General features: G+C 38.8%; 2 protein-coding genes and 1 pseudogene across 12 annotated transcripts; 2 read left to right on the top strand and 1 right to left on the bottom strand.

Moving 5' to 3' along the window:
* Nucleotides 1–10,671: 10,671 nt before the first annotated feature.
* On the bottom strand, nucleotides 10,672–64,337 carry BRD9 (bromodomain containing 9). 11 transcript variants are annotated; one of them, XM_036763058.1, is made up of 18 exons: nucleotides 64,031–64,190; nucleotides 59,660–59,880; nucleotides 58,562–58,694; nucleotides 52,712–52,772; nucleotides 51,078–51,222; nucleotides 48,898–49,008; nucleotides 47,999–48,174; nucleotides 45,617–45,754; nucleotides 44,803–44,935; nucleotides 44,019–44,094; nucleotides 42,447–42,542; nucleotides 39,507–39,639; nucleotides 38,532–38,643; nucleotides 29,808–29,846; nucleotides 29,332–29,400; nucleotides 20,308–20,413; nucleotides 13,152–13,319; nucleotides 10,672–11,616 (listed from the first exon to the last, which is right to left on the bottom strand). In XM_036763058.1, exons 1-18 carry the CDS (start codon nucleotides 64,080–64,082, stop codon nucleotides 11,516–11,518), a joined length of 2,070 nt encoding a protein of 689 aa, XP_036618953.1. In that variant the 5' UTR covers nucleotides 64,083–64,190; the 3' UTR covers nucleotides 10,672–11,515. The 11 variants fall into 11 exon arrangements, with proteins under 11 accessions (XP_036618953.1, XP_036618962.1, XP_036619005.1 ...); XM_036763067.1 differs by having other exon boundaries at nucleotides 10,712–11,616; nucleotides 20,308–20,410; nucleotides 64,031–64,337; XM_036763076.1 differs by having other exon boundaries at nucleotides 11,105–11,616; nucleotides 47,999–48,114.
* A 295-nt stretch (nucleotides 64,338–64,632) lies between these two features.
* TRIP13 (thyroid hormone receptor interactor 13) lies at nucleotides 64,633–95,657 on the top strand. The gene is made up of 13 exons (XM_036768253.1): nucleotides 64,633–64,724; nucleotides 70,795–70,960; nucleotides 71,653–71,782; nucleotides 74,397–74,452; nucleotides 75,226–75,316; nucleotides 77,425–77,497; nucleotides 79,782–79,845; nucleotides 80,871–80,957; nucleotides 81,155–81,261; nucleotides 85,874–86,027; nucleotides 87,837–87,949; nucleotides 91,472–91,541; nucleotides 95,280–95,657. The coding sequence occupies exons 1-13, from the start codon at nucleotides 64,633–64,635 to the stop codon at nucleotides 95,376–95,378; spliced, it is 1,302 nt and encodes a 433-aa protein (XP_036624148.1). The 3' UTR covers nucleotides 95,379–95,657.
* LOC118856717 lies at nucleotides 89,582–90,449 on the top strand (annotated as a pseudogene).
* Nucleotides 95,658–124,111: the final 28,454 nt, after the last annotated feature.

Genomic DNA, 124,111 nt, shown 5'->3' with positions numbered 1-124,111 from the left:
TAAGAATTAATAAAAGTTTATTTATTGATGAGACTGACTAGCTCAAACTCCGGGGCAGCTAGGTGGCACAGTGGATATAGAGTGCTGGTCCCAGAGTCAGGAAGATTCATCTTCCTGAGTTCAAATCCAGCCTCAGACACTTACAAGCTGTGTGACCCTGGGCGAGTCACTTAACCCTATTTGCCTCAATTCTCCATCTGTAAAATGAGCTGGAGAAGGAAATTGCAAAGCACTCCAGTATCTTTGCCAAGAAAATCCCAGATGGGGTCACAAAGAGTCAGACATGACTGAAAATGACTGACCAGCAGCAGATCAAACACTACTTCTCTCAATAAGGCACTCCATCTTCCCTTAGGGTTATAAATTCAGTCTAGTCAGTTTCCCCGCATTATATTATAATCTTCTTGAGGGCAGGGTCTGTCTTTTGCCTCTTTTTGTATCCCTAGCACTTAGTGTAGTATCTGGCACATGGTAGGTGCATTATGAATGTTTAGTGATTCTACTTTTGACACTCCTTTGGGAGCTTATATAGATGAATGGCTAGAAACAAAGGTATGAATGAAGTCTGTGCCCTGAAATTAAGTTCATTGTCCACACTTGCCTCTTTATATGTAACTGAGCTAATCAAGCCTCAGATTTTTTCTAACAAGAATGTCTATTTTGCATCTGAATATCTTCCACTTTGTATTTTGATACAAGCTCTGTCTTTTTAGCTTTAGCTTAAATCACACATGGGACTCCCTCTTACATGTGTAATTATATGGGATTTTAACTTTTATCACAAAATTTCAGAGTTGGAAAGGACCCCAGAGGATAGTAAACCCATCTCATATCTGAAAAAAAATGCCCACTTATAGTATGCATAATAAATGGTCACTCAGCCTTTATTTGAAGGTCTCTGGGTCGGGGGACATCTTTAGGAGGATGTATGATGCAATGGAAAGATGTCAAAGGACTTCAATTCAAAATAGTATCACTTAAGTGAGTTTAAGCAAGTCACTTAGCCTTGTGGGGCTTCAGTTATGAGACAGACCAGATGGCCTCTATAGTCTCTTTTAGCTCTATGATCCTATATCCTCCCAGTCTACCTCTTACTACAGGTGTGACCTTGGGCAAGTCTTTTGATCTCTCAGTCAGTTTCCTTACCTATAAAAATGAAAGGGCTGCACTAGATGGCCCCTAAAATCCCTTCTGACACTACAACTATGATCCTATGTAGGCAGATGAATGAGTATAATTTGAAGGAGTAAGCACCAATGTTTTAGGAAAGGTTTTCTGTGGAAAGTGGCACTTGAGGTAAGCCTTGAGCAAAGCTAGGGATTAAGAGGTGTGATAGAATACTGCTGTGCTCTAAGAAATTATGAGCTCGATGGGCTCAGAAAAACATGGAAAGCCTTGCATGAAATAAATAATGAAGAGTGAAATGAGCAGAACCAAGAGAACACTATAATAATTATTACCTCTTGCCCTGCTTCTTTTCTGAAACTTGCAATTGTGTATCACCTATGCCTAAAATCTTCCAATCTAGAAATTCCCTGTTACTTAGCTAACAACTTCCTGGCTGTGACTTCAGGGATAGGAAACCATACACTATCCCTCCTTGTAGAACACATAGGCTATCCTGATCCTGAACTGCCATTATACATAAAGTAAACACAGACTCACAAGTCCAAGTGAAAACTTAGAGTAGTCCTGTACCAAGTCTTAAGGGCTGCCTTTGGTAAGACCATTATGGGTTGCTCTCTTATTATGACTTGAAGACTCCCATGCCTGAGACTCCCTGGGACATTCCTGGTTTCATATTTTTCCTGCTCTTTCCAGTCACCCTTTGGAGGTGTTAGTCTTAGCTCTAAAGTTAACAGGTTCAGTGTCCATATTCTTTTCAAAATGAAATCCTTTTTTTCCTGTTCTGTTTTGTTTTCCAAAACATTGGTGAAAAAGGACATTCTTCCTCCTGCTTCTACTCTGCACAAAGAACTGGGCAAGGAATCATTCTGGTCCAAGCCCAGCTACCAGGGGCATCTGCAACATTCTCCTCCTGGCTGGGGGGAAGAAGAGAGGTCATTAGGCTGCCCTAGTTTCAAGCTATCAGTCCTGGCCCCAGTGTTGAGGACCGTGGACTGTCCTAGTTTCAGAGTTGTCAGTTGTTGCCCCAGTTTTGGGGTAGATATTGCCTCAGTACCCATCCCTTGTTGTCCCTACCTTCCCTTGGGTGTCTGCAATTAAATCATGACCTTCCCTCAGACACAACAAATAAAAAGTGCCTACTGATTTTAGCGTTGGCCAATTTATGTAATTCTTCTGTGGAGTTCAGTAGAGTCTGAGCAATGGTCTCAAACAGGGCAGTAATAGGAAAAATATTTGGAAAAGGTAGATGGGAGCCACATTGGAGGGAGCTTCAAATGCCAAACTCAGGAGTTTGTATTTTATCCTAGAAGTAATAAGGGGCCACTAACGATTTTTGAGCAGTGGAGTGCTTCAGACTTATATTTTAGGACTTGTTGGTTGTGGATTGGAGAGGGGGTGAGACTGGAAGTTTGGAGGCCAATCTGGAAGTTATTTCAAGAGTCCAGATGAGAGGTGATGAGGGCCTGGACTATGTTGGTTGCTGTATGGATGGAGAGAAGGGGATGGAGGTAAGAGATGTTGTAGAGGTAGAAGTTATAAAATCTGAGAAGTGATGGAGAAGAAAGAGTCAAGGATGATCCTGAGATTATGGAAGGAATGTTGCTGTTCTTTGTCCTTCGTTCTTGAAGAGGAACAATGACATCAGGAAGAAGATGTCTTGAACTGCCACTGAATGAGATTTAAGTGAGGTAGAACTGTACAAGCCTCACTCTCTCCTCCAGCGTATCGGGGTCCAGTGGCAAGACATAAGTCAAGATGACTGGCAAATGGCCCAGAATGCAGTGGGAGACCTTGGCTTTTTGAAACTAAGGTCCTTCCTAAGTCTCAGCTTGTCCGAGGCAACACTCATTTAGCCTAGTTAAAGAATAGGTAAGAATTGAGGCAAAGATGGCCTAGTTTGCCTCACAAAAGAATAAATCTAGGACATCCACTGAGAGGAGTGAGGGGGTAGTATAAAAGTGCCATATGATGGGCTTGAGGAGATAAGAAAGGATTTAGAATAGCTAATGTGATGACTACAACCTGTCTATTCAGTCCCTTAGCCTACCCATTTCCCATGAACTACTCCACTCCACCTCAGCCACACACAAAGATAATCATCCTCTTGATCTTGCCATCACCTACCAACATACCACGTTGAACATGGGCTCAAGAATTCTGAAATCCCCTTTTCTGATCACAATCTACTGGCTTTTCACCTCTCTTTTTTCCCTTCTCTCCCTCCTTCTTGTCTTACAAAACTCTACTCTTCATCAATACATGACCTACGTGTCCCATGGTCCTTCAATCACCTCCCAAGCCATCTCCTCCGTACTAGCCACTCTTGCCTCTTTTGCCCATCTTGACCCCTTAGTGAACCAACTCTTGAATCCCTGGCCCCTTTATAATTTAACTGATTACTCCCTGACAAGCCTCAGCCTTGGATCACTCCCACCATTCACTGCCTTTGCTCCTACATACATGTTGCTGAATGAAGTTGGAGCCCAGTGACACCCCAAGGAACAATCTTCAGGATCCAACCCAGTGGTTGCTGAGATACAGACTCATCCAGCGCCTATGCTACCTTTGGATGTGAACATGGGGCAAATGCTACTTAGAAACTGAGTTAAGTTTGACCCAATTTTCCCCAGGGACTGAGGTGCTCTAGGGGACAGAGTGGCCCCTAGGTGTTGCAGAGAAATTCTAATATTTCTGTTCTTGTTATATCTTTGAAGTAAATAACCCTTTTGCTAAAGCTAGTTAATACTATCTAGAAATGGAATTAGGGCACTATTCATTCACTGGTATTAACAGTGGGTGCATCATTTCCAATAGCATTAGAGAAAACCACTCAGAGATGTCCAAGTGGGTAGATGTAACCCTTCCTTCATCTGGAAAAGAGGGCAGACTATCAGTACAAAAGCAATACCTCTCTCAATTGGATGAAATAAGACATCATCACTCTTAGTTTGGGCACCATGAATAACACCACTTCTGAGTTCCAGAGAATCAAATCTCTTCCTGAAATTGAATGTCTTCTATAGAAGGAAGACCGATAAGGTATTCAAATTCAGTAAATCCAAGGACTTCAAACTAGGACACCATCATATTTTTAAATATTTTGTAATGCAAAGTCTTCCACATTAGGGGACATCATTAGTGTGGAGAACTGTGGCATGACCTTCTGAAAGTACCCTGAAAAGCCACAGGGATTTTTAAATGGTTCTTAGTCCTCCTGGGGACGTGGCTGATGGAGAATGGAGATTACTTTTTGATGATCAATCTGAATCCTGGTGGAGGAGAGAACATAATCCAAGAATTCTACTTGCTGAAGGACAAAGTAACATTTTGTTGTTTAAACAATGCACTGGCCTGGCTGAGTATCAGGACATGGGTTGCCTATCAATCCTAATATCATTCACAGCCTAAACCATGCCATTCACAAAACACTGGAAGAAGGACAAAGAGCTACTCAGTCCAATGAGCATTTCTGTGCCCCTGCCAAGGTCCTGTAGGCTATCTTCCATTCATCCCCCTCATACTTAGACAAGTTAATACAATCAATTCAATCAGTGAGCATTTATTATGTACTAGATATTATGCCGGGTAATATAGGGCAGCTAGGTAACACAATGGATAGAGTTCTGGGCCTGGAAATCAGGAAGACATGAGTTTAAATTAGCCTCAGAGACTTACTAGCTTTGTGACCCTAAGCAAGTCACTTAACCCTGTTTGCCTCTGTTTCTTCATCTGTAAATGAGCTGGAGAAGGAAATGACAAACTGCTCCACTATCATTGCTGAGAAAACCCCTAATGGGCCCACAAAGAGTTGGATACGACTGAGACAAATTAACAACTGGGAATATAAAGATAAAAATAAGCTAAAAAATAAAAGTTGCTCTCCTCAAGGAGTTTCATCGCAATGAACTTCTACACATTTAAGTGCACACAAAATAAATACAATGTCATTTGAGGGAGAACATTGTAGCAGTGAGAGGATCAGAAAGGCATCATACAGCAGGTGGTATTTGTGCTAAATTTTGAGGAAGCCTAGGTATTCTAAGAAGCAGAAGTGATCAGAGTACATTGGGGGTGGAGTTTTCCTAGTGGGTTGGAGTCAGTCCAAAAGACCAATTGAATACATTTCCATAGACTCATTCCCCAGAATAGAGAGGTTAAGTATTTCTAACCATTTCTAACTATAGTTCCTTCAGAACTATAGAGAGCTTCTTGTTCCTCAGAATTGCCCCCCACTCCCACCGTCCCCCCGCAGTATTGGGTGTACATCATAAACACAGGGGTGAGTTTGGGATTTCCAATGTTTAATTGTAAGTTCTATAGTCTTTGGTTTCTGGGTTATCCACTCCTCTAATTGTTAAGATTTCCCCTTTTTTTGATTTACTTTAGAGTTGTTTGTTGGGTTTCCAATTTTTTAAACTGCATATTAGTTAATTAATATTTTCTTTTAATATTCTGCTAATGTATGTTTTTTGGGGACATATTCTAACAAATTTCTATGTCACTGCTTTTATGTGTCTTGAAAAATTGTTATTTTCTCTGTTGTGATTCACTCTTAGTTTTCCTTCAGAAAAAAAGAAATGTGTATAGAAGTAGTAGCCAGCCTGTGGTAGAAATTATTCCTTGTCCCAAACCACGTGGTCCAAGTCTATGCCTCTACTTTTGTTCTCCATCCCATTGTCAGTGCCCTATTGTCTCTGGGTCCATTCCATTGCCCTCTTTCAGACACTGAAAGATAGCATTATCACTTACCAGTCGTGGGGATACGGCTTGCCTAGCACCTCTACCTCCACTGTCAAGTATCAGGTTAGGTCAGAACAAGCTCTTGTGACTGTACCACCAGACAGCCAATGGTGACAGCTAAGGTTAAATGATCTCGAGGTCACAAGGGGTTAAACATGATAGGCTTAATTGGCTTTTCCTAAAGGAAAAGTTCTAGGAGTGTCATAACCCAAATTCACAGCTCCCACATCAATGAAAACTTATTACAAGCAGCCAGAAAGACTTCAAAGACCAAAGAATCATAGTTAGGATACACAAGATCTAACATTGTACATAAATGAGAGATTCTGGAAAACAATTTTCCAAAGAGCAAAACATATAGTCTTGCAATGAAGAATTTATCCAGAAAAGCTGAGTATAATCCCACAGGTGTGGGATTGGATCTTTAATGGAATGGAGGACTTTCAAACATTCCAGATGAAAAGAATAGATCTGAGCAGATATTTTGAAATATAAATACGAGAGATGAGAAACTCTGAAAGGGTAAAATTATGTAAACAATTGGAAGAGTTGGTTAAACTGACATGCTTAGGAAATAAATGATTATTTCATATATGCTGCAGATACAAAGCTAGGCCAAAAGATGGACTGGACCCCATTTGGTTCACCAGAGAGACAGCCAAGGTCAGTCCATCAGGCAAGAAGATGAAGCAGGGCTTTCAAAAGGGCTGGATCATACTGGTAGCTCCGGCCTGAAGGGGATCAGAGGGTGAGGCAAGGTGCTAGACCTAAGTGTAACAAGGAAGAATTCAAAGGTTTATTTTCAAGCAAGCATTTAAGAATTTACTATATTAAAGCATAACATTGAAGCTTTACAAATATCTCATTTGACTTTCACAACAACCCAGAGGTATGTGCCATCATCATTATCACTTCACAGCTTAGGTTGATCGTTGTCCTTCATTCTCAGAGAGGACCAAAATGACATCACTATGCTTGAGTCAAGATTTCAATGTGTCTGACTCTGGCTAATCAGGCCAATACAAGCTCGGAATGCTCTACCACAGGTCGGGCACAAATAGTCCATGTGAACATTTGGGGTGGATATTCCAAACTTGTACATCCTGCAGCTGTTTCAATTCTGCTTTGCTCATAGAGCACAGCACCTTCTCTGATGTGGGCACACCATACCGAGCAGTCCTATACCAATGTCTCCCATGTCACACAATCAATTCCAAAGTTCTTGAGAGAGACCTTGAGAATGTCCCTGTATCGCTTCTTCTAACCACCATGTGAATGCTTGCCTTGTGAGTTCCCCATAAAGTAGTCTTTTTGGCATGCATACATTTTGCATATGAACAGTATGGCCAGCCCATCAGAATTGCCCTCTCTGAAGCAGAGTTTGAATGCTTGGCAGTTTAGTTCAAGTAAAGACCTGTGTCTTGTACCTTATCCTGCCAGGTGATCTTCAGAATCTTCCTAAGACAATTCAGATGGAAGCAATTCAATTTCCTGGCATGGCACTAGTAGACTTTCCAGGTTTCACAGGCATACAACAATGAGGTCAGCACAATGGCTCTGTAGACCTTCAGTTTGGTAATCAGTCTAATACCTCTTCTCTCCCATACTTTTCTTTGGAGCCTCCCAAACACCGAGCTAGCTCTGGCAATGTGTGCATCAACCTCATTATCAATGTGCATATCCCTGGAAAGTACACTACCAAGGTAAGTGAACTTATCCACAGCATTCAAAACTTCTCCATTTGCTATAACCGATGGTTACACATATGGATGGCATGGTGGTAGCTGATGGTGCTAATTGTTAGGCCAAAATTAGCACAAGCAACAGAGAATTGATCCATACTTTGTTGCATCTCAGCTTCAGAGGCTAGGAACCTGAATAAGCCAGCAACTAAGTGACTTGCCCAGGGTCACACAGCTAATAAATGTTTGAGAAAGAATTTGAAATCAGGATTCTGGCTCCAGGGCTGGTGTTTTATCCACTGCGCTACCTCAGAGATTGAGAAATCAGCAACCAAGGGCAAGGAAATTCAGAGGTGGAGAAGCTAATGAATGTGGGAGGCAAAGAAATCAAAGGGAAACTTGGGAGCAGGAAAACTATAGCCAAGTCATAATGTTAAAGGGAGAGGCGAAGCAGGATTGAGAGCACAGGCAGTAACATTCCTGGGAGTGAATCACCTTGTGCTTTATGTTTTTTCATCTGTGAGTTATTCTCACGTGTTGGCAACTTCTTCCCAGTGCCAGTGTCACAGCAGGTTATCTGCTGCACTCAGAACTGGTGAAAAGGCAAAGAAACTAGTAGGGTGGGAATGGTGGTGGGGAGGTGACTTCTAATATTCCTTCTTTGGGGTCAAGCTTGGTCATTACACTTTCACAACGTTCTGTTTTGATTGTTTTGTTGTGTTCTATTTTTGTAGTCCTTGAGCATGTCTTCCTGGTTCTACTTCCCTTACTTTGCAACATTTCATAAAAGCCTTCCCATGCTTCTGTGTATTCACCATATTTCTTATTACACACTACATCCATGTAGGACTTGCTTACACATTCCTGAAGAACTGCTTGGGCATCTGCACAATGATGGACATCGTTTCCAGCTCTTTGCTACTAGAAAAAAATGCCACTACTAACATTTTGGACACCTGAATTGCAAATATTCAGCAGCTGGATGATGGTGGGTTAGCAGCTGGTGGAGAGGTGGGTAGGGATCCTAAAGAAGTTCAAAAGTAGCAATTCCCAGAAGCCCCCACCTCAAGGGCTATTGTGCAAACAGGAGCTAAAAAGGATATCTAGCAATCCAAAATAGAGGGCCCAGTCCAAAGTGCTGAGAAATCTGAGGAGAATGAGATGATTTTCATATGGTAGAGGAGAGACTGGTGACAACTTCATGCTGGCTCCTAATGAAATGCCATAAGATTTAAAAAAATTTATTTTTATATTCATTTTTAACATCCTGAGTTCTAAATTGTTTCCTTCCCATGCCACCCATTGAGAAAGCAAGCAATTTACCACTTATACATGAGAAATCATGATACTGAGATTTTACCAAGCAGCGATGTAGTTTGAGTAGAAGAATGAGTTCATTCAGGCTAATGGAGATAGCACTAACAAAAGCACAAAGATGGGACAAGTTGGGATGGGAATGAGGGAAAAGTTATTAGGCTTGGCAGGAACACAGAGAACATGAAAGGGAATAGTGTCAAGAGAAGTTTAGAAAGGAATGTCAGAGCTAGACTTGTGGCCGACCTTGAATGGCAGGATAAGGACTGAGGTAGATTTTGGGAGCTACTGAAGGAGTGCTGAGATCAGTATAACGCAAAGGAAAGACAGGAGAAGGGAGAGAATGAAGGCAGGAAGATAGGAAGGGGATGATTCTGGACATTCAAATAACACTAAGGAACAATGTTCCCAGGTATTGGGAGAAATCCTCCCACCTCTCCTAGAAGGAAGAGATGCATTCATAGTTGATTGAGTCTCTCAGAATCAGTAATATGAATGACCCATGGGAAACTGAGAATGTTTTGTGACTAAAAGTCTTCCAAAATACATTGAATACCTTGATTGCTACCTGCTTCTGAGTCGGGTAGAAACAAATGACCCAGTTGGAAGAAATCTAGTCTATCTGAAGCCATTTTGAAGCTCTCAAGAATGGCATTTACCTACCCAAAATTGCCTCAAATTCAATAAACATTTATTAAATACCTACTGCATACAAGACATTGTGCTAAGAGCGAAGGATATAAAGGCAAAAAAAAAATTTATAGTTCTTGCCCTCAAGGAGCTCATAATCTACAAGGGGAAAACAATCTATTAAAATGACATATACACACCTATACATGATACAAAATCAAGTGTGATTAGGGCAAAGGAGGCAACCAAAATGCTCTAAGAAAATGTGAAGATCAGTACTGAGGTGGAACATACTTGACTCATCTAATTTTCTAATTTTTGCAATGATGAAGGCCCAGAGAGTTTATGCAACTTGCCTAAAAAGTCACCCAGGTTCTAAGAAGAATGAGGATGGAGGGTGGGGTGCGGAAGGGATTTTGAACCCAGGGCCTCTGATTCTAAATTAAATGCTTGTTCCACACTTTCACCTGAGAGGATCCAAGGAGGAGGCATTTGAGCTAAACATTGGCAGAAGAGAAGGATTTCAAGAAGTAGAGTTGAGAGGAGGCGGCATTCCATGTAGAAGAGAGTCTGTGTAAGTGAAAGATGAAATCAGGGAACAGCCAGTAGTCTGGTCTGGCTGGGTATATGAAATAATAGCTAATAAACATACACCTATACCTCTATCTATCTCATATAATGCTTTAAGATTTATTGTCTTTATCCTCACAATAACTTCGGGAGATAGGTACTGGTGAATAATGTGAAAAAGTCTGGAAAAAGTAGGTTGGAACCAGGTTGTAAAGGTCTTTAAGACTCTGTTCCTATGCCACCAAGATCTCTACTGATTCTCAGAATCACTCTTCCCTTTTGAAATCACTCTGTATTTAGTCATTTGTGTACATGCTGTTTCCCTTCAGCAGAACGTAAGCTCCCTAAGGCAAGGGAGAACTACACAATTTCTGTCTGTGTGACACTCAATGAATCCTCACTGAACTGAATTGAACCAAGTTATCTGAACCTGGGGAGTTGGTATCAGATGATTCTAAGGCTTCTTCCATTTGTTAAGTTGTATGATTTTATGTCTGGGAAGAAATTCTTGTATTTTTAGGACAAAAATGTCAACAACAAAAAGCAAATGTTGAAAATACATGCTCAGTATTCCTAGGACAAAACATTTGTTTCCAAACTCCAAGTATAATTTTTGGCATATCTTTTATTAATTGCTGTATTTACAATATTCTGTAAATATTAACAGTCATCCAGTAAACATATCAAGAATAAAAAAGTCTTGTCACATAAATGCTGAAACTTAACACTTCATTAAAAAATGCAGGAAAATGTACGCTCTTCCAGCATAGTGTCTGTCACTCCTTTCCTATGCATACAGGTTAATAAGACAATAGGATGTGAGTTCCCTTAACTTCAAGTATATCAGCATTTATTAGCAGAGGGGAAGCGACAATGCCACCCACCCACCAAACAGGTTTCAAGTTATTCCCTTTAGGTTTCCAAATCAAATGCCTTGTGAGAACAGGGGAAGGCGTGTACAGAAGGCTTAGAAACTTCATTTTTCAGATTCAGAATAACATGGGCTGTTTTAAAATAGAGAACACGGGAATAAAAATTCTGAAATCGTGTCGTACGTACCACTTCTTGAAGACCTTTGCTTCTCTTGAGGAAAGGAACAGAATGGTACAACACTACTGACTAGAGACAGCTTTTAGGACAGAAATCATGATGCTCAGAAACTGATCAAACATACCTTTATAAACCTGGCTGTAGAACACACCATTTATATCTTCACTATCCAAGATTCATCTATTACACTATATACAAAAACTGCTGTATGTGGTGTGTTGACATGATATCATGGAGACAATTTCCCCATCCCCCATGGCAGTATAATACAGCTGCTTTCCTCATTCCAAAGAGGATAAAGTGGAAGTCTTCGTCCCTTGACAAAAACTTTATAAAAGCAGTACATGCAATTATTTAAAAAAGCAAAAACACACACCCCTCAAAAATCCATCTCCATCAGATTAATTATTAGTAGAGGCTGCGGGTTCTGGAGACTGAAGGAATTCATAAGGGTCGTGAACCATGTCTTGCTGTTCTCCAACACTAAGATGAGAAGGGCTTCCTGTGAACATGGGGAAAAATATGACTGAAGAGATCACACATTTTCATGGTTTGTCATCAATATTTTGGTGGCTATGTAGACATGGAATTCTACTTGTAGATTTCCTACATAGTATTATTTTGTCACTCTAAATTAATGGCCGCAAAATGCACTGAAAATTAATTTGAGAAAACTGTCATCACTCCATTTGTAAAAGTCATTGTTCCCAGCTTTTAAGTAACTGACAAATATTATAAGGCACTCTCTCCATTGGTGGCAGAGCTATTCTAGAGCACCCTGAGAGTATATGAGGAGACAGGTGGAAATGATGAACCTCAGGTACAACAAAGCCTTAAAAAATTAATGCAAGAGAGAAAATGCTGGTAGCCAAGCAGATGTGAAGCTCGTTGGCCATGCCCAAAGAGGGCCCAAGGCTCATGCCTTGCTGTAGGCCTTCCTTTTCTCTCCTTTCCACATCTACCTTATTCCCATAGTCTGGAAAGAGATGTGGCTACATTTTGATAGGAGGCACAAAAAAATGTTTGTTATCTGTGACATTGAAGGACAATGTGCAGGGGATGCCACTGCATGCCACAAAGGCTAGAAAACAAAAATCCTGAAGCTGTGAATAGGGAGGACTTAGTTTTCTGCAGATTCGCTCTTAGTGCAGATTCTAGCCATAGGTAAAATTAAAGGTAACTCTCCAGGCAGTCAACAAGAAAGGCAATGTTTATGGATCAGAAGCATTTATGATGATATCCCTTCATTCACCCAACAAACATTCATCAGACCATACAATACATAAGGCACTTAGGGAGATAGCAAAAATGATATAACAGATAAAAAACACAAAACAAAAAACTCCTTGACAAGTGGGCCCCAAATTGGCCAAGTTGTTCATTGACTTCATACGGTTCTTCTCTGATCACCAGATGGAAACAAAATAAGAATAATAATGACAACAACAGCTGCTGATGCTTATTCATGCACATATTTCTCTTGATTCTCATGAGAAGTTTGTAAGGAAAGTATTAAAAATGTTATGACCCTCATTTTATACAAGTGAAATTCAAGTCTTGGAGAAGCTACATAACTTGTCTATGGACATTTAGTAGTGGAAAGGGCAAGATTTGAATCCAGATCTCATCTGATGCCAAATCTACCACTTTCCATTATTTTCCTGATGATTAAAAATGGCACTACAGAAGTAATCATGTCTCTTGAATGTAGACTCCAAATGATTAAGAGAAACATATATTAAAGTGAGTGGCTCTGGAAAGGCACTTGACCATTGTATAACTCTCTAACAGTTAACCTCCATAAAGTCTATGGCGTCCTACTCAAATTTTCTGTTGTCATTAATAGCTGTAGAGTTGGTCAACAGAAAGTTTCTGTCCGTAATTAAATGGCACTATTGGTAAGGGTGCCTTAATTCTGTTCCAGTGGCAAAAGAGTGGCACGACTACCCAAACCAAAATAAGGATCTCCAGGTTCCTGATACTGAAGGCTTCAGCTGATGAAAGGGTAGAGCAAAACCCTTTTTTAGACCAACTTACCCAGATGATGCTGATCTCTTTCTGAAGTGTTAGAAAGAGAGCTGAGATTGGAAGACGGCCTGGAGCCTACTCGATCTGTCTGGGCTTCATGAAGATCTTGTAAGAGCTTAGTTGTTTCATCTAGGTTTAAGTGGTTATCATCATGGTCAAGCTCCTTCTTCACTTTCCCTGAAAACCAAACACCACACTGTTACAACATTCCCGGACCCTTCAGTTTAAATGGCACCATGATGAAGAACCAGGTAACAATGATGGTGGAGTGAAGGTAGGCACCGTGTTAAAGTATAAAGTGAAAGCTAAATACATAACAAGAAAGAATAATAGCCAAGTTGTCAGAAGTGTGTTTGAGGGGAGAGAAGCAGGGAGAAAGAAAGACTTTAATCATTCCAAACATGCTTCAAGTCAAGCAAAATGTCTAAGAACAGTTTATAATCATTTACCGAAAATATAGCCAAGTGCTCTTAAAAGCAAAGAAAAATGTTATACATCTGCAAACTGTCCTGTTTTATGTATCATCATAATTACTAGGTATTATCACTGTCACTCAAAAGGAAGAGAAAAATCATAGCTAGTTCCTGGAAGTTCATAAAAAGATCAGTCTTTCCTGGCCTTTTCAGTTTTGCCTCACCCTATTAAAATTTGGTGAAAGTGTGACATTTTCTTTATTTTGTACCAACATCCTGCACTACTGACCTGTTTCAATGAAAGCTTTTCAAGTCTTCTGACTTTGTAGTACAAAAGTAATTACTTTGTTTTTATCTTCTTTCTCATCACCAACGTGGCAGGGGGAGAAGAATGCTGAGGATCTAAAATCCTGAGTAATCTCTCCTTTTGTGCTAGAATTTCTGGCAGTAAAAACCTAGTTCCATATTATTCAAGCTCTTTCAACTCTTGCTAACTTTAATTTTCTTTTGCTAAAATAACTGGAGTCATACTGAACATTAGAGGAGTGAGAAAGAGAGTGCCCTAATACAATGACAACTCAACCTCTATCTCCCTTCAAGATTTCATTAACTTCTATGAGGAAACACCCACTTGCTAATTAAAAACACTAAGGTCACCAATAACTCAGTCTTAGCCTGGGTATAAAACACAAAGAAATATTCCACTTTCTCCCTCCCAGTGGTAGAAATGTCCCCTAATTACCTCAGTAATGAGGCAAAATCAACTTTGCCAATACTTTGTGTATCCCCCTTACTCAAAAGACATTTAAAAAACAAGTTATGGCTTCCTAAGCAGTTTTACTAATAACTACTGAGACTGGGTCATGGTAATAAAAGGGGATATGGATCTCCAAAGTTTCTAAAGTCAGAAGATTGGGGGAAGGGGGCAGAGCCAGGATGGCAGAGTAAAGGCAGAGATTTGCCTAGGCTCTCCCAAATTCTCCTCCAAATGACATTAATATAACAAAAAACAACAAAAGGATGGGGAGTAACAATTTTCAAGCCCAAGACAACATAGGATTTTAATCAAATAAGAGGAGTGAGTGGAGGAAAAATTGGGAAAAGAAATGAGAGTGATGCAAGAAAATCATGAAAAAAGGGTGAATCATGAAAAAAAAAAGCTTGGTAAAAGAGGCACAAAAAAGGAGATGAACAGAATTTTAGAAAAGTTTAAAATAACTGTAGACAATATAAAATACTTGGGAGTATACCTGCCAAGACAAATCTGGGAACTATATGAACATAATTAAAAAACACTTTTCACACAAATAAGGTTGGCTGTAAACAAATGGAAGAATATTAACTGTTCATAGATAGGCTGAGTCAATAGAATAAAAATGACAATTCTACCTAAATTAATTTACTTATTTAGTACCATACCAAGCAAAGTACCAAAAAATCACTTTGTAGAACTAGAAAAAAAGTTCATCTGGAAGAACAAAAGGCAAAGAATATCAAGGGAATTAGTGAAAAAAAATGTGAAGAAAGATGGCCTTGAAGTATCAGATATGAAACTATATTACAAAGTGGTAAAACTATTACTGGCTAAGAAATAGAGTTGTGGATCAGTGGAACAGATTAGGTTCATAATACACCAATAGTGAATGACCATGGTAACCTAGTGTTTGATAAACCCAAAGACCTCAGTTTTTGGGACAAGAACTCACTATTTGGCAAAAACTGCTGGGAAAACTAGGTATAGACCAACATCTCATACTTTATACCAAGAAAGGTCAAAATGGGTACATGATTTAGACATTAAGGGTGATACCATGAGCAAACTGGGGGAGAATGGAGTATTTACCTGTCAGATCTATGGATAAAGAAAGAATTTATGACCAAATAAAAGAGCGAGAGCACTACAGGATGTAAAATGGATAATTTTGATTACATTAAAGTTTTTGCACAAACAAAACCAATGCAGTCAAGATTAGAAGGAAAGCAGGAAACTGGGAAAAATTTTTTTTTACACAATTGTCTCTGATAAAGGCCTCACTTCTCAAATATATTAAATTGCTTGCATTCTCAGTGAGGGACAGAAGAAGGAAAAAACAGGGAACTAAAAATAATTTTAAAAAGGAATGCTAAAGATTATTTTTACATGTAATTGGGGAAAAAAAAGTATTTTAAAAAAGATTCATCTCCAGTTAGATTAGATTCTCATTCTCTGCTTAAAAGCAGACATCTGTGTTAATTTTTATGATTAGCACCACCTCCCCTGTACTCCATCTCTCCCCATGTCAGGAAGGTGAATAAAGCCTAGTCACTTTTTTTCTCATTTTACTTATAGATAACTCTAATATGTCAGGAAGGTTCTGCCTTACAATAAGCCTAAACTTGCCACTTTATAACTCTCGCTCATTTTTTCTGATTCTTGAACCCTCAGGTTCAAGCACAGCAATGATTTAGATCTTTTTTCCACATGATAACCCTTCAAATACCTGAAGACAAGTCTTCTTTTTGCTAGGCTAAATATGTTCAGTTTCTTCACTACGGCATAACCTCAAGGCCCTTCACACTCCTGGTCGCCCTGTTCTGAATACCCAGAACCGAACCTAATATTCCAGCTGTAGTCTGGCTTATTTGCTGTTAGCACTTGCCAGGCAGTGAGGTATAGTGGGCAAAACCACTAGAGTTAAGATCAGGAAGATCTGGATTTGAAATCCATCTTTGACATTTAGCACTTATCTTTCCCTAGGCAAGTCACACCTTTTAAAACCTTCAACTCTATAAAGTTTCTTCATCTTTAAAATGGGCATAATGTTAACACTTAATTCATAGGACTGCTGTAAGGCTCAAATGAGATAATGTATATGAAGTACTTTATAAAACTAAAGTTCTCAAACAGGCAAACTATTATTATTGTTACTCTTTCCAATGTTACCAAAATCTCCAAAATCTAAGAGTCTTTCTCAGTGTTCGCATTCTCTGACTTCTCAAGAGCTTTTGACACACTGCTCTCTCTCTTCCTGTGGAGCCTTTCTCTTTCCTTGGTTTCTTGCCCAGCACCCTTTCTGGGACTCCTTCTCAAGTCTCCTTTGCCCCCTTCTTCTTACCCTGCTCCCACCCATTGGTTGCAGGCATTTCCCAAGGATCTCTTCTCTCTATGCCAATGTGATCTTGTCAACTGCAGCACTGATTTCTCTCTTGAACTTTATTTCCCATAAATAACTGCCTACTGGACAGCATTACTGGGATGTCTAAAGGTAGCTCAAGCTCAACATGACTAAGACAACACTCATATTTCTTCCCAAGCTCCTATAACCTAGTATGATAGGATCATTATCTACCAAAGTCCCTACTCCCACTCTTACCTATCCCACAGAAGTTATACTCATCCCCCCTCCCCCACCTTTCCCCGTCTAACAGACTGAATAGAAATTATCTCCAAGATTTGATTGGCAGCTTTCTGGTGGCCCTAGGTTGACTGGCTTCCTGGTTGCTTAAAGGCCTGGTCATGTGGAATCTGACTCTTCAGACTTAGGAAATTTTAAGGTAAGTTATTGTACCCTGCCCTGATGAGCAAATTAGTTTTCTAATGGAGATAAGGGGACCATCTACCTCAGTTAGGTGCTGTATCCTTATTGAGTATCTTTTCTATGTTTTGGGTTAAGAAATTCTCCTTTTAACTACAGAATAACTGAGTGTCTCATTTCATTCCTTATCAGATCTCAACTACTGGCCTGATACATGGTATAGTCCAAAGACAGCATCATGGCTTACACTATGGTTGAAATGTGATACCAAAGTGGAGGGCTGATGGGGTCTTCACTAACTCTCCCAAATTCAATCCAAGTCTTTCACATCTTGCCCTTCCCTCCATGAACACAGCCTCTACCCTGAGGCATTTATGAGCACTTGACTAGACTATTGCGGCAGCCTCCTAACTAGACTCCATGATGCCAGCTGCTCTCCTTTCCAATTCATTAATCACACAGCTATCAAATTGCTATTACTAAAACAGATATGACTATATCACTTCTGTACTCAAAATCTTCAGTGGTTTCTTATTGCCTCTGGGATAAAACTCAAAATGTTCCACGTGGTATTTAAGACCCTTCATCATCTAGTTCTCACCTATATTTCCTACCTTATTTCATACATTCTCTGTTGTGTTCTTTCTATTCCAATAAACTGGGCCTACTAGCTGTTTCTTGAAAATGACATTCCATTTCCTATCTCCATGTCTTTGCCTAAGGTGGGTCCCTCATATCTGGAATGCACTACCTTCTTTTCTTCTTACCCTGGTTTTTTTTCAAGGAGTTGATTTTCATTTCTACAAAGGCTTTTCTTGATCCCCTCAGGTATTAATGCTTTCAACTTTTTTTTTAATGCTTTCAACTTCTTAAAAGTTCTTTATTTACCTATCTCTGTCCATGGTAAATTGCCGCAGCAGAATATAAGTTCCATGTAAAGGTTTTAGTTTTTTTTGTCTTGAATTCCTGGTACCCTGTACATAGGTCCTAATATTTGTTGAATTTAACTGAATTAAGGTAAGAGAGAGACAATCCTCTCTCCAAAGTAATTAATAGTCTCAATTGCTAAATCTGCTGACATTTTCTTAGTCTTTATCCTTTGAACTCTCCTTGCCCATCCAGGGAGAGGTGTTGATCCTCCTTCCGGACACTCACTCTTTTTGTTTAATTTAAAAGAAAAACCCTCTCTAGGTTTTCCTCTCCCTTCTATGATCACTCCTTCTTAATCTCCTTTGCTGGCTCCCCATTTACACCCTGCCTATAATTATGCTCTCCCAAGGTTCTGTCCTGGGCCCTCTTCTCTCTCTACAATGCATATCTAATCAGCTCCCAAGGGTTTAATTATCACCTCTACACAAATGACACAGAAATCTATATACTGAACTCCTGGGTTTTCCCTGCGCTATAGTCTTGCACCACCAATTGCCTACTGGATATTTCAAATCCACTGTCCCAGAAACATCTCAACCTCAAAATGTCTAAAACCAAATTTATTATTCTTCTCCACAAACCTTTCCCACTTTCATTCTCCCAATTTCGTAACTTCACTGTTATCCTCAACTCAATTTTCCTCACCTCATATATCCAAACTGGTTACAAGATCTTGCCATTTCTACATCCACAACACTTCTTGCATGCGACCTAGTCTTTACACCCACAGTCAGCACCTTAGTCCAGACCCTCATCACCTCTCACCCAGACTACTGCAGCAGCCTCCTAAATTGGTGTCTCTGCCTCAAATCTCTTTTCCTTCTACTCTATCCTCCACATGCTGTCAAAGTGATTTTTCTCAAGTATAGATATGACTATATCATTCTTTAGTAGCTCCCTATTGCTTCTAGGGTAAAACATAAGCTCTTCTGTTTGGTCTTCAAAGCCCTTCACTACCTGGCTCCAACCTACCCTTCCAGTATCATTTAAAGTTATTCTTTCTGTACCCTGTAGTCTGGCCAAAATGGTGTTACTGCACTCCAGCTCTGACTCCATGCCTTTGCACTTACTCTCATTATCTCTACCTCCACCTCCAAGATTCTCTTCTTCCTTTAAGATGAATCTCAAGCACCACGTTGTATAAACCTCCACTGATACCCCATAAATATGGCTGACGCCCTCCCTCCTTACCTTGAATTGAATGACCTTAAATTTATTTTGTAGTTTTCAATTTATTCTGCATATATTGGTGAACAGAAGCATAAGACATATACATCGTGAGTTAAGCTGGCTCTAGAGTATTTCCAAGGATGTGACTTATGGAGAAGAAACAGCAGACATCATCAAGACATTATGAGGTGGGTTGGCAATTAGAGAGAACAAGGGATAAGAGACTATCCAATAACTGTACAATGACCCATGGAAATATTAAAAGAACATGAGGAAGAACTTCATTTTGCTGGGTGGATTCTCTACAGAGATTCAGAGAAAGGTATGGAGAAGCTGTGGTCTATATCAATGAAAGGATCATAAAAATCATAGGATTTTTAGAGCTAGGAGGGAACTAAGAGATCATGTAGTTTATCCACCTCACTTTACAGATGAAGAAGCTGAGGCCCAGGAAAGTAAAGTGGCTTGTTCAACATCAACACCTACACAAATGAAATCATAGGTACATGGAAAATCTACATTATAACCACCTCTAAAAACCTTTGAAGGAATGTAATGGTTCCTTTATATCCTTATAGATTTTGTTTTTTCCAATTCATGAATTGAATGATCATTCCTACGGTGATTCTCTGATCTACTTATCTAGCCCTAACCTCCAGACTCTCCAGCTGCCTATTAAGACATCTCAAATTGGATATTCCATAGACTAGACAGCTTAAACTCAACATTTCATGAACTATTATTTTTCCCCCTAAGCTCTCCCCTCTTCCTAATTCCTATTACTGTTGAGAGTGCCACAATTCTCTCAAACACCCAGGCTTGCAACCTAGGTGCGGTTAGGATGGTGAGGAAATATTGTGATGGCAACTTATTACTGGTGTAGGGAGAAGGCCCGTGGTCTAGCCAGAAGCAATGGATTGGGGGGGAGGGGGCGGGGTTCATGGAATGGGACACCAAGCAGCACCAAGTCCACATGCCACTGAAAATGGCCCTTACAACCCATAATTGCAAATACTGATAACTTCGCTTCCTAATTTTTTTATGGTACACAGGAGTTTAAAAAATTAGCCCAGGATAAACCCTTTTAGATAAGCAATACAGAAAATTTATAAAGAGTTCAGCTGTTTAAAAACTTACCCAATGAACTGAGCATGGAAATATCAAGAGAGACATCAGAATATGACTTCATTGACATAAAGTCCAGAACAGAGCTGTTATTTTCTCCAACTGAATCACCAATCTGCTTGAAAACACAATAAGAGGCCAGAGTCATGAAGAACCATATGGCACAAACATAAGACCAAAAACACCACACAGTATGCTATTCAATGGAGGAAAATGAGATGATGCTAGACGCTGCTCCAATGAACTTTAGCTTGATAAGTGACTGCTGACATTCAGATGCATGTCCTTGGAGGGGAAGGTGTCTTGGAATACCTTTCAGAAGCATTCTTAGTACCAACATTTATCTCTTTTTGTTTACCACAGTCCACTTCAAAGCAGCAACCAAAATTTAGAATTTTCTTATGAATATTTCCAAGTTTTCATTGTCTAAGAGTTTTTAATATGCAAGTAAATATCCAAGATGTCATTTTATGTTTATGTCAAGTTCGACTATGCCCAAGCTGTGCAGATTACCTTTCTCATCCCTATCCAACACACTCCCCACCCCAAGACTGAATATCAGCATAGAGCAACGTCCAAGATAATATGTAAATTTGGGGGAGCCTATAGCCTATAAAATTGGTCTTCCTCTTTCCATTCTCTCTTTCAATTCCTCCTTCACAAAGTTGCCAAAATAATCTTAAGGAATAAACCTGACTACCACTTTACTCTACTCAAACACCTTTAATGGCTACCTGTAGGATAAAATACAAACTCTTCAGTCTGGCTTTTAAAAACCTTCCACAAACTTGGTTCAACCTACCTTTCCAGTTTTCTTTAAAATAACTCCATCTCATGTACTTTTACGTTCTAATCAATCAAATTGTCTCCCAAATTCAACAAGCCAACTCCAATACAAGTTACCCCACCCATGAATGGAAAGCACTCCCTCTTCATCTGGGCTCCTCAAATGGATCTCCTTAAAGGCTCAGCTAGGGGCCATCTCTTTTGTAAAGTCTTCCCTAAACTTTTTTTAAATAAAATTTATTCATTTTTAGTTTTTGACATTCACTGTTACAAGACTTTGAGTTCTAAATTTTCCTCTCTCCCTCCTCTCCCCCCTCCCCAAAATGGCATGCAATCTGATATAGGCTATACATGTATAATCATGTTAAACATATTTCCACATTAGTCAAGAATGAAAAGGGAAAAACCAGGAGAAAGAAAACACAACAACAACAAAAGAGAACAGTCTATTCTGATCTGCACTCAGACGCCAAAGTTCTTTCTCTGAATGTGGAGAGCATTCTCCACCATGAGTGTTTTGGGATTCTCTTAGATCACTGTATTTCTGAGAAGAGCTAAGTCTATCATCACACAGTGCAGTTGTTACTGTGTACAACATTCTCCTGATTCTGTTCGCTTCACTCAGCATCAGTTCAAGCAAATCTTCCCAGGTTTTTCTGAAATCAGCCTGCTCATCATTTCTTATGGAACAATAGTATTCCATTACATTCATATACCACAACTTGGTCAGTCACTCTCCAACTGATGGGCATACCCTCAATTTCCAATTCTTGGCCACCACAAAAAGCTGCTATAAATATTTCGTACATGTGAGTCTTTTCCCTTTTTATGATCTCTTTAGGATACAGACCTAGTAGTGGTATTGCTGGGTCAAAGGGTATTCACAGTTTTATAGCCCTTTGGGCATACTTCCAAATTGCTCTCCAGAATGGTTGGATCAGTTTACAACTCCACCAACAATGCATTAGTCTTCCAATTTTCCCACATCTTCTCCAATATTTATCATATTCCTTTTCTGTCATGTTAGCCAATTTGATAGGTGTGAGATGGTATCTCAAAGTTGTTTTAATTTCCATTTCTCTAATCAATGGTGATTTAGAGCATTTTTTCCTATGACTATAGATAGCTTTAATTTCTTCCTCTGAAAACTACCTGTTCATATCCTTTGACCATTGATCAATTGAGGAATGACTTGTATTCTTATAAATTTGACTCAGTTCTCTATGTATTTTAGAAACGAGGCCTTTCTCAGACACACTGGCTGTAAAAATTGTTTCCCAGCTTTCTGCTTCCCTTCTAATCTTGGTTGCATTGGCTTTGTTTGTGCAAAACTTTTTAATTATCCATTTGGCATTTCATAATATTCTCTATCTCTTGTTTGGTCATAAATTCTTCTCTTCTCCATAGATCTGACAGGTAAACTATTCCTTGCTCTCCTAACCTGCTTATAGTATCACCCTTTATGTCTAAATTGTGTACAAAGTCTTCCCTAATCTTGTTAGTGCTTGTCCTTCATAAAATGATCCCATGGTATTTACTTACCTGTAGACATGTTATAGAATATAAACTCCTTAAGGCCACTTTCCTATTGGAACCCCAGTACCTAAAACTGCATGTAGTAGGCCCTTAATAAATGTTTGCAGAAGTGAACGGATTGTAGAAAGGATTCCAGAGAATTTAAAATATGCAATTTGATTTTACATTTGACATTTTTTTTTACATTACATCATTCAGGCTTACAATCTCAGATTTATTCCTGACTCCCCATATTTCCTCCCCTCGGCTACAAGGCCAGCCAACTGTAGCTCCACAAAATCTTTTGAATCCTTCCCTTTCTCTTCACTGACATGGCCTCAAATTCTAGTTCAGGCCCTTATCACCTCTGGCCTTGGTTGTTGCAATGAATTCCTAATTGTTCTTCCTATCTCTAGTTTCTCCCTATTCCAATCCATCCTGTACCTAGCTGCTAAAATGATACTCCTAAACCACAGGTATGAAAGCATCAATTTCCTGCTCAATGTACTTCAGCAGCTATCTATTACCTTTAGGATCAACTATAAACTGTGCTCTTTGACAGTGAAAGTCTACACAGTCTAGCTTCAGCCTAGTCTTTCAGCCTTATTCTCCTTTCATTCCTGTCATGTACGCTAGTCTAGCCAAACTGGCCTTTCTGTTGTTCTTCACAGCGGACAATCCATCTCTTGCCTCCCTGCCCTCATACAGGCCTGAATGCTCTCCCTCCCTGCAGCTGCCTCTTGGAACTGCTTAGTTTTCTTCCAAATTTAGCTCAAACACCATTGTCTACATGAGGCATTCCTGTTCCCCACCAGGCATTACTTCCTCCTCCAAAATTACCTAGTATTTTCTATATAAATTTTTGTGGTTCACATTGTCCCCGCCATTAGAATATGAGTTCTTTTGAGGGCAGGGATTTTTAACATTTTGCTGTATCCCCAGTGCCTAGTATGATGTCTAGTACATGGTGAGTATCTAATAAATGCTTGTTGGTGAATTGATTTTCCAAATAATACTCTACTGAAACTAAATTCTGCATCTAGTTTACATTAAAAATGAAACCTGTACATATTAGTTAGCTTCATGATTACAAAGAAGTTACACATAGTTAAATAATTTGGGATCTGAGATAAACTTGGATTCCTAAGCAACACCTGCCTTCATCATCATGGGGGAAACACTAGGTGGGGGATTAAGAAAGGTTTCATATAGAAGGTGGCACTTGAGCTGAGTCCTGAAGGAAATTAGGGATTCTCTGAGGCAGTGGTGAAAAAGAAGTACATTTTAGACTTGAGGGACAGTTGGTGTAGTGTCCTATGTAAAGAAAAAACAAGAAAGCCAGAATTGCTGCACCAAAGAGAACAGGAAGGTACTTATGTACAATAAGACTAAGAAGGTTGTGGAGGGTTTTATAAACAGAGCTTATCTTTGGTCCTAGAGATAACAGGGAGCCACTGGAATTTACTGAGTAGGGAGTAATACAGTCAGATACGTGTTTAGGAAAATCACTGTAACCACCATTATGTAGGATGGATTGGAATGAGTAAGAAGTGACTAGAAGCAAACAGAATCATTAGGAGGATACTGCAATGGTCCACTCAAGACGTGACAAGGGCCTGAGACAGGATGGTGACCATGTGAATGAAGAGAAGGCAGAGATGGGAAAGATGCTGTGGACATAGAAACAACTGGATTGGGCAACTCACTAGAGAAAAGATGAGACAGGATAAGGAGTTAAGGGTGACACCAGCATTGCAAATACGAGTGACTGAAAGAGTGGTGGCATCCCTGACAGAAACAGAAAATTAGGAAGAGGGAGATAGATATTGCATTGTTGCGTTTGAGAGGCAGTTTGAAATTTCCGATAGGTAGCTACTGGTGAGAGATTGCTGCTAAAGAGATAGATGAGGACCAGATATATAGATCTGGAAGTCATCAAAGAGATAATTAGACCTACAGGAGTGGATAAGGTAAACAAATGAGAGAAGGCAAAAAGAGAAAAGAACAGGGCCTAGGACAAAACCCTGGAGTAACACTTTCACTGTAACAGTTGTAATCAGCAAAGGAAAGTGAGGAATGGTTGGAAAAGACAGGAAAGGAACCAAGAAAGAAGAGAGTGCCATGCATAAATAGCGTATAGAGGAAGATCAACAGGATCAGAAACTACAGAGACATAAAAAAAAAGGATGAAAACTGAGAAAAGACCACCTGATTTAGCAATCAAGAAATCTTGGTAACTTTGGAGAAGGCAGTTTTAGTTGAGTGGTCATGCCAGAAGACAGGCTGCAAAGAAGTGAGATGAAAAGTAGAAATCATAAGTATATACTGCTTTTTCTAGGAGTCTGGCTGAGAAAGGGAGGTGAGATATAGACTGAGATGTTAGCTTAAGAAGATGGTAGAATATTATGAAAGTTTTTCAGAATGACAGAGCCAGGCAAGTTTGTAGGTAGGAAGAAAGGAACCAGTAAATAGGGAAATATTGAAGATGGGGCGGGGGATGATGGTAAGGGCAATCTGCTGGTGAAGCTAAGAGGGATAACATTCAGGGTACATGAGAATACAAAGAGGTTGGCCTAGGTCAGAATGCCCACTTCATCAGAGACTGTAGTTTAAAAGAAGAGAATATGGAATGATATTAAGGGTTTTGAGACATAGAAAGGAAGAAAAGGCAGCTCATGGTAAATGGTGATGATTTTCTTGATAAAGTATGAGTTGAGGCCCTCAGCTGAGCTAATACAAGAGACATGCACAAAATGAATCTTATTGGTGAATGGACTACATATACATTCTACAGCTTTCAAAAATGTTGTTTAAATGAACTTAAAAAAAGGTAAGGCAATTTATGGACAAAGGTATTTTTGGGGTTTTGTTTCGTAATTTTTCTAACTGCACCAATGTAAGATTTTACAGAAACAGGCTTACTTGAGCATAGGAAAAGCAATCCTACTCCTAGGCAAATTTAGAGATACACACAAAAACATCAATATAAAGGCTGTTCTATGATGCACAACAATGTAAACGGTCCTTCATACCCACTTAGTGCAAGCAACAACTAATCGTGAGGTAATGTTGACAAGGAGGTGGTAGTGGCATGTTATGGTGCAGAAATAATAAGCAAATATTTTGACTGTTGAAATGTCAAAGGGCACAAGGGATATGAGTAAAGATCAAGCAATTTTAGTAAAATGGACTAAGTGATTTGAAAAATGGCTGTTAAGTTTCTGATGCATAAATTAAATTTGCAGAGAGGCAGTCACGTTACATAACACAGAAGCTAATATATCTGCTGCACTTTTACGAAAAGGGGGCAAATGATAAGATTGTTATCAGGACTTAACATATAATCTATACAGTATGTATTGAGCCAGTAAATATTCAGCCAAACCGTGTGTCTGTAATTCTACATAATAATGTTACATATCTGTAACAACGCGTATGTATGAATACTTTGCAAGCATTAAAGCACCTTAAAAATATTAGCTCTTACTATTATTAATCAAAATGTAATATTGCTGCATACTTGGAAATGGTGAAACAGAATGGTAACTGTCACCATGGAGTCAACAAAAAGGTCAGTATTAGCACTGTCTTGGGTATCCAGCAACAAAATGATGGGAGTTTCCAGTTTCCTTGGGAAGGTATGTGCCATTATTAGAGAAGGGCGTTTCCCCAGGCTATCCGTTAGAAATTACTTCAGTTGGTAAATACGTAACCTCTTTGTCAAATAGGAAAATGTAGAAACTGAAAGCAACATCAGTTTAGGGCACAAACTCATTCATAAAACATTACGGAGGAGGATGGAAAATTAAACAAAAAAAACAGAAAAAAAGTAATGCTAGGAAATATGAAAATGATGTGAAACAGATCATCCTGACAATATTTATCAATGAAAGTAGAAAAACAACAGATAGCTAGGAAAGGGGACAGTTCTGTTCAGTATCTTCATGGAGATCTAGTCTCACCAGCAAAGAGTGAAACTACTACATTTTAATTCTATTGCCTCTGTGTCTGATGTATTGTGTGAGGTAATGACAGTGGCACCTAAGGAGATTAATTTGAGAAGAGTGGATGAACATATAAGCCAAAGACACTGTGCTGTAGGTGATATAATCTTAAGACACTAAGTGATTTATTTTTGAGCTATCTTAAAGATAAGAAAGATAAAGATTCCAAAACAAAATATCTTGAATATGTACTCTTACTAAATGAGGTTGACCCAATTATGTGCTTATTTTATTGTCTATATAAAATCTTTATTAGAATGTTGAAGAGTATTCTTCAAGAAAAGATGAGAAAACAAAAGCAGACATCATCCTCACAGACACATAAATGAGGGAGAGGGAGAGAGGATACACATTTTTCCTGAGATGGCTGATCAAGAGTTGGATTACAGAAGGGAAGGAAGAAAAAATGAAAAGAATGCCTGTAAGTATATGGAGAAAAAGAAAACTCCATGGAACAAAATTAGAAAGGTAATTTTTTTCAACCATCGCTGAGTATTAGCATCATGTAAGATCTAACCAGAATCATAGATGATGTCCTTCATAAAGACCAAGTAAAAGTGGGGTTGCTTATTAATGGCCAAATTCTCTAAACCAGGGATATTTAACCTTTGTGTGTATGTGTGTCATAGAGTCCTTTTTCAACTGGATGAAGCCTATGGAACCCTTCTCAGGTAATGTTTTTAAATGCAAAAATTAAAATACATAGGATTACGAAGGAAACCAAATATTTGGAAATATAATTATCAAAATATGGTTTAAAAAAAGTTAACAGTTATGAGCACCTGGTCTAGATGCTCCTGTTTATGGGTGACATTGTGACGACTACATTAAGCCCTGGAACACTGCAGGGATTCACACTCACTCAAAAGATATCAACCTATTCGTCTATATTAGATTTAAAAAAAAAAACTGGATAAAAAACAAAACACATATTGGTGAATTTTGACAAGCAATTGGACAGGTAGCCTACCCAGGTAGTCCATCAGTATGTGGACTCCTCAGAAGCTGTACAGCACTTTTATATGATTCCATGCTGCCTGATATATTAGAAACCTGTCTTTTTAATTCTACTATTTTCTCAGAGGCAGGTGGTGACACAGTAGATACAGAACTGGCCCTGAAGTCGGGAAGACCCTAGTTCAGATGTGGCCTCAGATACTATGTGACCATGGGCAACCTGAGCCTAAGTTTCCTCACCCGTAAAATGGGGATAATACTAGTACCTACCTTCCAGGATTGTTGGAGAACCAAATTTTTTTTAAAGGTGCTTAGCACAGCACCTGGCACATATTCCCTCCCCCATTCCCCTCTCCTCCTAGAGATGCTAGAGTTAGCAATCAAAGAACATGATCTTGGAAGATTAAAGACTGAAGGTGCTCCAAGGACAATGGAAAGATTCAAGTCTACGTATGTCTAAGTATGCTGTCAAATATCATCAATAATTTTTGCGCTAAGTATCGTAAAAGAGATGACATCGAGGATTTATATAATTGGGGGAAAAGGGAGGGTAGATCATGTAATAAGGAGTGAAACAGCTGGCTTGAGTGCTTTGCAGGACTCTGTGACCTACGATGTATAGATCTTCTATGGAAGATTTACCAAAAGACTTTTAGTAAGAAAGGAACAAGAATTCTGCAGGATGCAGATTCTGTGGATGGGAACAGTGACAAGACTCACCGATCCACTTAAGTATTACTTTTGTAGCTTGGTGAGATTCCTTTAAAGTGACACATTCCTCAAAGATCTCTTAATTTTCTTTGGAGGGCAACATGATAAGCTGGAAAGAGCACTAAGTTTGCAGTCAAAAGACTCCAAAAGACCTGGTATTAACTCCTGGTTCCAGCGCTTACTAGTTTTGCGACCATCAGGAAGTCACTAAATCTAAGTCTCCATTTCCTCATCTGTAACATGGAAATAATACTAAGGTATCATCCTGGTCCTGTACTGGCCCCACTAAGTTGCAGTATCCTATGACGGTTCACTTATACAGTGCACTTAGCCACCTATCCTTCTTAATTTATAATCGATAGAATAATCCAATATCCAATCGCAGATTTCTGGTTGAAGTAACTGTGAAGTTTCCAAGTTAGACTACCAAATAATACATTTACAGTAAAAAGGATAGGATACCAGTGTCTGGTAAATACGATCATTTTCAATTAACCATAATATTCAATTAAATCAGAACATGCCGTTCCTGAAGCATTCTGGACAAATAGAACTTCATTTTAATAGCAGAAGGAGGGAAAAAATGATGGGATTTTACTTGAAGAATGCAATAAGACCAGGCTCAGAGGTGCCTTAACAACAATTAAAGCAGAAAGCAAAAATTTTTAAAATTCAAACTCTAGTGTAACTTGAACAGAATACCTCCACTCAAAGATGTGTGTGTGTGTGTGTGTGTGTGTGTGAGAGAGAGAGAGAGAGAGGGAGAGAGGGAGAGAGAGAGAGAGAGAGAGAGAGAGAGAGAGAGAGAGAGAGAGAGAGAGAGAGAGAAGAGAGAGAGGGAGACAGACACATCAACACCAGGGAAGTGATTAATAAAAACACTGTATGATACATGCACAAATGACCAAAGTGGTTTAAAAGTTATAGTAACTAAATGACATTAGGGAATGAAGATGGTCATGAAACAATGTTTCATCTGTAGTGGATGGAGTACTGCAACCACCAGACACTGTCTTGCTGGCTTAAAAAAACCACAAGAATGATAGAACACATGTGCTCTTACCATCATTTGTTTGGAGGAATCTGGACAGGTAGGGCGCAATTTGTGCTCATCCTTTATAACGGGTAGGACCTATAGCATCAAAGCCGATACTAGCTGTTAGCATTCTATCCCAAGCCCTCTTCCCCCATCTCATACCGATTATTGGACTCTCCTTGTTTTACGCTTCTTGAAGGATGCAGGTACACATCTGGCTTCTGCTATAGTTACTCAAGGACTTTGCTTTGATAATGGAAATTCTGGATTTCAAAAGCTGGAATTTGCATTTTACATGCTCTTACACTGAAGGGCATAGGGCAAAACAACATTTTGGCAGATGGTGCATCACCCAATTTGACCTGTCAAAATTTTAATTCATTTCTAGGCAAAATAATATATATGTTAAGACATTTAAAAATAAATCTGATCCCAAAGTTGATGTTAACTCTTCCAACTGCAACCTGATGGATAAGCCATTCACTTCCTTCACTATATCATACCTTAATTTCATCTGGTGGCTTCATTGGAATATTCCTCCTCTGGAAAACAAAAATGGCAAGAAACTTATTTAGCAATATAGTTGTTGCATGAAAATGACTGATCATTTTGTTCAAGATACAAAGTTTACTACTTTTCTAATAGCTGTCCAAAAAAGGATAGCTTTAGGAAATACTGAATTCACTGTTGGATGATCACTTCTCAGAGATGCTCTAAGTCAGGGCTTTTTAAACTTTTTCCATTCATGACTTTTCAGTGCTTCTTAAACTGTGGGGTCGTGAGTCTAACTCAGGTGCCTTTCCAAAGTTTAAGTATTATGATTCTTCATCATGGCTTTGTTTACATCCTATCATTATTTAGTAATTATCTATTAACATATAGCACTTTAAATTTTGCAAAGTTCTTTGCACACATTATCTTATTTGATCCACAATCACTACTAGAATATCATTCACATTTTATAGATGTGGAAACTGAGGCTAAGAGGTTAAGTGATTTGACTGCGCTCACACAATTAGTGTCAGAGGCATGATGGAAATAACTGTCCTGACTCCAAATCCAGTGCTCTCTCTTCTATACTGCAAAACTGTTATATTAGATCTTAAAATGAACTTCTTTCTATTATTTCTCCTGGTAATTACACAAATGTCAAAGTAGAGAAAAAAGGATACAGTTGTTATATCCCTGACCTCAAGTCATCATGCACATTAGAAACTCCCTAAATATTTCTGGACACGATCAGGGAAGCACCTTTAAATTCCATTTACAAAGGTGAAGATGGATATATTACAAGAAAAAGGAAGGGGAGTATCCAATGTTGTTTTTGTAATTTGAAGTGGTCAAAATTAATTAGGACATGGACCTAACACTGTGGCTCTCTGGCCAAGTTATTAGGGCAGTCTGGAACTCTAGATTAGGAAGGAATCCAAAAGAATCATAAACCACTAGAAGATCAAAAATAACTGAAAGAGGCTTAGAGAACATAATTGTAGGAAAAGCTCCCATCAAGTTGTTACTACTAAAATGAAGTGTTTATGAAGAACATGAAAATTTAAGCAAATGAAAGAGCATTGTCAGCAATACATTTACATCCTCTTGGAAACACATTTTATCTATCATTTTCTTTAAAATATATTACGAATTTCCTATAATGTTTAACACTGCTGCACATGATTAATAATTTTCTACTGAAGGAATGCATTTTAATTTTCTAATTTATTAGTGTACACAGTGAGACACGTTTGCTACCTAAGAATTAACCCAGCTAAGCGCAGAAAAGGCTTGTTCAGTAGAAGGCTGACAAATAGATGATTTTCTTTTTGGCCATGGTAACCCCTGAATCAGAAATACAAGACAGCCTTCAAACTTCTGTACTTCCATAATTCTAAGACATTTTACAAAATTAATATAAATACTGACATTCAACATATGATCTTTGTCCAGGGACTAAATGACACAATGTTGGAGAAACTGACCTATACCATATTGGCATGGTTATAAATGTACCAGAAAACATGGCTTATAGGTCCCTCTTAAAAATAGCAAATATGAGATTTCGACATGGCTTCATTCAATGCCAAAAGGCAATATGAAACACCATTTCAAAGTATACTTAATCATCTTGCTTTGCAGTGATTTTGAGAGCAAGCTGCCTGACTACCACAAAGATAACTGCAACTTATGAATTAACATCTGCTGCAGATGAGATTAAGTAGAAATTATATGAGGACTGGACAAGATCTTTAAAATTAAGTTATTCTGTACCTTGATGTAAACAGGAAAAGATGATGAAAATGACTGGAAAGCACAATTTTGAATTAACAAATAAAGAGACCAAAAGGAGCCTAAAAGGCTCTTGGACAACTCAGAAACCTATGGATAGGCCATCTATAATAGGAATTTCTACTTTCTCTCCTCTCACTCTTTTCCAAATCCCTTACGATCCAGTTTCTCACTTTATCATTCTACCAAAGTGCTCTCTCTAAAGTTTCTAATGATCTCTTAAGTTGCCAAATCCAATGACCTTTTCTTATTCCCATTCTCTTTGACCTCTCTGCAGTCTTTGACGCTGTCCTCCTTGATACTCTCTTCTCTCTAGGTTTTCAGGACACCACTTTCTCCTGGCTTTCCTCCTTTCTATCCAACTGCTCCTTCTCTGTCTGCTTTGCTGGGTCCTCCTCAAGATCATGTCCTGTAACCATAGGTGCCCCTCAGGGTTCTGTCCTGGGTCCTCTTCTCTTCTTCCTCTGCTTTACTTCACTGGTAATCTCATTAGCTCATATGGATTTAATTACCATCCCTATGATGACAATTCTCAAATTTACTTATCCCGTCCAAAATCCTCTGTTGACTTCCAATTTCTCATCTCCAACTGCCTTTCAAACCTCTCAAAATGGATGTCCATTAGACACCTTAAATTAAACAGGTCCACAATAGAACGTACTATCTTTCTCCCTAAACCCTCCCTCCCTATTATTCTAGAAGGCACCACTATCCTTACAGGCCCTCAAGCTCACAACCTAGGAATAACCCTGGATTCCTTACTCTCGCTTTCACACTGCCCCCTCCCCCCCATATCCAATATGTTGCAAAAGCCTGTCAATTCTGCCTTTGCAAAATCTCCCTAATACGTATGTATAGTCATGCAAAACAAACTGCAACCTTAGCCACTTTCCCTGCCCTCTACCTTCCAAATCGGGAAAAAAAGTTTCAACCTGCACTCTATGTTCATCAATTCTCCATTTTCCATCAGCAGCGCTGCTTAACTCCATGGAACATGACACCCCCCTCAGCCCCGCCTTTTCAGCTTTATTTTGTGACTTGTCTTCTCTCACTAGATTGTAAACTCTTTGAAGGGAGAGTCTGAGGGTCTGTCTTTCTTTTTCTTATTTGTATCATTTAACACAGTACCCAGCACATAGCAAGCAGTTAATAAATGTTCAGTGATTGGTGGAGCTGTGAACTCGTCCAACCATTCTGGAGAGCAATTTGGAACTATGCCCAAAGGGCCATAAAACTGTGCACACCCTTCGATCCAGTATGTGCCCACTGTATGTATGTGTATTCTGTCTTCCACTGATGAGTTCAGATAAGAGTGAGGTTCATATCTCAGCTGCTCCCCCATTCTTTCCTCCCTCTTTAAATTAACTTCTACTTGCATACTCTTGATTATATCAAATAATTTTCCCTAACCTTCCTCTCCTTCCCTCCACCCTCCAAATATTTTTCTCTTCCTTCCTGTTAAAATTATCACTGAATGGGTGTTTTCTCACTCAAAGTGAGAACCTGAAAAGACCTTAGCTTGAAAAGGCCAGGGTCTCCCAATGCATCCTGGGCCATCTCTAGTCTTTCTGGTAAATATCGGGCCACGGGACCCAGATGGCTTTAGAGAACAAAGTAAGGCTGTTGACCTCGCACAGCCCTCCCTCACTCAAATCAAAGTCAACTGCAAGTCATGTCATCATCTCCCTGATATCCTGGTTCTCTTCGAGAACGAAGAACAAACACACAACAACCCTTTCCCTCCTACTTCTCTGCTGGGTAAGGTAGATTTCTATACCGAAGTATATGTGAGTGTGAGAGTGTGTGTATACATTTGAACCTATTCAGATGAGAGTGAGGTTCAAATATTGCCTGCCACTCCCATTTCCCCTTTCACTGTAGAAGCTCTTCCTTGCTTGCCTCTTTTATGTGAGACAATTTTCCCTCTTCTTCCTCTCCTTTCCTTTTCTCCCAGTGCGTCACCCTCTTTTTCAGCCCTCCTTGTTTTTGAGATCATCTCAACATAAAACTCACATTCATGCTCTTTATCTATGTAGACTCCTAACTCTAACAATGATTAATAAAGTTCTTAGGGAGTTACAAGTACCGTTTTCCCACACAAGAAAGTAAACAGTTTAACTTTATTGAGTCCCTCATGATTTCTCTTCAAGGTGTTCCTTTTAATGCTTCTCTTGAGTCTTATGCTCGAATGCCACATCTTCCATTCAGCTCTGGTCTCTTCATTAGGAATGCTTGAAAATTATTCTATTTCATTATCCATTTTTTTTCCCCTTGAAGAATTATACTCAGTTTTTCTGGCTAGGTTATTTCTTGGTCGTAATCCTAGCTCCTTTGCCTTCTAGAATGTTATATTTCAAGTCCTCTGCTGCTTTAACATGGAAGCTGCTAAATCTTGTGTGATCCTAACTGTGGCTCCAAGATATCTGAATTTTTTTTTAAGAAGTTCAAGAATTTATTTATTTTAATTAGATTTTTTTATTTTTAGTTTACAACACTTAATTCTACATGTTCTTGAGTTGCAAATTTTCTTCCCTTCCCTCCCCTCTCCCCTTCCCCACCAAGATGGCATGCAGTCTGATATAGATTCTACATAAATCGTTGCATTAAACTTATTTACACAATAGACAAGTTGCAAAGAAGAATTATGACGAATGGAATGAATCATGAAAGAGAAGAAACAAAACCAAAAAAGAAGAGAAAAAAAAAAAGAGAGCAAATAGTTTGCCTCAATCCGCATTCAGACTCCACAGTTCTTTCTCTGGATGTGCATAGCCCTCTCCCTCATTAGTCCTTTGGAGCTGTCTTTGAGCCTTGTATTGCTAAGGAGAGCCAGGTCTATCAAAGTTAGTCATCACAGAATCAATATGAATTGTTTCTTTATGGCTGTTTATAGTATTTTCTCTTTGACCTGGGAGCTCAGGACTTTGGTTATAATATTTTGCCTTGGAACTGTGACTCAGAAATGCATACAGGCAAATAGAGTTGCCAAACAATGCCAAGTACTGCATCCAGTGCCAGAAAAGGATCTCTTATAATCTCTTTCTATCCAGTTGTACAACCCCCTTGCTATCTCTGGGCTGAGAGCTTCCAATGATGCTGTCACTGCCACCCCCAAGGCCCACAGCTAGTGTGGCCACTGTGTGTGCTCTGGGCTGGTTCCCACCCAGGTATCACAGACCTTTCCTGCTAAGTTGTCTTGGGCTGGAAAAATGTCTCATTCTGACCTTTTGCTGGCTCTGCTGCTCCAAAACTCAATTTAAGGAATAATTTTAAAGTAGTTTGGAGGAGAACATTAGAAGTGTTTGGCTAGGTTGCTGCCTGTACTCCACTATCTTGGCTCCACAGCTTAAAATCATCTTTTGCTCTTTTAAAAAAAAATTCTTTCTTGAAATCTTCTGAGATTTCTTGTTGGACTCAAGCCCACTCTGCATGTCTTTGATGCTTGGCATGCAGATGTTTTAAAATCAATGTCTTGTGTGTGTATGGTCTTGTCCTTTCTTGTCACTATAATAGCTCTTTACGATTGGGTTCTTTTTAAGTTTGCCCATTCTTCCAGTCTACTTGAGTTTGGACTTTCTATTAGAGTCTGACTCTGTTCACTTCTAGGGGGCATGTAAGGCTTAAGCTTCTGTCTTTTTATGTCTTGCTGTTTTCACAGTTTAGTCTGCTGGTACTTAGTACTGCTGGTTTCTGGCAAGATGGTGTGATCTGGGGAGTTTGCTCACCACCTTCCTGGTATAATCTCTGTTAAGTTCCTGACACAGGTTTGGGTCTGTTGGATTGTGTGTGGTTGAGTTTCAGTAGACTGCTGCTGAATTCAGTCACTGTTAGCCTCTTGAGAAGTTCTGTAGGTTCAGAGTGACTGATAATGAGAGATACTGGTTTTTGTTTCCTATCTTGGTTATTCCTCTGCAGGCTTATTTGCAGGGCTAATGGTTAGAAGTGAGTACCTCCTCTGCTCTCAGGTTTAGAACCACACAGCTAAGTTTCTGGAACTTGTTCCTCACTAGACATAGCTGGGACCTCTCTTGCTTGTGACCATTCGTCTTTGCCCTGGAACTGGGACCTAAAACTGGGTAATGGATGACAAGAGCTGCCAGTTGGCCTCCATTCCTGTTCCTAGCACTGCATCAGGAGTTCCCAGGGATCTCTTTCTGCCTTGGTGCTTACAGCCCTGATGTTCTATCTTGGCTTCCTTACCCATCCCTGGATATTAGAATGCTTACCATTGCTGCTGCTGTGTTCCTGGCCAGCCTTGCTCCAGGGCCCTCAGGTTTCTCTATCTTCCTAAGCTGTCCTGGGCTAGAAAAATGACCCATTTTGACTTCTTAGTTTTTGTGATCAGAACTTAGTCTGGCATGCTGTCTAGGTTTTTATGGAGGAGGTGTGTTAGGTGAGCTGGGCAAAACTGCTGACTCTGATTCTACCACCTTGATTCCATGTCCTTTCTATTGCAGACCACATCTACTATGTGGTTGTATATCATGCAACAACAAAAAAAATCACAAAAGAATAAAAATTGCAGGCAACCCAAAGAATATAGAAAAATGGATATATGCGTAATTATGCTGCAGTATGTTGGCAATGACAAGCTGAATTTGAGAATGCAAGTAAGAGACATCAACAACACATGTGACTAGAAAAAGATGGAGGTGGGGGTGGGTTGGGGAGTAAATAAACATGTATGTAGCACCTACACTGTTCCAGGCACTGTGCTAAACCCTTTTACAAATATCACCTCATTTGATCCCCACAACACTTCGAAGGAGGTGCTATTACTATCCCCATTTTATAGGTAAGGAAATTGAGGCAAATAGAGATTCAGTGATTTGCCCAGGGTGACACAGCTAATAGTGTTTGAGGACAGATTTGAACTCATAAGATCTTCCTAACTCCAAGCCCAGCACATTATTCACTATGCCACCAGCTGCATCCAGTTACAGTGGGAGACTACAGGTTAAAAGACAATTTATATTCTACACCAGGCCTGCATAACCTTCAGCCCGTGGGCTGTTCATGGCCACTTGATGCTTGCAGCCCAGGAAAGGATTTCAGGTGTCCTGTGAAAAATGTAGATGATATAAAACAGGTCTGCCATGGCAGACCACAAGTGGCTCACAGGCCATATGTCATGCAGACCTGCTCTATACAAATATCCCTGAAGTATTAAAAGAAACAGAGAGAAGCATTCAGTGGTGGGCTCTTTGTGGAGAACATATAGAAAGATGAGAATGGTAGTGATGATATATAAGAATGATAAATAAGACCATGGAGCCACTAAAGTTTTATGAATAGCATCACAAATATCAGACAACACAAAGTATAATTTTAAAAAGGATAAAATTTCCATTTCCTATGAAAAAGATTGGCATAGGCCCAGTAACTTAACTGTGACTAAAAATGTTTCAATAGTTAAAAAATGAATTGTGTAATCATTTCACTGTCTGTACAGAATTACAAAGTATTAGAATTGGAAGAGACACATGATGTAGTGCATAAAGTGCTCTACTTAAGATGCAGGATGTCACCTAACATTTCTAGCCTGTTTCCTCTTTATACAATGACTTGGCTAGACTTGAACACGCATCCCCTCTATAACTTCTCTAAATAAACTCAGCTTCCACTTAAAAGCTCCAGGAAGGAGAACTCATCTTTTCCTTAAGCCATTTTTGTGCAGCTCTTATTGTTAACAATTTTTCCTTCTATCAAAACCAAAACTACTTCTCTGAAACTTCTGTCTTGCTGCTGGTAGTTTTTCAAATACTTAACAAGACAATTATTATAACCTTCCCCAGCCTTTTCTTCTCCAGGGAAACATGCCTAATTCCTCCAATGAATCTTCACACAGCATAGTTTATAGTCCTCTCACTATCCTAGTTATCCTACTCTATACACACTTCAGTTTGTCAACGTACTTCCTCATTTGTGGCATCTAGAACTAAACACAGCATTCTAAATGTGGTCTGATAAGGGCAGAGGACAGTCGAATGATCATTTCTTATATTTTATGTGCTAAAATTCTATAACGTTCCCAAGATTAAATTAGATTTTGAGCAGGGGTTCTTGCCTTAGGCTCTGTGAACCTAGCTTAGGGTCTTCTGGGACTGAAATTCATGATCCTATGACGTTCTGTGATGGATCTATATGGAAACTCCATTTCAGTATAACTTTGTAATCTATTATATTTCATTTTGTGCATTTAAAAACATTGAGAAGAAGTCTCTACGCTTTACAAAACTGCCAAAGGGGCCCATGACAAAAAGGAATCACCAGTTTTAAGGTTTTTATTTCATACTGTTAACTGGTAATGGATTTGCAATTCACTAAAACCCCCTGGATCAATTTCGTATCCGTGGTCACGTAGCCATTCCTACCCCAACATATACTTGTACAGCTGATTTTTTGAATCTAAGGGTAGAACTTGACATGAATCCCAGTTAAATTCCATTTTGGTAAATTTCACTCATCCTTTCTGTCAGCCTTTTGTTGCTGTTGTTGATATTTGCATTATTGTCCAATGTTATCAATATCTCTTTTGTTTCTGTTTCATCTGCAATATGATGACTATATAATAATCTATGGCTTCCTCATCATAAAATCCCTTGAATACCTGTTCTCTTTTGGTATTATAAGCACACAAAACTATAAAAGACTCATTGACTAAACACTCTAAACCAAAAAAAACAAAAAACATCTCCAAATCATTTCCATCACTCAATTACAATTTTCTAAAAAGAGATCCAATCAGAACTGATGATATAAACCAAAGCTGTAATCAGTCAACTATATAAGTGCTAATTCAATAACAGAAAAATAATACCCAGCACAAACACTGGTTAATATGCTCTTCTTTTAACAACTAGTTCTACACCTGAAGGGAGAAGTCAGTGTCTGTGGTCAAAGAATAAGCACACCCATATATCCACAGGAAAACTGGAACTTACCTGCTTCAGTTGGTAAATGATTTTGGAATGATCACCACCTGTGATCTGATCTAGTAGGTCATCCACTATTTTCTTACTGTAACTCCCAGAGTCTTTCACAAATTCCTGTAAGCTACAAAGAACAAAGGTTGAGAATGTTTGGATAGAAACTGTATAACTTTTTGGTTTTAAGCCTCTATTTATATTTCCTCACTCTTGGGTATAAATTAGTATTTAGGTGATATCTTTTCTAAGGTCATGATTTCTTTCCATTAAGCTTTCAAATATATTTCTGAATGGTAGAGGAGAAACAGGTCACTTCTTCCACTTACTAGCTGTCCTGAGCTCCAATTTCACATTACCAACTACTAACTGGACATTTCAAACTGGATGTCTCCCTTAGACACCTCCAAATTCAACATATCCAAAACAGAACTCATCATCCTTCTCTTCCCAAATCTTTCCCACCCCTCCATTCCTCTTTCAAAATGTTCTTCCCTCTGCTGAGAGCACCACAACTTCAGTCATCTTTGAAGTCTCCTTCTCACTCACCCCACAGAGCTAAACCATGGTTAAATCTTGTCATTTCTTACCTCCCTATCTTCTGCAAACAATACCTTTTCTCTACTCATATAACCACTACCCTGGTTCAGGTTCTATTATGTTCTCCCTGGACCACTGCACTAGCTTCCAAATTACTATGCTGGCTTCACGTCTCTCCCTTTTTCAATCCATATTCTATATCGTCATTAACAATGATGCGTAAGTAGAGGTCTGACTAAGTTACCCTGTCCCTCTCTCCCTGACTCCTCCCCAGGATCAAATAAAAATTCTTCTGTGGGATAGAGCATTAAGCTGAAGAAATTACTGCCAGTTACCATGGCTGTCTATCCAACAAGCCAACTGGCAGCAAAGCATGTCCTCTTCATTAAAGGAAAATAAACCGGACCATTCTCTAGATATTTAGTGACCCAGCAGGACCAGCCAAATGCTCACCTTAAGGCACACTGTATACCAGTTTCATCTCCGTAGGCTGAATATAACAGTTCCATTTCATCTGATTTCAGGTCACTGAATACTGAATTATTTTGCATTGAAAGTGCAGTACCTGAACTTGTAAGAAATGTGACTAAAAGGGGGTCAGGAAAAACAAAAGATACAATATTAGTTTTCCCCCCATCTTTCTGATTAATTAAATATTTTTACATAATTTCCTACCGTTTTCTATTTCCTGGGTTCAAAGTTACATTAAAATTACCAGGTGTGACCTAAAAGTAATGAGATGGATAGGCCCTTAAAATGTATAGCTTTATATTTTTTATGGTCACACTTGTAGAGCAGGGCAGGAGAAGAAAAATATGGGGCTTCTGTCCCTCCACCAGAGAGCATAATTTCCTTCCCTGGCAAGCTGTAGAACTTTTTTAAAAATTTATTTTTTCCCCCCAAAATAAATAAATAATAAATTTTTTTTTCTTACTATAAATAATTCCCAAAATTTTTCTGCAAAAATTTATACATTTACAAAGAACCAATATTTAAAGTCATTTGGACTAATCAGAATTTCAAAGAAAACTGTAAAACCACAGCTATCCTTTCATTCAAACAGAATTTACCGATCATTTACTTTGTCAGGAATTAAAGACGAAAAAAAAATGAGTAAGAAATATTTCCCAAATCCTCAAAGAGCTCACAATCTAGTACAGAGAGATAAGACAAATGCTAAATCTTAAAAAAAGATTATGATTCAGAATAGATGATCTATTGGTCCTAATAAACAGGAAGGTCCTGTGGAGTCAAAGGACCTGTTTTTGAATCCTGGCCCAGCTACTGCGTTACCTTGGGTAAATCACTTTGCCACTGTGAGCTTCAGTTTCATCTGAAAAATGGAGACAATACTACCTCTGTATGAACTATCTCAGGGTCAAATGAGATTATGTATAGCTTTGAAAACTTTAAAACATTACAGAAAACACTGGGTAAACTGTATGATGCCTAAGGTTCCTTCTGATGCTAGATCCCATAAGTAAAAGAACAGTTCTGGTGTTCAAAGAAAAGAGGAATAACACCTGGTACAATAGAGGGGGAAGGCTCACATTTACATAACATTTACATAGTGCTTTCCCCACCCTATACTCCTTTTAAAGATGAGGAAACTGAGAAGCTAAATGAGCTGATTAAAAGATACAAATTAAAAATTCTGGAACCAGAAATGGAACTCAGTTCTGACTCCAATACAGTTAAGTTGAGCCTTGAAGGATAGGTGAATTTCAACAGGCAGAGACAGGGGAGGGAAGCTGGGACAAAAAGAACGTGAATCAATCTGTAAATATGAGAGAGCACGAGACATGTTTTGGGAATGAAAACAGTCCAGTTAAACAGAAGCGTGCAGAACATGCAAGTGAAGAGGAGGAGCTAAAGCTGGGACAGTCAGAACAGAAGAGCCAGATTGAGAGTATCAGATTAGAGAGTTCTGACTTAATCTGACAGGCAACAGGAGGTTACTAAAGGGTTCTATGTGGGTGAATGATATGACCAGAGCTGTGTTTTAAGGTGATCTTGTGGAGATGTACAGTATAAGATGATGACGGCTGCGGGAAGAAATTAGATGTGAGAAGACTATTTAAGAAACTACTGTGACAGCCTAGATGCTGAGGTAATAAAGGCCTGTAATAAGACAATGACAACAAGAATATAGTGCAAAAAGAAAGGAGAGATGTGAGAAACAACAGGATTATACTTTCTGTGCCCTAAGACATTGTTACTATCACTTTAAAATGTTATAGATGGAAAATTCAGACCAGATATTGAACCTCTTACTAAGCAGACAATCTTAGGTCTCTTCTATATATTACCTATGTGACCCTGGCAAATCATTTCCCTGAGCTTCAGTTTACTCATCTTTAAAATGGGGAGACTGGATTAAATGTCTTCCAAGGTCCCTTCTAATTCTAGATCTGCCATGTGTTCTTATGTCAGAGAAAGCCTGGATATTTTTATTTTTCATTTCTATGGAAGGCTGTAGAACACCTGCTGATCTGGATTAGCGGAGTGAGTTTCCTCTCCAGGCTTTCCCTACACCAATGCAATTGCAGTAGGTTGGACCAAAAGCAAAGAAAAACAAAAAATGCCAAAAAGGGAGACTCCCCCAAATCCCCACCTCAACATTTTCCTTCTAGTAGCACAACCACCAAAGAACACCATATCTTTTAAATACCTGTGCCCATTTCAATCCAATCTCAAAATTTAAAAATTTAAAAAAAAAAAAACTAACATAAAAACCAACCCCCCACTCTGCAAAAAACCAAAACGAAAACACACTTTAAATATGCTATTGCCATGAACTCAACTGGATGAAGAAAGCAGGCAAAAAGATGCTCTTAAAATAAATCCTGAAACTCGAATACCAGTTTGCATTTTAACCATGTGACACAAATGTATCTTCTACACTAAAACACTGGCATGGTGAACATTCCCAAATGAATAAACACTATCATAAACTTGTTATACTGAAAGCGCTACAAAGGTATTAGACACAGCCATGATTTCCAAGGATCAGACAGTAGCAGCCAGCCAGAGGGAAATTATGATGTGGAGAAAAAAATAAACAAAACCCTTTGATTTTTTCCTTAAACTCAGGAAAGGAGGAAGGCGCATGAGGGAGAAAAATAGGTAAATACATAATAATAGTAAACTGTAAATGATCAACTTACCCTAAATATAGGTAATCCTGACTTTGCATCATGCTATAAAAATGATTCACTTATGTCTAATGACCTAATTATCATTCTTACCTCATTCCTCCTATTAATTTTAAAATCCACACTCAGATGCAATGACAAATGAATCACTTGAGAGGAAAGAGGGAAAAAAAGCAAAGTCTTGGGGGAAAATTCATAAATTGCTTAAATTTACCTTGATGTTTAATTACATATTTACCTTTGTTTCTTCTTTCATCTTTGAATCCTAAAGTAGTAAAACCAGGGAGCAATTTGCTTGAGAGGGAACTCAAGTCCACTGGGTGAGTCTCTTCATCTAAAATGTTTTGACAAAAAATGGTTCTGATTTAGCTAGTAGGTTTCATAAATTTTATATTGTTAAAGATAAATTGGGATCATGCATATTCAGGATAAGCAGCATACTCCAATTTTTTTTTATTTACTGCAGTGTTATGTGACTGAAAGATCTTATAATAACTAAAAATAATAACCATCTAAAAAGAAATATACTACAACATTCAGCATGCAAAGCAGTCTGGGATAAGAACGCTGATATATGCCATCCATTTCAAAAGTACTTCCTTTTACTTGATCTGTATGAAGCTCTCCAAAGCTCCCCAGGAGTCTAATGTCTATTTTTTTTTGAAGGAGGGAAGACAAGGCAATTGGGGTTAAGTGACTTGCCCAAGGTCACACGGCTAGTGTCAAGTTCTAAGGCCACATTTGAACTCAGGTCCTCCTGACTCCAGGGCAACTCTAATGTCTAATATGCAGGATTTGATAAGCAAGCCCATGTTGACCATGTGTGTACATTTACTTAGTCACGGTCCCTTCTTAATCTTCTAAACAGAAAGATCCCAACTTCTTTGTTCTATCTTCTAACTTGCTTTATGCCTCTCTATATACCAAAAACCTTTTTAAACCTTTAAGTCTTTTGCACAATGCGCATTCTTTTCTTTTTTGGTTTAACTAATTTTTAACCTCACCAGATGTGCCAAGATCTGTAAGCCTTCATGAGCTTCCAATTTTAAAAGAGCTAATCCATTTCCCTAAAGATGGCTTCTTTATCTGGCTAAGCAATCAAACAGAATTGTAGATGGTGCAAAAGGATCCAGCAATGGCTAGAGTGAACATTCTGACTAAGGTTTCATTCCTCCCAGTTCTATCTGTAAGCTTCTCTTTCTCAAGGCTCTCTTTGACAGGCGAGGCTCCCTGGCTGCCCTAGCAGTCAAATCTCTCCTCTGTTTTTATAGCCTGTGAGAGCTCGGCCAGGTCATTAACCACTCTGAGCCTATTTCTTTATGTGGGAACTATGGGGGTTACAGAATACTGACTTCTGAATCTATGATCTTCTGATTATATTATTTTATTACTTCTACATGACCTAAGCAGAATATGACTCTCTTAGCCACAAATTTGCCTATGTGTTGATAAGAGTTAGTAGCATTCCAGATGCAAGAGTTGGCCACAGTCAGGAAGTCCTGGAATCATGTCTTGTCTCTGATACACTCTGGCTGTGTGACCCTGAGCAAATCACGTAACCTCTCAGTGCTCCCAGCAACTCTCTGACACTAAGAAGTTGTGATATTCACTGGTAGGGAGTGCAATTGCATCTGAGAGTTACTGATATTGATGAAATAAAAAGTCTGGTCCAAAAACGAGAAACAAAAATGCATGACAAATCAAGACTGAATGCTCACTATCCAGTTAAACTGCTGAATATACATGGAGGGAGAAAAGAGCCTGCACATATATTTGATAGAATTTGGTCCTGAAGACATAAAACATTTACCTTCTGCCTCAGGATCTGACAGGTTGACCACACTGTACAGTAAAGACCCATCTCCATTCTTTTTCAGGTAGCCCATCTGTAAAGAGGTGCAGATTGAACAATCGATTAATCACCAATAAGCATTATTATGTGCCAGGTACTGTGCTAACTGAAGAGGACATTAAGAAAGATAATAAAGGTAGATGAGAGAAAACATCAATTGACTCTGTGTGAACTGTAAGAGTCAGATAATTTCATTTATAAATTGAAAATTCCTATTAAAACACAAAAAGAAAGACAAGTACTTCTTGATCTGAAAAAAAAAAAATTAACCATTATCCTTCTACTCATGTAACCAGGGGGCCTAAGAATAAAAGCTTCAAATTTCATGTATATACAAACAGTGTATCTTGTGATGCCTTGGTGCCAACGAGAACAAGGCTGCAGATGGAGAGCTACAAGAGCAAAACGAAATCAACTCTTTTCACAGGATAATATGGATTTCTTATCTTTTCTAAAAGCAAACACCCTCTCAGGCAAGAACCAGAGAAGGCAAAATTTCAAACCAGTTCTCAAAGATGAAGAGAAGTCAGAACATTTAAGACCCATTAACTACCTAGATAATGCAATCAGCAAACAGTCACAGTCTCCGTTTCTGAGGAATCCAGGACCTCCTTTTCAATGAATCCTGAATTAAGCCATCCATACCATACTGCTTCTAAATGTAGAATTAATTCAGGTATTAACTCAGACAGTAAAAAATCCTAACTGTCCCTTCTGTATCCAAAATGACAGGGTGTGCCACCTTGCTATTTGGGAGGTATCTGTTAATCCTGTCCCGGGCTTCGTCGGCAGCATGTTCCACCAAGGCTAACACGTGTTCTTCTGCTGTGCTGTCTGTCAGGCTGCAGGCATTTCCTTCTGGCTCAAATATGCAGCTAAAATACAGAGAAAACCCCATGAAGTAACTTTTAGAACAGGACACAACCATCACACCTTATACCATGGCACCATGTGCTAAGCACTATGATACAAAATTGTTTTGCCCTCCTCCCCACAACCTCCATCCCCACTATGCTCTGGTCAAAAGCAGGTTCTGATATAAACTTTAAGTTGGAAGCACAAACTACATTTACTAGCAATGTTCCAAATTACATTTTCAAAACTTAAATAACTTTTCATCCATTCTTTGAAGTTATCATAACAAAAACAATGCAAAATGCTGATATAAAAGAGAGAGATAACTGAGGTCTCCTAAATACAACACCTCAATCAATACACATGAGAGCATAACAAACACACATTGGGTGATAAAAAGCCACAAACATTTTAGAGCCATTGAAAGCACTAATGCAGAGAAGTGACAAACACGAATTAACAATTTAAGCAAAAGCCCCTCAGAAGAAAGGCTAGTCTTGAAGGCTCAAAGGGGACTGTCTAACAGTCTTCAAGAAGAAGATGGGTCACTGTTTGAGTGGTGGTGAGCAGCTCATCTCTGCTTCCACTGAGGGGAAAAAAAAACAAGTGGAATGGACTTAAATTGCAGCAGGAGGAACTTAGGTTACATAGTAGGAAGAACTTCTTGACTATAAGAGTTGTGAGACATTGGAATGCATTACCAAGGGAGGCTGTGGAGTCTCCTTCTCTGGAGATTTTTAAGAAAATGGTGGGCAGGTATCTTTCTGGGATGGTTTGAATACAGTCCTGCCTGGAGGAATGGGGCTGGGCTAGATGGTCTCTCAAGGTCCCTTTCAGCTCTATGATTATATGAGAGAAGTATGACAAAAAGATTATTATGGAGGCAGAAAAACATGAGATTGAGTGTATAAGGACAATCGCATTTTATATGGGTGCATATATGTACAAACATATCTAAATGCATTTATCAATAAGAACACCTATATACCCAAACCATTAAGACGAGGTAACTAAAATGGCAGTCCTCAAATGTCTTCTCCCCTAATCTAGCGCTGGAAGCTCACATAGAAGAATGCAACTAGATATTTAAAGATGAAAGTTATTCCCTGTGCTGTTCCCTTTATGCCTGTTTCAATCCACCATTAGGCAGAAAGAGAAGAGCACTGAAAACATTGGCAGCTAATATTTTCAAAGGCTATACAACATATTTAATGAGTTTAACAAATGGTTTAATGCACAAATAACCTAGATAAATAACATGACATTTTCAGGTATAGACAGCTATAGAGAAATGGCTTTGATACAGCTATTTTACCTAAAATACTCCTAACTGGACTAAGGAGTAATTAAAAATTCTAATGGATGTGTAGTCAGGAATCTGAAATCATCATTTAAGTTACTATTCTTTGAGAATTAAAGAATCCAATTTGGTGAAGCCTTCTTTTTGCCCTTTGGAACACACTCAGACCACTGTGGAACCACACAATGGACATTTTGTAGGCAGTGTTGGTACCAAGAAACAGTCAAATCTCAATTATCCCCACTGCTGGGGAGGCAGGAAGAGGGCAGTATGTTAACCCACCCAGGTATTGTGGACTATCTCCCAATTTTTTTTGCCTCTGCTATAGAAAAGAGACTTAAGAGTTCAAAAACTTTCCCACGCTTAGATAAATTTCTTTATTCTAAATGCCTTTCAATTTCTTATCCTGCATAGCTGAACTCAAACAATTCTTATGCATAAAAAAAGAAGGGAAAAAGTTGACTAAATTGCTACCATTATCAGTGCTGACATCTGTGGAGGCCAGGTTGCTTTATGCTGCTAAAAGAAAAAAATCATGTGGGGGTCAGGGGAGGTCACCATTCTCCCTGACCCCTTCTCCTCCATTAATCATTATGTGGCCAACGAGCTGAATGCCCATGTAGATTGGGCAGTGAAAAGACAGAGAAAGCAAACAAAAAGGGCTGACAAAGCTAGAGAAGGCAAGCAGGAAAAGGGGCCAGGAAAAGTTGGAGAGTCAGAAAGCCACTGGGCCTGCTGGAAAGAAGGTTAAAAGAGGAAGCTCTCTAGAATGTGCAACTGTTCATTTAACGTGTGCTGATTCAGTGAGAATTGAAGATGGGGCTGCCATGGGCACATATACTATGCCTTCTGCACATGAAGGTGGAGCAGGGGCAGGAGGATCAGTAGAGGCTCAGCTTCCAGAATTCTGCCCATCAACCACACCCTGTGCCCTAGCCAGGAGACCAGGGGAACCCCAGAGTGACAGTGACAGCAGGCAATGGTAAAAAGCATTAGTTCTGACCAACATGCCAGATGAAGAGCCCTGTGTGGCACCATCTGGTATGTGTGTTGGGGACTGACAACATCTAGCCAAGCGTATGCAAACATGTTTATTCCAGAACGGACTTTATGTATTATGTTAATCAACGATATAATCTGTTGTCTTTCAAAGAAGAGTTCCTGAGGAAGAATACAGAACAGTGAAGCAATCAGACTCATGAGTACTAAGGGTTACAAAGCAATAACACCATTTCTAATTATAGACCAAATTAAGACAAACTTGGAAGGGAATTTTCAAATTCTTTTGTTGTGCCAGTATTTAGTGTATTAAATGCACCTGAAATGGATAATCATCAAGTAGTTGAAAATTTTCTGTTATCTAGAGATCTTGATTACAATGGAATTTTACCTGTATAACAAATAATAATGTCTTACGTTGATATACATTTCTTCAGAGGAGCTCAAAGAACCTGGCGAATAACATTCACATCATCTACCTGAGGTGGCCAAGAAGTCAACAGTAACAGTTCACTTAAAAGATAAAGGTGTGATGACTTAGCCAAAGACACCCTGTGAATTGCAAATCAAGTCAAGCCTAGAACTAAGGTCTTAAGAATTCTCAGTCCAGTGCTCCTCTTCATAAAACCTTAAGTGAATCCTGCATGTAACTTCTTTGGAAAATGTTACTATAGCAAAAACTCTGCTTACTACCTTACTCATACCACTAAGATTGGCATGTTATTTCACTTGTGAGTACCAAACTTCAGCAAGCAGTTGCATACATTTTCATTAAAACCTTTACCTAATAACTTCTTTACTTGGCTTTTTGGATTTCTTGGTTGTTTCTACTTGGACGGGAACAACTTCAGGGACAGGTTCCTCAACAGCTGTGTCTTCATTGCCCAAAAGAGCTGCCTGCTGAGAAAAATCCATGTCCTGCATAAACGACATGCTGCGCTTCAAAGCTAACAGCCGTTCCTAGAATCAGAAAGGACAGAGCGGCAGGGACTTTACCTTTCCCGCATAGCCAAGGCGCTATGATAATGGGATGGGATGGGAATGGCCATGGCCCTTACTTCATTCCTAATGGCTAATGTTCCATGGCAATGCAGCATGATTTGGTCATGGTAGCATGGCACCAAACTGTTTAGCAGACTGGCTAGTTTAACTGCTTCCGAAGAAATAAAATCAGAACATACAAAAGAACACACACAGATACCTCATCTTACCTGACACGTTAATCAGTCGCAAGTAAATGATGTCGTATGCATGCAACGTGGTTTACACTGCAGGCTGGTACAGTGGATTTAGAGCTCCAAGAATGTCAAAGGAGCCTGAGGCCTGCTGGGTATTTTGGCAGGCCCATTAAGTTAAAGGCCCAGAGGAGGTGACTGAAATCCAGCAAGACTTACTTCCATGCCTGAAATCATCAACTGTAAATTCCAACCCCCAATAAAATATCCCAGCTTGGTCATAAGCTGGTGTAGAAAGAGAAAAAACAAGTGTTTGGAGGAAAGGGGCCTGACAGTGACAATCATGAGGCTAATTCTACACTGCAGATGCGATCACTGGCACTATAAAAAGAGGTGACAGATGGATGGAATAATGTTAATTACTATGATTGAGGATTTTTCCTTCTACGTATAAACTTTAAAAGTGTCTGTGCTTTTTCTGGCTCTTTGTTTTTAGTAGGTTCCTTACTTTGCTCATCATCTTAAAGCCTGTGTGGAGTATCTTCTTGGCTAATTTGTAGTACACAGTGTCTGGCCTGTTGTAAGTCATTGCATTATCACACATCAGTTTGAAATCTGCCTGAAAAATACAAAACACAGAAAGATTTCAAGTTTAAAAGGCACAAAATAGCAACTAACCACAGTTCCAGATACCTCCCTGTAAAGGGAAGGAGGTAAAAAAAAGAAAGGCTGAAATGGACTGCAAGGATAATGGTTGGCTCTCACACAATATTTCAACTATCTGCTAAAGAAGCTGTTTCAGGGGCATTTTCCTAAAGGGTTTTCACGTACAGTACTTAGTTTTTACTAAAAGTAGCTAGCTTTCCCCAGTGCCTAATTCTTTTCCGGAGAGAACAAATAAATTCCGTATTGAACAGGGGCAATTCCCTTTTAAATAATCCTTAATTTTCAACATAGAAAAGTCGGACAAGTAGGTGCTAAGTATTAAAAATTGGAAATGCTAAAACTACTTTCTTATTAAGAAAAGAATCTTCAAAGAGAAAAAAATAAAACATTTAGAGGTTCTGCCCAAAGAGGTGATGGGTTCTTTATTACTGGTAATTGAGCGGATGACCACTTTTGGACATCAGACTAGATGAAGGTCACTTCTGACTACTTAAGATTTCATGATTCTACTAGGTTCAGACAATCTTGTCCAGGTATACTCTTTCTAAGTAATATCAATTAACAAACTAATATTACCATAATGTGTTTTTTGAGAGGTGGGGAATTCCTGATGTGGAAATTTCCTACACTGATACAAGGCAATAACTCACCAGTTGTTAGAGTATTGCCTGAGACACTAAATGTTAAGTGACTTGCCCATGGCCACACAGCTAGAACATGTCAGACAAAGATCTTCCTCACTTCAAGGCCAGTCCTCTATCTACCCTGCCACCTCTCATAGAGCAGTATAGAATTGACTCCTGGCAAAACCCAAATATTATCCCTATTCCTAGCACACCTAGCAGGCTTTAGGATAAAAAGGAAAGGCAAGGGTGTTAGAAGATCTGAATTCTAGTCCTAATTGCATCCTGAGTTTACAATCATTCCTGTCTTTTCATTAAAAACAAAAAGTAAATAATACACATTTTGCCTAGAAGATATAAATAGATTAGACTTGATAAAACTTTCAAAAATTAGAAGTCACATAAAAATGAAATCGTCAATCAATAATTAAACAAAGGCAGACTAGAAGCTCCAAATTTAGTAACCAAATGGGACATAAGTTAACTGTAATCTCCAAAATGGATTTGAGGCTTTCAAAACACTACCATCACAGTCTGCTTTGTGATTCTGGTGACTCGGCTAAAAAAGCAATTTCTAATGGTCAACATATGTTAAAAACTTAACAGAAAAGATGCATCCAGTTATGTTGTAAAAGTTCAACTAAGAAAAAGTTTATTCCTACAATGTTAATTCTTGTGAGGGCCCAGACAATAATAGTTCACATTTACATGCATTATTTTTATGTGAGCCTCGACAAATATGGATGGCAGGTAGTGACCGTCCTAGCTTACAGGTGGGGAAACTGAAGGGGAAGATGAATGACTTGGCTAAGGTCACCAAGCCAGGATTCTAATTTGGGCTCCCTGCTTCCAAGTGTGGTGTTCTATCCTTTTTATCACAGACTGCCTGTTGCACAATCATCACCTTGAAATCAGTCTTGCTACGTATTTGAAACCAACATTTTTTTCAGCACACAACACTCACGAAAGGGTTGGCCAGCATTTCAGTGGGCATACCAAGATTCATTTCCCCCTCATCAGTACTTGACACCAGAAGTCCAAGAGCGGGAAGACGAGTCAGAAATCTAGAGATGAAATTCACCAAGCTACCTGACACCACACACAAAATAGGCATGTTAATAGTTGTACTACCTACCTACTTGGACTGCTGGCCAATCAAAGTGGTTACAAATGTAAAAGGCTTGGTAAACTGTAAGGCACATTATAAAGATCAACTTCCAACCTGAGTAGAGACTGGAAAGTTTAGTAGTAGTCAGGTAAACAGTATGCTTCAATGTAAGTAAAATAATGAATTCTCTCAACTGGTAAACTTAATAAAATGATTCAAGTTTCTTAAACAGAAAAAGATTAAAAAAGACATTGCTTTAGAATAACACATTCAGTTGCTAAAACAATTTACCTTAAACTCTGTGACTGATTTGTACTCGTTAGCTACAATTTTGTCTTTCATTGTACCAAAGTCCATGGGATGCTTTATTATCATGGAGTATCCAGGAGCAATTGCATCCGTGACAGGAAAAGCAAAAAACCCATGAGGATCTTTCCTAAAAACGAAGAACACATCTGTAATTTTATCAGGGAATCCCAAGTCCCTGTTTGTAAATTATGCAAAATACTTTAAAACATAAAACCATATTAGGCACAACTGGCCCAAATTTAAGTTTCATGTACAGTACTTAGATTTTAAGAAAGAGAAAGAACCAACACCTGTATCTTCTATGGTAAGGATACTGTGAATATTCCAATCAGTATAAAATTTTTACTACTTTTTATTCTTGAAATGTTAAGACTTTAAACTCCTTGAGAGCAAGAGACGCTTCACTTCTATTTTTGTATCCCCAGGACTACATAAAGTGCCTAGAACATTTCCTTTCCCATTTCCCACCAGCTATACTGCTTTTGGGTGCCTTCAAAATACTCTATCATGCCCTGGGGTGGGGGTGGGGAGAGTCCTCCCTGATTTACATCTTTTTTATGCACGTTATTTTCCCCTATTATAGTGCATGGACTGTCTTTGTTTTCATTTGCATTTGCAGCCCCAGAACTTAGCACAGTGCCTGGCACATAGGAGGCACTTCACAAATGTTTACTGAGTGACTTACTAGAACATAGCAGGCACTTAATACTTGTACGTTGAACATAATTTTCCAACTAATCTCCATGCAGCCTCTAAAAAGCAATGCCTAAATTCTAGGTATATGTAAGGTAACCAGGAAGTTTTGACAAAGATTGGACATAAATGAAAGATGTCCAAGTGAAAGCTGCACACTCCTGAAACTCAATTTCACTAAGGCCTCTTGATTATCCATGTCTCTGTGTGGACCTAGGGTGAAGAAGAGAAGTAAAAGGTACCTGATTCTGACCGAGCATTCCTTCCCTCTTCTATCTCTCCTTCCCTAGAATGTACTTTTCCCCTACTTTTTCATGTGAAGGAGGACTAAGGGCTTAGTTTCCAAGCAAGTAAATAACAGGGCCTTGGGCATGTATTTCCTTAGGATCTCAATTCAAAGCTAGAAAACATTTATTTTCCTCTTTTCACATTTATTTACATGCTTAGTTGAACCCAAAGTCCAATGCTTTTCTAACAATACACATATGCACACAAAGAAACATAAAACACACACACACACACACACACACACACACACACACACACACACGCGCGCGCTATACTTAGGGACAGCTCTCATTAAAATGAGGGAAAATGCAAATTCTCTATGTGGAAAAACTCTGGCTTAAATTAGAAAATAAAAGTGAACTTAAGATTATCCTTTCACTTCAGTATAATGCAGAATGGGCTCTCACTAGAGCAAAATTCAGTACAAGAAGACTTTACCTGTGTCCCTAGCCAAGGAGTTTAATTACTAAAGTAACCAGAATGATAGCGAAAGCGACCCCCCTCCCCCAATCATTGGGAAGTTGGTTTGAAATGATTTGTGTATCAAAATGTAAAAGTGGGAGAATCAACGCTGGGAAGGTATGAGATCCTCTAAGCCTTTGAATACTGGCTATTTCTACAAACCCAGGATTTACCTCTGTAGTTGGCGAAGAAAATGCTCTAGCAACTGCTGGATAGGGGTGCTCTCATTTTCAGCTGCCAATGTAAAAAAAAGCAGAGTTAACAAATGCAGTTAGTCCAGACAACTCTGGTATCATTTCCTAACAGACTCCCAGTTTGTGAATATAAGCTCACTTGCTTTTAAATGAAATCTAAGCTCCAATGAATTTTAAAGACTGACTACATGAGCATTAACATGATTTATAATGTACAGTAGCTTCCTTTGCGATGTATTTCAACATGAATCCTCTGCTAAAATACAACCCAAATCTATAAGACCCAAATATTTTTTTCCCTTTTTCATGTTAAAAAAAAAAAAACAACCAAAAAACATTCAAGCTACTAGCATTAGAATGGTTTAATCGCTCTATAGGAATACCTACCTAAGAAAACTTGGTTTATGAAAACTTTAAATGTAGCAAGCTTCTCATCTTGATAAATAGCTACATGAGTGTTTGGCTGGGTGTGTGTGTGTGTTTTAAGGGAAGCAGTAAGAAATATTAAGCTGCAAAGGTTGATCAGTGTTTGATTGTGGAAAGTTTGGAAAGCTAGTCAAAGGAGTTAGTAGTCTTTATTGTAGGAAATGTTGTAATGTAGGAAGTGGAAGTCAATGAAGGGTTTTCTAGCAAGGAAATTATGGGACTAGATAAGGAAGACAACTTCCTTAAGCTTGAAGGATGGAATGAAGAAAGGAGAGACTCTTTGCCCTCAAATTACCTTTACTTATTTATCTGTGTATATGTTATATCTACCCCACTCCCACCCCAATAAAATGTAAACTCCTTGACCATAGAAACCATATTGTATTTTTATGCCCAGAGTCTAGCATATCATGGTGCTTAATAATGGAGAACTGAATTAAGAGATTCTGATAATAGTCCAAGCAGGAGGAAATAAAAAAGAAATGGATAGGGAGGTAGGATTGACAGAACTTGGCAACTGACTGCAGGGGGGAGGGGGGAGGGAGAGGAAGGGGAGGAACAGGGGAGAATGATCAAAGATGAAGTTAAAGTTTAAGGCTGGTACCACCATTCCCAAGTAATCCACCAACAGCGGTGGATTTAGCAAATTTAGGGGGCAAAAAAAAAAATCAAGTTTGGTTTTAGAGTTTAAGTACTAGTCCAACAGTCAACAGTTAAGTTTGCAATCTAGAACTGTAGCTCGGAGGCCTCTGCTCACCTCCAGCTGGCTATCATAACCTACAGCCTTCTACCACCACAATCAAGAAAACAGGCACCACTTGGAAGATGGGATGAGCAAGTCAAACATTCTAATTGGAATCTTACTCTACCAGCTTTTGCCTGGACCTCCTTAACACTTGAAACTGCTGCCAGCCTAGGCAAATTTCTTTCCCCTAAACCCATCTTCCTTGGGCTACCCCTTCCAATGTGCCCTTTGGAATCCCTGATCTAAAAACTCCCTTTCTCTCTCAATGTACTCCTCACATTCCTATACCAATGGAGGGACTTAACCTCAGTATGATCACAGGTCATTAATCTATTGGAAAAAAGTGTACATCCCTTTTCATCTACTGGTTCTGATTTTAAACTTGTTTTCTCATGAAAAAATGATTTCCTTTGCCACCCTCTATAATGCTGGCTACTCTCTACCTTGTACCACAAACTCATGAACTGATTATAGTATCACTACTGATACTATAATCTGAAGCTGAGGCTGGTGGATTGCTTAAGCTTGGAGATTTTGAGCTGCAGTAAGGGTGTCCAATCAGGTGTCTACACTAAATCTGCTATCAATATCCCCACATCAAGCAAGGGGATATCAGCTTACCTAAGGAAAGGTAAACTGGTCCAGTTTGGAAATGGCTTAAGTTAAAGTTTCCATGTTGATCAGTAGTGTGATCAGGTCCATGAGTGGCCATGGTACTTCCAGCCTGAGTAAAATACGGAGACCCAGTCTCAATTTAAAAAGATGGGAATTCTCCAAATCCATTCCTCTTTCAAGCCTCCCAATTTCTGTTAAAGTCAGCATCATTATTCTAGTCACCAAGATTCAAAAAACTGAATCCCTCCTTAATTCTACCTTTCTAACATCTCTTATATCTGTCTGCTTCTCTCCACTAACACAGCCTTTATGCCCTAATGCAAGACCCCATCACTTTTTGCCTGGACTACTATAATTGCATCCAAATTGGACATCTTGTTTCTAGTCTCTCCCCTGACCACCCTGCCCTTTTCAATCCACGTGTAGAGACACAGCTGCCAAACTGATATTTTTTAAAACAGATCTACTTTGCTTCTGTACCAAAAATCTTCAGCGGCTCCCCTGCCTTTAGGATAACCCCTTTACAATACGGCTCCCATGTACATTTATGGACTTATTTCATCACGTTATTTCCTTTCATAAATTCTCCATTCCGAAGTGGAATCAGTCATTCCCTATGCATGACATTCCATGCCGTTGCCTGAGTGGTGTCTCATTTCTAGAAGGCATTCCTAGTCCCCATTCCAACTCTTAGAATCCCTAGCTTCTTTTAAAGCATGACTCAGATGTCACATCCTAACCAATGCTTTTCCTGAAAGTGCTCTGTATTACTTTGTATTGTGTCCATCTTGTATCCTAGTAAAACGCTCCTTAAGGGAAGGAACAATTTCATTTTTATTTTTGTATTTTCAGCACCTCAAACATAGTACGTGCTTAACAAATGTTTGGTGAATTAAACCGTTGATTTTTTTCCTTTCTCATACTTACATCCAATTAGTTGCCAAGTCCTATTGTGTCTACCTCCAATATTTCTCTCATCTATCCTTTCCTTTCAATTCACAATGGCAGGGACCTGGACTACGATTATGTCTTCCCAAATCTCTACTCCTATTGTTGCTACCCTAATCTTATTTAGGTCAAGCCCTTATTAAAAGCTATCTGAAATAGCCCTTAACCGGTTTTTCCTCCTTCCATTATCTTCCACCTATAGTCTCATCCTTCACACTCCTGCTAGAATAATGTTTCGTATGGATGTGGCCATCTCAATGACCCTTTCAAAACTCTTCAGTGGCTCCCTCTTTCTTCTTCAGTAAAATCTAAACATCTATTCTTGTCATTCAAGTTCTTATACAACCTCTAACTGATCTAACTTTCCAACTTGATGCCAGATTACACCCTTCTACACACTCAAAACAACAGCCAAACTAAACCCTCCTTCCCACACCTTCAGCATGCTTTGCAACTTCAAGGCTCTGTGCCTTTCTACAGTTGTTTTCTGTGTATGGAATATCCTCCTTTCCAATTTTTCAACGATGATTAAATGCCTATTATGTGTAAGACATTATGTGAAGTGCAAAGACAAAATAAAAATGGTCCCTAGCCTCAAGACCTTATGGTAAATGGGGGCTATGAAGAATAATATGACACAGATAATAAGGCTAAGATAATCTGGTGGGAAACTGCTCACTTGTTAAAAGTACATCTCAAAGGTGAGCTCCTCCGAGAAACCTCCCCATCTCTCACAGTTGGTGACTATCTTTCCTCTCAGACCTCACATGACACTTTTGGTTAACTCTTAAGACATTTCAGTACCCAACTTCTTTGTGTGTATGTGTGCGTGTGTGTGTAAAATACATATGTATTTTACACACACACACACATTACCATTATCTATGTTCATGTCTTAGACAGTAAGCTCTTTGACTACAAGATCTATACGCACCAAGTCTCAATCTCTCTTTCCAAGTCCAGGCCAGCATTACCAATTGTCTATTGGTATATTTACAAATGGATGTATTGAAGGCTTCTCAAAATTTAACATGCCTAAAATCGGAACTCATTATTTTGGGTACAAACATTTCAACTCTTGACTCTTCATTTTCACTTGCTATCCCCTAAGCCTGGAAGTCTCTCCCTCCTTATCTCAGTTTTCAGTTTTCCCTGACTTGACTTCCTTTGGGTCACAGTGAAAATCCTACCTTCTGCAAAAAGCTTTTTATACCTCCCTTAATGCTTGAACTTCTCCTCTAAGATTATCCCCTACTTCTGTATATACCTTGTTTGTGCATAGTTGCCCGCTTGTTGTCTCCCCATTAGACTGTGAGATTCTTGAGAACTGGGTCCATTTGTATCCCTAGCATGCAGCATAGTGCCAGTCAGTGAGTCAATAAGCATTTATTTAATAAGCATGTACTGTACGTGCCAGGCACTCTGGCAAGCGCTGGAGATACAAAGAAAGACAAAAGACAGTCCCTGCTCTCGAGGAGCACACAGAATGATGGAAGAGACAACACACAAATGACTACGTACAAACTATGTACTATGTAGACAAGATAAACTGGAGATCAGTAATAGAGGAGAGGCACTAGCATTAAAGGGAATCAGGAAAGGCTTCTCATAGAAGAGGGGATTTTAGCTGGGACTAAAAGGAAGCCAGGAAGCAGAGATGAGGAGGAAGAGTATTCCAGGAACTCCAGTGAAAATGCCTAGAATCTGGAGATAGTGTGTTCTATGTTTGGAACAGCAAGTAGGTCAGTGTCACTGGATCACAGAGCAAATTGGGGTGAGGGGAGTGGGAAAGAGTAAGGTGTAAGAAGATTGGAAAGGTAGAGAATCAGGTTGTGATGGGTTTTGAATGCCAAACATAAGATCTTATATTCGATCCTGGAGGTAAAAGAAAGCCACTGGAGTTTTATCAAATGGGAGGTTTGGGAGATGGGGGATGGGGAAGGTCACATGGTCCGATCAGTACTTTAGGAAGATTAATTTGACAGGTGGGTGGAGGCAGGGAGACAACCAATAAACAGGCTATTGCAGTAGTCTAGGTATGAGGTGCTGGGGGCCTGCACCAGGACACCTGCTACTGGTGGCAGTGTCAGAGAAAAGGGGACATATATGAGAGGTATCACGAAGGTAAAATTGACAGAACTTGGAAACATTTTGGATATGGATGTGGGAGAGTGAGGAGTTGAGCATGACACTTAGGTTACAAGACTGGGTGATTGGGAGGACAATGGTGTCCTAGACGGCAACAGGGAAGTCTGGAAGGGGAGCAGGTATGAGGGGAAAAAGAATTGTTTCAGTTTTGAACACGTTAAGTTTAAGAGGTCTATACGTTATTAAGTTTGACATGTATAATAAGCAGTTGGAGATGTGAAATCTGGAGGTTAGGACAGATGTTAAGTCTCATTAAATATACCTGAGAATCACCAACACAGAGATGCTAATTGAGACCAGGGGAGCCAAGATTACCAAGTGAAAGAGTATAGCGGGAGAAGAGGGTCCAGGATAAAGCCTGGCACACAATACACTTAAATACTTATTGACTTGACTTATTATTCATTATTTAAATTTTATCATTTCGCTAACAAATGCCAAATAAAATAAGCATTTCCATAAACAAATTAGAGCAGAAAAAGATGATTGTACATCAAACTTCAAATCCCTATTTTGTGTACAGTTTGCTTTTCCTTTCAAATATATAATAAATTCCACAGGTGAACTTTCATTCTGGACTTTTGCTCTCTTCTGTTCACTTTAAAAAGACTTCTGCATTGTCTCCCTAGTTTGAAGGGCTTGCATAATTAAGGGTTATTAGTAGCCTTTTTATGAAAAAAAGTTTTGATTTGGGAAGGAAAGGCTGGGGATGTGTCTTGTTTTTTAAACCAATCATAAATGTTTCCTCTTTTGAAAAGAGGGCCAAGATCATAAGAATTCTACTTTTAGTCAAATCTCCTACTGAAAAAAAAATCAAGAGAAAGGAGAATGTAGTGTTTTGGGTCACTGTCAAAGCTAATTTGAAAATAAGTTCTGGTGTTCTAGAAAAGTGCCTGTTAGGAAATATTTCTGATACCAGAGGGGAAATAACAATCTTTCTTTCTTACCTGGTTGAGTTCGGCATGCTCTGATTGGTCGATCTGGAGGAGGTTCAACTTCCACTTTCTTTCCTGGATCAAAGTCATCAGTCTCTCCCTCAGTGTCACAATGCTCCTTTTCTCGCTTCCTTTTCTTCTCCTCCTAAAAAGTAAAGACAGAAAGGGCTAATTGTAGCAGTGAGGCTTAAGTATAATTAGTCTCAAATGGATGAGTTGCGATTGATATAATTTGAGGGGCATGATTTCATCAGTTTGGGGGAATAAAAAATGTTCTAGTAAGAGAAATCCATCTCTCTTAGTGGTCTCAACGTCCTTCCTTGTTGTCAATACCAGTAGTTATTCTAAGTGTGACAATAAGTCAAGAAATCTTCGAATTTTCTTTACATCCTGGGATCCTAAAACTCAGGAAATTTTTCCTTTTTGAGGAGCTAATAAACAAGGAGGACTTTGAAGATCTCTTTTTAGCAGCAATTTTCTAAATTAAACAGTGGAGCAACTCACTGGGCATTTAATATGGAAAAACAATAAAGAGTATAAAATAAATTTTCTATTTTTATTGAGTGAACTTTAAGCAGATCTCAATCTACGTAACTCGATCCAGAAACTCAACAGTGTATATTACTCCTTCTAAGGAAACTTAATTTTAGTACCTTGAATGATAAAATTAAGGTACTTTTATCTTGCTTTTTTTCCCCACGTCCTTTTTAAATAATCTTGTGTTTTTAAATATGAAGGAAGAGAATTTCCTTTGGAGAAAACTATACTATAGGGAGAAAATTTAATAATACATTGAAAAATTTGGAGTCAGAGGACCTGGATCTGACTACCAGCTCTGGCAGTTACTACCGGTGTGATCTTGGACGAATCCCTTAACCTCTCTGACACTCAGTTTTCTCATCTATAAAATGAGGAGTTAGACTAGATTAATTCTAAGATCACTTCTATTTCTAAATTTATGATCCCGAGATCATCTTGTTAACTGGCTATTTTTAAAAAAGTTTCTATGACAACATTTTTTAGGAAGAAAAAACTGATAAAAATGTAGAGATGGATGACGTCTCCAATTATCAAAACACTATCATCATGGGTTGCTCAGGTATTACTTACCTTTCTTTTCCTCCTTTCCTCATCATCAAGGTGCTTTTCTTTTTCCTTTTCAGACTTCTTTTTCTTTTTCTTCTTCTTTTCTTTATGACGTTCTCGCTCATGATCTGATCTGTCATCATAATAACTAGAATCGTGGCCTGATCCTGAGAGCTCAGTAACCTCGCTTCCTCCAACTTTAAGGACTAGTTTCAATGGCTTCTCCAAGGGCTTGTCTACATAATCTAAATCAAAACAAATGTTCTTTATATAAATCATTTTTAAGTTTCATAACAAAGATTTTATTTAGAGAAACATTGTCTAGCTGACAAACTCCTTCCTACCTTTCTAGGATGGCAGCTGTCTCCCCTCCCTTCCACATCCTGATAGCTCTCTACTCCACACTGCCCACAGGCTAGAGATGGGGGGAAGGGGAAAGAGGGGGTGTGTTGTGGCTAGGCCCAACCTGAAAGGGCAAGTATAGTTAGGGCACCGGCATTCAGCAAGCAGTCTTGCCCTCTCTCTCCTCACATCATCTCCCCACTATTCCTCCCCGCACCACTAGAGCCACCAGCCTGGTATGAATGGCACAGAAGCAGGTAACTGGGCAATGACACTGGAAGAGTGGTTGACACTGTAGGAGGCCAAACTGGGGACAGTGAAGGGGCATTTTAAAGCATAGAAAGAACAGTGATATGGCCACAGAGGCAGACCAAAGGCAGTAACCTAAAGGTCATTTTCATCAGTACTGGGGTCAGGACAGGTGAAGGCAAAAAGTGATACTTAAACAAGATAAAGGGAAAATGTAAGATGATGTAGGGAAGATCTGCTAGCAATACAACATCTAGTTTAGGAGACAAAAAGGTGGATTTCCAAGATGAAGCCAAAGACTACTGATTAATCGGTCAACAATAACATGGAGGGAGACTGCTAATGGGGTTTCCACAGAGTTGTCATTTGACTTGATTTATTTAACAGTTTGCCACACTTGGATAAGGAAAAAAAGGCAAGCTTATCTAATCTGCAAATGACACAAAGCTGTGGAAGTATCTAATTTCCTTGATTATAGAATCATGTTCCAAAAAGACCCTGACAGGCTAAATAGTGAACTAAAAAATACAATGAAAATGAGTTTGGATAAGTATCAAGTCCTGCACTTGGGTTAAAAAAATATTACAAAAAGACAGAAAAGAGAAGGGCCTGACTAGTAAGCAGGTCATATGAAAAAGCCTCTAGAGATTTAGTAGACTACAACCTCAAAGACGCAGGACATGACGTAGCAGTCCAAAGAGCTATTGCAACTTAGGCCAATTAACATACCGTATTATGTCCAGACCAAGTGAATCTTGCCGTACTCTGACCTAGTTAGACCATATCTGGAGTATCATGCCCCATCTAGATACCATACATCAAAGGGGCCAATGATAAGTTGGAACACAGTGTAGTGAGAGTGGCAAGGAGAGGTGAGAGGATTTAGAACTAAGAATTAATAAGATCATCTGAAGAAATATGGATCATAAAATTTAAAGGTGGAAGAAACCTTAGAGATCATCTGACAAATGAACTTAGATGTCATTTTATAGAAATGACTAAGATTAGACAGTTTAAATGCTTTGTTCAAGGTCACAGAGGGAGTTAGGAGTCATTGACTTTTGGCCTGGAGAAGACTACGGGGCACAAAAATTGGCATGTGGAAGACACGAAATTCATTCTGTTTAGTCAGCTCCCAAAGGCAGAATCAGACATAATGCAGCAAAGTTAAGGGAGGAAGATTTTAACAGAATATGATAAAAATTCAATTCAACAAAAACTTATTAAGTAAGTGCCTACTGGGTATAAAATAGTGCTACACAATGGTGATACAAAGATAAAAACTGAACATGGTGCCTCAAAGAGCTTATATACCACTGGGGAGAATACAACATCTACATAAACAAATAAATACAAAATCAATATAAAATAAGGACAAAGTTGGGGGGAGGTGGAAGAACCCAGTTAATTGGAGGGACTCAGTAAAGTCCTCTCACAGGAGACAGCACTTGAAATGAACCCTGAAGGAAAGCGGGGATCCAAAAAGCAGAAATAAGCAGGGAAAGCATTTCAGGTAGAGAAAATAATCTGTGCAAGAGATCATGGAGGGAGATAGAATGCCATGTATTAAGAAGATCCAGGTGTGCTAAGGGAAGGAGAAACAACCACTTCCCAAATCTGCTAGAGAGCCAGGATTTCTGGGATCTTTTTTCCTTCCTCTTGGCCTGCCAGCACGGTTGAACCTTGGAAAATAACTACAGTTTTGCTCTAGAGAGGTATCCAATAGGGATCATCAGTATATCAACTACAAGTGAATTATTACAATATATAAATCAACAGTGACTTCTATATAATGATACAATAAGCCTATAAAGATAAGATACAATTCTTTCCTATAAAGGAGATTATGATTGCATAAAATGAGGAGGCTAGATAAAATGACCTCTAAGATACATTCTCACTCTAAGCCTATAATGTCTATCTTAAAACCACTGGGGCCTTCCTAGATGCTAAAGAATATGGCTCTCTTCCCCATTTGAAGAGAAGGAGAAATAAACAAAGATATTCAGAAAATCTGCAAAACCAGGTCTCTCCACCTGACTTACAGCAAACCCAAGATAGTAACTAAGGATAGGAGAGATTAGGCCTCAGAGCTCTCCAGGGCCACTTGAACAGAAAAAGCCGAAGTGAGAGAAACCACTGCCAAGTCACTTAACCTCTACCTGATTTTTGTTTGTTTACTTCAACAAAAATATTGTATATCATTCCTTGATTATAGTGAAAAAAAAAAGGGAGTGGGACTTGTATAGTTATGCTAAAACAGAGGAGCCAGGTGGCAGGTCCAGGTAGCTGTAATACGTGGTAAGGTGATGAGACACAGGAAGACACATTTTGACATGATCTAGGCTTTTCACTGCCACAGAACAGAGTAGGGGCTATAAAATACACAATGGGATATACTCCTCAATCCCTTAGAAATCAAGGAAGTTCTCCCCTTTCTGGTGTGGCTTGAGATCTCTGATGACTACCATGCTGGACAGTTTAATTTTCAATGCCACTAGCAACAATTAGTCTAGGAAAAGAATCTTTTGTGAAACACCCCCTCAGCAGATGGAAGACAAGGGTAAAATTCTTGATCAAAGATTCCCCCAGAGCCCAGTTCTCAGCTTTTCAAATGCAGCATCAATAAGCTCTAGAGGTTGGTAGTATGCCCCACTTGTCCATCCCTAGGCAAAGTTATCCTCTGGTCTAAAGCAGCTGTAGCCAGGAGCAATGAATGCCACCTAGCAGAATATGGGCAATGTCACCTAGTAGAGTATGAGCAATGGCACAAGCAATGCCACCTAACATAGTATGGGTAATGCCACCTAGCAAAGTATGAGCAATGGTACAAGCAATGCCACCTAACATAGTATGGGTAATGCCACCTAGCAGAGTACAGGCAACACCACCTAGCAGAGTATGAGCAATGGCACAAGCAATGCCACCTAACATAGTATGGGTAATGCCACCTAGCAAAGTATAAGCAATGGCACAAGCAATGCCACCTAACATAGTATAGGTAATGCCACCTAGCAGAGTACAGGCAATGCCACCTAGCAGAGTATGAGCAATGGCACAAGCAATGCCACCTAACATAGTATGGGTAATGTCACCTAGCAGAGTACAGGCAATACCACCTAATAGAGCTACGTGCTAAAGACACGCTATTCTAAGAAGACAAGGATGCTCGTGGGGATACTCTAAAACCACTGGCACAATGTAATAGAATTCAGTTTAATTCAATAAATATTAATTAAACGTCTACTACGTGCCAGACGCTGTTCTAAGGGAAAGGGCAAAAGGGTCCTTCCCTTCAAGGAGCTTACAATCTAACGAATCAATCAATCAATAAACAGTGATTAAACGCTCAGAGAACTTACTAGCAGTGACCTTGGACAAGTCACTTGCCCCTCTCTGGCCCTCAGCTTCCTGATATGTAAAGTAAGGGAGCTGGCTTGGGGAGAGGCTAAGAGTCCATTCCAGCTCTCGGTAGGCACCTGTACCTCTTCCCGGGGCTCCCCCTCTCCCCTCCTCTCTGGGGGCCGCCCCCAGAGACAAGCCCCGGGACAAGCACCTCCTCCAAACAAGGTCACGTGCCGGCGATGGCGGGGGGGGAGCCTCCCCGGCGGAGAAGCGGCCTGGGGGAGCCCCTCCCCCGGGGGTTCTGGAATCCCCGGCCCCTGTGTCGTCACAAAGCCGGCATTGTGGCAAGCGCGCCGAAAGAACGCCGGCCACCCCATCCCGAGACGACCCCCCCCCCCTCGGTCCATCTCTCCCCCACTCTCCGCCCCCTCCCGCACCGCGGCCCCGGGCCGCTCTCACCGTTGTACGACGATCGCCACTCGGTCTTGTGCTTCTTGTGCTTCTTCCCCATGGCGGGGAGGCCGCCGCGGGCGGGGGGCTCAGGCGCCCCCCGCGGCCCCCCGCAGCACCCGGGAGAGGCAAGGAGAAGGTGGCGGCGCCGATCCCCGGCTAGGCGGCCTTGCTCCCCGCCCGCCTGCCCCCCACCTCCTCCTCCGGCTCTTCGGCTCTTTTCTCCGCCCCTCGGGTTCCTTCCGCGCCGCGGGGATTGGGAGAGAGGCAGGGAGGGGGAAAGCCCAAGCTCTGCCGCGCGAGGACCGGAAGTGACCCCTCCTGCCGCGGGGTTGAGAGGCGGGCACGACAGTAGTAGTTCCGGGTCGCGGGGTCAAGCTGTCGCTGGCGGCAGATTCGAGCTGCTTTGGGCGGACGGTGAGAGTGGGCTCGCTTCGCTCTCGGGGCTCGGGGTTCGGGACTGGGGGAGCGGCGCTAGACGCACCCGGACGCGAGAAGGGGCAGCAGGGCGGCGCGAGGCCGGGCCGGGCGGGCGGGGCTGCCTGGCCCCGTGGATTGACCAGAGCCCGCCCGCTCTTCTCTCTCCGGGTTCCTCCCTCAGAGGTGGCGGGATGGACGAGGCAGTCGGGGATCTGAAGCAGGCGCTTCCTTGCGTGGCGGAGTCACCCGTGATCAACGTGGAGGTGCATCTGCGCTGCAACAGGTCAGCCCCCGCCCCCAGGAAGCCCTCCCAGACTGATGAGATCCTTCTAGCCGGGCTGGGCATCACAGTTTCAGGATACTTAGACATTTTATTAACTATTTTTCTACATCACCTTTTTTCCTTAACATTTCCTAATATTTTAATTAACATACATATGTTAATTAATAATATATTTGCCGCAGGGAATAATAATACATCAACTAACATATTTACTTTCTACAGCAGCTTTACTTTCTGATATACTTATAACATTAATCAATAATGTATTTTCCTAATGTGTTTTTTCAGAACACAGTAAAATATCAACTAATGTCTTTTCTTACTACATAGGCTTGATTTTCTAATATGATTTTTATTGCAGAGAACAATAATACATCAACTAGTATCTTTTCTATTATTAATAACGTATTTTCCTAATATATTTTCTGCAGAGAGCAAATAAATCAACTGATATCTTTTTTGTTTTTTACATCAGCTTTATTTCCTAATATGTCCTTTTTGGCAGAGAACAATACTACATAAATAGGATCTGACAGTGTAGGCAAATGCTGGACACTCACAGACACCAGCCCCTTTGCAAAACAGGGAGGGATGTGCATTCTCACGTATGTTTTTCAGATTCCATGCTTGGTCATTATATTGACATGTTATATTTATACAGTATTCAGTTTTGCTTTGTTAGATTGTACCCTCCTTGAGGACAGGGACTGTCTTTTGCCTCCTTTTGTATCCTCAGCCTTAACATAGTGCTTTATTGATTGACTGTTAATGTTATTTACACGGTGGTAATTGTGTTGGGAGGCAATAGTGGAGAGAGCACTGACCCTGGAATCAGAGGACTTCTGTTCAGATGCCATCTTTGACAATGCATTTTGACCTTGGGCAAATCACTCAGTCTTCTAGGGCCTCAGTTTCCTCCTATTTAAAAGGAAGGTATTGAACCAGATCCTCTCTGAGATCCACTCTAGCTCCAGATAGATCATCTTTTGTGTAATGTTTTCTTGGTTCTGCTTACTTCCCTTTGCATCCATTCACGTATCTTCCCATGCTTCCCTGGTTCTTATGGGGGTAGCAATATGCCGTCATAATCTTGTACCATAGTTTGTTTAGCCACTCCCCAGTTGATGGGCACCAGCTTTGTTCCTAGGTCTTCACTCCTCTAAAAAGTGCTACTACAGGTAATTTTGTTGTACATGATACCTTTCTTTCTGTCTTTGACCACCTTGGAGTACATGCCTAGCAGTGGGATCTCTGTACATTTTGATTACTTGCAAGTAGGGTACACTGTAACTATTTTTTCCTTAAGCTTTTCTCTTCCTTATAAAGTGATGCGCTGGAGGAAAGTTTCTCTAAGTCATATTTTTCAGTATGACACCTTTCATGTAAAGCAACTTCTATACTCAGTTAACATGAGGATAGGAGATAGATGACTGGCCTTGGAGTCAGAAGACCTGCTTTTTTGCCTTCTGCCTCAATGGCTCTCTTACTCCCTTTTCCACTTCTTGCTGTGGGCGTAGTAATCAGATAAAAGTACCATTGCTTCTAGAGAGGGTTGTCATTTGATTACTGACAGCTCTTCAGATTTCCCAGATCAAATCTCCTTTCCCTAGCCACCACTTCCCTATATGTGTTGTCTTCCCTGGTTAGATTTTGGTGGGGGTAGGGAGAAAGGGGGAAGAGGTCCTGTGTTATAAGCACTTTTTGCAAATGCTATCTCATTTGATATAATAGGGCAGGGACACCCTTCATTTCGTATCTTTAGAGTTCAGCTTAGTATTGGTACTTTCACAGTAAACACTTAACAAATGCTTTTTCATTCATTTCAGATGGAGAGATATGGATTAAATGGTAATAAAATTTTGAGCTGGTTAAATGGCCAGACTCACAGATGTCAGTAATGTTTCATTGTCATTTTGGCCATGAGGTCTCTGTAAAAGTGTCCTAGATATCTGGCCTTAAATTTATCAGTGACTCGGATAAAAGCATAAAGAGCATGAGTCTCAGATTTTCAGATAACTCAAAGCTAGGAGGGATCACTAGCAAACTGGAAGACAAAGTCATGACCAAAAAGAATTTTTGACAAGCTAGAGTTTAGGGCATAATCTAATAAGTTGAAATTCAGTAGGAATAAATGTGAAGACTGACACTTGAGCTCAGGAGATCAATTTCACAAGTATAAGATCAAGACATGGTTAGAACAATTAGCCTGAAAATCCTCTGTAGGTTTTAATGAATTTCAAGCTCTATGTGAGTTAACAGTTTGGTGAGGTAGCCAAAAGCTGTTGTTACATTGGGCTACATTAAAAGTAAGATATCTTCTAAGAATAAATAGGTGCTAGTCCCTATTTGCCCTGCATACGTGGAATATTATGTTCATTCTGATCACCACGCTTTAATGTACAATTAATTAGGCAGAGCGCTTCCAAAGGAGGACAGCCAGGAGGGTGAAAGGTCATAGGTACATGTTATAAGGATAAGTTGAAGGAACTGGGAATATTTAACCTGGACAAGAGAAGACCTAACAGTGTTCAAGAATTTGTAGGATTATCATGTAGAAAAGGGATTAGGTTTGTTCTGTTGGGCACCAGAGGGCAGAAACAGAAGGACTAAGTCATAGAAGTTACAGGGATAAATTTAGGTCTGATGTTAGGAAAAACTTGCTGATGACTAGTACTATTGGAGAATGAGATTGGGAAGTTTGGACTTGAATAATGTGAAGAATTCAGTTCAGTTCAATGAGCAGCTAAGTAAATGCAAAGTGTATACAAAACAAATTTTTTGTTTGTTTAGTCATTTCAGTTGTGTCCAACTCTTTCTTGGCAAACATACTGGAATGGTTTGCCATTTCCTTCTCCAGCTCATTTTACAGATGAGGAGCTGAGGCAAACAAGGTTAAGTGACCTACAGAATCAATAGTGGTGGAAGTATTTCAGTAGCCATCCTATAGGTTTACAAGCCTAATAGTGATATTTGAAATAGTGAGGGAGCCCATATAAAGTGAATGAAAAGATTAATTGACAAAAGTAACAGCTCTTTTGAAGTGAGAGAGTTAGAAGTTAGATCATTTCTACTTATCAAGATGTTCACCATCTGGCTTTTTCTCCATCTATACTCTGGGGTCCAAGAATAAGGGCTGAGCATTGGCACTGCAGGTACTGCATCAAGTAAGGGGGTCCAGGAAGCATAGTAGGGTGGTAATGAGGACAGCACTGAGCCACTGACCATGTGGGCATGCATTAGACTTTAATCTTTTCTCACTCTCAACTCTGACCTGAATCAGAACTCAGTAAATACTGCAGAATAATAGAATTTTGAAGCTCAGTGAGACCTTAGAGATATCTACTCTGACTTTTACATTTTAATGGTGATGCTAAAGTGAAGTGGCTGAGGTTACACAGCTAGTCAGTGGGAGGATCAGGATTAGAACCCAGGCCTTCTAGCTTGCAGTTCAGTGCTCTTTCTTCTATATTACACTCCTTTATTTATGAAATATTAAACTAGCCACCTTAGAGTTTAGTACTAATAGATGCTCTTGAATTTCTTGCCCTCTTGCATCATGATTGCTCATGCCTTACCAAACCATAATCCTGAGTTACTCTTCTCACCCACCTTCTCAGCCTCTACTCATTCCTGCTAAAGAAAGTGACACAGTGAAGCCACCACATGTTTGTTAACTTATCTTGACATTGAGGAGTAGTGAATAGAGAGCTGGCCTTGAAGCCAGGAATACCTGCCTTCAAATCCTACCTTCAACACGTGGCTGCATGACCCTGGCCAAGTCACTTGACCTCTTATTACTCTAGGCAACTCTCCAAGACTTTTAAGTCGAAAAGAAGATAATGGCCTGTATTGGAAGAATGAGTGTCCTCAACTGAGTTACCTGTACCAATGAAATCACAGGCTCAATTCCTGTCCCTATCCTAATCTTAACTCTCTAATATATGACCATCCTTTTATTTTTCCTTTTGTGACCATATTTCCCATAGCCCATTGGGCAAAACCTTTTTTCCTCCTCAGATTCCTATACCACTCTATCCCTTCTCCTTCCCACAGAGGGCCCTGGCTTTGGCCATGTGCTGTGAGCTCCTTTGTCTTTGTTTCATAATTCAGATCAACTACATCATCTCTCATTTTCTTTTCCTTTCCATACCCAGTCCCTTTATTGTGCCCTTGATCCCATTCCCTCCTCTTTCTTCTAGGAGATTGCTCCTATTCTCTCCCTTCTGTCCCTATCTACTGGATCTTTCCCAGATGTATATGAACATATTCAGGTCTCCTTCATCATTTAAAAACCTTTACTGGGCCTGCATTCCCTCATGCTAGTATTCTATCTCTCATCTTTCCTTTCCCAGCCAAATTCTTAGGAAGGTTCATTCTCTATTTATCCCCATTTCTTCACCTCACTCCAAAGCCCTTGCTGTATATCTTCCAAACCCTTCACTCAACTAGAAATGCTTTCTCAGAGGTTACCAGTGGCCTTTTCTCAGTCATCATTTTGATTTCTCTAGTTTTAACACTGTTGATCACACCTTCCTCGTGGATATTCTTACCTTCTTTGCCTCTGACAATATTCTTTCTTCCTCTGCCATTTGACCATTCATTCTCAGTCCTTTTTACTGGTTCATCATTCTTCTCTTACTCACAAAAAATGAGTATCCCCCAGCCTCTGTCCTCGGCCTTCTTTTCTCTCAATTTTTTTTTTGTGATCTTCTAAGTATTAATGGGTTCTATAACCATCTCTATGCCTTTTGACTCCCAAATCTACACATCCAGCCAAAATTTCTCTTTTAAATTCCCATCTTACATCACCAAATGTCTGTTGGATGGAATGGACTAACTCTTCATCCTCACTTTCTAGAATCCCTAGATCCCTACCTTTTTTCAAGTTTCAGCTCAAGTGTTGTATCCGGCAGGAAGCCTTTGCTGATTGCTTCTGATTATTAGTACAGTCTCTTTCCTCAATTGATCTTGTATTTACTTATCTGTATGTATTGTATCCCATAGTAAAATTTAAGTTCCTTAAGGGCAAAGGAAGTTTTGGTTTTGGTTTTGGTTTTTGTGTGCTGGGCACTTGGCATAGTGCTTTCTGCAGAGTAGGGGCTTCATCAATATTTGTGAAGTGAATTTCTCAAGTAGGGTAAATAGGATGGTGAAGGGTAGGCCTTAAATTTGTGTTATATGAAAAGTGATTGAAGGAACCTGAGATGCTTAGCCCAGGGAAGAGAAAATGAGTGGGGAGGGGTGGGAGGGAGAGGAGACAAGATAACTGTCTTTGAGTAGTTGAAGGGATGTGTAATTAATAAGAGAGTTTTGACTTGTGCTGTTTGATCAGAAAGGACAAAACTAGAAGCAGTGGGTGACAGTTGCAGGGACATGTTTGAGTTTTGTGTCAGGAAAATTCACTAACCCTTTAGACTCTTCCAAATTGAAACTGCTTCCCTCAGTAGAGAGTGTGTTCCTCTCATTGTAGGTTCTCAAACAAAAACTAGATGACATTTGTTGGGTAGATTGTAGGAGAAATTCTTTTTTAGGTATGTGTTAGACTAAATAAATTCTGAGGTTCTTTCCATCTCTGCCATTCTATGAATTATGTCTCCTTTCTGTGTTTCAGGTAAACTATTCTCAGAGAAGAGCAGAAACATTATTAACTGAAGTATTCACAAGTCTTGCTGAGAATAAATAATATTATGTTCCTTATTCAGCCTGACTGAATTCTGTGGTTGACTTTGGAAATAGGAGAATACCATTCATTGCCATTAATGGATATTTATTGACCATTCATACCATGTCAAGTACTTCTAAAATTTGCTGAAGGTGATTCTTGACCCCTGGGAATGTAAAGGAATTAATTCTTCTATGAATACATTCTATGAATCAGTTTATTTTATTTCATTTAATGTTATGTAAAGTTAGTTAACCATAGATTTTATTTCCTTAATGAGCTATTATTTCAGCAAGGTGTAGCAATCAGAATGTCAGCATTGCATTTTAATGGATAGATTCTTAACCATTTGCTAGTAGAAAAATATAAATTTGAACTCAATAGCATTTTTGTTTTTGTGTTTAACAGCACTGCAAAAAAAGAAGAAATAAAGCTGAGTGTTATAAAGCTACTAAATAGACATAACATCGTGTTTGGAGATTACACATGGACTGAGTTTGATGATGCTTTTCTGTCCAGAAATGTGCAGTCCGTGTCTATTGTTGATACCGAGTTAAAAGTGAAAGAACGACAGGTACCTAAATAATTCATGATATTTAACCCTTTGGACATATAAGGTCTAGCTATTAGAGTAAATCCTAATTCTTGTATATAAGATGTTTCTGAGTTTGTCTCGTTTGTGACTGGTTCACTCAGTTGATTGGCATTATACAGTGCTCTGCTGAGGCCTATGCCATGAGCTTGATACAGAGGTATTTGCTTGTTAATTTCCTTCTGTCTCATATATAGATTATACTACTCTTCCTGGCCATCTTGTGAATGGCCACAACAGTAGCAGCAGCAGCAGTGACAGTAGGGGTTTGATCACTCGCCAGTCAGTAGGTGAGAGTGTGGTTGGAGCAACATAAATCCATTACCACTATTAGAAAAAAAGAATTGAACCACATACTTTATAATTTCATTAACATTTTCATATATGAAATAGATCACACATTTATGGATATGTAAAAATGTTAAAAAGAATTAATTTTGATTGTTTTTTGTCTGAAAAACTTGGTGTGATATTAAAGTCCACTTCCCTGTTAGCATATTGCAGCATTAATGTTTTATAGTGTTGCCTAGAATGCAGCCCACTTTGAGCTTTAATCATATTTTATTTTATCCTTTTTATTTCCATTTTTATATCTTATTTAGGTACAGTAATATAATTGAAATATCTAAACATTTGGAGACTTAGTTTAAGTGTAGTTTTCTTTTTCTTCATAGCCAATTGACTTGAGCAAATGTGCTCTTGCCCTTCATGTCTTCCAACTGAATGAAGAAGGACCCAGCAGTGAAAATTTGGAAGAAGAGTCAGAAAATATAATTGCAGCAAATCATTGGGTGCTGCCTGCAGGTATAATGTTATATGACTAGCTGAAGTAGACTTTGTAGAAGTGAGATCAAAATGGCAGAAATTAAGTGTCATAATAAAGGTAGATATACTCTGTAAGGGCATTTCCTTCCCCACTCCCCACCTTCTTTATATCACATGGATTATATTCCTCCTTCTCCCTTGCTATGTAGAAAAAACTTCCAGGGATAAATGCATGATTATGGGAATGATTACCAGGTTCCTCTGTTTTTCTTAAAGCCCATGATGGCTGTCATATACCTGGCTTACGTAAATTTCTCTGAATATCTTTTTGCAGTATTTTTGGAATCTTGGAGGGGGAACCACCAGCATGTCATTTCACTCATCTAGCAAATATTTATTGATTCCACCTACCCTTCTAGCCTGGACTCCTCTGATGTTCCCTACCCATCCTAATCATTTAAAATATGAGTTAACTTAAAAAAAATTATTGCATATGCAATTTTCATGAGCACCTACATGAAATGAGGTATACTTTTGCCTAAAAATAAGATGTAATATGTATTTTAGAAGTATTTTATTAAATTTCTAATTGTGAGTTAATGTTGATCATTGCTCCTAACAAAAAGTTGAACCATTGTTTACAAAGGTGCACATTTTAAAATATAGTTGTCCTATACAAATCGAAAAGAGAAAAATTGTAAATAATGGAATCTTAGACCTGTATAGGACTTCAAAGATCATCTAGGAGATATAATGCCTATGGGGTGGAGAGGGGGAATGGTGAATTTGGCCTTAAGAAACCTGAGTTAGAATCCTTTCTTCAGCACACTGTAACCTTAGGCAAATCTCTTGACCTCTCTGATATAACATGTTAATATATGTCACACGGTTATTATCCCCATCTTATAGAAGAGTAAATTGAAGTTCAGTGACTTATTTAAGGTCACAGCTATTAATCGGCGAAACAGGTATTTGAATCCCGTAATAAAACCAGGGGCCTCAGGTGTCTTTATTCAAAGGAACAAAGTATGTGTAAAAAGCAAAGTAAACTGGAGAGTCTAACGAAAGAAGGAAAATGTTACCTCGTAGGTAACATTGGTAGAATGAGACCCGTGATTGGTTCTGGCACTTCATACCTTTTTCAGAAGAAATAAATTAGGTAAAAGTCTGGGCTAGGGGTAGAGTAGCATTATATATCAGGAAAATAATATGTGAGGAAATCCAGGAACTAAAGGAGAGTAAGCTTGGTAGAAAGCATTTGGGTGATAATGAATTGCAGAAAAAGAAGCAATAATATCATTGGCATATGGACAGGTGGACAGATCACCTGGACTGCATGGCAATAGATGTGGTATTTGGAAAATAGTTCACAAGCCTAGCATAGGGGCGTGATGTAGAAATGTTGGGAGATTTTGTTATCTCTCCATTCGTCAGAGCTCTCTTTCTTTGCCAAAGCAGAGTGGCTGATAATTTCTTTACTTGTTTAATGATAATTTCTTCCTTCAAAAGATAGAGGAATCCACAAGGAGAAGTTCTAATATGGATCTGATTCTTGTTATCAGAAAGGAAATGTTTGCAAGGGTAGGAATAATTGGAACATTATGGGGAAGTGACAATTCCATCTTGGAGTTTATGATACCTATGAGGAAAGCTGAACAGAGTATAGCGTACATCCCAGATTTTGAAAGAGCAGATTTCAGACACTTCAGAAGAAAGATTCCAGTGACCTAATATCCTACAGAAGAAGTCAGTCCACAGGGGATGGGAAACTCAAGGATGAGATTCTGAAGACACAAAAGGAAGTAATTCTCATGAAGAAAAAGTGAAGCTATCCAAAGATACTGAGGTAGATGCATGGGGAAGATGCACAAGGAACTAGCCAAATGACTGAAGTTTTAAAAAGATAACTGCAGAAGTTTTAGGTAGACAGGTAATGTAGAATGAATACAACATCATGGCATGGGCCTACATGGATTTTACCAAGAGTCCTGAAAACCCAGTCCCTGGGACTGGGGAAGAAAGCTAAGGTTCACAAAGTTTAAAAAAATAAATTAAAGCTATTCTGGGAAAAGAAGAGGATCACAGAAGAGATAGGCCTGCTACCTGGGGTAGAGAGGGCTGTGGTTGGTGGGATCAGGCTTGTTGTTCTTGGCTCCAGAGAATAGAACTAGGAGCGGTGGGTAGAAAGAGCAAAGAGACAAATTTAGGCTTGATGTTTAAAAATGAATAAAACTTCCTAATATTTCGAGTCATCCAAAAGTGGACTAGGTTGCCTTGAGAGGTGGTGAGTTTTCCTTGTCTGGAGGTTTTCAAACAAAGGCTCAATGAACCTAGATCAGGAAGGGGTTGGACTGAGTATTCTCTGAGGTTCCTTTCCAACTCTAAGATTCTGTAATTCTTTGATCTTTTGATTTTATTATGGTTCTCTTTCTAATAGTGAACCAAATGTTTTGACCTGGTTTTGAGCATAAACTCTGTCATTACTAGCTATATGACGTTGCACAACTCAGTGTATCTATGCCTTAGTTTCTTTATCAGTAAAATTATATGGTCAGACTATATGATGCTTAAAGTCCCTTCCAGCTTTAAAATCCAATGAGTCTAGGTATACACTTTCTTTCTAGAATTTCATGCCAGAATTGTTATCTTACAGTTGAATTTCATGGTCTTTGGGAGAGCCTTGTGTATGATGTTGAAGTTAAGTCACACGTAAGTGAAAAATGCTTCTTTATATGAAAGTATAATTTATTTTATAATCTTCCTTTGGGCCCCAGACCTAGTAAGTGCCACTTTAAGCTGTTTTAGGCAACTTGGAGCTACTCTATCCTTGACTTGCATTTCTAGGATTGACCCTGAACAGAGCTGGCTTCCAAGGTTACAAGAGGGCAGAAGTGAGGGTACACGATGAAGCCAGCTACTCTTCATGTATATTCTCATTGTCATTCAATATTGGTGATGTTGGTGGGTGTACCCAAGTAAGCCAACAGGGTGCAAGCTAGTAGGGTTTATGGCTTCCTTTAATACTTCAGAGTCAGAGAATCCATGCTTAGAGATTTCTTTGCTAAATTAGTAGGATTTGTTGAGTTAAGCATAGCATGTATTTACGTCATCTCACAGTTCAATTGCACTATTTGATAAATAGCTTGGTAAAATAGTTTTTCTAGTATGCTATTATTTTTTATAAAATGCATTATTCCATACTTTTAAAGATAGTAAGTTTTTATTTCATACATTTAAAGTTACATTTTGTAAAATAAAATGATGTGAGTGTGGCCTTATGAAGAGAAATGTATTTCAGTACCTAAGGACAGCGTCTAACATATTTAGCAAATATTTGTGGAAGACGTGATTTTAGAGGCCTCATTTGGTCTTATTTTCTTCTAATATTTTAAATTTTATTTGGAATGTAGTACTTATGCCAAATTCTTATCAGCAACTCCCATGTTTATGTGTGCTTTTTTTCTCTCTTTCTCCTGAACCAGTTGCTTGACTACGTGACGACAACCTTATTATTTTCCGACAGAAACGTTGATAGTAATCTAATAGCCTGGAACAGAGTTGTTTTGCTACATGGTAAAGAGTGTTTTATTTTGTATTTCATGAAAAGTAAAATAAAAGTTAGGGTATTCCTTATGCCTTTGTACTGATGTGAGAGAGTATTTTTTTCATTACAGAAAGAGACAAAGTTATGTTATCCTTCCGTTAACTTTACCTTCCCACAATCACACATCTCTTTGCTATCCTCATGAAGATGTCTTCTGGGAGGACATCTCCAGGGATACTGGCACTGGACATGTGGCACTAAAATTCAAAAGAAAGGCCAGGGCTTGAGGTAAAGATTTAAGAGTCGTCACCACAAAGTTGGTGGAAGTAATAGAGATATCTGAACCAGAAGAGTCAAGAAGGAAAAGGGTCAAGGCCAGTGCCTGTACTTAGGACAGAAGTAGGAAGAAGAGATAGATACGAAGCTGTCAGAAATCAGGATTATGCTGTGCCACGGACAGTCACGGAGAGATCTAAGAGGATCATGGTCAGCAGACAGGATCCACAGTGCTCAAGGAAGATGAGGACTGAGATGAGGACAACTAGGAAGTCATTGACTTTCAGAATGCTTCAAGGTTTACAAAGCCCTTTACATACTTATCTCAGTATCATCATATGATACTCATGTGTGTATGATATTCAACCCTGTGAAGTACTATAGGTATTATCCCCATTTTAGAGACAAAGAAACTGAGGCTTCGGGAGTCCATAACCTTTGCCCATTTAACTGCATCTAAAGCTTTGAAGAACACCATACTGCCAGTCAGTAATGTTCATTGGTGGGAGCCTAATGACAAGGGGTTAAAGAATGAGTACCTTGTGAGAAAGTGTAAACTACTCTTTTCTGAGGTGAAAAGGAGAGAAATGAAAGGGTCACCATAAGGACTTTAAAAAATAATTAATTAAAACTTTTTTTATGCCACTTTCAGTTCACACTATTATTATCTATGCACGCTTGCATAAGTGCGTACGTGCATGCACGAGCTGCACATGCGCACGTGCACCCACACACACTCCTACCTTTTAACAAAGAAAAACAGCTATAAGCAAAATATCCTGCATAGCGATTACAAATAACAATGTATACAGCATTACATACCAGTAGTCTGCGTTGTCTTAGAGAAGAGGAAATTATGTTTCATCGTCAGTTCTCTGGAACTGTGATTGATCACTACATTCAATCCAAATTTTTATGTCTTTTGTTTTAGCCTACAATATTGTGGATTTTTTGTATTATTCTTTTGGTTCTGCTTTCTTCACTTTATAAGATCTTCACGTTTCTTCAATTTCCTCGTATTCCTCGTTTCTTATGGAACAGCGGTAGTCTATTATATTCATGTATACACCACAGTTTGTTCTGCCATTCTCTAGGTAGTGGGCCACCCCCATTGTTCTAGTTTCTTGTTATTTTTTTTTCTACCACAAAAAGTGAAGCTATGAAAATTTAGGTAAATATGTGACCTTTCTATTTTTGACCTACATGGAATATATATGCCTACTGGTGGAATTGCTGGGACAGAGGGTATTAACACTGAGTTACTTATCTTGCACAATTCCAAAAAGTCTTCCAGAACAACTGGACCAATTCACAGCTCTACCATGATGTATCAGTGTGCCTGATTTCCTGTGATCCCACTAACATTTATTTAGAATAAGGGAGATTTACATTAAATTCTGATGCTGTTTGTATCAGGGTTGACCCCAGCTACGTTCTTGAAGGGATTGTGCCAGTGAAGGACAAACTCTTCTAGGTCCCAGCAAGATGCAAGAGCTTCCTATATGGTATAGACATGCAGTAAGTCTGTCTTATAGACCAGCCGGGCTAAGTTTGGTAAGGTTCATCACTAGAAGGCTGGCCAGCAAGTGATACATTTTTATGCCCACACTAACTCACGGAACCATCAACTAAGGAATGAAAGGGTTGCAATCTGTATTAGTGGAATTACATCTACACTGTTGAAATCAGATGAATGCCTTCTCTGAGGTTTCAGGTTGCGAATCTTATATACTATCAACAGCTTTAATACAGTATGTATTTCTGATAAGTTGCATCTGCATTTAGTTTTTTATACCATTGTGGCATAGTCTTAACTATATACTTAATATCAAACTTACTTTGATTAATATGTTTCCTATAGGACCTCCAGGAACTGGAAAAACATCTTTATGTAAAGCATTGGCGCAGAAATTGACAATTAGACTTTCATGCAGGTAACTTCTGGGCAGAAGTAGAGAGTAATGTGATTATCTGGCTTATATAATTGTTTTAATTTTTTAAGATTATAATTTAATGTTTTATATGGCACAGCTAATCCCTTTATTAGCTATAACCTGACCTAGATTAATAAAATTTACTTTTTGTAATGATATTAGTTTAAAATGCTTTCAATTAAGTTAGAAAATTGCTTTGTTTAACCATGTTTATAGATTCAGAATATTGGAGTGGAAAGTGATTTTAGAAATTACTAGTCAGCCTCCGCATTTAACAGGTGAACTGAGGCCCAACAAAGCTACATGACTTACCCAAGATCACATAACAAGTCAGAGCAGAGGGAAGACTGAGTCCTGGCCACAGTCCTTTCCACAGTGCCATGCTACTTTTGTTATTTGGAACTTGTGAAGAATCATTCTATAGGAACGATGTTATAAATGTAGATTTCCTAGGTATAAGCATATGCCATTAATCTTTACCGTAACACTAATGAGGAAATTGAACTCGATGATCTTTCAGGTCCTTTCCATCTTTAAAATATGATGCTGTAATTTTCTGTGGTTACAAAAAAAGCCCTCATACTTCACATAGCTCTAATATTTTTGTTTTGTTTACCCTTGTATCTCATTTGAAAAGGTTGCAGTTTTTTTCAGAGAAAAGTGTTGCAAGTAAATTGTATTCTTGGCCTTCGTATTGATGCGAGGGGGTGAATTGAATAAATATTTACTCCATAATTATAACTATGCAAAACAGTCCAAAATCTTCCAGAAGGTATTTCTAGAAAGGTATTTGTTTTTGTTTGTTTTCCAATTTGTTCTGAGTAACATTACAAACACAAAAAAGAATTATAAAATGTATTTACAGAAAGAACAAATGGGTCTAATATTATTACCATAATTTGATTCTTTCACACAGTATTTTGACATTTTATCAGAGATAACATTTTAGCTTTTTTTTTTTTTTTAAAAGAAACTCAGGTGAGATTATGTAATTTGCAAGGAAAAGAAGTTAGTATAACTGAATATAAATCAAAAGCAAGAAGCATTTATTCAGTGCCTACTATGTGCTAGCATTGGAACTGGGGTTGGCAAACTATGACCTATGCCTATTTTTGTATAGTGAAGCTAAAAATAGTTTTTACATTTTTAAATATAGTTTTATTTTATTTAAAAATATAAAAACCATTCTGAACTCCTGGGGCAGTACAAGAATGGGCCATCTGGCTTTGTCCTCCTCAGCACAAGACACATAAGAGTGCCCACCTTCGAGAGCTTACATTCTGGTAGTTATACTGAGAGAAAAAATACACAATTTATAAAAAAGTAATTACAGGTATCCAAAGTTCTAAAGAGGCAGAAATTAAAGGCAGGTCTTCCTGATTCAAAGGCTGTCCATTGCCCCTTGCTTTCTCAATTCAGGATTTAACATTAAAGATGCTATATTGGAGAGAAGTTTTATAAATACAATGAAGAGGGAAGGCTTTCCTCAGTATGTCAACTCTTAGGAATGTAAAAATTTATTTTCTTTTTAAAAATGCATTGAAATTAAAGTTATATATCACTGGACAACAGCTTTGGATACTGAGGTGGGTAAAATTGGCTGAGCAGCTAATCCAAGGATATCTCTAGAGGTGGGCAGAGCTCTGAGAGTAAGGGGCAGAGCCACAGGGCCAGTGTGAGGTGAGACTTCAATACTCACACCTTTGGGAATGGTAATTCAGCCAGGCAGCAAAGTGCCTGCTTCCTCTTGCTGCTTTCTTGTCTGCTAGATTTTAAAAATAAAAGCATTTAAATATGTACATAAATATATAAAAATATGTAATATACACATACATGCATTTGTATATACATGCATGTGTGTGTGTGTGTGTGTGTATAAATTTTTTTTAACTTAAAGGACATAAAGGTTTGGGGTTATTTCATATTTTGTTTTTACATTTAGATAGTACCCAATGAAGCAGATGGTATATTGTAAAGAATACTTGACTGGGTGTCAAGATGTTGTGGTTTGTCACTGACCTCCAGTCTGCTGCTTAGATGCTGTGTGGTCTTAGGTAATTAATTTTTCTGAGCTTCAGTTTCCTCATCTGAAAAATGAGGGTTATACAACAAGACCTCCTAAGATTCTTCAGCTCTAAAATTCATTTATCCTATTTGCCATTTAGTTTATAGAATATTTGGGAAATTGACAGTCTTTCTTTTTAAAAGTTGACTGCCATTAAAGAAGTACCTTAGGACTGATTACATTACAAGACAATTTGATTGATTCTTTCTCTAATTTTAGGTATCAATATGGACAATTAATTGAGATAAATAGTCATAGCCTTTTCTCTAAGTGGTTTTCAGAGGTAAGCATTAAATACTAGGCTTGATTCTCTAATGGAAGAAAATACTTGTGCATACACATTAAGTTCATTTTTTTTTAAACTTAGGACAATGCCTTGAAAGAATTAATTCCTTTTGTATGATTGTCTTTTGTATAAGTGGATTAATTACAGGGATCAGGTTTTTTCACACTTGAAATATGAATCCTTGGGCAATTTCCCCAAATTTATTTTAACAGTTAAGTTGTTAATATGGACATGCTTTACACAGCAGAAACTCAAGACTTAGGAGAATAAATATAGAATAGTTATTAGGTCACATTACAGTCTTACCTGGGTTTGTGCAACAATTATAGTGTCACTTGGCCTTTTTCCCCAAATATAGATAGCCCAGTACAGTGGAATAAGCTCTGAACGGAGAGCCCAGAAATGAGAGCAACAGATCCAGCTCTAAGAGTTTTTAGGTGTGTGACTTTAGGCAAATCACTTCACCTTTCTAGAATTCAGTTTCCTCCTGTGAAAAATGAAAGCATCTGACTCAGCTGATTTCTCCTGGTTCTTTTAGCTAAGAGTTTGTGAGTCTAGGAGGCCATGAGCTGGATACTTAAAGTTCCAACTTAAGTAGTTGAAGAACAACCCTGAGAGATAGTAAACCAGAAAACAAGGAGCAGGCATGGTATTGGAAGCTTTGTGAATTTACATTCAGAAGCCCTGAATTTGAGTTCTGGCATGTATTAGTTCTGTGACCTTGAACAGATAACCAGTGCCTTTTGAGCATCAATCACCTCATCTGTAAAATGAGGAAATTGTATATAAGCCACTGGTGAACCTTTGAGATGGAGAATGTCGAGGAAAGACTGAATTACAGTGGAATAGTGCTAAGCATACTACTAAGCTAGAACTGGGTCCCTAGGATGATTACAGAAGGAAAGAAAACACTATTTAGTGACCCTAGAAATTTAGACAAATGTGTATTATTCCAATGCTTTTCTAATTTTGTAAGATACTAGAAGCCAGCATTTAAATAACATTATGTGTTTTGGTTCTAGAGTGGCAAACTAGTAACAAAGATGTTCCAGAAGATTCAAGAGTTAATCGATGATAAAGAAGCCCTGGTGTTTGTGCTGATTGATGAGGTATGGGTCTTTAGCTACTGAGTCATTATGAAAGGGGCATTTCTAAGAAATCAGTTCATCTTCTTACTGATATCAAGAATAGATTGTTGTAAGCACATGATGACACCTATTGGGATTAAGGTAATTATATGAACCCATTAAAAAGTCATGAAATAAAAACCTGACCATAATGACATTTCTTTTTCTCCTGCCTATAGGTGGAAAGTCTCACTGCAGCCCGTAATGCCTGTAGGGCAGGCACTGAACCATCAGATGCAATCAGGGTTGTCAATGCTGTTTTGACACAAATTGATCAGATTAAAAGGTAACATGGGGATGCAGAATGTCAGAGCTGAAAAGTTCATCTTGTCCAACAACTTTATTTTACAGATAAGGAAATCAAGGCCTAGAGAGGAGAAGATACTTGGCCAAAGACACATGGCAAGTTAGTGACAAAGGCAGGACAGGAGTTTAGGTTTTACTCATAGGAGTTAGTGGCAGAAGGGACTTCAAAGAAACTGAGGTCCAGGGAAGCTAAGTGAAATGAAATAAGTAAAACAGTTTTTTTCCAGAAAAATTCCTTATAAATGCACAAATTGGACTCTAAAGCTTGCTTTCAAGATATTCAAACTAAAAATTAAGTTAAATGTTTGTCACTGAGTGTTCAGTATGTTTTGTAATATTTATAGCAATGCGATAACTGAAAGAAGACTTTTCAGGAACTTTTTGATGAAATTTTTCTGAAGGATTTATTTCCTGACAATATAACCTTTCATTTGTTCATGGTCTCGTGGCATGGGTCTACAGTTCTAAAAATCATTATAATGTGTAAATTGTCAATTACTGCTCTCAGAGTTTTGGAAGACTTTTGAAACACTAAGGTCAGAAGACAGGAATAACTTTCATATTGTTGTCTAACTGCATTGTGTCAGACTTCTATTGTAGTTTGACTGTAGGTTAGATCTGAAAGTATAGCATAGTGCAAAGAGTATTGGACTTGCAGGCAAAGTCAGGGTCCCCCTAGATTTTGGGAGAGCAGTTTTGAAAAGGTTCATTGAAAACATAGGTAGGAGCCTGTGAACTAAAGTGCTTCAGGGGAAGTCAATCCAGGAAGGATGGGAGATGCTCTGTGAATGAAATTCTGAAGCTCTTAAAGGAAATCATTTCAATAAGGAAGAAAAATAGAATTTGCCTCAAGACAGATATATACACAACGTAGCCTTTTAAAAAAATACATAGAAGAATGCCAAGTAACAAGTTTAAATAAAAGAGCATGGAACCATTTTCTTCATTTTCAAAATGGAAGAAAATAATCTTATAGTAAACCATAAGCCAATGAGCTTGCCTTTAATTCTTGGGAAAATTCTGGGACTGATCATTAAAGAGATGATTGGCAAACATCTAGACAGGGGAAACAGTTATTACAAAGGGTCAGCATGACTTTGTACAGAGGCAGGCTATATCTAACTAGTTTCCTCTTGATAGGACTGCAGAGTTAGTAGATGGGAAGAATGTTGAGGATATAGTTTACCTAGATTTTAGCAAAGCTAAATAAAGAATAGCTAAATAATTAAATAATAGCTAAAGAAAGAAAGCTAGTTCATGACTGCCGTCTTCAGGTTTGTGAAGGGCTGTCATGTGGAGGAAGAATTAGCCTTCTCTGTTTGGTCCCAGAGGGCAGGACCAGAAACAAGGGGTAGAAGTTGAAAGAAAGAAAAAAAAAGTAAATTTATGTTTGATTTTAGGAAAACCTGAAAATTTAGAGCTGCCTAGAAGAATAGGCTGCCTAAAGAGACGGCAGGAGTCTCTTCATGGACTGTTTTCTGGCTAAGACTGGACAGCCACTTGTCAGGCCTGTTACAATATGGATTCCTTTCCTGTGTGGGTTGGACTAGCTGACTTCTATAGTCCCTTTTCCCTCCTAAATTCCATGATTCTGGGAATCATGTCTCAAATACTTACTAGCAAAGTGATCATCAAATCACTTAGCCTCTAAGCACATTAGTTCATTCATCTGTAAATTAGGACAGTGCTTCTTGGACTCTATCTCAGAGGGTTGCTGCTATTAGGAAAATGATTTATAAACCTTCATATGCTTAGAAAATGAGTTATACAGCAATAGTTAGTTTTTTAGAGTTATTTTTTAAAAAAAAATTAACAAAACTATATTTTTTGCTCCCTCTCACCCCTCCCCTACTAGAAAAAAAATAAAAACAATTTCCTTGTAACAAATGTGCCTAGTCAGGCAAAATAAATGCTCTCATTGGCTTTATACAAAAGTATTTATGTCTCATTTTTGCACCCTAAATCCATCACCTCTCTGTCATGGATAGTATGTTTCATTGTTGGTCCTCAAATCATGAATGGTTATTGTATTGATCATAATTCTTATAGCTTTCAAAGTTATTTGCTCTTACTGCATTGTTATAGTATAAATGTTCCCTTATTTTCATTTCATTTTTCATCACCTTATAAAATTTTTCAAAATTGTTCATTTTTATAATATTGATGTTTAGCAGGATATGTCTGTCTCTTTGAAATCATTTGTTTCCTTATTTATTATAGAACAATAGTTTTTCATCAGATTCAGATTATTTACTTCAATCTCCTCATTTCACTGGTGAGGAAACTAAGGTTAAGTGACTTCACTTAACAGAAGGTTACATAACTATTATATAGCAGAATTGGGATTCAAACTCCAGTCTTGTTATGCCTAATCCAGTGCCCTTTCCATTCAACATAAAGGCCTTGTTTTAAGAAATGTAATTTGACCCACTTAATAGAGGAAGGAGAAAAAAAGTCATGGTTTTAGTATGTGTGAATATGCAAATAAAGTGATGTTACGGACATCTGAGTGACTTTTTTTTTCCTCTTGGGGTCTACTGAAGGTGTTCCATAAGACTGACTGCCATGTGATATAGACTGCGAACAGAAATACCTTATTGTATTTACTAATTTTATGCTGATAAATTTTCTGGATTGGCAGCTTTGGGAGCAGGATAGAGATCATAAGATCAAAAATCTGATCTTGAAGAGACCTCAGAGATCATGTGATCTTCTTGCCTTATTCTTATAGATCAGGAAACTGAGACATATCAAGGTTAACTGACTTTTTCTAAACCACATAGCTAGAGGGCACAAGAACTAAGATTTGAATCCTGGTCACACTTCAGAGCCAGTGTTGCTTACCATTCTTGTGCCTGTACAAGCACAATTCATAGTACGAGCCGTTAGAGTAGTTGATTAGAGTGTCTTAGAGTAGTTTCCAATTTCATCTTCATATAGGTCATTTCAGTTTACATAGAAAATCAGATCCATGGCTACAAATTCTGTGCCTAATCCTACTTTGTCTTATGTATGTACTCATGTTGTTGGTAATAGTAGGAAATGGGTGGGTGAATATGGATGGTTCAGAGGAGACATTTGCTAGTACGAGGGACAAAACAAACAAGTTACTCCATACCAAGTGGATTGACATTGCCACTTACGTATGTGAAGTTCAGCATATTATCTTTCATAGTTAACAGGATCCCTCTGTTGATTTGGGGAAGGAGGCTTCTTTATTGTATTAGTGTTTTTCTTGATCTCAGTTTCATGATAGAGTAAGATTCCATATTCTTAAGGACCTAAATTATAACACTACCATGCCCTGTGAATCTCCCTAGTTTAACTAATGTCAGAAATCAAAGCTCCTATTTTATAACTACTGTATTGTGGGGACTTCCTTTTTGTCATTGTTATTGGTAATTTTGTCCATGGGAACATCTATTAACAAAGGTGATGGTTTCATTTATTTATCCTGTGTTACTACAAACATTTAAAAACAAATACTAAACACCCAATGCCAAATAACTGACTTCCTCATTTTGTGGTTAGAATATTTGCAAAGCAAGGTTTAGAGTTCAATTTGTGTATTATGGTAGGTAGAACTAATAGAGGAGACAGGGAAGTGTTTCAGGAGGTTAGAGAAAAGGAATTCTACTACAAAAATATCATTGAATATTAATGTCATATTTTCCAGGAAATGCAAAATATGTAGGAGCCTAGAGATATAGGGAAAGCAGGATAAGTTAAGGAGAGGAAAGAGGGGACCCAAGTACAGAGAATTGAGTCTGTTAGACCTGTGAAATTAGCCTTGAACAGCTATATTTGGCCTCCTAGGAAAACTGGAGTACTTTGGCTAGGACTGATAATAGATTTTCTCTTCTGAACCCACTTAATGACTCCAAAACAATTAAATCAGTTTTACTTTTAGGGCTTGTCTTTTGAGTAATATGAAAAATTTCATGGGCCAACTTATAAGACTCCTCCCCTCCCTTCAAATCCTTCCCTCATCAGATGTTTCTTCATTTGCCAGTGCTTCAAATTGTTTTAATGTGGGACTGAATCTTCACACCGTAATTAGAGATAAAGCTTTAAAGTTGGTTAAGATGAAGTTCTACTTCCTGTGATATATAAAAATTGTTGTTGATTTGTTTGATTTTTTTAAAATGTTAACCATTTCCATATGAAGGAGTGTTATCCCTAGCAGTTCCTAGTTCCTAGCAGTTTCCTAGCAGAATATCACCATATTTTGATCATGGCAGCAAAGGAGCTCCACGTTTGACTGTGGGTGGTGACATAAAGTTGTGTTGTTGGGGACAGCTGGCAACACTAGATCCCTCTCAGTCTAAGACATCTAGTACCTTTTGGAAGTTGTAACTTAGTTACAAAGTTAGTTACCACTACATTGACATGGATAATACTCTCACCCTAACTGTGTTTTCTCATTTCTAAAATTAGGTTAATTGAATTAAACACCACCCATCATGAGGTATCCATAATATCTTATTTTTTTAAAGAATGCAAAATTCTCTGAAAATGTGAAATGTTAGGCAAATAGTGTTACCATGTTAGACAGAATAGTTATGACATCAGATGTTTCTTTATCTTAACAGGCATTCAAATGTTGTTATATTAACAACTTCAAATATTACTGAGAAAATTGACATGGCCTTTGTAGACAGAGCTGATATAAAACAATACATAGGGCCTCCATCTACTGCAGCTATTTTCAAAATTTATCTTTCTTGTTTAGAAGAACTAATGAAGGTAAGTTTTATTTATTTGTTTTTGAGTAGTGCCTTGTTTGATTTGGTTTAAAAACAATGTGTTCCCATGCAATTTTTTAGTAGTAGGATTAGTAATTCCCCATTCCTCTAAAATAGGAACTGCAGTCTTAATGTTTCTTACAGTTTGATCTAGTAGTCAAAATTATATTTTTAACTTGATTTTGATCTTTTGGGAACCACATTTAATGAACATATTTCAGTACTCTAGTCACTTGAGTTTCTGCTTGTACCAAACCAACATTTCTCCTTCAACTTGTTTTTATGAACCTGACTTTCTTCAGAATTAAGGTTTGTGCTGTTTGTTCTTTGAGGCATTTGGATAACTGAAGATTGAAACACGTTACTTCTTTTTTTGTTGGTTTTTTATTTATTTTTTGTGCCCTGAAGGCAACACTTGCTTCTTAGCTTATACTCACTTGCTTTTACTCTCTAGTCTTGCTTGAGTCTAATCCAACCTAAACAGTTCTTTTCCCGTCTATTCCCTTATTGTTGAGGTACTTCAAATATTTGTAGAATGTCAGAGTTAACACTTAGTTATCTTTTTAGTTGAGATATTTGTCTACTTTTTTAATACTTCCTCATCACTTCCTCCAAGCTGTTGATCTCTTTACCACCTGTATGGTGCTCTGAATTGCTGCCAGTTAGTAAATTGATATGGTATCTAGGTTCAAAAATTTTGTTCATTATCCAAAATTTAGAATCACTGACAAAGGAAGATATAATTAAGGCTGAGATGAGGGTGGAAACATGGTCAGGAAATTTTTAATGTAGAACATTATGTTAAGAGCTTTAAAGGAATAGATAATCCCTGCCTTAAAGACTAATTATAAAGACACACCAAAAAACCCTCAAAAAACCACACATGAAAAGGACATAAACATATTTGCAAAGAAATAGCCTGTTATCAATTAATCACTATAGGCTATTTGTGTAAGTGTCAAGAGAATGTAAAATCCCTGGAGCACTTGCAGCTGAGCTGGATTGAATTAATTAAGAAAGCCTCTATGGGGTAAAGGAAGAGAAAAGTAGTCTGTAGGGAGTAGGTGGCAGATGAAAACTACCAGATACAGAGTTCTGAGTGATCCCCGGAGTGGTAGATCACAATTTTTATTTTTCAGAATGAACTGTTTTTGATAGATTTTTGAATTTAAGAAAGTAGCTACCCTCTATAATTTTTTAACAGTTATTAAATCATTATGCCTTCTACCATTTTTATATAAAGATAAATCCTAATTCACTTCCTTAGCTTTGAACAGCTCAAGGGAGTGTTGGTAACCTAGTTAGGGACATAGGTTTGAAGCTTTGGCTTGCACATCTTAGCATTTTTCTAGCCATTTAACAAATTAATTCCCAGGTAGACATCCCCATACTTACAGATACATAACTTGCACAAAAAGATCTATCCAGTCAAGGAAACCACTCCTGCCCCATCCATCCCACTCCCAGGACCTGAAACAGAAACCTAAACTTTGAACACTGCTTATGTCACAGAATTATAAATCCAAAGTTGGAAGGGACTTTAGTTCAGCCAAGTTAGAGGTTAAAAAGTGAGATGACTTCATCTCCTAGCTACCATTTCTAACATTGTTTATGTGGGAATATGTTCTTATTCCACATGACTACCTTACACAGGAATTTGGGGATCAGGACCTAGTCACAAACTGGGGGACTTGGCATACTTTTTATTAAAAATTGTATATTTTAAGCATAATTATTATTCATGCTTTCTGTGAGTCTCACGTGATTGAAAATTTTCGATAATGCTAATTTAATACTTACTTTTTATTAGTGTCAAATAATATACCCACGGCAACAGCTATTGACTCTTCGAGAACTAGAAATGATTGGTTATGTTGAAAATAATGTATCAAAGCTGAGTCTTCTCTTAAGTGAAATTTCAAGGTGAGAATCTTCTTCATTTTGAAACAAAAAAAAATGTTTTTAACATGTTTTGAGCTATAGTGATTGCCAAGTCTTAATTCTAGTCTAGATAAACATACGCAATTTAGAAGGTCTCAAAAATATCTAAATGATTTTTAAAAGTATTCTTTATAAAGTTTCCCATGTGAACAGATAGGAGCTAGGACAAAATAAAAATTATTGCCTCAATTATTATCATTTACTCATCTCAAGGTAGTGTGTGAAATGCTGGTGGAATAGAGGAAAGTAAAGAGATATAGCCCCATCTCAAGAAATTTAATATAATTGGATTTGTATTTAGGGGTGTGTGTGTGTGTGTGTGTGTGTGTGTGCGCACATGTATGCATGTGAGAAAAATATATACATATATGCACACATGCGTATTGTATTGTAATTATAATTTATATTTGGGCATTATATTAATGAAAATCCAACACATTTTGTTATACGACTGACATTAATAGTTATTAATAATTTCCATATACACATATGTGGATGTATCTATTGTGGATGTATGCATATGTATTGTGTACATGTATGTATGTGTACATATATACACATACATATGTTGAGGGAGAGAGAGCAGGAGAGAGAGAAGGAGAGAACTTCCATGGTAGATAGTAAGCTTCTTGAGGAGAGGGACTACCATTTTTGTCTTAGGTGCTGTATCATTAACAGCTAGCACAGTGCTTGGCACATAGTAGGTGCTTAGTAAATACTTGTTGATTGATTAATTAAATGATGAAATTAAAAGAATATACCGCAGGATGATAGGCAATAAATGCCAACTTAGTAATTGACAAAAAAAATCTCTGAGATTTGACCCTGGGCAAGTCACTTCACCCTGTTTGCCTCAGTTTCCTCATCTGTAAAATTAGCAAATGGCAAACCACTTCAGTATTTTTGCTAAGGAAAACTCCAGATGTGGTCCCAAAGAGTTGGACACAATCAAACAGCAGCAACAAAAACTGGAAAGTGAAAGGGGGAAAAAAGCACTAGGTACCTATTATGTATCAGACATTGTATTTATATCCCCAGTAGCTATCACAATGCCTCATGTCCTGCTCCCCTCCATCCAACTAGCACATCACTTGCCAAATCATTTCCTAAAATGTTGCTTTCTTTATGACTATTCAGTAGTTCCCATTACCTAGAGAACAGTCTAAACTCCATAGCATTGTGATAGCTACTGGGGATACAAAGAGTACAAAGAATGAAGCAATACTTACTTGTAAGGAGCTTATATTCTGATAAAAGATACAACTAATACATATTTGAGTATATTTAGAATAAATATAAAGAGAATAAATGTGAGGTTAAGAAAAATGAGAACTGAATATAATTTGCTGATTTGAAGGTCATTGGTGACCTTAGAGGATGCATTTTCAATAGGACAGTGCAGGCGGTCATCTTCCAGAATGCAGGAGGGTTAAAGAGAAGGTCGCTAGCAAATTTAAGTGCGGGAAGAGTGTGGACTCCTGGTTCAAGAAATTAGCAGTAAAATTTGAAGGAGAGGCCCTAGGGCAGGCCATGTTGAGGCTCTGTCCGTCTGCCGTCCCTAGAGTTGTTACGGGTGCCTTTGGCTTTTGTGGCCCGTGCTGCCTGAGTGCTGGCATGTTCTGTGTTGTGAGAAGGGGCAGAAAGGCCTGAATGTTCCCCACCTTGAGTGAATGTCAAGCACAAGTGAACCGATTTCCTACTGTCAGGTTCAAGAAGTTTGTTACTAAGGATGAGGCTTGGACCTTTGTCCGAAGTACTGCAAGTCCTGATTATTTAACAGCAGAGAAAGAAAAGTGACACTCAAGACCCCAAAGTGAAGCCAAACAAGAGACCCTGCGAGTCATCAGATGAAGAGGAAGAGCCTTGCTCAAAGCTTACAAAATAAAATATGGACTCAGGACCTTCACTTTGCAAAGATACATTTCCTTATGTGGGAGATGCAATTGTGATTTACACAAGTGGCTGCTGCTCCAGTAATGAGAGGAGGGAAGTGCAAGCAGGCATTGGTGTTTATTGGGGGCCAGGCCATCCCCTAAATATGGGTGATAGACTTGCTGCATGATAGATACCAAAGAGCAGAAATACATGCTGCCTGTAAAGCCATCCATCGAACAAGCCAAGAATCAAAACATCAATGAGCTGGCTCTCTACACAGATAGTGTGTTTACTATGAGTGGTATAATGAGTTGGATTAAAGACTGGAAGAAAAATGACTGGAAAGCAAGCACAGGAAAAGATGTCATTAACAAAGAAGTATATTAAACTTATTCAAGGCATAGACGTTAAATGGGTGCATGTTCCTGGTCATTCAGGGTTTGCAGGCAATGAAGAAGCCGATAGATTAGCAAGAGATGGAGCTAAAAAAAAAAAATCTCAAGCATCAACATATAATTTTTCTAATCTAATTAAAGGGCAAACCAAGTGCTCTTTTCTCCTTATTTGTGTGAAAATTTGCCTTGAAGATATGAACTATGGCAGGTAGACTTGGGAGCATTCTTGTTTGAACAGAAAGACCATGTAGTTTTCTGTTGAAGTATGATTCAGTATGTTAAACTACCCTTCACTTAAAAAAAATTTGGAGGAGAGAAAATTAGGTCAGCAAGGTCAAGTAAAATTTTGTTCACAGTGTTGAATTTTCATAAATTGTTTAATTTTAATACAGGACTTTGTAATATACATCTAGATTTTAGATGTAACATTTCGCTTTATGAGATGTATTCTGATAGCTTTGTTTATATTATACAGAATGAAGGGAAGATTTTACAATAATCAGGTTTAATTTGATGACTATACAATTAGATCCTGATTGGTATGAATAATGAATCCCATGAAGTAGTTGCATTACTTGAACTTGCACTCTATATTTCTATTGGTCTGGAATCAATTACCATATTTACATGCAATTATACTTTGAATAGTGTGGCTCCAAATAATGCAACCACATCATAGAATTCTTTGTTCACATTAATTGGAACCTAGCTATATATAAATCAGTGTGGATAATTCAAGACTAAAAATGGATTAACTTTGGCCTAAATCATCTCAATTGGCTGTTTATATAATTAACAATCTTTAGAACTTCCTTGTACTTATGCTCATAGTTCCCTCCATAGTATTAACTCAAGTTATTACTTACATGACTAAAGGAAGAAATATACAGGAATATGTTGACTTATTAAACTTATCCTTAGGGCCAATAAATTTATTGGGTGCTTATTAGGAAGTAAATGTGCAAAGTTGGTTGACTCAGGATTCTTGGAAATAAATAAATGGAATTGTTTTCAAGCTCTCACTTACCTACTTACTTTTCCTTCCCTGGGGTGTTTTCAGTCTTTGGCTTTAGAAAGCAATCATGATTCATCTTAGAATGTATTTGTGGTCAATATTGTTGCTTGAATTTTTCTCTGCAATTAATGTTGAAAGATATTCGTAGAAAAGAACCATCAATTTAATCTAGGGAAGAACAATATTTAGAATTATTTTGTTACATTTATTTTTCAACAGGAAAAGTGAAGGACTTAGTGGTCGAGTCTTGAGGAAACTTCCTTTTCTAGCCCATGCATTATATATACAAGTAAGTTTTTGTTCTCACTGTTTTTTTCAATTGATGTTTCCATTCTTGACCATCATTAGCCACTCACAGAGCCTTAACTTAAATTGCTTCTCACTTACAGCCTTAGCTTGGAGCAACTATACCACAGGATATATGCCAAAGATATTAAACAGTCAGGCCATTCGAAGACATGTTAATGGCAAAGGCAATAATTCTGCCAAATGTAAAAACTTTACTAGTCATGCCTGGCAGCAAGGTTAGGCCTAGGAAGAATGTGAAGTGAGTTAAGTTTATTTACAATAAACTTTTCTTCCTATAACAGGGTCTGCCCTCTCCATAGCGTCTCATGCTCAGGACTTAGAATCATAGAATCTTAGAGATGGAAGGGGCTTCAAAGGTCATCTGACCTAATCCCTGCCTGCATCACAAACCCCTTTATAATGTCCCCGATGAGTCGTTATCCAGCCTTTGTATGAAAATGGAAAATTCAGGTCTCTCTCAGACAGCCCATTTTGATTTCGGACAGTTCTAACTTAGAAATTTAAGCCTTACGTTCAACAACAGTTTGCCTCTCTGTGACTTCCATCCATGACACCTATGATACTCTCTTTCTAATCAGCGTAAGGACTGTTAGCGTCCTCTGTGGCTTCTTTATCAGATTCTAATTGGAATTTAAAGCCCTCCCCTCATAATTTGGCTCCTGGCTACCTTTCCTGACTTATTGCATAACCTTTCTCTGCACTCATTTCATATATTTATTCCCTGCATTTATTCTGGGTTCTGGCCAGTTGGCATGTGAACCAGTCCCAGAATTTGACGCTCCATCTCCTCTCCCCTCACCTTCCCACAGTTGTCCTCTGTAACCAGGATGCAGTCTCTCTGTGGCATCCTTTAAGACTTAGCTCAAGTCTGACTTCTATCGGAACCTCTTCCTCAAGTCGACAGGTATTTATTAAGTACCATTAACAATAAAATGAATTTTCTTACCTGTCTGTTGGACCTGGTACAGTACTGGAAAATAGCAAGAATTCAGCAAATGGTTGTTAATTAAAATTACCACCACCACCCCCAGGCCGGTGTTTAAATGGGACTCTTAGCCATAATGTCGTAACTCAGTGATAGAAATGTCTGGTGCTGGATTTTCAGTCACTTTGCCAGGCCGGTGTGGGAGTTGTATTTACAGTTACCTGCTAGTTTGCCCTAAGTAACTGTAGCTTAAGTCTGAAAGGGTATTTAGCAGTTAAATATTGCTTACAAAGTATTTTCTTTGCCTTGTACTCTAAGTTTAGTCGTTACTTTCATCCGGTATAAATTAATTTCAGCCTGACTTTTCCCACCCTTGAATCACTTGCCGCATTGTCCTCTTGCCACTCATCTCTTTCCAGACCCCAGAGTAGATTACTCCCACCCTCCTCCTTCATTCCAGAATACATTAGAGGAGGTCGCAGCTCCTCCTGTTGGTGGACTGGGTCCAGCTCAAACCTAGGTCGTCTAATGTTGAGGTCCTCATTGTGTCACTCCATTCCCCTCTCCTCCTGCTGCATTCCCTCTTTCCACTTCCCTTTTAGCAGAGGACCTTCACTGCAAAAATGGAGGCTGTCTGTCGTGAACACTCTCTCCTCCCCAGTTCCACCCTTGAAATCACCTCAATGTCATCTCTCATTCTCTCTCTTCCCTTTGTTCCAGCCTCAGAAAATGTGCTGGTGTTCCTTTCTTTCCCTTCTTTATACTTAGCCTTCATAAACTGATTTTCCCTGCTGCCTACAAACATTTCTTCCTATCCTTAAGAAACAAAAAAACCACTTGAGTTATTGCCCTTTGTGTCTCTGTCCTTTCATAGCCTAACTCCTGAAAGAAGCCCTTTCTTTGTTGCCTACGCTTTCCCACCTCCCATTCTCTTCTTAATCCCTTGCAGTCTGGCTTTCACACCTACCAAGGTCACCAGGGAGCTCTTTGGCTAACTCTATTGACCTCTTCCTCCCTCTGGACTCCCTCCTCCCTGGGTTTATGTGACAGTACTCTGTCGTAGTCCTCTTCATACCAGGCTTCAGTCTCCATGTGTCATCCCCTAATTTTATGGGTAACCCACAGCTTGTTCCTGGCCTCTTTTCTCTACATCCTTTCTTAGAGTCATTTGGGGGTACAATAGAGAGAACATTGGGCCTGGAGTCAGGAAGGTCTGAGTTAAAATCTGGCATCAGACACTTAGTAGCTATGTGACCATGGGCAAGTCACTTCACCACTTCTGTCTCAGTTTCCCCAGTTGTATAATAACAGCACCTATCTCTCAAGGTTATTGTGAAGATCAAGTGAGATGTTTGTAAAGCAGGCACATAGTAGGTGCTCTATAAATGCTTGTTCTCTTTGTATTCTTTTGATGATTTCAGCAGCTCCCACAGATTCAGCTGTCATCTCTATGCATATAACTCCTATATTTACATGTCCAATGCTCATTTCTTTTCCAAGCCACAAGTACATGTCATCAACCACTTTTTGAACAGATCCATAGGTAGCTCAAACTGAACATATCCAAAACCTAAATTCATTATCTCCTCTTCCTGCCCCCAGCCCACTCTTTTTTCACACTTCTGTTTTTTGTTTTTTTTGTTAAGGGAACCATTCTTCCACTAATCCATGTTTGCAACCTAGGTGTCATCTCTGGCTCTTCACTTTTCTGTGTCCTCATCTTCAATCAGTTGCCAAGTTTGGTCGATTGCACTTTTTCAGCATCTTTACCCTCTATCCCATTCTCTCATTTCATGGTGACCCTAGTTGGTAATGTCATCACCTGTTTCCTTGTCTGTTAAAACAGCCTCCTATGTAGTCTTCCTACATCCAGCTTCTGCCCTTTCAGTCTATTCTCCAGATATAGTAGCCACCAAATTATCATTCATAAAGCACGGGTCTGTGGTCAAGAAGTTCCAGGGGCTTCCCATTGTCCCAAGGATGAAATATAAACTCCTTTGTTTGTAGATCTTCACAATCTGAATCTCTCCTACCTCTCTAGGCTAATAATATGTTATTCCTCATTCCTCACTGCGCACGCCAGATGTAATGGCATGCTAGATGTTACCTCTAGACAACCTTCCATCTCCCAACTCCACACATGTGCAAAGGCAGTCACTTCATGCCTGGAATATTCTCTGTCTTCACCTCTTCTCCTTGGAACTCCTAGCTCCCTTTAAGGCCCAATTCAAGTCATGCCTTCTTCAAGAGTCTTTTCCAGATTTAGCCCAGTTGTTGGTTACAATTCTCCCCTGCCCCCCAAGTACTTTCGTATATGTGTGGGCATGTGCATATTTGTATATGCATGTATCTATAAGTATGCATGTTATAGCCTGTATTTGCTTATATATGAATATGTTGTGTGTCCCTTCCCCCGGGAGAATATAAGTTCCTTGAGGGTGGGGTCACATTTGCATTTGTATCTCCAGTGCCTAAGATATAGCAAAAAATAGTTATTTAGCTAAAATATGTGGTTTATGACATACATTTTGACTATTTAAAAGTCCTTTTTGCTTTTCCTCATTTATGTTCCAGAGCAGGGGTGGGGAGCTTACTCAAGTGCGGCCCTTGGGGATTTGTTCTGTAAAACTTGGACTCTGTCAGAGGGCTTCACCCAAGGACCTAGAGGGCAACAGGTGGCCTCAAGACTCCCTACCCCTACTCCGCAGCGTTAAGGTTGCCAGATAAGCGATTGCTAGAATTGCTAGATTGTGGTATATTTTGAGCTAATGGTACTCTGTTGTTTGCTTCTAGACACCGACTGTTTCAGTAGAAGGCTTCCTCCAGGCCCTTTCACTCATAGTGGACAAACAATTTGAAGAGAGAAAGAAGCTCTCAACTTGCATTGGATAATCTGTTGTATCTGACTCAATTGCACATGTAGTAATTGATTCAATATTCTTAAGCACAGCTGTTGCCCCTGTAATTCCATCTTTAAAGAAGAGTTAAACTGGGAGTCAGAATTACCCTTGTTTCCTTAGTCTTTATTAAAAGCATTAGTCAGTGTGTGCTACACACATCATTGTCAAATTCCTTTAGAAATACAAATGTCCTATTGTGCTCACCGTTTTGAGGAAAAATTTAGAATGTATATACTGACAGTTTTGTTCATATCTACCCAAAGAATCATCTTTTTCTGTTGAATCTTCTTTTTACTTCCTTTTGTAAATTTAAAATAAAATTGGTTAACAATTTAGCCTTTGGGCACATTATATAATAACTAATTGTTGTTAAGTCTTTGACTTATGTATTTTTTTATATCATACAAGATACAGCATGACATTGGCTTATCTAATTTTCTTTTTTATTTAATGCACAGGTGCTCTATATAGTGTGTTTAAATAGCAGAAGTCCCACACTTTTTATAGGAAATGGGAGAAATGTTTCTCTCCTCATAACATTCAGACATAGCATATTAAAGTATTGTAAAGTTTAAGGGTAAACATGTTTAACATTAAAAAGATGTATAATTACTCCTAATAAATTATTTCCTTATTAGGTATAGTTGGATGTGATGGGATCTGTAATTATAGAAACTTAGAACCAAAAGGCAACTTAGAGATCATCTAGTCCAACCTTTTCATATTATTGATAAGACAACTAACAAGTTAAAGGATTTGCTCATGTCTGCACAGCTATTCAGTGTTAGAATGAAATATAGTAATTTGGTTATCTGTCTCTCAGAACACTAATACTCTAGATGGCCCCCCAAGTATGTTCCTTGTTAAAGGTTAGTCTAAAACTAAAAGATTAAACATTTTTAAATGCAGTTTGGTTAGTGAGTATACCGTGAAGCTACATTGATCTCTTCAGTCAAATCTCATTTTCCCCTTCATTGGTATTGTTTCCTTTTTTTTGTCTTCAGAATTTGATGAGTGTCTCACATCCCCCTGTAAAATTTTAGTCCATGGCATCCCACCTAACCTTCCTGTGAACCTTTTGAAATTGGCTTTCCCCAAATCTTAAGTACATGTCACACTACACCCAGGTCTATTTCTCTTCTATCGCAAACTCTAGAAAGCAACGATCATTTCCTCCGAAGATTCCCATCATTTCCACCTTGATAAGCATTTCCTCTCTATCAGTGAAATTCAGCTCCAGAAGAGAATTTTCCCTTGTTCATTTCTCTACTTTTTGAAGGATGAAACTATCACTAAGGTGAGGGAAGAAGTTATTAGCCATTCTTCTTTTGGCTGAGAGAGAAAGCTCCAACAAATGTAAAGATAATAAAATTGGTTACTACTACTCCATGTCTCTGCTAGGCTTGTGATCTGTTTCCCAAACTTGTCTTTTCTCTTTCTGTCTAGCACAAGAGACTGAGAAGTAATCAAGTAATTAGATTGAGCAATTTAAAAAAATCATTGACAACCTTGGAGAAAATAGTTTCAGTTAGGTGATGGGGTTGGAAACCAGACTGAAGGGAATTGAGATGTGAATAGAAAGGGGCAGCTAGGTGGTGCAATGGATAGAACACTGGCCCTGGAGTTGGGAGGACCTGAGTTCAAATCTACCTTCAGACACTTGCTAGCTGTGTGACCCTGAGCAAGTCACTTAACTTTGATTGCCTTCAAAAAAAAAATGAGAGAAGTGGAAGATGAGTAGAGATGATTTTTTTCTAAGAATTTTTCTGTGAAAGGCAAAGTAAAAGCCTCCCATGAGGTCAAGGACTGTTTCATTGCTATTTTTGTGTCCTGAGCACTTATCCTTTTTACTGAGCCTGGTGTATAGCTTAATAAGTGCTCGTTGATTTTTTGATTTATTGGGTATGAGGGAATATATGCTATTTTCTCAGCAAAGTAGGAGGTATGACTGTCTGAGGGTGGAAGTAGGGAGAGAAAAGGTCTGGAATAGCTTTTGTGAGGTGAGCAAGTCAATCAGGCAAGAATAAAAAAATACTATGCAGCCATGAGGTCAGATAACAATAAATTTATAGTGGACCTAGTCAACGGAATTGGTTGAAAGTGTCCCAAACACTGTTATCTTTTCTGTGCTGAACACAAATGGCAGAGAGGAGATAATTAGAGTTATGTCTAACACAGCTAAGAGTAGTGTTCCGTTCTGGATGCCATGTTTTCAGAGGTTTGTTTACGAGTGGGAGATCATCCAGAAAAGGTCAACCAAGTTGGGAAGAGGTAATAGTGGGTGAAAATAGGGATATTTAGCCTGGAGAAAAAAGGATTTGGGTTAAAGGTATATGATTACTGCCTTTAGATGTTTGAAAGGTTAATTTTTGGAAGTGAGATTCAATCTATTTTGCTTTATTCCAGAGGGTAGAACTAATTCCAGTTGGTGGAAGTTAGAAGGAAGGAGGTTTTGGTTTAATATAAGGAAACACTTCTTAACAATGAGGGCCATCTAGCAATAGACTACCTTGCTGTGTGACACAATTTCCATCACTAGAAGAGTCGCCTTGCTGGTGACCATTTGCCAGGGATATTGTGGATGAAATCCTGCATTCGGTAGGAAGTTGGAGTAGACATCCTCTAAGGTCCCATACAACTCTATGATCCTGTAAGTCTTTCATTTCTATCTTAGTGTGAAGGCAGGTTTTGGTAGAAGAATAGATGAGAAATGCTAAAGACATTATATTCCCGAAGAAGCTTTCACCAAGAGAGAAATAAGAAAGAATGGGGGTGATTAATACAAAGTTCATTTACTTCCCAATTTTGTCTAGGCCTGGCTTGGATGGTGACAGTTCTTAGGAGTAGAGATGGAGCCTGTACTCAGACAGGAAAAAAATAAGGTGAGAGACTGAAGACCACTGTAAGGACTATAGAAAATGGTTAAGGTTTGAGAGCTCTGTATGTCCCCAACTGATAGCAAATTGATTTTGGACTTTAGACCACTAGAGGACAGTATATCACCAGCAATGTCTGGGAGTTGATGCCCAATAAAACAACTGCCGCTTCTAAATGAAGAACACAAAAGCAAATATTCTGGGAACCTTAGAACCATATGAGGAAAAAAAATTACCAAACCCCTCCCACCCCCACCAAGTGTACAATAAATATTAGCATAAACTTGGGTACTTTAATTCCAGAAATGGGAGTTGGAGAGAGACATCATTCCTGTTAGAAGAGGAACATTTGAATATTTCACTTCTTAAATATTTCTCGGGGTCTTACTATTAGAGGAAATAGTATGGTATATTGTGTTTCACCATTTACCTGAGGCTGGTCCTGGTCCTGCCAGCGAGAGTTTCTAATAGTTCAGAAATTGTGTGTGTGTGTATGTGTGTTTAGAAGTACAAAAAGTTGAAGATGATAACAGTGTTTCTCAAACTCTGTTGGGAGAAAGTGAAAATTAGGAATGGGTAGGAAGATGATTAAAAAAAAAACCAGGAGACAAGACAGAACTAGTCAGCTCCTACGTGCATTCCATGTAATCTACCAAAAAGCATGAATGCTCTTCAGACCAAATGGCCAACAGAGAACTGAAACCAAAGATGATGGAGGAGCAGCAATTCAGGTATTCTGGCCATGGCCCAGACAAACTACAGCTTAGGAGCTAAAAGAACTTTCTACTGTTGACTGCTGAGTTGCCATCAGAGATTTGGGGAGGAAAATGTGAACTGGGGAAGCATTGCATTCCTCTAAATGAACAAAAGTCCTGATTTCCAAAGAGGGAGAAGAAAGCAGATACTTCAAACTATAGAGCAATGAGCTTGACTAGAAAAATTCTAGAATAAATTATTAAAGGGATAGTTTGGGAGCACCTGGAAAGGGAAGAGATAATTACTAAGAGCCAACATTGGTACATTAAGGACATATCATGCTGTACTAACTTCATTGCCATTTTTTGAGAGAATTTCTAGAATAGTAGATAAGGGAAATTCTATGAACACAGTACATAAGGATTTCAGCAAGGCACTTACCACATTTTAAAAAATACCTTTTTATTATGAAATTAAACAAAAAAAATTCCCAGAAACCAAGGAAAACATCAAAATATTAAAAACCAATAAGTGTCCTGAGAGGGAAAAGAAATAGGTTTTTGTGGGGTTGAGATAAACATTAACTAAGATGACCATTTACAAATTAAAGAAAAAAAGAATTGCATATATGTATATATATGCATATATATGTACACATGTACATGCACATATATATAAAAGTCTACACAAACCATCCCTCAAATTAAAAAAAAAAATTGGTTATTCTGAACTTGTCAAACACCGACAAACATTTCCATGTACAAAGAACAGAAAAAGAGGATTGTATATGATCATGAATCTCTATTATAATTTATACTTTTAATATGTGAGATGTGAAAATATAGCACTTTTGTTTCCTCCATCTCTTTTGTTTATTCTTCTCTGATTCTGGGTTAATGAATATCAAATATGGGACAATCTTGTAAACTTCAGAAGGTTGGAAGAACCAGAAGAGGTCCGACTGCTGAAGTCCATAGCATAGTCTTGCCCTAGCTGAGAAAAAAAAAAAACAGTCTAGAGAGGAGCCAGTTCTGGGGACTGATCTGGTTGATCCAGCCCAGCAGTGAATTGACTTAGGGGGCTGCTTCTAGATCAGAGCACCAGGATTAAAATCCAGTCTCTTGATACTATGTATGCAACCTTAGACAAGTTGGATAGCCTCTCTAGGCATCAGTTTCCTCATCTGTAAAATAAAGAAGTTGGATTAAATAGTTTCTGAGGTCCCTTCCAACTCTAAATCCAGGATCCTCTTCTATCAGAGTGGTTGACAAAGAGCCATGAGGCTGCTGGAGCTGGTGACCTTCACCAGCCTTCCTGGGTGCATTGTTCAGGGGTAGCTTGTCTTCTCAATAGGGGAATTAGACTCCCTACTTTTCCAATTCCACTCCCACATCTGATTCCTGACAAATAGCTCTAGTCTAGGGGGCTCTCCTCAGCAGTGGGGAGAAATGCAAAGATGCCTCAGGTACAGAACAGGCAATTTTTATTCCTACACAGAAAGGGAATGCTAAACACTTTTTTTAAAATCATAAAATAATCACAGTCAGTTGAGAAAATAATATGCAAGCCTAGTTGGGACAGTCATTCACAACAGATCTGTTTTTTGGCTATTTTATATTTCACCTCCACTGATTACAGCCTGATCATGCCAAGTGGCCTCTTTCTTTTGGTGATTTCTCTTTCTGTGGGCAATTCTTTCTCTCTTGGTTCGTCTGGCCCTTTCTCTGCCACTGTTACTCTTTCTTCTGTGACTGCTTAGATTCTTGACATCCTAAGATTTGGGTGCCTAGAAAAGGATAAAGAGACGAGCTACTTTTTGAGCTCTCACCAGGTCTCATGGAAAAAAAGACACAGGATTGCCTAAGACAGCCTTTGCTCATAGGCTATCCCAGTAGGAGTAGGGTGTAATAGTAATTAAGGTGAGACTTTTTGTTGTTGACCTTTAATGATTCTGGCCTTTGTTTGAATGGGGCAGATAAAGTGGGATGTTTTTGTATTTCTCAGCACTGAGACAACTGGGAGTCATTGATTTTTATCTGATATGATATTGGGGGTGGGGAACTTCTCCACTCCCAGCCTGAGTGAGGTCAGGGCCCTAGGATATATAAGTGCAGAGGTTAGTGTTCTCTCTCTCTGAGCCACAGCAGGAATGGTGTGTTGTAATGAGCTCCCCGGCTGAACACTCAGATGTTGATAACTACGGATTGTATTTGGTCTGTAATTCAGGGGGCTGGTTTTTTTTTCCCCCAAACTCAGTAAATGATATTTGTATGCTGGATTAAAGTAAGATTGCTAACTCCTTAACATTGCTTTCCTTAGTAAAGCAGATCAAAAGGACCTGGGCTTGTAGCGTTCTGTGAGCTGGTGGTTGCTGTTTTTATACCCCCATGGCAGCTGCTAGCTGGATTGTTGATACATAGGGGAAGATGATCTTCCAACTAATCAACCAACCAACCCTCTTGGGAGTACAACTATGGCTAGAAAGCATTTCAAATTAAAAGGACCCTGGGGATTTACTGTCCTGAAAGCTCATTAGAGCAGCTGGTACAATCTTGAGATTCATTAGGATAAAGTATTCAGAATGAGATGATAGTCCCATTCTAATTAGCCCTAGCCATAGATTACCAAAGTGGGTGATACCACCCCCTGGGGGGGTGCTGGAACCATCAAGGGGGTAGTAGTAGTAGTTTCAGGTACAACTGGGGGGGCACTGAATAAAAATAAGGGGGTGATGGAAGCAAAAGGAAAGAAGAAAATTTTGAAAAACTTCATACATGTTTCATCTGTTGTATAACAGAGTTAAAGTCATAGTGATTACATTGTTTTCCAAATAAACACACAAAATGCAAGTTATAATTGATCCATGATCAAATCCACTGACAGGTCTTAACAAGCAAGTGTTGGCAGGCGATCATTGTGGGGAAGTCCAGCATGAGTTGTCAGGAATATGTGCATGTAATGACTTGTTTATAGTATGATACTATACAGTTATATGATGTAATATTGCATCATCAAAATTTCAATGCAGGGGAAAACCCACAAACATATTAAATTTAAGATGCATCATTTTTTAAAAAAAAATTATATTTTTTGAAATGAATCAAATTTCAAAAAAAAACCATTAAAGGGTTAAAGAAAGTGGATTTTCAGGGGGCAGTGAGTAATTTTTTTGAAAAAGGGGGTGGTAGACCAAATACATTTGGGAACCTCCACCTAGATGGACCATATATAAAATATTATGTCCAAGTAGGGTGATCAGGATGGTGACCAGGGACCATTGATTCTATGATCCTGTGAACCATAGATCTCTACCCTGGAGAAGGCAAGATAGCAGGGTTTTGTTTTTATCTACCTATCTGTCTGTCTGTCTTTTTATTTGAAGGGCTGTTATGTTGAAGAAAGATTAGATTTGTCTTGCTCTCACAAGGCAATATTAGGAGCCAGCAGTGGAAGTTGCAAGAAGGCATAATTTCAGCTTGATAGGGGGAAAGTTTCCTAAGAATTGGAGCTGTCCAAAAAGTGAGTGGGCTGTGTGGGTGTGGGAGTGAGAGATTAAGGGCAGTAACTGCCTCAATCTTGTCTAGGTATGTTGTTTCTGGTATATGTTAAATTCAATGACTTCCAAACTTCCGTTCAGTTCTAAAAGCCCATGTTTTATATGAATTTTAAAAGTCCAGAGCCCACTATGGCCATCATATTCGTGCCCTATGAGTAATTTCGCTAGGAATACTATTTTTAAAAAATTGAATAAATAAAAATTCATGGCAATAAAGTATCCTTCCCTTCTTCCTTCTTTCCACTTCTGAAATTCAAAGAGATACAGGTGGAATCCTTCCATGAGGTACAGTGATTCAAGTTTCCATAATACTTCCTACTAACATGTTTTAACTTCAAAAAATAAAGACCACTCTTCTTCATTTTATTTGCATGCCCATGATAGTGATGTATGAATCTGAGCATGCTTATGTTTATGAGAACAGAAGATATTTATTACTCAAAGCTGTATGATCACTACAACCAACTCTCAGCTGACAGTGTGGCTTTTTTGGCAGGGATTTTGCTCGCTAAAAATAAACATTGTCACCTAAGATCGCTCCTTAGGTAGCATGACAAGCTTTAAAGGGGTGCAACAACCTCTACTTATCTACACAGGCTGGGTCAGAAAAACCCCAGCTTGAGATTTCCCAAGAGCAAATTGCTATGTCCAGCTTCTAGTGAGAGATATTTCACATTGTCTTCCATTTTTTCATTCTTTTGGTTCTGTTTTATAATATCTTGATTTCTCATAAAGTCACTAGCTTCCTCTTGCTCCAATCTAGTTGTTAAGGTAGTATTTTCTTCAATGGTCTTTTGGACCTCCTTTTCCATTTGGCTACTTCTGCCTTTCAAGGCATTCTTCTCCTCATTGGCTTTTTGGAGCTCTTTTGCCATTTGAGTTACTATATTTTTTAAGGTGTTATTTTCTTCAGTATTTTTTGGGTCTCCTTTAGCAAGTCATTGACTAGTTTTTCATGGTTGTCTTGTATCACTCTCTCTTCCTAATTTTCCTTCTACTTCTCTAACTTGCTTTTCCAAATCCTTTTTGAGCTCTTCCATGGCCTGAGACCAGTTCATGTTTTTCTTGGAGGCTTTTGATGTAGGCTCTTTGACTTTGTTAACTTCTTCTGGCTGTGTGTTTTGGTCTTCTTTGTCACCAAAGAAAGATTCCAAAGTCTGAGTCTGAATTTGAATCTGTATTCACTGCCTGGCCATGTTCCCAGCCAACTACTTGACCCTTGAGTTTTTTGTGGGGGTATGACTGCTTTTAGAGTATAGAGTACTTTGTCCCAAGCATGAGGGGCTGCGCTGTTGTTTTCAGAGCTATTTCTACACAGCAAGCTCTGCCATACCAGAGCTACTCCTCCCCCAAGAACCGCCAACCCGTACCGGACTCAGAACTAAGTTGGCTCTGCACTCCTGCTCAGATCCACCACTTAATTCCTCCCACCAGGTGGGCCTGGGGCTGGAAGCAACTGCAGCTGTAGCTCAGTAAGCAGCCTCAGAGCTGCATCACCTCCGCTGCCCCTGAGGTGATGGCCAAACTGTGAACTTTCACTCTGTCCCAGCAGCTTTTCCCACTAACCTTCTCTGTTGTCTTTGGTGTTTGTGGGTTGACAAGTCTGGTAACTGCCACAGCTCACTGATTCAGGGTGCTAGGGGCCTGTTCCTCCCGGCTCCTGGTCTGGTTGGTTCAGGCGTGGCTCACTCTGGGCTCTGCTCCACTCAGCTCCCAGTTCCGTGCAATAGACCTTACCCTACAACCATCCAGGTTGTCCTGGGCTGGAGCCCTGCTTCCCTCTGCTATTTCACGGGTTCTGCAGTTCTAGAACTTGTTCAGAGACATTTTTTATAGTTTTTGGAGGGACCTGGGAGGGGAGCTCACGCAAGTCCCTGCTTTCCTGCTGCCATCTTGGCTCTGCCCCCCTACTTCTTTCTTTATAACAAGCTGACACATTATATATCACTGGGCCTATATTTGAAGTACTCCAGCTTTAGTGATAGCTGAGGAATCTGTCATTCAACATTCTTGAACTTAGGAATCTGCTATATAGCATTCCTGATAGGTGACTATTGTTCCTTGTTTGAACACTTTGGGTAATGGGGAACCTGCTATTTCCATTGATACCCCTTTTGTTGCTGGACAATGATGCCATTAGCTCTAAGAAATTAGCTTATTACATTTTTTTTGTTTTTGTCCCAAACACCACAAAAACCTAATTTATCTTCATTATTTCTTATAAGTTGAAAACAGGAAGAGACTTTGCAAAATACCCTAACTCCATCATCTTACAGACGAGGAAACTGAAGCCTAGAAAAGTTTAGTGACTTGTCCAAAGTCATATAGGTAGTAAGTGGTAGATCTGAACTCGGGTCCTCTGACTCTAAGTTAATTTTCTCTCCATTGCTTGACACTGCTTCTTCTGATGGGTTTAAATTTATGTGTTTCCTCTGACTTCAGTGTTGCTGACAAAATCAATATTTCATTGACTTTTTCTGTGATAAGTTGGTTTGTGTAGTACTGAGTGAGAAGGAAAATAGATGATGTTATCAACTCTGTAAGGAACAAAATAAATGACTAGAAGTCAGCAGACTTAGTTCATATCCTTTTTCTGCTGCTAATTAGCTGTGTGACCTCTGAGACTTGCTTCTTTATCCTAAATAAAGTAGTTAGATGAGTAGTTTAGAATCTAGTTCAGGGTTCTTAACCTCAGGTCCATGGGGCCTATGAACTTTAGTAGGAAAAAAAAATACATCTTCATTTTCACAGATCTTTGGTTTTCCTTGTAATCCTTTGTGTTTTATTTTATACAATTTAAAAACATTATTCTGAGAAAAGGCCATAGGGTTCATCTGACTGACAAATGGGTCCATACACAAAATTAAGAACCCTCTAAGTGATATGATGATAGAGTTATGACTGGTTTTATAAGTCACAGATGAAAAGAAGCCACCATTCTCCAATAGATAGGTGGTCAAAAGAGATGAACAAACAGTCCTCAAAAAAAGAGTTGCAAAGTCTTCACAATCACATAAAAGAATGCTCCAAATAATTAATGAAAGAAATCCAAATCAAAGGAAGCCTGAGGTTTTATCTAACTCTGCAAATTGGCAAAGATAACAAAAACTGGCAATAATCAATGTTGGAGGGGTTGTGGGATGATAGGTACACTAATACATTGTTTGAAGAGCTGAGAAATGGTATAGCCATTTTAGAAAGTAATTTGGAATTATGCAAATAGAGTGATTAAAATGTCCATAGCCTTGGAACTAGACACTCCGTTCTTGAATTTACACCCCAAGAAAGCTATTGATGAGAGGAAAGTCCCCATATACATCAAAAGATTTTTAGAAGCACTTTTTGTGTTGGCAAAGAATTAGAAATAAAATACTCATTGATGGGGAATGGTTGAACAAATAGTGGTACATGAATGTAATAGAATATTACCATGTTGTGAGAAATAATGAATGGGATGAATATAGAAAAGCATGGAAAGATTTACATGAACTAATGCAGAGTGAAGTAGGTAGAGCCAAGAAAGCAAAATATACAATGACTACAATGATGTAAATGGAAAGAACAGCCATAGCCAAAAAGGCAAAAGTGACTGTAATAAAAATTGTAAAGATCAAGCATGATTTAAATAAGAACTATGGGAGGATGCCCCAAACCCACCCTTTTGTGAATGTGGGAAGTCCACAGATCTTGTGGACTGCACATGTTTTCAGACTTTTTCAACGCACTGATTAATTGTGCTGACGTTGTCTTGTTTTCTTTTTTTTCTTTGAAACAATACTATTTGCTATATGGGATGGAGGGAAAGGCTACTTGGGAAAACCATGACAATGTAAGAATCCAGACATCGTAAAAAGGTATAAAATGTTTCAAAAGATACTGGAAAAGAAATCTTGTTACTTTTTTTTAGCAGCAATTTGAACATTTAACAAGTGGCCTAACTCATAAGGCAGGTTCCTAGAAGAGGACCCTCGAGTTTAGTATTCTATGGATCTGTATTCATTTGAAACCATAACTAATTGGCCCCTACTGATATGCTTATATAACTGAAATAGCATTTAGGTGGTACAGTGGATAGAGAGCTGGGCCTGGAGTCAGGAAGAATCTAACTTCATACATTTACTAGCTGTATGACCCTGGGCCAGTCAGTTAGCCTCTGCTCCAGTTTCCTCAGCTGTAAAAGGGGGATAATAACAGCGTCTATCTCACAGAGTTGTTGTGAGAATCAAATAAAATGAGATTTGTAAAGCCCCTAGCCCAGAACTTGGTACCTGGTAGCCATTATATACGTGCTTATTCCCTTCCCTGATCCCATTCCCCTTACCCTTCCTCAGCCAATGGACACTAGTTTAAAATAAAGGCATATCCAGGAGAACGTTGTGCACAGCCACAGATATGTGGATTCCGTGAGGACCAACCCTGACATACTGCGCTTCTCTCAGCAACCTAAAGGGGCAAGGACAACTCCAGGGGACTCACGATGGAGAATGCTATCTTCATTCAGAGAAAGAACTGCGAAGTTTGAATACAGACTGAGGCACACTACTACATGCTCGCCTTTTCTGCTTCTCTTTTGTTTTTGGTTTTGGGTTTTTTTTTTTGTTTTTTTTTTTGGTTCTGTTTCTTCTTTCTCATGATTCATTCCATTGGTCAAAATTCTTCTCCACGACTTGACTAGAGCATAAATTAATTCAATGCGAAGTTATACATGACAGTTATATGAGACTTCATGCCGTCTTGGGGAGGGAGGGGGGAGGGAGGGGAGAAAAACTGGAACTCAAAACTATGTAGAACCGTGTGTGGTAAACTAAAAATAAATTAAAAAAAAAATTTGTATAAAAAAAAAAATAAAATAAAATAAAGGCATATCATGAAATAGCATGCTAAGAAGGGGAGCAAGAAAAAATTTTCCCTACAAGCCTGAGGCATAAGCTCCCTAAGGAATACATGTGGCCAGAGCACGAGGCGGAGGCACACACACATATGGACCATGTGTGGTCAGGTTTCTAGTGCAGAGAAACAGCCAGTCCTCAAAAGCTGACATCCTACAGGGACGTCATCACTCTGTTCCCTACTTCCTGCTGGTCGCTGCCAGCTACTGCTCACTCCCCCGGATTTATGCTGCTCCACCCAATGTTTAGTTTCTTTTACAGGTGTAGCTTTTGCAGGATTCTGCTTGGCTAGGTGTACGATATTGGCAGGACACTGCTCCACTGGACACTACCATGCAGTAGGCATCGTCTCTTCTGTATGTGCAGTCTCTGCTCCATGTGGCTCTGGTGAAGGATGCCCTTCAAGTTTCTGGCTTTAGCTGAGGTCTTTGGTTATAGGAATATCTCCATGTTCTTTTGCTTCAAAGCCAGAGGCTTTTTTTCATAGCTCTTTTAGAAAAAGTGTCCCTAGTTGTAGACCAGCAAAAAAAAAAAAGAAATTAAAAAATTATATACACACATAAATGTGCATGTACACAAATGTATATATATATTGTATGTACACATGTGTGTATACATACACATACATAAATTCTTTATATTTATTTAGACATAAATTCCATATATTTATTATATGTAAATATATAGATATGAAATATACATACCACATACACAATATATTATATAAATTAGATATTACATAAATTCTATAAATATAATAAAAGTAACTACCATTTATTGCACTTAAGGTGCTATGTATATAAATAGCGCAGCACTTTACATATGTTATCTCATTTGATCCTTACCCTGTGAAGTAGTTGCTATTAACAACTCCATTTTTCAGATGAGAAAAATGAGACTTTAACGTCTTGCCCAGGGTCATATGGATATTAAGTAGGTGAGGCAATATTTGGACTAAGGTCTTCTTGATTCCAAGTTCAATACCCTAACCATGGTACCACCTATTTTATAGAATACAAAACAAAACAATACAAGCAAACAAACAAAAAAACCTAAACAAACCCCTTTAGTTTGGGTTTTTCCCCCTTTATTAAATGAACCACCCTGTATCCTTCTAAGTCTTGGCTAAGATGCCTCTCTCTCATTCCCCCAGGAAGAGAGTCTTATTACCTCACTCCAAGCATGTTAGAACCATCAGCCCACAGATGCTCCTACCTTAGTATTGAGTTTCAGTAGACTCATTAGATTATACCTCATGATCACTAGATTTGGATTCTTTGTGGGTGAATATGTTTTAGGGCATGATAGACATCCTACTACACACACACACACACACAACACATATATATGATACACAGTATATATGTACATACATATTACATGTGTGTAGTATGCACTATACATACATCATATGATAAATATTACATAAATTATTTAAATAACATCAATAAAATATTTACATAATATTGTTTTGTTATAGGATATGTATTGTATGACATATGATATATTACATACAACACACATAAAATGTAAAATCACATATGATATATAGTAGAATGTCTGACATGCCCTAAAACACATTTGCACACAAAGAATCCAAGACCAATATGTGATATGTAATAAATATTATACAATATGATATATACTATGTAATATAGTATTTGAATCACATAAATACTGTTACATGTTAAACATAATATGCATTATATTACATATTATATAACACATATTTATATACCTTATACCTATATAATACACATGACTAATATATGGAGGGAGCTAGGTGGCTCAATGGATAGAGAGCTGGGTCTGAGTCAGGAAGATATGAGTTCAAATCTAGCTTCAGGTTAGCTATGTGACCCTGGGCAAGTCACTTAACTTTTCCTTAATCTACTGGAGAGGTAAATGACAACCACTCCAGTATCTTTGCCAAGAAAACCCCACGGACTGCTATGATCCACAGGGTCATGAAGAGTTGAACATGACTGAATGACACCATGCCCTTTTAAAGGTAGACTATAAACCATATAGGAGAAATCTGCCTGATAACTACTTCTCTTGGTTTGACTCCTTTACTAACGGCATTTGGTGAGAAATGATGTCCATAAGAGGAGTGGGCTCTAGCCTCCCCACCTGAGGCCAACATGTGACCTTATAGATACCAACCTTAGTTCTTTGCCTTTCTTGGCATTTGTTCTTCTGTTTTAGGTGAAGGGACTGGAGACTATGACTTTATGAGTTTTGAGAGGTCAGTTGAATGGGTTACCAGAAGTCTAGGCATCAAATCCATGCTGTGTTTGGCAATCAGTCCAGCATCAATGGAGTGAGCAGTGACCTTTGGGATTCATCTTAGAGGTTCCTGAGGTGAGGACTGACATGATGATTGCACCATATTTGGTCATGAACTTGATGGGACCAATGCTATGTAGAAAATTTGTTATGTCTGAGCCTCCTCTCCTCAGATACCAAGATAGGATAGGGGAGAGTGTGTGCCTCAAGATATTGGGTGGGAATGTTTGTACTTTTGTTATCACTATATTTTCAAAGTAAATATTCCTTTTGATAAAGATAATTGATGTTATTGGATTAAATAGAACTGGGGGCTGTGGTAAGTGGGATAGTAAAGTAGGGAGGTATAAAGAATTGCTTTGCCAGAGAAGGAGTCCAGTTGGGAATTAGTGCTCTATTAGAGAGAAAGGATTGGAGGCAGGGAGAACAATTTGGAGGCTGCTGCAGTTGTTTATGAGATAATAAGGGCCTGAATTAGTGTTAAGAAAATAAAAGGAAGGAATGACTATGAAAGATATTAAAAAAGAAGAATTTACAGGACTTTTAATACCTTACAGAAAGTGTGGAGGAAGAGGTAAAGGTGACCTGGAAAGTTTTGACCCTGGGTTTCTGGAATCATTATGATATATAATGATACAAAAACAGGAATATGAAGAAGTGGTTTGAGGGGGGGAGTTATTAATTCACCTATAGTTTGTGGTTTGGGGAGAGGATTCAGATAGAAATATCCAGCAGGCAATTAGAAATGTCAGACTTGAGTTTGAGAGAGAACTAAGTAAGGGCTGGAGTTATACAGTTGGAAAGAATTTGTACAGAGATCTCCCAAAAACAAGGTATCTACGGGGAAGAGAAAACTGACAATAGAGCTTTAGGGAAAGGAATACCAGATTTAGGAAGAGAAAGGAGTCACTAAATGAAAAAAAAGTAGGAGCTCACTAGGAAGGTTAGGGGTTGTGTGGCATAAGGTTGGTTAACACAATTTATTTAAAATCACATCATATATATATGTATTTGTGTGTATACATATATGACTGTATATATACATATATGTACACACATATATGTAAATTTATTTGGAAGTATAACTGATGCTCCTGCTACATACTTTTATGTCTCCTGAATTATTACTTGCCTCAGGGCTTCTGGGAAATAGTAGTTTATGAATACATGCCCATAGTAGGAAGTAGCTGTATGGAAAGGCAAAAGTGACAAAATCATTATGTGAGTGTACTGGACTGGATGCTTTCTTTTTCCATCATTTGTCCTTGGGATTTGAAACTTTCCTCCATTACTGTATATAAGCTAGAACATTTGGTGACTGCCTGGTGAAGCCAACAGGGCTGAGCATCATGTGAGTTAACGGTCACTGACGCTGAGAGTCAGGATTGTTGGGACACAATTGCAGCAGCCCAAGAGAAATTGCCTATTAGTAAGCCTTTGCTTTGGGCACAGAGAGTAAAAGAGAAGGGGGAGATCTGCGGAGGAACCTCAAAGGAAGCCTTCTCCAACCCTCTTAATTCCAGTGCCTTCCCTTATTATTTATTATTAATATTTATTTATTAATTGTTATTACTTCCTATTTATCCTGTATATAGTTTGTTTTGTACGTGTTTGTTTGCATGTTGTCTCCCCCATTTGACTGTAAGCTCCTTGGTGGTAGGTACTGTCTTTTGCCTCTTTTTGTATCCCTAGCACTTAGCACAATGCCTGGCAAATAGTAGGCACTTAATAAATATTTATTGATGGATTGGTTGCTGGGCTGCTACTGCTGCTGCCATCTTCTAGATACTGTCTGCTGTTGATGACAACTACTCTGAAGCTATTGATGTAATAGGGGTACCAGACTAATACCCAGACCAGAGATTTGAGTGCCTGGTGGGATCTGAGTGCCATGAGACTGGCTTGTTGCTAAGAATCCAGCCTGCCTTTGAGAAAGCAAAGAGCATGTATTGTGGACCTCGGGAGGACTGAGTTAATCCCTACAGTCCCAACGACATCCAGGGCTGTTGGAAGCAAAGAAGCTACCCAGCAGACCTGGGACATTCTGAGCTAACTTTGCTCCCAAATGGGTTGATTGGGACCCAGCTCTGAGTCCTTAGTTTGAGAAGAATATAAAAAATTCTTGGGATTTTGGTGAAGGAGTCTCTGAGACCCCAAGGAGTTGTCTCAAAGATTGCTTTTAATTTCCTTCCAGCCAGCTTTTACATTCCTAGATTGCTTTTTTTGCTATAGTTTTGTGGGTTTCCTTTTGTCTGAGGGTTGTTGGATGTTTTGTTGAAGGGATTGTTTATCCAAACCTTCAGGCTCTGAGTGATCATTGACCTGCACCGAGCAATACACCTTTTTACCCTTCCTCTTTTTCTCCCTTACTTGCCTCGCTGATTCCTAGTAGGTTCCATACCTACAGAACCTCTTCCTTTGCAGTTTCCAATGACTCAAGGAGGAGGAAGAGCAGCAAGTACTTTGGAACTGTTCCCTGGAACGTCGGAAACCAATGTCAGGGCCAGCCTGCAGGAAAAGGGTCAGTGAAGCTCTCCATAAGGAGGGCACCTAACAGTTTTCTTGGCAGTTTTGCCAAGTTGAATGAACTTTGCGGCTACAGAAAGCTGATTGTATGTATAATATAAATAAAGGAAGATCAGACTGAGTTAGATATCTCAGATCAGTAGGGGTGGGGGCTCTAGGGCTATAGATTGTCAGTCAACCAATAAGCATTTATCAAGTGTCTACTCTCTGTCAGGTACTGTGCTAAACCATGGAGATACAAAGAAAAAGTAAAAGCCAGGTCTTGCCCTTGAGCTGACAATCCAATGGGGGAGCTGACGTACAAATAACTACATACAAACAAGCTATGTGCACGATAAATTGGAAATAACAGAGAGAAGGCACTAGACTTAAGAGAGATTGGGAAAGGTTTCCTGTAGAAGGTGGGATTTTAGCTGGGACTTGAAGGAAGTCAGGGAATGAGGGAGGATACATTCCAGACATAGGCAACAGCCAAAGAAAATGCCAGGAGTCAGGAGATGGAGTGTCTTGTTGGAAGATCTTCAAAGAAACCAATGTCACTAGAGAAATAATTTTGTATCACCCCTACGCTAGAATTCAGAACTTGGTCAGAGAAAGTTTCTACCATGTCCAGCCCTTTTAAAAGCACAAAGCTCAATAGGGTGGGTGGCTCGTGAACTCATACAGAAAGAATCACTTCTCACGAGTGTGAGACGTTTATGGGACCACTGGACTGGTGGGTTAAATATAGTGCTACCTAGTGAGAAAATTACATAGTATACTCCCTTTGCTGGAAAAGTAAAGTTGACACTTTGTCTTGTCATTGGTTAGTTGTATCTGACTCTGTGACACCATTTAGGGTTTTCTTGGCAAAGATACAAGAGTGGTTTACCATTTCCTTCTCCAGCACATTTTACAGATGAAGAAACTGAGGCAAACAGGGTTAAGTGACGTGCCCAGGGTCACACAGCAGGTTAAGCGTCTGAGGCCAGATTTGAACTCAGTAAGAGGAGTCTTCCCGACTCTAGCGCAGCACTCCATCTACTGAGCCACCTTGCTGCCCTGTCTTCTTGTGGGCTTTAAGGAAAGCAGGACATGAGTCTTTGTGTATGTCTCCTGATGCTATCTCACCTCAGATTGTCATTTGGAATATTTCCAAGTGTTCACTAGCCACCATCAAGGCTGATCTGATATATTTTGATTGCATTCGATTATTTTTCTTTCTTGAGTATGAAAATTGACAGAAAAACTTAAAACGAGATTTTATAACTTAACTTATAACTACTCTTATAATCTCCTTCAAAGTTGATGCTTAAACTTCATCGGAACATAGAGTCATCTGCAAGACTGCTGATAACATGTGGTTATAGTTCACTTTGGCTCTATGCTGGTTGCTCAAAGTCCATGTCTTCTGGACAACTACAATGAATCAATCTGTAATCCTATGAGATACAGTGTGTCAAGTGTGGGTGAGAAACGGCACGCAGGGAAAAAAGGGAAATTTTTAAAAAGTAAAAAATCTCAGCTGGAAGAAAAACAAATCCTGTGAAAAATTTTAAAAATGCTTCAAAATTGAAATCTGGGAAGAGAGAGAGAATATTCTTGGAAAAGACGTCAGAGGCCATCTAGTCAGGCGCATAGATTTCAAGTTTAAAAGGAACATAGAGTCAATTTAGGTCAATTCCATTTTACAGACAAGGAAATTGAGGTCACATAGAGTTTGTGACTTGCCCAAGGTCACAGAGGTAGTATTTTAATCCAGGACCTCTGACTCCAAGAGTCAGTGATGCCACTGTATTGCCCTGCTTTTACCAAACACTTTTGCCTCAGAGACACAAAGGAGTCACAGTTGTGGGTGTTTACTATATATATGTGTATATGTGTGTGTATGTACATATATATATATATATATATACACACACACACACACACATATAAACATATGTGTATATATGTATATGCATATACATGTGTGTGTGTATATATACATATATATATGTATATATATATGATTCTGAATTTTGAGTTGAATTTTATTCTTGGTTTTACTTTTTTTCCCACTGGGAAACTGAGTCTCAGAGCAGTTAAGTGATTTGCCTGCAGGTACATAGTGTCTCTGGCAGGTTGTGAACTCAGGTCTTCTAAACCTCAGGTGTAGTCATTGTGCCTCTTAACAAAATGTGGGCCAGAATTTTTTTTTTTTTTTTTTTTTGTGGAGCAGTGTATAAGAGTAGCAGGCCTGGGGTCAGGAAGACTCATCTTCTTGAGTTCAAATCTGGCCTCAGACATTTACTAGCTGTGTGACCCTGAGTAAATCATTTTACTCTGTTTGCCTCAGTTTCCTTATCTGTAAAATAAGCTGGAAAAGGAAATGGCAAACCACCCCAGTATCTCTGCCAAGAAAACCCCAAATGGGGTCACAAAGAGTCAAATGTGACTAAAACAACTCAACCACAGCTGGGGAAAATCCAATTCAGGTTTAATTCCAGAATCCCTTCTGTAGGCTAGACATTTTTATATACTGAAACCTGACACTTTTCTTAAGGGAATCATTTTGGTCTTTGACTCTCCTAAGTCTCTGAAATGTAAAATCACATGTGAATGGTACCAATGGGAGAAAAGACAAGTAATTGGTTCCTAAAGCATTCAGAACCAGATCTTTTACTCACCACGCATGTAAGGAGGCCTTCCTGGATCAAGCTGCTATTGTTTGAGTAGAGCTGAAGCTCCTTTCCATTGTAATGTCATAATATTTGGAAAGCTGCTGAGCTTTGGTGGTTGACATCGACCAAAGGAAAGTGTTACAGAGAGTTATGGAATGCCAGCAGTTACTTTAGACGTTGGTTCCAAGATAAATCTCACTCTATGAGCACCACACATTAGGAAATAGTTTTATGATGGAAACATAAATCAAGATCTGGACGAAGTTGCCTATCACATTTGGGAAAATAAAGATGATTCTACCAGTGCACCCCCCCACCCCACCTACCCCTTGCAAACGTCCACATCAGCCTCTTTGACCACATTTCAAGGAGCCTGAGTTTGATGTGCTGGCTCCTCATAAGGGAACAAAGCAAAGGAAGACAGGATGGTGCAGCCCACCAGAGGAAGATTCCTGGGGGAAGCAGAGGAGGAGACACACTTATTCCTAGCCCTCTGGCAGATGGAAAGAAAGAAGAAAAAGGCTCTTTGGGGCCAGAGGGTGGGAATGGTTCATGTGGGTGGTGGGAGTGGAGCCTTTAGAGTATCTAGCGTAAAACAACTGGGCTTGCACAGGCCCAAACAGCTTCCCTCATACATGGAATTATTTTTTTTTTTGTTGAGCTGTCTGGGGAGTGTTGATGGGCCCATTCTGTTTAGTGAGAGAAGGAATTTATTACTAGTTTGCTAAATGACTTGAAAGGTTCAAAATAACTGTTTTTTTAAAATTAACAAAGCAATATTTTAAAAAGGCAATAGGTCTCATTCAAATGGACATGCTCTAGTTTTAAGGCAAAAACTGGATTTGATGGTTCAGGTAAAGGTAAAAGGTTGATATATTTTACCAGTCCTTTACCTTTAACTGAACTGGTATATTTTATAAGGACCTTACCAGCTGGCAAAATACGCCAGCTCATTCCTAGTCCTGTCAGGATCTGTAATAGAATCTTCTTGCCCTAAAGGGTCAGTTATTGGAAGGTCTGGCTATGGTGAATCAGTCTGGTTTAAGGTAGCCACTAACCTTTTTAACCTTGTCCAGCAATGGGCCTGTATTGAGTTTTCTTTCCTTAGCGAAAACTGTGATGGTCTCTCTAACTCTTACCAACTGGTAACTCAGTGGACTAGAAGGGGTGGGGATAAGAGGGAAGCATCAAAAGGAAGCTTTTGCATCTTGGGGGTGGGAAGAGATGGGGGGATGCCACTATCTTTATTGGCTAGGCCCTTGTACTGTCAGTAGAGCTTTACCCCTGAATAGAGTTGGGCTGAGCTGGGTTGGTGAGAACCATGTCTGAGTAGGATCCATAGTCCTGCTTAGAGAACAAGGTTAAGGGTTAAGAGAGAAGATAGATGGAGGTCAGAACTATCATACACTGAGCAGATAATAGGAACTAAGCATGCAAGGTCAATGGGCATGAGAGAGCCAGAAGCAGAAAGTGTTACCAGAGAGTCAAAACTAGAAATTCATAATAAGATCCAAAAGTGAGCTGAACAGGAGGCAATATCCAGGTTTCAGGTTGCAAGGTTTCGGTGCCAGATTCATTCTGTTGCAGTCAAAAGTCCTCATGGGCACATGTGAGTTTTAAGCCTGACAAGGCCCTGCCCTACAGCCTTATTCAAACTCTCTTTTAACTAGAGAATTTTAATAGCCACAGTATATATAGGGCTTTAGACCGCCCAAAACACCAATGAAGGGGCAAGACCATCTACTGACTAGCTTACCTGTCATCATAGATCAGGGTGTGATGATAGTAATTTCTACCTATGCCTCCCCAAGCCAACTGATCCCCATAGCCCACCTCATGGCCCTAAAATTCCCTGTCCCTAAAATTGCGTTTCAACACTGCCAGGGATTATAGGTAATAATTGTAATATTCTGTTAACAATGATTTGCTAGTTGTAAACCCAGGAAGCAATATAATGAATGGCCCCTAAGGTCCCCTTGGCTCCCTCCTCTTTAGCTTTAGGGAGTTTATTGTAGAGGAAAAGTTCTGAATTCAGTCATAATTTCTCTGAGCCTCCAATTAGGAAAATTCTGGTAGGCCCTATCTCCTTGTCAATAAATCAATTAATCAACAAACATTTATTAAGGGAGGCATTGAGTATGTGAAAACAGAGAGAGAGAGAGAGAGAGAGAGAGAGAGAGAGAGAGAGAGAGATATGTAGGTAGATAGATAGAACAAAGATAAAGATCTATCAAAAGTATAGCTAGAGAGATATAGGCTATGTATCCAAATACAACACAGATATATCAAAGATATCTTTGAAGGATGTTGTCTTCTCCAACAAAATGTAAACTCCTTGAAGGGATAGTCTCTTTCATTTTTGTTTTTACATATCCAATGCCTTCATAATGCCACATACACACATATCTTTGAGGTATGTATGTGTGTGTATATATATACACACACACATATACTTACATACATAAATACACACACAGACACACAGATATATTTATATATATACTTATACATATATCTGTATTTTATGTGTATATACCTGTCTGTATATGGATATATTCATATATAGGGAATGGCTATATATATGTTTGTCAAAGATATATATCTTCAATATATATATAATATATATTATCTCCCTATGTATATACACATGAGGATATGTATATGTGCATGTATGAAAGTATATGTGCAAATGCATGTGTACATGTATATGCATACATATATACACATACATGCATGCATATACATGTATATATACTTATACATACATGGATGGGGACTGGACCTATGATTTCATTGATCTAGGGACCTTCCAAGGAGGAACTTTCTCTACCATTTATAGTATTAAAAAACTGCCTAGAACACTGAAAGATTAAGTGTCTTGCTCAGAGCTTGCAGCCGGCATGTGTCACAGGCAGGATGTGAGCCAAGGTCTTGCTGATGGAGGCTAGCTTTCCATGCTCTGCTGCTTTTATATAAAATAAATCTATGCAAGGTCATTTTCTTTTTTTGAGAGGTGGGGAGTGGGTGGGAAGGCAGTGGTAGCTGAGGGGATCAGGAAAGGCTTCATGTAGAAGATGGTGCCTGAGCTGAGTTTTCAATAAAATAAGGGAGCTGAAGAGGTAGAGGTGAGGCAGGTTTGAATTCCAGGCATGGGTGAGGGCTAGTGCAAAACCACAGAACCAGGTGTTGGAGTGACAGGGAGTGTCAGACCTGCCACATGAAAACATATTTCTCCTGACTTAAAGTGAGTAGTCTTTACCCTATATTACCCTATGCTGTACTGCCTTCTAGTACCATTTAGAGAGTATAGTACGTAACTTTCTTAAATAGCAACAATTTGCTTAAAACCTTAAAATCTGAGAAACATGACCTATTGCCCCATTTTGTTTTAAGTCTGCCCCTCAGCTTAATGGAGTGCTGATTAACTATTTTAAAGGCTGATTTTAAATTTAATTTTATCTAATTTAATATTACCTAATCTAACAAACAATTCCCCCTGCCACAAAAAACCCAAATAAAGAAACAAATCCATTATACTCCTTGCTGGTCTTGGAGAACTTATACCTTCATTTCAGGATTTTGCCTTGCCAATTATGATCACTCTTTCTTGGACAGATTGGCAAAGACATATCTTTCCCCTGCTTCCCCTGCCACTCTCTGCCCACTACAACCTAGCTCTAATAACTGGATCCCTATACCCTGCACTATACCTTGTCTTTTATCCCCATAATGAGGGATTAACCAATGAGGGCCAATCATTATAAAAAGCTCAGATCTGTCCCAATATTCCCTGCCTTCTGCCAATCAATCTAAGATATGAAACTTTGGGGCCAGTTTTGACCATGATACCTCAGAGCTAGTACTCTGTGATGAAGGCTTCTGGTCAGCTAAGGAACCAAAAAGACAGATGACTCAGAAGAGGTTGAGCCAGAACTGAGTGTCCATACAAAAGGTGGCACAGTGACTAGAGTGCCAAGCCTGGAGTCAGGAATACTCATCTTCCTGAGTTCAAATCTGACCTCAGACACTTACCTATTGTGTGACCCTGGGCAAGTCACTTAACCCTGTTTGCCTTAGTTTCCTTATTTATAAAATGAGCTATAAAAAAGAAAATGGCAAACCACTTCAGTATCTTTGCCAAGAAAACACCAAATAGGGTGACAAACAGTTGGATATGACAGAATAACAATAACAAACCATTTCTCAAACTTTTCCATTTCAGGATGCCTTTTATACTCTTAAAATTTATTGAGGACTCCCCTTCCCCCCCCCACCTCAGTACTTTTATGTGGAATACACACACTTATGTACATATATGTATGCATATATGTGTGTATGTATCACATTAGAAATGATAATGTCTTAGTGTTATTATGAAAACAGTTTTCAATTCAATTCAGCAAACATTTATTAAGTGCCTTATGTGTGCATATATGTGTGTATGTATCATATTAGAAATGATAATGTCTTAGTGTTATTATGAAAACAGTTTTCAATTCAATTCAGCAAACATTTATTAAGTGCCTTATGTGTGCATATCCCCATTTATTAATTCTTTCTCTGGATGCATGTAGTGTCCGTCTTCATATATCCTCTATAGTTATTGGGATATTTATAACAGTTAAAATGACTTATTTGCTCAAAGTTGTTCTTAAAACAATATTGCTGTTACTGTATACAATGTTCCCTTGGTTCTGCTCATTTCACTCTTCATTATTTCATGCAAGTCTTTCCATGTTTTTCTAAGATCGTTGAGCTCATCATTTCTTACAGCACAGTAGTATTCCATCACAATAATATACCACAACTTGTTCAGCCATTCCCCAATTGACAGACATCCCTGCAATTTCCAGTTCTTTATCACCACAAAGAGAGCTGCTATCAACATTCTAGAACATATAGGTTCTTTTCCTTTTTCCCTAATCATCTTTGGAAATAGACCTAGTAGTAGTAATGCTGAGTCAAAGGGTATAGGCAGTTTAGTAACTCATTGGGCATAACTGCCTGCCAATTTCTATACCTCCTGATTGCTCTGGCCTCAGCATTACCTGAATACATCACCCATCGGCCTGGATCACCTCTAAGCACCCGCCACCATAATCTTCCCACATCACCTGCCTCACACTAATGGAGCTATTAAAATTTCTAAGTCCCTGCCACCCTCAATTTGGCCCATCTCAGTTTGACAGGGAGGAACCAACTAAATGTCACAAGACAACCTTCATTCCCCATGCCTTCTTTTTGATGATGGCAAAGCAAACTGCCCTTAGCTTGCAGGATTAAAATGTCACCAGGCTCTGAAAGAAGAGTTTACTGCTTGAAAATAATCAGATTGAACAGAGTAGATCGCAATCATATAGCTGATGGCTGACATCAAGGATCCCTCCTCCTTACTCCCAGCAAAAAAGCCAAGAGATGTGTAAGAATAGATCAGCTTCAATAAATGGCTCTCATCCAGTTCAAGAAAGCAGAGGTGCCGGTTGATTTTAATGGAAATGACCCATCTCACTTGGATGTCCTTAAAGTGGTTACTTTCTTCAGCGTTTACACTTTTAAAAATTTTAGTTGTTATCTCTGGGTTAGAGTCTCCAACAAGTTTGTACTCATAACTTTTCTAAAGATGTGTAGGATTTGCCCTGAGGGACGGGACTTTCTTGGAAAAATCTGGGGCAAGTAATCCTTCTAAGAAAAAAGAATGGGTGGGGTAAAGGGGGAAAGGGTAAAGTATGTTCAAAGTATGTTAATACTTTGGAACTGGTACTTTGTGGGAGTTAATTATTACAGATAGAGGGTGGGATAAGAGACTTCCAAAAGTCCGTTGGGGCCTCAAAACCTTCAATGAAGAATGCTGAGGGAGATACGAGAGATGTTAAGTGGGAGGAGGTGAGGAGTGGTCCTAACATTACCTCTGAATCTCTGCTTAGGGGTCATATTGGTTTTAGGACCTGAGTCAGGCCTAGGTCCAAGGGACCCCACCTAGAAAGCTGTAACTAGCTGAAATTATACCTATAGAAAATTAAAAATTGGGGGAGGGAGGATAGAGAGAATAGTCTTACAATAGGTGAAGTTATGCAGGGAGGGAGTGGCCCACTCTTTTCCTACAAGTTATCTTCCCCTACTCCCTACCCCATAGTGGCAAGTGCTTAAGATAATTTTTTTTTTGAGGGAGGAAGGAGAGTGGGAAGGAGGAAGCCCTGTGAAAAGAGTACCATGGCAATAGGACCCTGGCTGGAGGTGATTATGTCCACGCCTATGAGGACCAGAAGACCACAAGATAGAGGGATGAAGGTTGGTTGAGATGGGGAGAAAGTGGCTCAAAGTCCCCTTTGCTTTAATCATGGCTCTGTAAAGACGGGGTGCTCTATGGTCAGCAGGCCAAAGGTGCTCACTTATTGTGGGTCTTTATCAGCTATGATGTGCTCTTACAATATCTTAACAAATAGGGCACCAGAACCAGGAGAATCATACCATAGAAAGGCAATTTCCAGCGGACCAGTAGTGAAATATGCTATCCATGTGGAAGATCAATTGAGGGACGTAGGGTGCAGAACTTTATATAGCAATAACAGATGCACAGATTTCAGGCTGAAGAAAACAAATTCTTTCTTCAAATTTGGTTTTAGAATAAGTTCTAAGAGATGTGTAGCTTTCCTAATTATGTCTCAGAAGGTTGCATTACTGCCTACTCTGGGGCTAGATTGGAGAAATCTAGGTTTGCATTTAATAGTATGTTACAGGAAGACCGCTTTTGTTAATATAAAAGACATTTGTCCAAAGAAAATCAGTGTTGCTAGTTTTGCTCTGAGTTTTTTAATACAGTCAACCCATGATTGTATAATTAAAGAGAGCAGCAATATAAATAATCTAACAATGAAATAACCTCCATATAATTTACATATGCTTTATATTATGCAATTTTTATAAGCAGATTAATCTTCCCAATTATGTTTTGCTTAGGTTGTCAAAATTGGTTTGCATTGCTTGAGCACACAGCTGTTACTGGTGGCAAAGAAATGTAGCCTGGAAGTATGCTAGGCTAGAATTCAAAGGTAAATTCATTCCAACAGCCATTTGTTAATTTTTTATTATGTATTTAACACTTTTGCCTTCATCTTCAATACACACACACATACACACACACACACAACCTGAACACTGCCCCAAGTTGGAGTTAGGTTTTATGTAAGCAACCACTGAAACTCACAGCTGATGAATCCCCATCAGTGTTTCTTTTACTAGTCAACCAGACAACCTCTTAGTTCAAGGTAAAAGATAAGTTAATTGAACACTAACGTAAAATAAATGTCAAGAAAAATTTCCCCTATACATACAGGAATAAATTCCACAGAATACCATATAAGTGTAGTCAGGGAAAATACATGGCGGGGGCGGGGGGAGGGGAACCTATGTTCCCATAACAACTCTAATTCCTAAGGAGGCATCCTTACTAGAAAACCGCATCCAACTTTGCTTTCAGAATCCAGTGCCTTCTCTTCTGAGTTGGGTTCTCTGTCCTTTCTGCCAAGATGCTCTCTGCTGCCATTTACAAGTTTTCAACTGCAGTAGAATCTTTTTTTCTATTGACTCTTTTAGATCATAGCCCCAGGGGTTATTTCAGTTCTTTTGTGATTTCCAACAATCGCTCTGTGCTAACCAGCTAAAGAAATGTGTAGGTATTTAAACTGCTTTTGAACTCAGCTTTTCTAGAGTTGCTTAGACACTTTCCATGTAAACTCTTATTTGAATTAGGGTCAGGAAATTCCAAATCCTTTCATACTCTTAGGTCACCTGTATCCCTATAAATCATCATGAAAGCTAGACAAAGAGGCTATTTGGGGTTGTGACCAGGACCTGAATGTTAGTAACTAAGGCCATGCTAGGATGGACCTTGGTAGAGTCTGTCACAAAGTAATTAGTTAACATAACTGGAGTTCAGTAAGTAGAGTCTGAATGACCCATCTTCTGAGATTCATGCTTTGGGAAGGTTTGGATTTAAACACCTCTCAGGTCTTTACCTAGGGATTTTTTTTGGCAATGGACAACAGAATGCTTGACAGGCTGAAACATACAAAATCAACAGTTTTGCTCAAAAGAGAGAAATTAAATAAGGATTAAGACGCTCATGGACATTAGAGGAAGTTTCTAGTTCAGTACAAACATACAAAGACAACTACTACAAATTGAATTTATAATTCTTAATGGTATCCTTAGAATAATGGGTAGACATGCAAGCATTCCTGAAATGAGGATAGGAAAGGATTACTACTGATACCTGTCCTGAGCCCAGCAGGGATTCCCATGCAGTCTCTCAATACTAGCTGAGAAGAGATAGGAGAGAGACCATTGTGCCCTGCTGCTCTGCATTTCAGAAAGAGAGAACAGAAATAGTTCAGAAGACTTGGGTCCTAAAGATATACCTTCTAATTAAGCTCTACTCAGTTAAGTGTTGGAATTTAAATTTCTATTGCCTTCCTCCACTCCCACCTCCATTGTCTCACCTAGAGGACAAGAAGACAACAAAATATTTTCCTCATTCCGAACTCTAGGACAGATCTGAGGGTCACTGGTAATGCCATTGCCCTTCTTCCCCTACCCCTTTTAAAGGAAAAATCAATTTTGAATCAAAAAAGTTTATCCCTCTTTTTTATTTATAAAATTAATCTAATTTATAATTATATATTACTAAATTTATTAAAATTTATTTATTTATTATCCCTAGAACACTAGAAGCCTTAATCCAGTCATATGACTCATTGGGTCCACTTTTCTGCAACATTTTAGAAGCTGGAGCTGAGTGGAGGAGGGGCAAGTTATTATTCCCTCCCTCCTCCCCCCTCCACCCCCAACTCTAGTAGTTGAGTTCAGTTGTTATTAATTAATTATGATATCCTGAGGATGCTAAGTAGAATGTCTCCTAACATTATTTCAAAGAGTTGTGATTTCATGGGAGAGGACAACCTTCCTTCAATATCACTCCCTCCCCACCTTGCAAATCACAACCAGTCCTCACCTGAATGGACAGTTCTAGTGAGTTTTTGTGATTTAAAAAAAAATCATCTCACTGCCAAAGACCTTGGATGAAGACATAGGGCCTTTTAAATAAGTATAGGCTGAACGACTTTGTGTTTCTTTGGAGGAAGACATATGAAGAGGTATGGAGATTTAATTAGGTAGATGCTTAATAATATAAGAGACAGAAGGCCCAAGAGATTAAAGGTTTTAGTGAATGATCTTGAAGTTATCTTCCAGGT

Source organism: Trichosurus vulpecula, chromosome 1 (assembly GCF_011100635.1).
Source record: "Trichosurus vulpecula isolate mTriVul1 chromosome 1, mTriVul1.pri, whole genome shotgun sequence".
In the NCBI taxonomy this organism is placed as follows: domain Eukaryota; kingdom Metazoa; phylum Chordata; class Mammalia; order Diprotodontia; family Phalangeridae; genus Trichosurus; species Trichosurus vulpecula.
The sequence above is the reverse complement of the archived record's forward strand: the minus strand, read 5'-3'. Positions and strand labels throughout refer to the sequence as shown.

What these genes read in the sequence shown, in the direction of transcription:
- TRIP13 (XM_036768253.1), top strand. Translation starts at nt 64,633, where the DNA reads ATGGACGAGGCAGTCGGGGATCTGAAGCAGGCGCTTCCTTGCGTGGCG. An exon ending in GTGCATCTGCGCTGCAACAG is followed by an intron (nt 64,725 to 70,794) that starts GTCAGCCCCCGC and finishes TGTGTTTAACAG; the next exon opens with CACTGCAAAAAAAGAAGAAA. An exon ending in CTCTTAAGTGAAATTTCAAG is followed by an intron (nt 87,950 to 91,471) that starts GTGAGAATCTTC and finishes ATTTTTCAACAG; the next exon opens with GAAAAGTGAAGGACTTAGTG.
- BRD9 (XM_036763058.1), bottom strand. Translation starts at nt 64,082, where the DNA reads ATGGGGAAGAAGCACAAGAAGCACAAGACCGAGTGGCGATCGTCGTAC. An exon ending in AGCATGCCGAACTCAACCAG is followed by an intron (nt 52,773 to 58,561) that starts GTAAGAAAGAAA and finishes TTACATTGGCAG; the next exon opens with CTGAAAATGAGAGCACCCCT. An exon ending in AAGAGATCAGCATCATCTGG is followed by an intron (nt 11,617 to 13,151) that starts GTAAGTTGGTCT and finishes CCATGTTCACAG; the next exon opens with GAAGCCCTTCTCATCTTAGT.